Source organism: Caloenas nicobarica, chromosome 1 (genome assembly GCF_036013445.1).
Source record: "Caloenas nicobarica isolate bCalNic1 chromosome 1, bCalNic1.hap1, whole genome shotgun sequence".
Taxonomy (NCBI): domain Eukaryota; kingdom Metazoa; phylum Chordata; class Aves; order Columbiformes; family Columbidae; genus Caloenas; species Caloenas nicobarica.
The window spans coordinates 137,816,610-137,960,788 of record NC_088245.1 but is presented as its reverse complement, the minus strand read 5'-3'; the positions used below and the strand labels follow the sequence as shown (position 1 = coordinate 137,960,788).

At 38.3% G+C, this 144,179-nt stretch overlaps 1 long non-coding RNA gene across 1 annotated transcript; it reads right to left on the bottom strand.

Moving 5' to 3' along the window:
• Window positions 1–32,862: 32,862 nt before the first annotated feature.
• LOC135998471 (uncharacterized) lies at window positions 32,863–133,516 on the bottom strand. Its single transcript, XR_010607536.1, has 3 exons — window positions 133,399–133,516; window positions 81,384–81,505; window positions 32,863–32,893 (listed from the first exon to the last, which is right to left on the bottom strand). It is a non-coding gene; the product is annotated as an uncharacterized LOC135998471 (long non-coding RNA).
• Between the last annotated feature and the right edge of the window lie 10,663 nt (window positions 133,517–144,179).

Sequence of the window (144,179 nt, the reverse complement as noted above, 5' to 3'; positions counted from 1 at the left end):
GTTTAGTTGGGGAGCTGGTAGAAAGCATATTGCACATATTGTCCAAAGGCTTTTGTTTGTTTATTTTGCTTTTTAGTTTCAACTATTCAATTAGAGTGACTTCTTTTTACCCTCATTCCTTCTATGTTTAGTACCGTAATTTTGGCCCACTACTTCAGGATCAAATGATTCCTCACTTCAAGCCAGTTGTAAAGCTCTAATTGATTTCAAAGGAATCAGGATTTTATCCTTTTCATCCCCAAGCCACAAGCATATTGCTAGAGGGTCCCAGAAAGCTATGCATGTAAAGGACTGTGCAGTTAGTGCTGTGAGGTGATTAATAACTTTCAGCTTCCACTTGTACATCAGCCACTTGTGGAAGAGACAATGGCCAAAATTATGACATAGCCTTGCAAGTCTATATGCCACTCTGGCATTAGAGATGCTGAGCTACTACAATGCTGTGCATTTGTTCACCTACTGAGCCTTCTACTATCTGAACTTTCAGTAACTATCACTGCTAGGCTGGAAGCTTCTCATCAGTAAGAATCACTGGGGGAAAGAAGGAAAAAAGAAATAAAATACAGAACAAAACTTGCATTTCAGTATTTCAGATACTTCAAGTGAGCAAGTTAGATTTCCAAAACCAAAACTGAGTTCAAACAATTATTTCTCTACCTACTCCATTAGTACATCACACATGACTAATTTTATTAATATGTTTAATTTATAATATGCTTATTTTAAGCTGGAAGATAATGGTGAAATACGAGGGAGAAATAAAATTAAATTTAAAAAAACTAACCAAACTCTCCCCACCCCCAACCAGGAATACATGTTATACTTTCTATTAAAAAGTGAGAAATATAAATAAATTCAAGAGACAGTCACCTATTCATGGTAAAATGGAACCCAGATGCTAACAGCTGAGAAGAAACTTGCCTCAGAAACTTGATTGCATAAATACCTTTCATGAAGGATTTTCATAATCCTCTGAGTAAGCCAGTGCCCACCACACCACTACCAACAGTAGTGCATTAGACTTTTCTGTTCTGTTTGGTTGGGAAAATCTGATATTCCCATAGTCCATATACATCTTTTAAACAAGAGCATAGAACATGGCAGTGACTTCTGTAGCTAAGGAATTACTTTAATTCAGACTCTAAAATTAGTCTTACACAATCTCATCTCCAGATGCTCCTTTATAGTCATAAATCCAGTAAAATGTCTATATCATCCCATGCAAAGGGGTGAATGCCTGCTGTGGATTGTTGCTCCAAGGCAGCAATAACTTCCTATGTCTTTTCTGTAGCAAGTTGCAGTGGTTTTTTGAAGTACAATCTATAGACATTTGCTCTTTCCATGACACCTCCCGCATTCCCACAAGCCACAACATATTTATGCTTCAATACGTCTTCTGGAACAAATCAGTTTTAGTTTTGAATTAGAATACGGCATTACATGAGACAGATATAGTTGGGGTTTCTTCTAAGAGTATATTTGTGTGCTTTTAGAACAGAGACCAAGCAAACATCAAACTTGCATGTACGCCTTACTTCCAAGCCAAGGAAATAGCTACCATATGTATTAAAAAGTCACTATCAAACATAATTAGATTAGATATAACACACCTGGGCCCCCAAAGACCACCATCCAATCTTACTCATTCAATTTTTGGGACCAGTTATCATGTTATTATACTGAGATTCCATCATGTTATTATACTGAGATTCCATCAAGGAAGAGAATCCTATTGTGTTGCCAAACAAAAAGGCAGTTCTTGCCTCAAACATCATCCTATTTTGTCAGTCGAATTCAGCCTTGGTACATAAGATCCCTTCCCTGAGCTCACAGACAAGGTTAGCTCTCTCCTCTCACCACCATAATCTCTTTTGTAGTTCTGACTACTGAAGTAGGGAGATACACTCCGGTTTTTCCTCTGTGGGTAAATATCTTCTATGGATTTACTTTCTATTACTTTCTTTAACAAGAGGTTAAAGAAGATAAGGAAGGAAAAGAAAAAAAAAAAAAAGAAAAAAGAAAAAGAAAATAAAGAAGATTGCTAGTAATGTACCCCTCCAAACATTAGGCAAGCATTAACAACTGCTTCATACTTAGCATTAAATGTAAAAATGAGTTGGACAGTAAATAAATTCCATTTACAGTATCACATACTACTGAGATGCTAGCATGTCTAGGAAGGAATGTGATACAACAGTTCAAGCTGACTAGAAATCAGGATTCTTGGTGTTTATTTCTGACCCTGCTCCTAGCTCAACAGGTAACCTTGGGCATATAACTTAACCTCCTCTGTCCTAGATTTCAGCTGATATAAATTCACAAGGCTCAAAAGCCATGTGAAAGGACCTGGACAGTCAAGCCTTCGGTCCTCTATATCTTAGTTTCCTTGAAAGTGCAGCAGATATTCACATTAGTTTTAACTGATTAATAATATACTAATATAAACACTATTAATTCTTCCTAAACGGTTTGAGACTCACCTTTGCAGCAATGACGGAAGAATCAAAGAAAGCATTTCATCATAAATTAAGGTAAACTGAGCTACAATTTCTGATTGCCTGTAATGTTAATCTATAGTAGAAATAAATGTTAAACAAGCCTCTATTGAATACCAGAATAAATTTGTGGTTGGTTTAAGTGCTGTTTTTATGTAAAATGGAAGACAGGGCATCAGATTCTGTTTTTCACTGCATGCTTCACAAAGACAGTCCTAAGCACTAATGTCTAGAGTTTTAAACTACCTGCTTCACTGCAAAGCTTAAATAACCAATCTCCCTGCTAGTGCATATATCTTTAAGTCAGTGCTGTGTTGACTCTTTAAATATTTTCACTTTTTAATATAAACTTTTGAGACAAAAATTTCTCTTAGAGAACAAGGATCCTACACAACCAAAATGGAGAGAAGTTACCGCTTTCTGTTTTTTCAGTCTCCCGGGTTTAAGTACAGCTGACAGAGCACAGATGCGTGCATTACTCTCGTCTGGGGGACAGTCTGTTTACCAACCTTTTAACGACTTACAGTTGAAATCACCTCATATAGGAATCATGATGGTATTGACTATGAATGTCAAGCGGAAGAGCCTACCAGCTACACCAGGAGGCTAAAAATCTGCACCTTGTGTTCTATTCACAGCTCTGGAGAGGAAAAAACAGGCAGATGGGATTTGCATATGTTGATGGTTTCAAAATCCTGCCCAGCAGCCATTTCCATTGCTACGCACTTAGACACAAGCAAAACCAAACCTGGCAATATGGGAGAAATTCTTCAGACCTCTGTGCATCCTACACCAAAATATCTGGGTTTCCAAGCTATTATACCAGTAGGTTTGGAAATGAAAGCCTTTATTTGCTTATTATCAATTCACCTATAAGTTGCCTGTAGACAAAACGTAACATGCAACTAAAATAACATATACGATGCTATTATTCTTCATGCAGAACCAGCTGTCTAGAGTTTTCTCCTTTCAAACCCAATACAAGACACGAAAGGAACATCTCTGAGATCCTTTATTCTTTGCCAGTCAAACAACTATCTAAACAAAGAGGCAATAGGTAATGAAGCTCAGTTATTATCTGCTATTATTGCACATCTGTGGAGGCCCAAAAGAAAAGATCGTCAGCTGCAGCCTCCTGACTATGTTGGGTAAAAAATCATCACTGTTACATGGTTTTGGTTAGGTGTGGTACACCAGAGTAGATTTTACAAGAACACAAAGTAGAGGAAATCAACATATTTGATCATTTTTTTCATTAAAACAACAAGAACAAAATACTATGCTAGAAAATGTACTTAAGTTTTGTCATACTATTTCAATGTTATAAATTTTCCTGATTGCCACTGTCAAGTGAAAGTTCCATGAAATAGGTAGATTAAATTAGGTAGGTCCTATTCTGTATCTTTCAGTTACTCATACAAATGTTAATCGCTGAACAGAGACTACCTTTTTGATAAAAAGCCTCCTTATATCTAAAACCAGCTTTTATTCCACTCCCAGCTGCATTTCATTAGTTATTTTGCACAGCACTTTACTGTCACTAGAGAAGTTTCAAGTTTAATCCAAGGCAACTTCTGCATCCCAGCTGAAAAAGTAGGAGCTATGGAAAGTAATTTTCAGTTAGTCACATCATCACAAGTTGGTTTACATTTACACTATATGAAGTTAAATTGCCATTCCAACATGAAACCCAGAAAACTGGAATTCACTTCTGGAGAAGGCCTTGCAAAGCAGAAGCCTTTTCCAAGTTGTGAGTATGGCCTGTCACATCTGCTTGATACAAACAGTTTCCTTTATCATTAGAGAGCTGTATGCAAGTACTGATGGGGAACACATGCTTATTACCTTAGTCTCAGGAGTAATCAAGTATCATGAACAATCAACCATATAGTTTTTGTTTATTACTCTGTGTTCATTTGTAGCATAGAATCTTGGCATGTAGTGATCCCTATAACATCACAATAGTTAAGAAGCAAACATTTGAGGACTGGGTTGAGCAAACTTCAGTACATGTCAAAACTTTCTCAGCCATGGTGTTGTCTAAAAATAAGAGTAAGAAGAGAAGATAGACAGCAGACTATGATCACTTCGAATTCATCTTCACTCAACTTGGTGCTGAAAATGATGGTACCTCCAGGTGCATGTGGTTTCTACATACACTTAGCATATTTAACAAATACTACTTCAAAACTGTGACAAATCTGTGCAAAGAGCTGGATAGCAAGCTGACTCATTTTCTTCAGTGAAATAGTGTTTTAAAAGCTCAACTAACTGAGCAGTGGGAAGAGTCAGGAGACAGGACAAGAAACCAGAAGGAAACAAAGCTGTTTTCTGGGCTTTGAACAGAATATTAATGTTTTCTTTTTTTTTTTTTTTTTTTGGGGGGGGGGCGGGGGCGGGGAGGGGGGTACTATTTGAGTCCCCATAGTTTGGACATGAAGAAGCTGAAATGAATACAAGCAACACTTGATGTTTCCTCATTCAGTGTGAAAGACTAGCAAGCTGCTATCGAACATCAATGCAGTGCTCTTGGGGAAAAGGATCTAATTTGGGGTGGTGGAGTGGAATGAAAATGATGAGCAAGAATCGTGAATACACTAATAATAATAATACTGAGAAAGTATAAAAGGAAAAACAGAAGATGCTGGGTTAGAAGGAATAAAAAGAGGAAGAAAAAAATTAAAGGGACTTTTTTTTTCCTCACTCATCAAGCCTGTAACCATGGGGCAGGACAAACAGAAACTTCAGTTCTTAGTTACTTGAGGTTCCATCGTTAAACAGAATCAATGATGGACATCTCACAGGTTATTCTGACCTAGAAAGAAAGCAATTTGGAAAATCACAGAAAAACATCTCTAGTAAAAGGCACCTGCCAACTAATAGCAGCAGTTTTGTCACTGGAGATTCACAGATTTTAAATTTTGGAATTTCTTTCAGCAATAATACCTAGAGGGTGTGCCAGCACACAAATACTTTTAGTATCCTATAAGCAAGGCGACTTGAAATACATCAGAAAAATGTCTTTCAGTGCAAATTCTGTTCCTCCACAGTTACGCTGCACTAGCACTAATGCTATTTGAAACTTTACGTGTAAAAAATTATCTGCTGTGCCTTATATATATTTTTTTAATCTATTGAATGTAGAAAACTATAATAAATTACTCATCATAAGCTTAATGATAAGTCAAATATTAGCAAAAATTGACAAAATTACAAATCGTCTATTTTTATTTCAAATGCGTTAAGGTGAAATATGTTCCTTTAAATCAATCAGGTTTACCTCAGAGATGCAGATGTAACGTGGAATTGTGGGATATAAGAGAAACTAGCATTTTGTAGACATCACTCTACCTTTTAGTGAAATGCATTTGATACTCTGCTAGAGTGGATTCCCATGACAATGAGGCCATGAAATTTTATACCAGCTGCAGGTCTGCTTCCATACATCTTTCTTCATGACAAGTGTCATGCACCAGGTCTGGATTCAGAGTTATGCAGACACAGTAAAAATCAAACAAATAGTGAAAAAAAAATGCATGGTGTGTTTTTTTGTTTGTTTGTTGGAGGTTTTTTTTGCTTCTTTTTTTCATTTTCACTAAATGTGTTCTTCTAATTAAGCTGTACTTTTGGAAGAAAACATCGTGGGTGTATATATTTAAAAACTCATTATCTCACTACTGAAAACAACTAGCACATGCTAAATCTTGTACTGTAATTTGAGGCATGAGAGAAAAGTGTCCAAAATATTTGCGTAGCATAAAAGGCTGAGAGTCTATGATTCTAAATATTATATAAAAGGGAAGGAACCAAAAATAGTAACATATTATTTAATGTTCACATACAGAAAACAAAACACAGAAAAAAAAAGGAAGATGTTGCTCAGCCATGCCTTAATTAGTAAGCCATGCTTTTAAAAAATATAATAAGAAAGCTATTTTTTCAAAAGAAAGAGTTAAGCAACAAGGCTATTTATGCAGTTTTCTCAGCTCTCAATATAGGACTAAAAAGCCTGCAATTTTCAAGGTGATTTGCAATTTCCATTAATTTGTTGAAGGTTTTGTAGCTCAATAATGAGACACTTTCATCAGTTATTAGTGAATCAGAGCTGTTTGCAGCTTTAATTCAAACACAGTAAATACAAATGCAAATGTGCACATGATTTCTATTATCATTTCTAGAGGGTGAAAGAAGGCAAATGATCTTCAGGAGAATGGGGATGTTTATCATTATTTGCCTAAAATTGGTTAACAGCCCCATACTGCTGGAAGTGAACTGCGAGTCGTTGATGAATGCCAATATTTGGGTTCTGACAAAATGCAAGCGGTCATTTGGCACTGGGGTGTTGGCTTTATCTCCCCAAAACCTGAAAATCTTAAGGTTTTCTCTACTTTAAAAGACACAACTATTGTGCTGTCATAAAAATATGATTTTATTTATTCATCAGCTTCTTGATTTGAGGGAAAATTTCCTGAAGTTTAGGATCTGTGTTAATTCCGGCCTCTTAGATTCAGTGTCTTAAAATCCTTGCCCAAGACTTTAGACTACATCTATATTGTGGAATTCTGATAGAATGGATTAAATGAGACATTAAAAGGAAAGATTTACCTGCAAATTAAGGTGCCTAAAAATGCAAGTGGACACAGCAGAGTTCACAAGGTGACCAGAGAGGTTCCTAACGCCTGTTGAAGCTGATGTAAAAATCAATGCCAACAAAATTTGATGTCACTGAAATCCCATTCCTTTAAAGCATCTTTCAAAGCATCTTTGAGCATCAACCTCTACAAACCTGGTCCAGAGAACAATAAACTGGATTTGTTTCTGTCAGTTAGCAAGTGTAGAATATTTCCTCCTTCCAAACCAAACTGGTAATGAAAAACAAGACTAAAATTTCGATTAAATATGGATAACACAGAGGTTTTACTCAATAGCCACTTGATGGCAGCGTCATGTATAAAAAGATTAGACAGTGAAGTTAAAACTTTTAAAAAAACCTTCAATGACAGCAAAAAGCCAACCCAAATGACACCTTGATTATTGCAGAATATTACCCTTCTAATAGAACTCTTTTTAATGGTATTTTGAAGGTCAGCAACCAAATCAATAGGTAAACCCATAACAATAATGAATTTTAAACTTCAAAAATGTTGCTATAAAGGTTATTCCTTTAAAATCAATATATGAAACATTTTTAATATCTGTTATGAATTTGATATTCATTCTAGCATGCAACCCTCCAGTGATAACTCCTGGTTAATTTCTCTGACAAGAAACAAACTAAAATAATTCCATGAGGATTTACTGAAAAATACTTCATGAGCACTGATTTAATAAAAACATATGACACTAGTGTTACCAACACAACATCATTTCTGTAGCACATAACTATGACAGTGGTTTATATTTCCTGCCAGCAGGATGATCCACATTCTTTGGTCATCAAACACAGCCAAATAAAGTTAAAAGAAGGAAAGGAGTCCATGGAAGGATACAGGTCAAGTTAAAAAGCTGCTTTTCTCTTCCTCTCCTGACTTACTCATATGTTTGCATTTCAGACTGGAGAGTAAATCCAGAGTAACTGTTTCAGCTGAACAACGAAAAGGCCCCGATTTCTGTGTCGTAGGTGAACAACCAGTTAGGATTTGCCTTTGCCTCCCAAGATGTCCAAATATGATTTACCCAACTTTGGACATTTTTACACTGGTTTGAAAAACAGATCCTCCCCAACATGAAATGACTGCTCAGAATATTAATAGCATTGTTCAATAACATATTGCAATAATGCAATGGCAAGACAGCTCTGTGAGGATCATATTCTACCCTTGATGCTCTAGGAAAAAATTGTTTGCAGTACTAAACATCTATCTAGTGAAGAAAAGACAACTCCAGTACTTCAGTCTTTTAATAGCTAGGTAACTCCTTAAGACTAAAATCTGTCATCCTCTTGATTTATTACTGGAACTTTCGTTGCCACTGATGATTATTCAACATATTCAACATGAAGAAATCCTTCAAGCAGTAAAATAAATTAAAAAATCTATGTTCCTAAGTATCTTTTTGAGTTATAGAAACACTAAATAAAATCCTGAGCTAATACAGAATTAAGGCTCACAAAGTTTTCTTTCTCAAAATTTGGGGGGCAAAGGCAACTTCATTCCAAGCACTAGAGCTTTAATGTTAGTTTTTCACTCAAAGCAAATTTTTTCAGACAAGTTCTTAAACCTCTACAAATATGGTTTATAATGGAAGCTGAAACAGAAAGTCCACTGAATGCAGAATCACAAACAGAAGCAATGTTTTAGTTATAAAACTAATGTTACATTTCTCATTACTTTTGTGAGTCACAAACTTCTGCAGAGGCTATGCAGCAGTCTCTATGGTTCAATTGTACCAGGGTTTTAAAATCAGATAAATGTCAGAAATTTACACAAAACTTAAAAAGAAAAAAAATATTTCCTGCTCTTCCTCCACCAAACACACTCTGCATGAAAAGAATCAACATTTAAAACAAAAACAAAAACAAAACCGAGCCAAGACCAAAACAAACAAACCAAAACAAAACAGTAGTTCTTTGATTATTTTATCAAACAGGATTCAACAATGCAGAGATAACAATGCCAAATAATTCTGGGACTATTTGTCCAACAATATCTTGAAAATATATTTTTCAGGTTTTTGTAAACTCTCATGTATTTAAGTGTGAATTTCTAAACTTTTATTCCTGTAGCTCACTCAAATTTATATTTAAGCCATAAACACTCTTTTATGTTATACCTAACAATAAACTGTTTACTAAATCTGGCACTGGGAATGGGGTGAATAGAGAGGAAGGAAGGGAACTGGACAAAAAGAAACGAATGTAAATTCGATTTCCAATTGTAGCATCTGTCTTCTTTCCTATACTGAGTGCTGCATTATATTAGTCTTCATTTTGATATTTAACGGCCAGAAGATTACGGTAGCCTGAAAAAAAGTTATTACAAGTAAACTTAAACTGAAATACTAGCATTATAACAAAATTACTTCTATTTGCACCAAAAAAAATGCTCGAGGCTGCAACCTTAGTGATTTAGTCAACTCTGTGATTTATGTACTACTTATTTCTGCTAGAGTCCATGAACCAGCTCCTTCTCAAACTACTTCTCAAACCAGAAAGCAGCTGGCAGAGGAGAGGTTTGCTTATTTATTAAGGAGCATCTACCTTGGTATTAATTTTTATAGAACTCCTTCTTCCATGCTATAGCAGCATTACCAGTACTGATGGATTTGTGACTAAGTCTTATAAACAGGGGTTGAGAGTTTATTATTCATCAGAAGATGCACTCTGTCAGCATGGTGGCAGAGACATAGAAGTTGTCCTAGAAAGGTTAGGAACCTGTAGACCACAGTTAAAGTAGGCTTGATAGCCGATTGTAATCACTGGGTCACCGAACAGAATCAAGACCGATAAACGCAAGTAATTTCAAATTTTAGGGGCGTAACTGACAATTTTGTTTGTTTGGCTCTTCAGTTTCCTTATGCAATTCGATTTTATTCCCAGTGAATCACAAAGGCATAAAACTGGCCATTTTAGAACTAATAGCTCAAAGAATTGTCAACCATTGCAGTAAATGGCTGTTCCAAGTTTGCAATGAGATTATGCATTTTGGTGGGGGCTGGGCAATAGGTGAGTTTAAAAGTATTTCAAAGAAGAGATTGCAGGTTCTTGCTGCACAGGAGTAGCATTATCGTCGATGTCAGGGAGTTACGCAGAGAGTAGAATGCACTGGCAGAGCAAAAAAGGTGCCATGATACATTCAGCAACATGGTGGGAAATGTAAGCAAGGTACAATGACTCAAGGTGAAGATGTGCTGGAGCAGAGAAGAAGCTTATGAATGAGAAGCCTGAGAGTTAAAGTGTCAATTTTTCCAAAAATGTATTTCCTATAAATGATGAAATTTCATGTTAAAGGTCCCAGAAAATCTTATTTTAATCTAAGCAGTCACTGTTCAACAGAGTTTTTTGCATTTGGAGCTTTTGTGATGTTTATGTTTGTTTGTTTGCAGGTTTTTGTTTGGTTTGTTTTCGGGTTTTTTGGTTGGTTGGTTTGGTCTTTTTTGTTTGGGTCTTTTTTGGTTTGTTTTGGGGGTTTTTTGGAGGGGGAGGTGTTTTGGTTTTGGTTTGGTTTTGTTTAGTTCTTGTTTACATTGACATTAAAATGACCTTAAAATATTTGTTGGTGCAATAAGGATAAAATGTTTGCAAATGTTATTTCAGCTTTGAAGCTTTATATTGCCCTTCTCTTATCCTGCTAAGCAGTTAATATTTCCCACTTAACCAAATTGTTTAGATTTCCACGTGAAATAAGTTTCTATCTTCAGACAGAATTGATGAGCAATAATTACAAATGTTAGATGTCCTTTAGATGTTTCTTCTTGATGCTGTTTCTATTTACTTGTTTCTTTCTTTATCTGTTCTTTGAAGACTCTTCTCACTTTGATCAGTGTGAATCCCTTAATAATTAGGGGGGAGACTTTTTACACGAAAATATATGAAAGAGAACTACACAAGCAATTTCACGAGAGTGTATAAAAAACTTCCCCTATTTTGCTATTATCTACTTATCAACACCGCCATAAAATGCCGGGAATATATTCTATCTTTACTGGAACAGAATGAGCAAAACCAGAACATATGACAGAGCAAAATTAATTATTTTGTAAATTTCAGATCAACTGTATCTTTAACTGATACATGGAAGACTATTTAAGATTAGCCAGACTGCTTGATCCAACTTTTTTTTTCTTTTAAAAATTGATGTAATTCCCAGATTTCCCTTCTTTCTAACTTGAGTGTAAGAAACATAAGTATCAAATTGCATCAAATAAATCATAATATATGCTTAATAGACAAATAGGCTTGTTGTTTTTCTTCTACTTGTTAATGACCTCCCCAGACTTAGCTTTTCTCTTAAAAGCTACTGCTCTTTTTCCAGACTCTCCTTTTGCAGTGTATTTCACCATTTCTATCTTCATAGCACTGGGAAGAAAATCTTGTAGTATGGTTCCTATCAGTGATGCTTGGTTTCAAATTTGATAACATTCTCGTAGTTTCTTTGTGCTATCTGATAAAATGTGCATGGAGAGTGAATTTGCTACTCAGGAACAACAAAATATTTTACAGAATAATGATCTTTTAATATAAATGTGAAACTTGTCCCATGTGTCTCACAAGAAATTGTAAATGAAGTGGTCATCTTTAAGGAAAAAAAAAAAGAAAAAGTACTTCCCAGGGAACAAAAATGATAACAGATTCATTTTCTTTTTTTTTGTTTTTCTTTTTTTTTTTTCCCACCTCTTATGAGTATACATAAACCTTCAGGAATAATATTATAGTATGCTGAGGATATTGGCTGATATCATTGCTCAAGTTATTTGGAAGCAAACAGTGGAGACCCTCTACTTCTTCAATGGGAACAACGTGCAGCAGCTTTGGCCCTACAGTAACACAACCTAAAGGGAGTGTTTTCTAGAATACAGGATGGCTTTTGTTGTTGATTTGAAATACTGACAGGCTACCCAATGCTTTTAATGTAAACCCTGGTTTACTAAGATCCTTTAGTACATACTTTATAGTATTAAGAATCAACAGGAAGCTATCTGAAAATACCTGAACAATATATTAAAACTTCCCACTGAACCTGGAAGTTAATGCTGTTACTGTATCTACTTCAGTCCATTCTTTTTAGGTTGCTACAATTGCTATTTTTTTTTACTCTGCATAAGCAACATCAGAACAAGCATTCATAGAATGCCAGATATTTTTACAGAGGAATAGAAAAATAGAACTTTTGCATCAGTTTTAAGCATAAAAACACAAATGGAAACAAAAGAGTTAAATTTAAACCAGTCTACAATAAGCAGGAGCCAAAATGTGCTTTTTGGTGCCTATTCCATTCGTCAGGCTAACTTCTTTTATTTCTAAGTCATGCACCAATGTTCTGTGATGTTCAAACTACTCTCTAAGTTAAAAAGAAATACACATCAAACTACTTTTCAATATATTAAATTGGTTTAAAAAAGAAATTATCTTGGAAAAAATTCCTTCCATGACAAGACTAATTATCATAATGACTTAATGTTGGTTTCTTAAAGTGTGGGAAGAGTTTGAGGGTTTTTTTCAGTTACTGTTAGATGCTGTCTAGTATATACATGATCCCATGTTACACAACAGCCCTGTGTATCCTAAATTATAATGCTTTTGCTATTATATATTTAATAACTAAATGCAATTTTTAGCACACCTTTTTCATATTAATTTATAAAGTTGATAGCAGTCAAAGAAATATTGGACCACTCAAATGTTAGGTGGCAGGCTAATGGTTATCACAACTAAGACGACGTTAACTTGAGAATGACATGAACATTTCTGCTTCCAAGACTAATGATGCTAATCGAAAAGTAGAAATTACACAGCCACCTAGGATGGATGGGAAAGTTTAGGCATGACATCCACAAAGTATGTGTTTCAGCAGTGACAAATTAAAGTTTTCAAGCAGCTGAAATGTTTTCAAGTGGAAGAAGCTGATAAAAATCACATGGGGTGAAACAGTGATCTCTTTCAGAACATCCAGTTGGGCTAAGGATAGAGACAGAAACAAGATTTTCCTCTGCAAGCGGGAGGAAACTACCAGATAAAAAATAATGTTGTCCACCAGAAGGAAAAAAAAAAAAAAGCAAAAAAAAAGCAAGAAAAAATACACCCTGTCGATAAAGGGCTGAGTAGCATGAAATTACCTTCTATCTAGAATGGTAACATGTGAGGTCTGACAGGGCCTCAATAATTTTCCTTTTGTAAACAAACAAACAAGCAAAAATACCTAAATACCTTGTTTTGGAAGAACCATCAGCCAAGAAGAATACGTAGTTCAGCAGTCATTTAACCCCCAAGAGCACTTTTTGCAGGTCCATCTCAGAAAATGGTTGAGATTTGCTTCTGGGACAGCCACTGGTGGCCACTGGGTTCTGATGTATAAGTAGAACTACACATTTAGTGATAAAACTATTGCGGGAAGTTTCAAAAGTAGAGCAAAAGCAGAATACTAAATTTAGACCTGATATACAGAATTCATACCTATGGAGACCTCCAGGACTAAAATCGGAACCACATCAAGTTCTGTTTTGTCATATCATTTTCCATGTTGGAGAAATCAAAGGTATGCTTTGCAATGGAAAGTACGTCCATAAAAGGAAAGAATTTAAGACATGTAATTTTCCAACAGTATTTTTACAAGAGACAGACTCCTCAACTAAGGGCCATTCCAAATATATGCACATGCAAAAAAATAAATTAATACAAACATTACTATATGATGCTGTACTGTACCTCCATGCTGCAGCACAGTACAGTGAAAGACAATTAATTACTTTGATGACTACTCAGGAAGCATGCAAGGAAGGATTCACTTGGTTTGTTCAGCCTGGAGAAGAGAAGACTGAGGGGAGACCTCATGGCGGCTACAGCTTCCTCACAAGGGGAGGAGGAGGGGCAGACACCAACCTTTTCTCTTTAGCGACTGATGACAGAACCCGAGGGAATGTCAAGGAGGTGTGCCAGGGGAGGTTTAGGTTGGACATTAGGGAAAGGTTCTTCCCCCAGAGGGTGGTGGACACTGGAACAGGCTCCCCGGGGAGGTGTCACAGGCCCAACCCTGACAGTGTTCAAGAAGAGACGGGACAAGGCCCTCAGACACACGGTGTGAACTGTGGGGCTGTCCTGTGCAGGGACAGGAGTTGAACTCAGTCACTTCAGGGCATTCAGTCAGTTTGACCAGAACAGAGCCAGCCTGAAGCGACCTTCTTGCTCCCTCAGGTCCCTTTGGTGGGTAAGTGAGATCCTCAGCACCAACTGTTTCACTCTGCAGATCAGGTCCCACTGCTCCACACTACTTGCTAATGTAGACATAGCCAAACTATATTTATTTGGAGACTGAAGCAGGGCTACATATGGAGAATTTCACCTTTGACAAGTACTAACTTCATTTACATTAACACCTGTCTAGACTGTTTTCCTAAGTATAAACATAAAAATCTCCTTAGTGTATTTGGGCCCTTCTTTCTTAATTAACCATATGTGACGTAAAGTGATACAACCCAGTTAAAGGTATGTCATTGTTGATAGGATCAATTACAGTCAGACATAAGTATTCATTGCTTATACCATCTGTGCTGTACTCTTAAATGCAGAACCTTGTCAATGAAAGTATACACAGATTAACTGTATTCACTTTCATTACAAAATACCAATCTGTTTTGTCAGCTCTAGGCAGTTTCTGTTAAAAAGTTGCAATAATATAATGCACATTCACCTTCTCCTCTCAGCATACTGTGGCTAGTGCTATACCATTTGAAGGGTTTAGAATAATATTTGAGACTGTTGTGTATCTTGAGTGATTTTATTTCTAACCAGTGGCAACTGTACAACAGTCTTCCAAAACTCCACTTATTTACCAGCCTGGGAAGTGATTGTGGTCATGGGACAGATGCAAATCTTGCCCATTCTGTTACATGCTCATCAACATTTTCTAAGGCTTCCTTTTCTCAGTGCTGTTCTTCAATATTACTGCATCTGATCATATTACATTTGAGGAGGAAAAAAAACAAACAACAGTAATTCAAACCTTGGAAATCTTTGGTTGCCATATAGGTATGCCTACAGACAAATACACACGCGCGCGTGTGTATATATATATGTAGATATATATAGGAAATACTGCAACCAATTTCATACCTTTGATGTTAGCTGCAATGAGAAATGACAGATTAAACTAATACTCCTAAAGTTAATTAACAATTTCATGGACCAGTTTTATACATAAGAAGCTATAACATGTGCTCAGACCTGTATGGCTTGGAATGGGTCCTATTTTCATTCCTGTCATTATTATGAGATATTTATTTTTATTTAAAAATGCAATTATAAGATAGGCGACATAGTCACTGAATAGGTGACGAACAGGTTTTAAAGGACCAGTTTGGAGCATGGGAAAAAAGCTATACAGCTACATGTGTTTATAGATCAAAACTTCTAAAAGCAACTTGAATTACAATTTACAGGTTTTTTTCTCAGAACTGAGGGAGTAAACTGGTGGGATAAAATATGCTTCCAATCAGGCTCCCTCTAAAGATGACATCTTCGAGGAAGATTAGGAAGCAGTGTTCTATTGTTAAATGATTACAGTTAAATCTGTAATCAGTCCAGGCCACTTGAGAAAGCAGGCTGTGCATCTAAGCACATTTCTTTCTCACAGAATATTTGAAGGCTGCGTTTAAGGATTCTCATGAGTAAAAAGCAAGAAGGGATAAATACGATGCACTTATACTGCCATTGTTTGCTTTGTTTAATTTGGAAGAGATTTGGAAGCACACCCATGTGGGAAGCGTCTGGTCAGTTTAAAACTGAAAAAAATCTCCAACCAAAACCATTTTTTGGCTGATGAGGATCTTTCCCTGTGTTTATTGTAAAGTAAGACTAAGGGCATGGTCTCAAATTGTTTTACATATCAGAGATGCTAAGGAATGCTGATGAGGATACTGACCAAGAATTTCATAAAGTGATATAGAAGTACTCCCCCTGTACTCGGCACTGGTGAGGCCCCACCTCAAATCCTGTGTTCAGTTTTGGGGCCCTCACTACAAGAAAGACATTGAGATACTAGAGAGAGTTCAGAGGAGGGCAACGAAGCTGGTAAGGGGTCTGGAGCACAAGTCTGATGGGGAGCAGCTGAGGGAGCTGGGGCTGTTTAGCCTGGAGAAAAGGAGGCTGAGGGGAGACCTGATCGCTGTCTGCAACTACCTGAAAGGAAGTTGTAGCGTGGAGGGGGTTGGTCTCTTCTCCCAAGTAACAAGTTGCACCAGGGAAGGTTCAGCTTGAATATTAGGAAGAATTTCTTCATGGAAAGGGTTGTGAAGCCCTGGAACAGGCTGCCCAGGGAAGTGGTGGAGTCACCATCCCTGGAGGGGTTTAAAAAACGTGTAGACGTTGTGTTTAGGGACATGGTTTAGAGGGATTTAGCAGTGTTAGTTTAATGGTTGGACTTGATGATCTTAAATGTCTTTTAAAACCAAAATTATTATATGATTCTAAGCAAAATTACGGAGAAGAGCTTAAATATGTTAATTACAAAATGGGAAAAGTTAAAACAATGACATTGAGATTTATGATTAACATGCTTATTTCCTTAGTGTTCAAAAGAGCTGAAAGTAAATCACCCTTCAGGGTGTTGTAAAATATATATAAATAAGGAAACATTTATTTGAAATCTGTAGCAGGCTGTCTAGAATATTTTTATGATTGTCTATAACACAACTGCAAATAAAATCCTGTTTACAGCACCTTTTAAATATAAAAGTAAAAAAAAAATACAACAAAAGGAAATTCTGCTACAACATAAAAAGTCCCTCCTTTATGCACCCAATGGCACACATAAGAAGTATTTTAATGAAGCTCTGATTATGAAAGTATGGTACCTGCATTTTTTAGAATACAGAAAATAAAAAAAACTTTTACAGTAACCAGCAGAAAAATATCTGAATTCACTTATACATAATTATAAAATGTTAATGTAGTTTTCAGTAATGTTTTTTTGTTATACTGACAACACGAAAGCTCAAAAATCTCTGCACACAATAGCCTGAAATCCTCTTTTCCTTTTGGTCTCTTTATTCGTAATCTCAAAATCTTACCTACTTCTCACTTGTAATAAAAAATATATTTAACTAGTTCTATTGAAGCATAGACAATCTGACTTTCACATTAATTTCTGACAGACACACCTTTGAAGAGGAAGCATTGTTTGAATCTTACCTAGAGGAAAAGGTTCAAGGAAACTAAAGAGATTTGCTGTAATACAACTGAACAATAGTTAAATGATTATGTGAAGCTGTCAGAGTTGGCAGGTTCAAAATCCCAGTATAGAACTCAACAGCTTGCTTGATTTTTGAAGCCAAAGAAGTTATGTAATGAGAAATTTGTTTGTGCTGGGAAAACATTCTCTGTGCCCTTTCATGCCTTCAGTGAGTATTTTTCAAAAGGCAAGCAGTGGTATATTTGTCTTGAGAAGACGTTTTCTTACATTAGATAAGCCAAATGCACACATGTGAAAGGAAAAGACTATCTATCTTCTGCACAGTGCAGACATTATACAATACATTATTTTATTACAGATGCTTCACGGTAAAGTATGCACAGCTACCACAGTCTGTGCTGTACAGTTTCAGAAATGTACATTTTAATTAAAAGTATGCATTTGATCCACTTGCACCTGGTTTTGGCTCTGCACTAAAATGTTTGAATGAAGGCTTGCAGTTCAGATATCAGGTTGAAACACTGCATACCAGAGATGGGTCTGAAGGCTTTGGGCTGGAGAATGAAGACAAGTATTAGATAAAGGCCTCAGATGTTAATAGTGTCTGCTGCACAGTAAGTCTCATCACACGACCTCAATCCTTCGCTCTCTCCTTATTAAAGACAGACTAGCTGAAATGCAGTACAGCATCAACACAACTGTAGTAATTCTGCTGTGTTGCTCTAGGAAACAAACTTTATGAACAAAGAAAACTAGAATCCTGCAATTCCTCTTCAGATGGTTACAACTCTTGTTAGGAAATGCAACTAAATGCCTATTAGGTATGTTATGTCACTCATCCTTACAATTCGTATATGCTACAGAAGATATTTTAATAGCCATTATGTACAAGCAGTTAGTGTTTCAAATGTAACAAATTTCATAATTATCACTGTTACCCATAAGATCACACTTCAGGAGAAATTGCCCTAGGAAACTTAAAATATTAAGACGACATTACTGTAAAAGGGCCCATGCTGAATTTAAAATGAATTCAGGTGTTCACCTAACAGTTTAATAATGTGTTTTGCACAGACAATAGAGGTGTGGCAAAGTTGCTCTTTATTCCTCAAACCAAGAAAAAAGCTTTCTACATTATACAACTTTTTTGTTGAGAGGTTAGGTAGTTCCACCTGTTCCGTCATGAATAACATCACACTGTCTTGTGAAAAAAAAAAAATAATAATTTGAGGTAGACAGTGTTAGGAACATAAAAAGATCAGATTCTGCTTTTGGAAAAATGACTCTCTCAATTTGGAATTTTTTCTGTATTCATGTCTGGACATATTCTAGAATTAATTCTTTAGGCAAAAATTTCTACTATATGTTAGTGAAATCTATCTAGAAAACAATTGCCAAATCAAATGTCTACAATTATGGCACACCAATTACAAAATTGAAACGATTTTTATAGGAAGATTATGTGATCAATAAAGACCCAAAAAGAGGCCTTAGTGTTTAGGGTACCAGCCTTGAAATGACAGATGTAGACCAAATCCCTCATTCCAGCCCAGATCACTTTACCAACTATAATCTGACCCCTGGGCCACAGATTCACAAAATAGCAAGGTACCAAAAACTTTTCACATGGAATTTGGATACTTTTGAAGATCTTGGCCTTGGTCTCTCTCTTTCTTTGACTTCTCTGTATGTCAATAAAATTGGACTAGTAATTCTGTCCTATAGATTAGTGTAAATGGGGGGGGCGGGGAGGGGGTGGAATTCACAAATAGCTTAAAAAATGCAAAATAGGCAACTCCCAGACTGCTCTGAAAGTCTGGAAGATGGAGCACACAGCAAACTGCCAGAGTGCTCTAAGAAGCCTTTAAAAACGTTTGTATCAAGAGGTGACAGTCTGTCTCTTTTCTTTTCCATCACTACAATGAATTTCTGCCTCAAGTCTACCTTTTTCCACAGTGCTCTCTGTGACCTCTAGCTGTATCCCGTCAATAATATAGCAAGGACTTGAAAAAAGAAAGAGAAAGAGAAAGAGAAAGAGAAAGAGAAAGAGAAAGAGAAAGAGAAAGAGAAAGAGAGGAAGAGGAAGAGAAAAAGGAAAAGGAAAAGAAAAATGAAAAGAAAAAGGAAAAGGAAAAGAAAAAGAAAAAGAAAAGGAAAAAGGAAAGGAAAAAGGAAAAGGAAAAAGGAAAAAGGAAAAGGAAAAAGAAAAAGAAAAAGAGAAAAAAGAAAAAGAAAAATAAAAAAGAAAAAAGCAAAAGAAAAAGAAAAAGAAAAAAGAAAAAACTCACTGTTTGTCCCTACTCTCATGTAGTGTCTACATTTCAATTTCTACTCCTGGTTATTCAGGCTTATGTTCATTTCTAAACAGCAGTTTTCCCAGGATTGTCATTATTGCTAAGTTTTCACTATGTTTGACTTGAGTGGAGTATCCTACTTTCTATTTTAGTTCTGCCTCTTCAGCACTCTTCCTATCTACACTTTTAAAATACTGTATCATTAAAGCTTTAATACACTCAGCTTCAGATGACCATCTTGCACTCAACAAAGAGTTCAAAGATGAGATGTTTCCAAAGCTCCTCTAGACAACGTTTGTCATCTACATATATGAAAAAAGTTGAGGAGACAAAGGATGGGGAACAGACGAAAACTAAAACTGGAATGACACGATATTCATAAAACGCTGTGATCCAGAATACATCCGCCACTCAGTCAGTCAGTCTCTGTAATTATGTCCTTAATGCCCACATGCAGAACAGCCAAGAGTCTTTTCCTCTTCCTTACTGTATGTGGTGGTCGCTGGCTGACTCCTGCAATAACCAATGGCAAGACCAGTCTCTAGGATACAAGTGACCTCACCAAATCGTAGATCATAACACAGCACAGTGACACAGCAAATTAAAATGTTTTATGTACAATTGACATCTGATGTTGACTCTTCACAGTTTGTAATGTCTCTTCAATGCGGTCTTTACACTACAGAGACCCAAGCTCCCCGTAAGTACTGGGTTAAGAGAGCAGCCTGGCTGGCACTGCCCACTGCTTTAAACAGATCTCCATAAACTGAACAGAGGCTATAAAAGCAGTTCACAGCCTTAGCTACCTCAGCTACTTTCCAAATAGTCACCTGAGAACACATGCATAAATTAACTCCAGTGATTTCTAAGGTACTATGCCGAAAACCTGTTTAAGTGCAAGGAACTCAAAAACATCAATGAAGCAGCTGAGACTGTTATCTGCTTTGCTACAGTGGAATATCATACTTGGTTAGATGCTGAGAATGCATTGGATAGCCAAGCAAAAACAAGGAACAAAACAAAAAAAAAGTGAGACAAATTGCTTATATATAGTTTATATATGTTTAATACAAATGAACAAGACTCAAAGTTTGGTACTGGTCTATCAGCCTCAGCTTCAAAATTTTTAAATATAGTTAAATGAAACCAAGTGCAGCTCATCGAATGCTAACTGATTTCTTACAAAACGCTGAATTCTTGTGCTTTTTGTGGTTATCTGGTATGCATTTCCAATAACTGAAGCCAAAAGAGCTCAGATCTGGAAAATTAGTTTTGCTGAAAATAAACAAGCAACTCTTCTCTAACATTTACAGTAACATCATCTGCAAAAAAACCCAGCAATCTTTGTACTTCATTGAAAAGGGTTGAACAAATGTCAGTACGAGGCAATTTTCCTATTCTGACCAGGACTGGCTATCTACATGAAAAAAAAATGACTTGTAAATCAGATTGCTACTCACCTGCTCTGTTCTTCCTGCAAACTGCCACCAAGTACTGACTCACATCTCACTGTCTGTACCATTCCCCAGCAGCTCTGAAGGAAAATGATTGCAAAGCGAAATGGAAACATACCATAATATTTAAAAACAAACTATCTCATGGCTTTTCTCATTAGCACTTCTTCAGAATTTCTTTTGTAATAGCATCTACTCCTCAAGGAGTCAGTTTTACCCTAATGGTCTTGTCTAGTCTTCCTAACATTAGGGAGGGGATTATTTTTAGTTAGTGTAAATGCTTCTTAGCTTATACAGCAAGTATTGATGAATCCATTTTTATTAGATGTCTCTCAAACTCCACCTGGCTTCCAAGCAGATCAGTCAAAAATGAACTAGATGTCACTCACATCAGTGAAAAAGCAAACATACACAACACTTCATCTCGGTAGAGTATACACGGAGACAGTCATCTTACAATTCACATACTCATGCCATCCCCCATTCTGTTTCATCTTTCAGAAGTAGCATTCCTTTTATCCAGATTAAGCTCATACTACCTTTCTGTTATCTCCCTGTGAACATCTGGCCATCAACTCAAGCTGGGTATGGCTAAAACAAAATTTTGAGACTTTGTCTCACAAAAGTCCCTTCTGCAAAATGCTTTTTGGTCTTTCTAAAACCTTTAACATCTGGCCATCACTGACATAACCCATGAATTTCCTTCTATGTCTTCATAGGTAGAATACTCTTTCTTTATGTCACCAGACATATGTATGGCCTTTCCTTTCCTACTTACATCCTCAATCAAATGCCTCTCCCATGTGCCCCAAATATCACTTCTCCATCATTTCAAGGCATTCTTCTGGGGCCTTGACAAACCTATATGCTCAAATACATGCAAGTTTTTTGCTGAAAAGATGATACTGCTAGCCCAAAAATTAATGCTGCCCTCCTTTTTAGGTCCCTGGTCACCCCCTGGGGCAAGGTCTCATTGATATGGACCTCAAGAGTGGTCTGTGCTGACAGTCTGCGTTAGTCCACTCTGGAACAAGCATTTCTGTGTTACTTCCCATGCTTCCCACCACGCTAGGGAGTAGCGAGTGTAAAAGCACATTTAACTATGTGATGTTTTGGTCTGCTATCACTTTCTTAGTCTCCCACCACAGCCTCTCTCAGGAAAATGGCTGTTTTTTCTTCAAAATTTTTATTTACAATAGCTACTAAAAATGTGAGAACAGCTGTGCCAACTTGATGCTCCAACTGCTTATAACGCTAACCCATGGTCAGCTATATGTCCTCTTCCATCTACATTTGATTCTTATCTAGATTACATTTAAGCCTGTATGCCTTCAGGTTTGTAATTTCTGTTGTCTTCCATGGAAACAGCTCTTCAGCAAAATCAGACAAATAATCCAAACGTCTGTTCTTTCTGCACTATGACCTTTTTATGAACGAAGAAAAGGTGGTAAAGATCAATAATTCACACACTTTGGCACATCAGTTACACAGCCAGTTAGCAATTTTCACCTTGCTTTGGTTATAAAATTTTACAATTTTTCACCTAATGTCCAACTCTGTTAATGATTCCTAATTTTTCTTCATGACCTACTTTGTGCGTCAGTCTTTGTTTTGGTTTTGCAAAGTTAGAATGCCATGTCAATAATATTACATAGATCGCTCTCAAATAAGACAAGTATATCTCTGGTATATTCCAGTGGATGAGGCATTACACAAAATAAAAGGCGATGATGCATTTATTTGTAAAGGTTTAACAGTGTGCTGATGTTACAGCATATATATGTATAGTCATGTTGACTTTGAAAACACCACTTTAAAATTACATTTTCACTATGCACTAGAACTACACTGATCTGTATTAAGTCACAAAATTTTAAAGATGATTCAGAAATCAAAATACTAAACCTTTCAGTAAGGAACATAAACTTCCTGGAAGACTTGAAATCTCTAAAACCAAACCAAACCAAAATATTTTCTCCCAAATTTTCCTTTGACATTATATTCAACCATCATTTCTCTATGAAGAGTTTCAAAATGAAGTCTGCTGTGTGAAGCTGATCAAAACCACTGGCTCCAAAGGATCTTGGAACAATATATATGTAGCTTCCAAATATGAGGTTTTGTTGTTTGGTATGTACACATGTTAATATATGCAATTATGCACATGTTAATATATGCAATTTATAATCTGAACAAACATCGCTCAATGCTCAGAAAGGACCATTGTCATTGTCCAAGTAGCCTTTCAGCACATCTTTTTGGTCTCATTATTCAATGTTTTATCTCTGTTAATGAAGGATACTTTTCAGACTATCTAAAACTTAACATGACATTATTAATTTCTGAAAGGTTGTTTCTTTGGCAAATACTATAGTATCCAGGCAGTCCATAAACCTTCATCACTTTAGCTAAAAGAAGACAACACATAGATACAGGAGACCATTGTGTGGAAAGGTGCCATTAGCGTTGATCCAGTTTAATGGGCAGAAAATGATCAAGGTCAGTTTATTTTGAGTATCCAAAATAAATGTATTCTGGATTTATGTTTTTCAGAGTACCTGTTTCTGTACATTCAAAACACACCTCGCCTGTTGTCTTTTTCTGGACTCATGAGAGTTCCCAGGGGCTGCACTGGAAGCCACAAGTACCTTCCTTAAGTAGTCTGGAAATAAGAACGAATGATAGTGGTCCATCTGAGCAGAAGTACATATATACAGTATATATGTGACCTGAGTGGTGTGGCAAGCACAGGAGAAGGACCCGGCTCTCTAGAGCAACAGTCACCTATTCTAAAAACAGATTAATTTCTTCCTGAGGGACAGGTACAGGGCTGATCCATACAAGAGAGATGTACTACCATTCCGTGGGGACCTCAGATGTCAAGTGGTAGCTGGTGCTGAGCGATCCAGACTCTCTTCCAGGGCTCAGCCCCCTCCTGGGCAATTGCACATGCAGTTGTGAATCCAACACATCAGACACACTCCAAACAAGGTGTCTAACTCCCTTTGATCTTTTTTTAAACTCCATTCCAGGGTACTACGATATTTGCTCCAACATGGGGGCAGAAGATTTATAAACTCCTTAACAAAACAATACAAAACATAAAGGAAAGTAAAGCCTGGGTATTTTAAATGTTCAGCAAGACATTTCTCATTCTAAACACCACTAAGCAGTTAAATAAATGAAGGGAAGTAGGAGCTCAGATAAATGAGACAATAGGCCCTGCCATAATATAACTTGCATACAAAATGTTACAAGCAATCCTAAATCTTCTGTTCAGCAATTTTAAAGCAGTAAATAAATTAAATACTGATACGAAGCATAAAGACCATTCTAGATTAAGATATATAATTAGAAATTGGGCAAAATTAAAGCAAATCCTTTAACAATAATAGATATTAAAAACATAGGCATTTAATTATTATGCTGCCTTACTATAGCTGCTCAGTTACCTCCTCACTGCAGCAACACCAGTTCTCTGTTGTCCAAGGTAACAGGAGCCTGGATTCCCCAGAAACTGGGGGGATTGGGAGGCTGGAGAGGGAGAGGAGGGAAGGGAAATAGTGGAGAGATAATACAGACAGTTTTAAGCGAGAATGCCAAGACCGAGATGTAGCTCCACACAGCTGGCTGTGACGCAGCAAAGCTCTGCATCCATCACAGCACAGCGCTGCTCTGAGCCTTTGCTTCCAGGAGGGCCGGGCACCACACAGTTCAAACAGGCTCTGGCAGCGTGGGTTCAGTGCTCTGCTCAAGCCATCAAGTGCTCTTGTGCTGTTTGGGGAGCGCACAGAAAAGGCATTGCAGCAAAGTCTGATCTCTTGGAGTTTACCAGCTCCAGCCCAGCGCTGCCTCTCAGTGCTTGTGTGTTCGCTACACCTGACCTAAGAAGACCTTTGGGAAATGGAGCAGGAGGAAGTGATAGCGACTGTAAATAGATGCACTGTGGGCTTGGGACAGCTGACATTGAGTCCAAACTGATAATACCTGTTGGACTTGCCTCTGCAGGCTTTTTCATGTTCCTCATCCAGAAAAAGTGATGTAGGGACATTCAAGTTAGGTCTGCATGGAGTCTGTTTGGGTTCATACAGGGTTTACTAGTTAGAGCTCTATGTAGCATGAAAGTAGCTAGTATGTTTCTGAACTTAAGGTGGTTTTATAATGGCTACAACCACATTAATACAGCACTGAGATCTGAAATATAAAGAATGGACCCAAACTGACTCTGCATTTGTGGCATGATTAATCCAAACACTGACTGACAACAAAATACTGAATGATACTCACTGCAAGACATTCATATTGTGGCTGATCAAACAATGTTATACATAAATTAAGCACTACAAAGTTAATTGGTGTTTCTTTGCTTGTTATCACTCGAGACTAAATTGAAAGCTGATGGGTCAGCTTCCTTGTGGATCAGTTGCGCATCCCTCTCCAAATGGAAGGACAACACACCAAGAAATAGAATATCAACACGACAGCAAGTTATTGAAACTGTTTTTTCCTGAAATGTAATCTAACCACATCTGTAGCAAACATGATGTCAACTTATGAAGTGCTCCTCAAATTCAATTAACCATCATTTCTGAATAACTGGAGTTTTGTAGTTCCCCCACTACATAGGAATAACAATGGCATGAAGTTCATAAAAGTTTGTTTTACTGGAGAAATTTGTTCAAGATCAGCCAAAACTGCTTAGTGCTCTAAATTACTTTTCTACCCCAGAGAGAGGGTGTTCCCTCCAATCCAGAGATGATGGCACAAGAATTTCAGAAAGTATTGTTTGCATTTTACTTATCTTCATATTGCTAACATACAAGATCTTAGGATACAGTATTGGCATTTTGAAAGTTATAAAATATTTAAATTATTTTGCTTTAAAAAGCAAATAAACCACCATTAAAATACTTAGTATTCTATTAGAGCTATAGTCTTTTAACTGCCTTTATCATCAAGTTACCAAAGAACCCTCAATAGTCCATTAAGAGCTAGAAGCAGTGTCTGTCATAGTTCATTTCCTCTCTCCCTAAGGGGGAAATTAAGTGTAAAATATAATGTTTTGATAATATTTCTTTCATTTTATCATTTTAATAAGTGCATACACATTCTTCTATGTTTGTGTCAGAAAAAGCCACATAAAATAATTGTGCCTCGCACTTGAATTTCCATAGGAAGCAGCTCCCACCACCCCGAACAGTCCTTAGAAAGGCTGAGGAGGCAAGCTTTATAAAGGGGATGAAAAGTTTCGGTGTGCATAAACTGAGTTCATTATGGTGATTTTCTACCTCAAAATTAAGGCAATTTTTTTTAAGTAACTTCAGCCACTCATCACTTTCAAGATAGGATCTTGTAGGATCTTGTACTGAAATATCTATTCTTTGAGAACATGTTGTCTTTAGAAGCCTAGATTTCATATAATAGAATCCCAGAATAAAATGAGCTTGGGAGGGAGGTCTAGAAGCCCTCTAATCCGATCCCCTGCTCAAAGCACATCTAAGAGCCAGTTCATCAGCAACTTGTCTAGTCAAGTCCTGAACGCTTCCAAGGATGGAGATTCAAATATCAGGTACAAATATCACATCTAGCAGATCGTTCCTGGAGAGGCACATCCACATTCTCATAGGTTTTCAAAGATAGCTGGGATCACTGTGATGCTCTGTGTGATTTCCTGCATAATGGAGTCAAAGAGCTGGACTCAGTCATTTCTGTATCAACTTCTCATTGATTAAGGATGTTTCTATAATCAATTTTGATTTAGAGTTGAAATTTGAGAGGCTTCAATGCAGTCCACACTCTGATGTATAATTCATAGAATATTAAACTCTATCCCATCTTAACAAACTCTCTAGAAGATGATCATTTTTGGCTCAGAAGGGACATCCTTCTAACTTTGCCTTGCATTATGTCATCTTTCACTACAAAAGCTTCTCTTATAGTTCAGTTACCCTAAGCACAGAGATCACTTACCTTCTAGATATCAAACTACTTATTTTTCCTAGAGGATTATAAATAAAATTGTGAAGCTATATGCATGGCAAGAGGAAGAGGGAGAGAAGGGGAAAAAAAATAAAGAGACACAGACAGTCAAAAAGAAAAAGATATTCCAGAAAACTCACATCTCAGTGGCATGAGGGTTTCAAAGAACAGTTAACTGCTGGTCCTTTTATCAGCAGTAGTGGAAAGAAAAAGCAGCCAGTTTTGTAATCAAAATCTAAGCAACTTAGGTACTTCTCTCATGCAGCACAAAGTAAACTTTATGATGTGAACTGAAGGCTGGGAGAGGGAACCAGAGGTTATTTTGCTTCTGAAAGCTGTTACACTTTTCCGTCTTGGGCCAACTAGAGTGACTCAGAGAGAGCTCTTTGCACTGTGCGGTTCAAGCTGTGGGCTTGAGTTTGAGGCACTTCCGTAATATGTGATCATGTACCACCCCTCACTGTAATTTTTACTGTTGAGCCTTTCCAGTGAGAGTCTTACTGTGAGAAAAGTGTCTGTCTCCTTGAGAAACAATTAGGTAATCACATTGCAAAGTCATGAAAAAGTACTTCCTCTAAAACCTGTGAAGAAATCAGACACCTGCATGTGCAATGTAGTCTTGAAAGCAGAATGACAGGATTACAAGGTCAGTGCTTTTCCTTTTGAAAGGCATTATCTGGGCAGGATTCCGACTCCTAGAGAGTTCAGAAAAAGGAAGAAGACAAAATACAAACAAAAAACTAAAACAGGCAGCAAAAACCAACCAAGTGAAAAAGAATTTTAAACAAAATAAACAAGAATGATGAGAGATGAGAAATATGTTTTTCTGCAACCACACTTAACCCATTCAGTAATGTTGAAGACATGTACAGAAAGTCAGTATCATTAGCTTTTTTGCTTATTTAGATTCAAGGATCAAGGAATTCAAAAAATTGTAGGGCCCCTTCACCTGTGTTTTTGAAAACAGAGTTTTCATGGCTATGAGAGCAAGAATATGGCTTCCACACAAACCAGACCTGACCAAGCACTTCGCAAATGTATAAACCAAGAATGTGATAAGCTGTTCTGCATAGGACAGGAATGGAAATCCATCTACATAGGAATTAGAACTCCAAACCTTATCAACCAAGTGAGCTCTTGCAATTCAAACTAGCTGGTCTACAGGAAAGTAACTTGGAATCAGACGAGAACTCAGCAGGCCTCTTTGGGACGTCACAACTGAGACCAGCTTGCAGCCAAAGAAACAAAATGTTGCTGTAGACTACAGCAGTAGAAGGCCCACAAAAGCAAGATTTCTACAGACGAAAAACGTTCCACAAAAGAGACAGAGGAGAGAATGTCATCAGAATAATACATCTCCTGTACTTCTTGTACCTCTTATATCTCTTGTGAGAAAGTACAGGATGACAGCTATGACACGATGTGCCACCGAGGGCCTGGAGACAGTCAGGCCTGACCTACACTGGAGGTCTGCGTGCCTTCTCAGCCAACCTCAGCACCTGCACACTGACAGCACTGGAGAAGAAGCTGGAGAGCTTTGGATAACACAGCAGTGCTGGGAATTTGACCACACACGTTATGCACCCTGAGAGACTCTTGGATCCCCCTAACTTTCTTTTGACTCTCAACATGAGAAGATGCCAGTTGAAGATACACTTTTGATACAAACCTGACAGAACATGCCTTCTTAGCAGAGAAAATGGCAATTTATTCTGCAGATTAAGAGCAAAGGACCACTTCTACTGTTTTCTACCAGAAAAAAACATAGCATACAACACAGACAAAGCCTATTTAAGATTTGTACATAAAGCAGACCTAATCTTGTTTGGAGCCTTTGGACACTATAACAATGAAATAAGCACAAGTTCTGGATACTAGTTATTATTCTTATATGGTTACCAAGCAATTTTTTAGTAAAGATAGGTATCTGACACTGCCTCCTCCAACTGAATCGCTCCTCTTCTATTACCACTTTGCCTATCATTGACTGCACTGTTACACCTAACATGAAAGTGTTAGCTCCTTCAGAAGACAACCTAATTATTTTGTATGTGTAAGATGCCCTGCAGACTCCCCTGATGCACTACTCATACCAACCCATTACGATTGGGCTGATCTTTCAAGAGTCAGGTAATAAACACAAGTATGTCAAGACCCAAGGAGAAGCAAACTTCCTGCACCAGAGAGAATGTAAAGTACAGAATGGAGCACTAAGGCAGAGCTAGCCCAGATGTTTTTGCAGCAGAATTAGTGGTCATCTCTAACACAGGAAGTGCTACACGGAACACTGCACAAAATGTAAAATCTCCAGCTGTGCAAAGTAGGAAGGAATCTTTTCAGGACAAGTTTTGTACGTGATTATCTATGTTAATCTAGGCCAGAACTGCAGGTGCGCTGGCAGTACCACCACATACATTTTGCGTGTCTATCTGCTCTACCTCTTACATTTTCCTTATTTTCTTTCACAAATTTTCATACCCTTGACCAATCTCTGATGCAGCGGGCCATTCTGTATCATTGAATATTTTCAAATTCTTTTAATATCAACCCCAAATGCTAATATTATATAAAGATATATCTGTATGTACCTCTATATAGGTGTGTATCATACACACACACAATTCTCACATGCATGCATTCAAAGTAACCCCAACAGAACTGCTGCCAACTGCAGTGATATAATACAGTTTTCCCCACCAGATGGCAGTAACTTCAACTTAATATAAACCAGAGTGGTCGCCACATGTGCAGCAAACAATGGCATTCTTTATATTTGGGTTTTTCCGTAAGAGGGAAATGCCATTTTTTTTTAACAGGTAGAATTATTCCAGTTTCCTTCGATTTAATGACAAATCAAAGGACAAAGTTTGCTACTAACAGCTAAGCTCAACATTGATCTGTATATCCCCCGAGTATTTTTTTAAACACATCATCCCATATTGTTTCTTTTTTCAGTATACTGTAATTTTGTCAAATTTGAGAAATATGGGTGTTATTTCCAGTGATTGTCTTTTTCTAAGAATAATTCCCAAACAGAAATTACTGGGTAACTTTCAATTGCATAATAAACTTAAACTTTTACAATATATGCTAATAATTAAAATTATTAAAGGACTACAAAGAAAGGAAAAAGTGGAAAACATCTTGTGCATAATTGTTTGACAAAAAGTATAGTGTGCAGACTTCTTTACTTATGAAAAATTCAGGGTATCATCTACAGCAAAAATATTGCAGGCAGTACATACTATATTATATATAGAATAAATTGCCTTTAATGTGGGATCTAACAATTGCTTCTGTTGGTAAGAGTAGGAAAGTTTTTGTCAGCAAAGTCCAGGCAATATAAAAATAATGTAATCTGGTGAATGGGGACTGCTTTGCAGGATATCTAGCTTTAGAAGCAACTCGTCCATAGATTCCGGGCAAAAGATCGTTCACCTTTTATTTCTTTAACTTCTTATTTTTGAAATAAATTTTCCAGAAGAAAATGTCATATATTATAAAAAGAAGACTTCACTCCTATTCTGCTAATATTAGTATTCAGAGTGATTAAGTGTCTATATTCAGCTCCATGCTGACTGCAAAGAAAATATAAAAAAATGCACATTCTTATTAATAAAACACACACATATTTCGATAAATTTATGACCAAATACATGGTCTGTTTGGACAGCTGGCTTCCATTATCTTAAGTACAGATTCAAATCCTTTTTTGTTTCATGATTTTTAGTTTTTAGGTAGAAAGACAAAGTAGAGCAACATTTTCTCCAGATATACAAAACAGATAAGTGCAGTGATGGAAAAAAAAAAAGAAAAAAAAAGATCATGAAAATAAAACAAAACAAAAAAAATTACCTGGATTTTTATCGACACACAAAAGTTTGAGAGAAAACAAGAACAGTGAAAAAGAAACTAATCTTAGGCACATAGAAAATGAAAGAAAGGAACCAAGACCTAACAAAGGATTCCTAGTAAAAGGAGGAAAGCAGGATGGAAAGAAATTATCATTCTGAAGCCTTTAGAAAGAGAGAAGGGGAAAGCCAAAGAGTGTTGCCATCAAGTTTGGCTTCAGGAATGCCATTACAATGAAGCTTAAATTATTTCATAGAAAATCTAGGCCTCTATTACCTGTTCCAGTTGAAATACGCTGGTGAATTACTGCTTTTCAAGAATACAGTGATATTACTACTTTCTATTAATTCAAAATCAAGCAGCCAACCATACTTGTCCTTCACACTTACGGCTAATATTCCTGAATATTTCACTTTTCATAACCAGCTCCTCTATATAAACCAATAATCTAAGTCCAGTTTACATGGATGTGTACTAGATGCCTGGCATCCCAAATCAATGCCATTTGCACTGAAGACAATCTCTGGATATAGTATAATTCAAAAGACCTTTTCATAAACTTTTCATTGTGGCTTGATATTCTTCTGAGATCGTACATTCACATCAACTGGAAATACAAGCAGAATGCACCACTAAAGTAAATTACACCTAATATCTGAAGGAACGAGAAAAGTAAAGGTAACAAGGAATTTTTAGTATGAATCAGGTCAAAATGGTTTTAAGTGAAAAATAAAGGTCCCAGCATAAAGAGTTTAGCACAATCCTGCAATGTTTAAAGGGCCAGTAAAGCAGTAGTTACAGACAACTGCTTTTTCCTCCAGCTGCAGTATCTGTAGCAATCCTACAGTAATGTTTCAAAATTCCCGTATATCTTGAAAAGGTTGTGAAAAAAATAGACAGAGGTGAAATAAGAGCAACAAAAAATGAATACTGGAGAACAGTTGTTACAGTGAAAGTCTTAAGAGATATCAAATCTATTTTAGCTGACTTGAACAAATATGTAGCAGTGATTATAGAAAACTACCATCTCTAAGTGCCAGCAGAAAACAACGGCTCAAAGCTGAAGCAAGTCAAATTTACACCAGGTAAAAGGCACAATTTTTGACAGTTTGTTTCAGGGATTAATCACTCTTGTTATGAAGATAAATAGTAGATTAAATAAAAAATAAATCCTTTCCTGCTTCAAGGAAAAAATACAACTGATTAATGGCGCAAAATATAAAAACTTTAAAAGAGTTTAAACTACATGGTTCAATGGCACAGTCTGATTTGAAACACTATCACTCTCCACGAAAGGCGTGAAGTAATTAGTCATATCTGTAAGGAAAAATATTTTGAATAACATCAAGGCGATCCCTGCCTTCCCACAAAGCGAGCGGGTTGCCATTTAACCTTCCTTAGAAACTCATGGGGAAATTTTCATCCAAGTGAAGACGACGATGACAAAACTCCCATCAAATTTAACGGCACTGAGATTTTTAGACCCAGTTCCGATGGTGCTAGAGCTGAGCAAACATCCCCACCAGAGCAAGTCTTGGGGCCCTGCTGCACCATGCTGGCCGGGCTGGGGCTGAGAGCGATGGCCACTGCGGCCAGCCTGACCCTGCCTCCCTCACAGCACTGGACTGGTGGCAGGGCTTCAGCCTGAGGGACAGCCACCCAGGCTGAGGGACAGCCACCCAGCCTGGGCCAGTGCTGCTGGGGACACAGCCCCAGCTGCTGCCCAGGGCTGTCCTCACACCCTGGCAGCCCTGTGCTGTGAGGAGACGTGCCATGACTGTGCTCCCTGGGAGCTGTTTCAAAGGCAGGGGGAGCATCTCCTAACTCTGTCCCGGGACAGCTGCCTGGTACCATCAGCCAGAGGTTGGTGAGGGTGACTTGGTGACCGAAACTTTGGGGAACAGTCTCAGGGCTTACCTGTGGCTTGTGAAGCGGCAAACACGGTCCTGCTGTGAAATGGAAAGGCAGCTGTACACCTGGAAGAGACACAGCACGTCAGAACAAGGACACAGGACTCACACGAAAAGAAAAGAGAAGAGAAGAGGAGAGGAGAGGAGAGGAGAGGAGAGGAGAGGAGAGGAGAGGAGAGGAGAGGAGAGGAGAGGAGAGGAGAGGAGAGAGAATAGAGAAGAGAGAAGAGAGAAGAGAGAAGAGAGAAGAGAGAAGAGAGAAGAGAGGAGAAGACAATCATTTTGGTTGGAAGAGACCTTCAGGATCATTGAATCCAACCATAACCTAACTCTGGCACTAAACCATGTCACAGAATCACAGAATCACAGAATGTTAGGGATTGGAAGGGACCTCGAAAGATCATCTAGTCCAATCCCCCTGCCAGAGCAGGAACACCTAGGTGAGGTTACACAGGAAGGTGTCCAGGCGGGTTTTGAATGTCTCCAGAGAAGGAGAATCCACAACCCCCCTGGGCAGCCTGTTCCAGTGTTCCGTCACCCTCACTGAGAAGAAGTTTCTTCTCACATTTAAGTGGAACCTCTTGTGTTCCAGCTTGAACCCATTACCCCTTGTCTTACTGTTGGTTGTCACCGAGAAGAGCCTGGCTCCATCCTCGTGACACCCACCCTTTATATATTTATAAACATTGATGAGGTCACCCCTCAGTCTCCTCTTCTCCAAGCTAAAGAGACCCAGCTCCCTCAGCCTTTCCTCATAAGGGAGATGCTCCACTCCCTTAATCATCTTTGTGGCAAAGATGTCCCTAAGAACCTCGTCTATGCGTCTTTTAAATAGGGATCCTATATCCGTCTCTAGGGATGGTGACTCCACCGCTTCCCTGGGCAGCCTGTTCCAATGCCCAACAACCCTTTCTGTGAAGAATTTTTTCCTAATATCCAAACTGAACCTCCCCTAGCACAACTTGAGGCCCTTTCCTCTTGTCCTATCACTTGCAACTCAGGAGAAGAGACCAACACCCTCCTTGCTACAACCTCTTTTCAGGTAGTTGTAGACAGCAATAAACTAGCTGACTCTTGGACTTTCACTTGGTTATTTTAAAATTGACCACGTTTCAAAGAAAGATGTAATGTTATATCCCATCATTACAAAATATACAGACAAAAAAGAGAAGCCTTTTTTTTCCCCAAGGCTTGATGATCTTCAACGGGTTATCAAATTTATGGGGATTGTCATATACCAGCAGCCTAAGACAAAGTAAGTACCAGAAGGCAGAGTGCCTGACCCCTGGCTGGAGCCCGTCCAAAGAGTGGACCAGCACAGGGTTGGCCCTCAGACCCTGTTTTTGCAAGGGCTGCAGTGGACACAGGAAAGGATCAGGCCATAAAGAAAGCAAATTGTTTTAGTCTCCCGCCACCTTTTCTCTTGCAGGCCCCACAGCCTTTCGTCACGTTACAAACTGAGGGCACTCTCTTGCTGGTTGCACATTCAATTGTGTGCTGAGCTACGTATGCAAATAAAGTAATGGTTTTATTACTTTTATCACTTTCAAAAATGGGCAACAAACTCCATTTTTTAGACTAAACTTCAGCACCTAAAATTTCTTTTTTCTCTTTGTGCCTTGTGAGTAGATGTCTAGCTTGAATTTGTGCACAAAACCTATAATGTTTCTCACTTGTACTAACATCTTCACACCAAACACGAAGTTGCGCTTAGTATAATTTGTTAGGAAATGTATTAATCTATAATCACATTTCTAGTACAATAAATGTAATACCGAGGGGAAATATATGTAGCAGAAGCACTATTCTAGCAAAAGATGTTTAATTTGTGCAGTAAGAAATCCTCTGAACTGTTTTTTATCAACAAATCACATACAGTTCCTTCCTTGCATTAGCACGGAGTTTTTCAACAAGTGGGCTAAGTTAGTAAACTGTTGTTACATTCAACAGATGCACAGGAGTTTTAAACGAGGACCTCTTTAGATTCTGAGAGCTCAATTAGTATTAATTACAAGTTTAAAGAAGCACCGCAACATATTCACATTGATAGTATAGGCATATCTGCGGCATAATTACTACCACTTCAATAAGTGCAGTCATGCGTACACATCCCCTTCTAGGATCAAAGTGGTGACATACCAAGTCCAGGTTCCTGCCATCAGAGACAACCGTGTTTCACATTCCCTTTCATAAATGTATCATTTTCCACCTTGCAAACAGTTAGGCATGTGTGTAAAAACAAAACCTGACCACCTTATTGGGAGGCTTCTCCAGAACACTGCTGCTTTGATGGCTAGAAGTCTGCTAACTTTCAGTCTGATTTTCTGCCAGTTATTTCTGTCCCAGCTCTCTTCTTCAGATTAAATGACTGCTCTCCTTCACTTGCAATTCTCCTTTCCCTGCAGCTATCTTTTCTCTTGATCTTTATTTTATTGAAGAGAAATAAAGCTTTCAGTATCCTGACAATAATGTCTCCTTTCCCACTATTAGTTTTACTAGCCTTTCTCCGTTTCTTGAAACTGAGTTCATGCTTCCCATACCTGGGTGCTCTGAATGCTTGGCAGTATTCCTGGGGAGGTTGTTGCAGTGCCTCACATGGAAGCATTAATAATTTTATGTCACTAACTGAAAAGTCTAACTCGGTACATTTTGAAATGGCATAAACTTGGTATATGGACATATCACATTGGTGTCTCAGTCATTTTGGGTGAAACTCTTGTTACCTAGTTTTAAGCAGCACCTCTCAGCTAGTCACCACATGCCCCTTTTATAATTAGATACTGTACAGCATGATTCAACTGATCTATTTTTAGAGATTGAGTGGATGAAATCTGTTGTGCCCTAGAAATACTCTTCACTGACCATGTCTAAACAAATATCTCAGTTTGAGAGATCTATACTGGAGCAACTGAACAGCTTATTTTGTCATTTATTAAAACAATCAGCTCCTTCTTTTTTAAAAATCGCAAGATATCAATAACTAAAAGCAGCAGAATTTCTCCTCAAAAATCATGTGCTTGTGTAATGATTTGACAGGACTGCAGTTTGACAATTGATATTCTAGACTAGAATATGAGAAAGAGCAACAGGTATTTTAGGAAATCAGATTCTCATAACATTCAGAAGTGAAAACAAGATGCTGAATTTTGTTCAATCATAAATAAAAGGATGTAGACTTGAGGAAGCGGTCAGGATGCTTTTTGGCAAACCACATCTATCAAAGCTCAACGGTATCGTCCAAGAAAGAAGCTTGAAAGATTCAAATTGTAAAAGATAAACATTAAAATCAAACAAACAAGCACAAATATTTTCTTCTCCAATGGAATAACAACAGAATTTTGCTTCAGAAAGAACAAATTAAAATCAGAAGGAAGATGACACACTCCCTCACCTCCGTAGACAAATCAATGTAGTTACCATACTCGCTGGTCTCACAGCGGGTTAACATTTAAAAAATTACAGCTGCTGAATCTTAAGAATTTACCTTACATCCTCCAAATATGAGCTATACAATGGAAAAAGTGTCATCACTATACCAGTGGGTTTTTTTGCTTTGTGAGGGTAGTGCTAGTACAAATAAATAGGTTTATCCCAGAGGTTTTGCAGAGAGTAATGGGCTGGACTGAATATCTTGGGAGTTTTGGTTTTGACCAATACATACCTATGAAGGTTTTCTTCACATCTCACCAATGCTGTTTACACACAAGCATTTGAACAATTTTTCATGTGACACAAATGTTTGGACAAAATTCCTTATGACAGGGGATAATGTGGGAAAGTTTTCATCGAAACCACTGTCAATCCCAAGTTAAATGCAAATTACATAATATTTGGAAGATTACTTAACACACAAACATGAGCAATTAAAAACTGAGTTATTTACCATAGCAGAAGGCATGATGAATACTTTTCTTCCTACATAGTACTCAGAAACCAAAACTCAGGACACCTCTCAGAAATGCAAACACCTAACAACTTCATTCCCTGAATCACAATACCAAAAGGATTAACTTCCAGATATTTCAGGCTCAAGGACAAATTCATGGACAGGAGATCCATAAACAGATATTGAAGGGTACAGGTAGGGATGTCGCCTCTAACATCACAGCTCCAAGAACTATGGATGCCAAGGGAGTACAAGGGAAACGGACCACAAAAAGCAGAGAGGCCCACGTGCTCTCCCTAAATCCCATGCCCTGTTGCCACTGTCATAGAATAAACACCAGGACAGATGGACCGTTAGTCTGGCCCAGAAGAACATTTCTTGAATTATCTTGTGCCATGAGTAAAAACCAGATAGATCACTTTGAGGAAACTCAAATAAAAGTGGGAAAAAGATATTTGTTTAAAATTGTTGAACACTGCAGCCTAAAAGTGAGATCACCTACTCAGAACTAAAGAGTGAAGAAATACCATTAGGGTTCTCACACAACACACATTCAGACCCAAAATCCCAGTCACAGCAGGACCAAAGGTATGTCATTTCACAGAAATATGAAAGATTTTTCCAGGATGTAATTTCAGATATTTTTTTAATGTCAAGCTATCAGCCATCATGCTCCTCAAAAACCAAAAATCATCCGATTTTCCATTCTCTACAAATATTCTATTTTCTTGGGCCAGAGCTCTCACAAATATGTCCTTGGCAGTGGCTTTTGTAAAGCATATATGCTGACCTTTTCAAAGTTTCTCTTTTTTGAAAAGACTCTTCTCGTTTTGCATTCTGCTACGTTTTTTTTTTGCATACTGTTAAGTGCAAGCTTTGCACGCTTGCTCTGGTTTGCAAGGTTTTTTACTTAAGAGCATATATGTATTAGAAGATTTCTTTAGAATTCTTTCTTGTCAGTAATGTAAAACTTCCAGAGCTCTTTAACAGATACAAACACAGGGGAAATTTCCATCCCTGTTTCTGAAACAGGATGTAATAATTCTACCAAAGGCATATCTGTATATAAAATAGCCAATATTTATCCTCCCTCTTCCATGACTATTTCTTTAGAAGAAATCAAATAAGAAAATAAATGTAGTCACTCCCTAGAAAGCACAAAATCTTAAAATCAAGACCAACCATAGCTTAGACACACTCTGGTTCCTCATAAGTCCTGTTTAATTTTCCATAAAGTCACAAGAAAGTGACAATATACAATAATGACAATACAAAATACAGTATACAAGAGGAGGCAAATGGTGAGAAGGCATGTTTTGCATAAGAAGGATCTCTGTGATGCTGTTCTGAAAATATTAGAAAGGCAAAAGCAACATTTTTTTAGAAAAACTTGTTTTCTACATTAGGATGATGCATCTTCTTGCATCCCAGAAAGTCAACCATATCCTGGGCTGCATGAAAAGGAGCATGGCCAGCAGGTCGAGGGAGGTGATTCTGCCCCTCTGCTCTGCTCTGGTGAGACCCACCTGGAGATTTGCATCCAGCTCTGGAGCCCTCAGTACAGGAAAGACATGGACCTGTTGGAGAGGGGCCAGAGGAGGCCACAAAAATGATCAGAGGGCTGGAACCCTTCCTCTTTGAGGATAGGCTGAGAGAGTTGGGGTTGTTCAGCCTCGAGAAGAGAAGGCTCCAGGAAGGCCTTATTGTGGCCTTCCAGTACTTGAAGAGGTTTGTAAGAAAGATGGAGAGAGACTTCTTACCAGGGCCTCTAGTGAGAGGACAAGGGGTAACGTTTTTAAACTGAAAGTGGGGAGATTTAGATTAGTTATAAGGAAGAATTTTTTTAACCATGAGAGTGGTGAGGCACAGGAACAGGTTACCTAGACAAACCGTGGATGCCCCATCCCTGGGAGTGTTCAAGGCCAGGTTGGACAGGGCTTTGAGCAACCTGGTCTGGTGAAAGATGTCCCTGCCCATGGCAGAGGAGTCAAACTAGAAGAACTTTAAAGGTCCCTTCCAATATTCTATGATTCTACAGTTCTATGACTGTTTGGCATGACTGGGTATTTGCAGGAAATACTTTTGCCATGGAATCATATCACAAAGATTGTGATCTTAAATTAGTCAGGGTCTACACAAGAACGAAGCTGTTCTTGCTGTTGTTCTGTATGTCTCTTTTTAAAAGCTACAAGAAATACCAGGTTATTTCAGATTAACACTACTTCAGTAATGCTAAAGCTTCCTTTTCTATAAACAGAATGTAAGCATTCAATGGACTTCTGCTTGTCAATATCAGAGACTCAGAAAATTAAAGTACTGAAATGAACTTCGTATACTTCAGATGCTCCTGGAATCAGACTAACTTCCATTTCAAGGGCAAAAACATCACCAAATTATTCCACTGAGTGAGAAAATACATGTCTGGTCATACGACTCAGAGTTCATCCTGCATCTGTTATTCATACTCAAAGCATTTGGAAGGAGACTAGAATAAGGAGCAACAACTTAAGTAGACTTTCCAAGGCTTTTTGTGAGCCAGAGAGACTTAATTTGTTTTATATCTTAAATTGAAGCTGATGTAGTTAGTCAATCCCAAGTTTATAACAAAGCAAATCCACATACAGTACCTAAAGCAAATAACTGTAACTGTTAATGGCTTAACTCATCTACCAGGTACCTTGATTTTGATGGGAAAAGCCTAGAGACTTTTATTTACTACAAAATTCAAATGACACAGTTTTAAGCTTTGATGATTCTTTGCTAAATGAGCTTCCTCAAGTCCTTGCTCTTAGCAAGCTTGCAGTCAAGCTTGAATATTCTCTGTCACTAGGGAAACATAGAAAAGGATGATCCTGGAGAAGCAGGTGGACATCAAAGCTGACAGCACATTTAGAAACCTGGAATTAAAAAGGTATCTTTGCACTGAAATTTCAGGTAAGTAGAATTCCTCTTATATCACCAGACTAAGACCTGGGATCTCTTCTGATTTTGCTGCCTTTACTTTATCCAGGAGATTATTAGGATGTGTAACACGATAAACTCCTGCCCTTGAAATTATGACTTACAACATTGTTGCATGTCATAATAAAGTGCCAGTGTACAAATTGCTTAAGGATAGTACCAAACTGCAGAACCCTTATCTTCACTGAGCAGGAGGATCACGGTCTGTTCGGGGTATTTGCTTTGTTTTGGTTCAGTATATTATGATAGAGCTGACACTTTTTTTCAAAGAGGCTTACCTGGGTGACTCAAATTACAAGACTTTTGGTGAAATAACTAACTCTGTTATAAAATGTTTTTCACAAATGTTGAAGTTTTCATAGGCTAGATATTCCACAATGGCCAAGCTATCCTAACAGATTTCTCTAATTCTTTGTATTTCTTCAGGGAAGAAAAAAACTGAGGGAAGAAAAGGTAGATAAACCATGCTGGTAGGATTGGTACCTTCCAATTCAGTCTCAAATTCCTCTAAAATGAACTGATGATACAGTGAATCTTGTCTACAGCATGCTGTGTTAAATCTTTGTCCACTTCTTTTGTGAAAACAAAGGAATTAGTTCTGAAGACAAGAGGGGCAAGAATTGCATTGATTATGAAGGAAATTGCACCTGACCATCCTTGCTATGCAAACCACAATGCTTTGCAACATCCAGGAGGCATCTCCAGTATTAAAAAAAAATCCTTCCTCCTCCCTGTTCTCAGAACCAGTGATGCTCTCCCTTTGTTCAGAGAGGCTGAATTGGCTTCTATATCGCAACATAGGTTAGAAGATACTGTTGCTTCTCGAGGCCCTTAGAGTCCTGGTATTCAAGAAGGGGAATAATATATTTAGATGATTTGTTCCTTAATCTAAATGAATGGATTAAAGGGGAAAAATAAAGAGAAGTATCAACCTAAGAGTCATCACTGGCTTTAACAGAGTAAAACACCTCCAACTGGCAGCCTGAACTTTAGCTTGAACTAACTGGGTACAAAGCTGGCACGTCCCTCAAGCAACAGTCCAGTATAGCCCAATTTTTTTTTTTTTCAGAACTTCAGTGTCAACAACTGAAGAGGGCCAGGAGTGTATGTACTTTGGGGCAACACATCAACACATTGTCAAATCCACACTACAACACCAGAAATACAACTTAATGGTTTTACAATCATATTTTCATTGCTAATAGAGATGCACTTTTTCCCTTCAGCACCAAGTCTTATACATCTCTCATTGCAATGTTCTTTCCTCAGCTCCTTACAGGAGAAGACTAATTATTTCAAGAAATGATCATGAATATAATTAAGACCAGATCCTCCCCTTGGTACACTGTGCCAACTGCTGTGAATCCAGAGATTACTTTCTTATCAATTACCTTAAAATGAACAAGAGGGAGGCCTTTTATTTTTTTTTTTAATTTATTTTATTTTTATTTTCTAGGAGCAAATCTCTCTCTCTCCTTCTCATTTTTTATTTTTTATTAAAACTTAATGTGTTATTAGCATAAGTGCTGCCATTACATTGCTGAATTTCAAGCAGTATTTGGATACCAAATACAACAGCACTGTCTTTTGCACTGTTTATGCCATTCATGCAAGATTGAGTACATAACCTTTTAATTTATTGTTGAGGGTAACAAAAAAAACTGAGAGAACCTCACATAGTCTAAATAAAGCTTAAGGCACAACACTTCCACACAGTGCATGAATTTTTGAACTGCAGTCAGTATATGAACAGGTTTGTCATCATTAACATGCAACTATAGTTCAGCAGGAATATCAGAATGTCATATTACGTGTAACTGCCTACACAAAGGACCAGCAAACAGATTTTTCTCTTAAGCTAATGGGACTAGTTAATGGACCTTCTGAAGAAGAGGTACAATTTGCAATCATGTCGAAGACTGTCTGAAAACTGAATTAATATGCAGGATATAAATTATCCAGAATGAATGCAATGAATCCAGATCATGACCATTTTAAGATAATGGGCTTCCTACTTTTGCTATTAATATTTAATTGCTTCCATTGTATTTTTATATCGTTCTACACAATTTTTGTTGTTTTCTTAGATAATTTTGGCCCATAAACATGCAGGCAGGGTAGGCCAGAGACTTTTTTCAAAAAAGCCTATCACTATTTAGAGACAACCTCCAGCTGGTTCACACACATACTTTCATTTTGAATATGCAGTCTCCAGTCTAAAGTTAAATCAAACTGTCCTATAGATCAACGGAACTTCAGAATACACTGTGAGAAACTACTACTCTGGATACACTCATAAATATTAATTACACTTATAGGATAGCAATACAAATTCTACCAAGTACCACAGGACCCTGCGGTTATTAAAGAGCATCAAAAAATACTGATGGAAAAGAACAGAGTAATTATTAGTTTCCTGAAACTTCACACTGTTCAACAGTTCTCCAGATATTCCCATACGCACCAATTTTAACAAGAATGGTTGTAGTAAAATTAATCTCATATTCATAAGAAGAACAAAAATGCTGTAGCTTGTAATAAAACAGAACACATAGTAAGTACATAACAGCAGCTACTGATCCTAAAGCAAATATTTTAATAGTAAAATGGTAATAAAAATGGAAAGCCACCAAAATCTACAAAATACCACAAACAGTTAAAATTTCACAGAAAATATTTAATAAATACTATTAATAAAACAGGCACACTTATGCTGGAGCACATTTTAATTGTTCAAGAGGAAATGTAATACGCTGCAGCTAAGGGAATAACAAAGCATAAAGACACAACGTATAAACATAACGATTCTCAAAGGTTAATGGTTAAACCACTGGCTTATATTCACTGATCACGATTTTACTACCTATAGCCTGCAGACATTTTTTTTTTTCCCGAAGAAGGTAAGATTATATATGTGCTCACTTTTGTGTGCATTTTTAATTGTTTGTTTAGGAGTGCAAATCTCGATAACTAGCACTGTAGAGCCAAAAAGGAAGAAAAATAGCTGATGTGATATTAGAACAAAAAAGTTATTGCAGAGAGGTAGAAATTCATTACTTTCATGCTCTGTCAGACTTATAATAATATGCACTTAGAAAGAAAAGCAAAATTTTATTTTAAATGGCATTTGCTAAAGCTACGCTAACAAAAGGATTTGTGGCCCTGTCACCAAAAAACATTGACCCTTGACCTTTTTTCAGTTTAGAGAAGGAGAACAGCCAGAATCTTGTGTATCAAACAAATGTTTGTTTTGTACAAACATTCTCCCAATTTTCTTAGTTTGCTGCAAAAGCAGAGAAAAAAGAAAAGCAGAGGAAGAAAATGCCCCGAACGAAAGGCTCGATTCGGAAACAGTGCAAGGCTGCTTCAAAACAGTCATGTGACTCTTTTTTTGCTAACAGCCATGTGCTCGCGTATCATTTTACTCTGAAATAACTCTGCGGATTTCAGCTCAACCTGCCTTTGCTTATAATGCATGACATAGCCTGTGAGGGAGCCTGAGAACCGTCCCTCTTCAAAAGCAAGGTTCCCATGCTTGGCCTGTCACCATGGAAGCAGATGCCTTTTTTGCTTACCCCTGCTTACCTCTTTGCAGCCACGAGCTGCTCCCTATTGTTAAAAGGGGTACGCCTTGATTTTTCTTCGTCGTGACCGAACTTGCCTCTTCTTCAAAGGGCACGATGCTGCAGGTCATTGGTCTAGACTGTTTGCACGGTCCAGAGAACAGCCTTGATGTAACCCTTGCTCCGTCTGTGCCACACCACCAGCCGCGCGACTGCAGACTGTAGGGGGACATCGGAGATCTGTATTTGAAAAGAAGTCCGTCCGATTTTGCCATTGTGCCTTTTCAGTCATCGATCGAATGAATATCGAACCTTCTGTCGTTGCATGTGTGAAATAGATAGCTTAGCAAGCACTTTTGTGCCCAAACCTGTGCAGTGGGCCAAACTCTCTTCCTTTATTCACAAGTATTTTTGGTTTTTGTAGGATAAGTAATTTCTGAGGTACTATAATAATGGTGTCCTAATGTTAGCCCAGCCTCACAACAGAATCTCTTTGTTGCAATCTGCTTGATTTAGCACTTAATTTTTTTTTTTTTTTTAAAGGTGCTTTTTCTTTTAGTCATTCCCAGTTGAACATCAGCCCTCTTAAAGTGCAAGGGAGGCTGATTTGGAATCGGTATGAATAGCCCAGAATCATGAGGGATTTCAAAACAATTTACCGACTGGAGGTTTGCTTTAAAAATAACACGAATGGAAAATGTGAACTTGGAAAGCTTCCAAAGTAAAATCGAAAAGTACAAAAATCCAGCAAATATGGCACTTTTTTTGTTGTTACATACAAATAAAGAGATAGTGGTAAGGAAAGTCGGATATTGTATTAAATAAAATAACCTGACAGTGGTGGCTAAAAACCTAAAAGAATCTCATCTCCTTTTTTTCCCTCAATATACAAGGACAAATAATTTAGAAACTAAACATGTTATAACTTGGGAGCTCTAAAATACTTTTTACTCTTCTGTAACATTGCACTAACATTTTTGATAATCACCAGCCAGCTTATTTTGCAAGAGGTATTTCATTTAAAAAAAAATATAGATAAATGTCCAAAAAGCAAGAAATTATGAAAATTATGCTAAGCCAGTGAGAAAATGTAGCTGAAGTGTTCAGTCGAAGAGTTTAACAGAACTCCAGGAATTTAAGGAGGGAGTGAGAAAAAAGATGCTCTAACACATTTGAACAGAAAAGACAGAATTGTAGCTAACGTGGAAAAATGATACATTCTTGAAATGAGTCGGTAAGCAAGTTTTCACTCTTTTAACAGAATGGCAAACTCTCTGACCACTGCCTGTCAAAAAAACAATAACCTAGTGACAGCCATCAGCACCTACTCATTGTAAAATATGCCTGCTTCTACTCTGCTCTAATAAAGCTCGGATCGCATCAAAAAGGGCTTATATATTCTTCAGGGTGTTGCTTACCCAGCGTTGTCTGTATATGACATCAGTATATATATTTTTGAGATAACCACTATCTCATACTTCAAGGCATACCTATTTTCTCTAATTGCCGCAGGCAAAGGGGAGGTGCACTAAAGAATAAAGAAGGTTATTGTGACAGATGAAACATAATTCACAATGAGTACTCTTTTCATCCAGCCTTAAGTAGCAGAGGATTACTCCAAGCTGAATTTTAGGGGAGTATGTATGATGTGATTTAATAATATGAGAACAGGCCACAAGCTGAAAGGCAATGTAAACCAATTGTGTTTTTGCTGATTGTTTGGGGGGTTTTGTTGTTGGGGTTTCCCCCCCCACACCTCTTTTCTGGAAGTAGAAGAAATGTTAACGTGAAGAGGGTCTGAAGAAACATGGGGAAAAGTAAGAAATGCCGAGAAATAAAAGTTGGGATTTTCTGGAATGGATATTGATAAATGATTATTCTATATTTCTGCTTCGTGACACTTAAATGAAATAAGATCATGCCATTTCTTCAGTAAATATGCATTGTGAAAGTAGGTAAACTAATTTTGATACACTTACTGATCTTGTATTGCTTCAGAGAAATTCATACTTGAGTCTTCTAAAAATGCTGTATGATATCAAGTTAAGATGTAGATAACAGTGACAGTAAAATAACTTTCTGCTAAATGTGTACATTGCTTTTCTGAGTCACTGCTTTAATATTTATACAGTAAATAGGTAAGCTTGCATGTGTATTTTCTATGTTTGTTTCCTTGTAGTGTGCTTTGGAAAAGACTTGCTTAGCATAAATTGCTGTATTACATTCTGAAAGGGTTTATCTTTTTACTGTTTCAGTTTTCATATAACAATTATTTTTTTATGATCTAAAATTGCATTCAGAATGTCTGGAAATGTGTAGCTAGTTAAACTGCAGAAACTGCTAAGGTACTTGGCAAAACGAGGAAAGAGTATTTCGTCTATAGAAATGTTAATTTAGATTATTTTCTTTTTAAAGAAATAGGTAACTTTCAAAAAATCCATTTTAATGCAAGTCTTAATAAAGTAATTATTGATCTTCTCAAAGAACATTTCTGTAGATTTTGTATAATTTAGTATGCAAAATAAAACCATTTTAAATACAGATCCTAAATGTGTTTTTCAAGTGTTCATCCTGTTTGAAAATCACAGGCACAAAAAATACCAACCGACCGTGAGTTAAATGTTTGCTTTTATATATTTTGTACTTTTTAATTACACAAAAACTGCTCAGCACTCAGAGCTAATAAAACTGTGCTGCTAATTGAAAATAAATTATTACTAGGGGTTAGTTCATACCTTTCAGACTTCAGACTGAAATATAAAATAAAGATTAATTGGAACAGACTTTCTGTTATTCAAGTGTTGCCATATATCAGACCAGCTAAGATGATTCAACAACGTAACACCAAATCTTGCTTAAATAAAAGGCAAAGAAATGGTATAAAAAAATGCATGTGAAATTATTAATAATTATATTTTCTAAACCAAAAAAGAAGACTGAAATTTTGTCTTTCTATAGGCTGTGTTGCTGAGCTGTTCTTTTATATAACATGATTTAATGCCATTCTTAAAAACAAGCATAAAACCAATATAAGTATTTCATAAATATCACAAGCAATCAGTTATATTTTGATGCATAAGCAGTATGCATTAAGAACACCTCAGTACTATACTCTTAAAGAAAGAATGAACAGTCAGAAAAACTTATCAAATACAATAAGAAAACTGCTAGATTGAAAGCATACATTTTAATATTTTAGTTCACAAAGGGAGCAGCAGCCAAGAGCCCTTTCTAACCACCTGACAAATAGCAACAAACAACAGCTCTCGAGTCAAAATATTTATTAGGGTGTCATGTCAATGTACAGGCTAGCATATGTGCAAAGGAGAAATTATTCTATTATCTTCAGCTGAGTGAAGTAGTAACAATGAACATACAGATTTATAAATACATATAAAACAGAGAATGTTTCTTTCAAATCCTACAACCATTTAATTTTCATTGATCATTTAAAAATATATCAAAAAGTGTAAAATACAAGTTATTTTAACTCCTGCGACAATTTTTATCCAAATGTTATTGTTGCCATGTCACACTGCACTTGGCATCCATCCTGAAGTTTCTTAGTAAGAAATACATACTTAGGCATTTGTTTAAGGAGTCAAGTGGCATTTTGGCTACACTGAATGACATTAATTTAAGTAATATATCTTCTACTAATAAACTTTCAAACAATGTATATTTTAGAGGTATTCATACTGGTAGACTGTTTTTGTTCTCTTTAAAATTAACTTGAAGTAGAATTTATTATTGATGTTATGGCACATAAAACTTTCAGCAAAACTGCAGATGAAGGTTGGTTTTGGACAAGCAGGAAAAAGAGAGCACCTCAGATCCTGCCTGTGTGCAACAACAAAAGTACACATCTCTTAAGATGAAAAAACAAGGTTTTAATGCTAATCAAACTACGAGCACTCATATCTTTTACAAGCCTAAAAATATTAGTGTTACGCATTATTTTAATTATTTTCTTAAGGCATACATCAGGCTGAGTGAATATATATCAAGTTCACTATATCATTTTTAATAACCAGTGTTGGGGATTTTTCTAAAGAGAGGGAGGAAAAAGAGCTCTTTCCCCTCCCCTGCAAACAGCTTTCATTTTAAGCAAATCCGAATGTGCAGGTATAGTTGTCTCATCCCATACCTCATAAAGCTTTAAAAAACTGAGAATGAAATTAAGATTTGTAATATTTTGGGAGCTACAAAGAATACAGTGGCTCAGGAGACAACACTGGGAATGTAAGAAACCGCAGACTTTGATTCTATACGACAAGCTGGATAGGAGTCAAAGCTGCCACATGTGGTGTGAAAAAATGCCACCCTGGTGTGAACAAAGGGTTTAAAATGGAGTCAAGAAGCGTGCAAGCTCAATGTCTAAGCTTTTCCTGTGAATTGTACGGCCACAACCTGCAGGATATCAAGTGGGCTGGGAAGAATAGAGCGCCTTTGGAAGCTACAATGGGGGAGCAGTGGCCGTCGCTGCATTCGGGTTTCTATTGTTTTGGGCTTCTTGTTTGTGCATCGTTACAATGCGCTGCTTTACTCCAGCGAGTAATTAAACTCTAAGCACCAAAAATAAAGTCACAAAATTCACCGGGAAACTGAGGAATGCAGTAACTCCGATCTTTCTTATTGTAGTCCCAGTTTACAGCTCGATGAGGGAATGTACCAGCCAGATTGCTCGTTTTACCCGAGCCTGAACCACAATCTCACACGTATGAAAAACAGAGCAATAGATGTTGCCCATAAATATCTCTGGCCTTTTACTGACATAATAGTTGCAATAATAGAAACATTTGTTGAGGTTTATTCAAATAGAAAGAATGTTGCACCTCATTTCCATCAACAGCCTTCCTCCTTTTATTAGAAGATAAAGCTATTAATCTGCATATTCAGTTCAGAAAACACTGTCTTATAGAAATAATCTTTGAAAGCATGCAGCAGCAACCCCAAAAAGTGTGGGTCATACACTTGTGAAGATGCTACGCTAACAATATTTAACAGCAAAAGTACTGAAAATCATAAATATTCTACTTAGATAAAGGAAAATGCTATGTAGTCAAGGCACAAGGGGTAATAAGAAAGAAAACAGTTAAATATATTTTCCCGAAAGAGGCAAATAGCAAAAAGTACAAGTTCCTCAAAGAGAAAATGCAATACAGTTACTAGAATTCCCAAACAAAATCAATTAAAATCCGAGGAAGCAAGCCCACAAAACCCAATAAATAGTAAATTTTCTAAAATTAAAGAAACTTTCTGATTTCCTATATTACATTTACATTGTTTGTTAAGGATTAGGTCAAAAGCCGCTGATTTTTAGTTTATGAATGCAGGTCAAGACAAGAACATTTTTCTATTTACTCTGTGTAACTCTGTATAGAAATCAATCTGTTACTTTCATTACAACCACACAATCAATTCCATTTAAAGTACAATGCAACAGCCAAGTCCAAGGACAATATGGATCGCTGAAAATCCTTCATACTCTCTACAGAATTTATTCAGTATGACTGGGATGATTTTTCTTCTCATTAGTATGCAACAAGCTTTCACAATCAAACTTAGACCAGCTTTGCTTGGTTTTAGTTCAAAGCATTAAAAAAATATATATATCTATATATATATACTCATTTCCTGATGCTAGCACCGATTCATGAGTATTGCTCTTCAGCAAATAACACAAACCATATATTAAAAAACTATATTATGGAGGAAAGTATCTAAGTCACACAATCATGATTATTTCTACAACTGTAGTAAGACAGGACTACATGATAGATAAACCATATGACATACATGCAGACATACACGCTGAATATAGGTAATGTATTTAAGCAGTTTGTCTTAAAAGGCTATATTTTATCAACATACAAAAATTTGTAAATATGCCGTTCTCATTTTTCTGTTCCTCATGATACTATTCTGAGGCTCCTAAAGGACACAAAGCCAAGGTATTTAAAACAGCAAAATATTGTCAATGTCTCACCCTGCACACTCAAAGACTTTGGTATGAACATTTGGAATGATGTAATTTAGCCATTTTTATAAATGTGTTAAATGTTCATAATTACTTTTACAGTCCTAGTTCAACATATTAAAATCAAGACATAATATCAGATTTTAAAACTGTAAAACTCTAACCTGTACTTTTATTTACAGCATGCTTATACGGGTTTATTTTGCCGGTTTGGTTTTGTTCCCAAGCTAATTTCTTGACTTATTTTCTCCTGCATCTTAGTATTTGTAGGGTTTTTAAAAATATAATATTTCTTTCTGCCTGCCTGAAATATAAGTCTGTCAAATGAATATTGCTGTAAATGAACAGAGTAGACTGAAAAATGTTCTGTTCAGAGATTTCTGCAGAATAAAGCTGCCTGTGATTTTCAAGTAAAAATCTTATCTTGAATATTCTTAGCATTTGTTCCTTATTTGTTCCTTTATTGATCACTTTGTTCAACTACATGTCTCTCTCTACAATTACATATCAGAGAAGATGAAAAATGAATCTTGGAATAGTGCTCCAGAACGTGCAGTCAGATGTCTGCTAATGGCGCTGAGGCTGTGTTTCGATGGCCCTGCTTTCCCCAGCTTTGATAATTTGAGATGGCACTGATACGAAATCTCTGGGTGTTTCTTAGGGTGCCATCTCATTTTGAATCGGGGGTATGTTTTTAACTCACCCTTACACTGTTGGTTCTTGGCAAGCAATCAAGCAATTAGCAGCATCCTCTCTTGGGTAACAAGACGGCATACACACATCTACTTGCATATGTGTACACGTACATATGTGAATGCATGTATTCTGGCTTTTTATTTCAGCCGAGTCTCAAAGTGGGATTTAAATTTACCGCTGCCAAACCTCAAGGTATGCATTCCGGTCACAAAGAAAATTGCATAAAGCCGAATTTCTAACTCACATATAACAACACGCAAATTGACAAAGGGTTCATAGGACTATGAGGAGAGAAACTGTCCTGACAGGCTTGCATTTATTCCCCCTGCAAACGTTAAATAAGCATACATAAACATCTTTTTCCTCTTGTTCAGCTGTGTCTACTTGCCACTGCTTCCCTCCCCTGGCTTCCACCAGCTCATTTTTCCCCTCCTTCTCAACCTGTTTATTTTCTCTCTCCTGCCTGTCTGCCAGCAGTGGCGCTGAACAATCCCCCAAAAGCTGCAGCCCCACGCGTCCTCGTCTCGGGGCACCCTGAGCATGTCAAGGGGGTGCAGGAATGAACAGGTTAATTCCATAAAGGCAGGAGCAGGCATGACTCAGGCCTTGAGAACATGAAACTGGACTATCGGGAAGCACTGCGTTAAATGTGAGACGTAATATCTGCAAGTGCAATAGCAGGAATACTGTTCGAGAGCGAAAAAAATCACTTCCCCAGAATACTCGCTGCCTATTCAGACATGAAACAGCCAAAACGTGGGCACCAAGGAGGTTAAGCTTGCCAGCTGAGAGCAGGACACCCAGCTACTCCGCAGCCCTCACCTCTCCCTCCCGCATCAGCCTGGGGAGCCACGACACTGATTTTACCAGCAATCTGCCCCCAGGGGCTATTTTAAGGCTGTACCAGACCCATCTGCAAAGCTGGTCCCCGAGAGTCAGCTCAGATCTGTTTGAAGCGCTACAGACCGGCTACGTAATCCAGTTCAGAGCCCACAAATAAGCAATGCAAGGGATCTACGCTGGCTCCTTACCCCTGCATGAATTTTGGTGGCAGCAAGGAAGCCAAAAATGTGGGATGCTAGTCTAGTGAAATGATTTATCAGGAAAAATAAATCCACTTTTTAGAGAAGAGTTAACTTTCCCTGCAGCACGAAAACAGAATATCTTTATCATTAGCAGCAAACAATTCCCAATTTTCCTGACTCAACTGCGTAAATTAACAAACCGAGTTTTCCCTTGGCTAAAATGTGCACTGGGCATGGGCAGTTAGTCACCTCCAAAATTAGCTCCTCCCTCACACCAAAGGACATTTCTTACGACAGCCCCTCCTGCCACCTCCCAGAGCCTGCTGGATCTGCAGGAGCCTCGCAGGCCAGTCAAGGTGACAGAAAGCAAACAGACAACAGGCAGAATGACATGCAGAGGAAACACAGGTCAACAGACCGTCATCAGTGTAGAAACGTGGCATCAAACACCTGCTTTAGAGCAGCTGCCCATGGGTGAAGCTCTGCCAGTGTGATACTGACAAACACCAGGGCCCTTGATGCCTCCAAGAGCTTGGGTGCTGCTTCCTTACCCTTTGCATGTCCCCTGAAGAAGATGGGAGCCCTCTTTTCTGCTAGAGTCCCTGTTGAGCTACTACCACATGGGGTAGTAAAGGCAATTCATTTTTCCCTATGTGCAAGTGCTGGAGGTCATCACCAGTACAGGGGCCAAAATGATTCTGATTTCTTGCCACAAAATGTTCGATTCACACTTCTCGACAGTTCAATGGAAACAGCATTGGTGCAAGCACACACTCCACCCTTTAACCATTCTGTGTTGCTCAGGAATGAGAGATCAAGTGAGATCTCTGCTTGGAGAGAACTTTTCACTGTCTTCCTTAATTTGTAAATCTCCTTCTGTGGGTTTATTTTAGTACTTTGATTCTATTTGAACATAGCTTATTATGATTTAATTTCCTCCTTTCTTATTTTTTTAAACAGAGGATGGAAAAGAAAAATAAATCTCTCATGCTCTCAGCATATAACAGTTGATATAATAGACTGAAATGGCTCCTTCTAATCACTTGGGGGTTTTTAAGTGCATTTTATTGACATGATAAGCCATTATGAGTCCTTCAGACTTGTTATGGTTTATCATATCAAGGTTTATGGTTTTAAGTAATATTCCTAATATGCATTCACAGCATCTACTCCAACAGCTTCTTTAATCTCAATTAAATACCATTAAAGATATGTATTGTACCTATGTATAAGTGGCACTAGAACAGTATTTATATGCACTAGTAACCAAATAATGTCAGACTGGCTCAATTGCCTTCTGTCTCATCCCATACCCAGGAGTCTTATTACTCAGTACAAGTTCATATGCAAAGGTAACATTATTCAGTGGAATTACGGGGGACGAAAGTTTCTGGTGCTGGATTTTTTGCTAGTGTTTCTTTCTTTCCTTCTTTACTTCAAAGTTAGTCGTTAACATGCAATCCCTTCTGCCGATCCTCAGCAGCTGTCTGAGCAGACCTTAAACTCTCTTGATACATCCCAAGAAAATGGAGGTTAAGCCCAGTGTCTAGGACAACGTTTGTTCTCAAAAAGAAATAAAACTTAATGTCAAAGGTCACCAAGGAGAGCAAAAATCTGACTGCACAGAGTACAGCTGTGCAGCCATCCTGAATGGCCATGTAACACACCTGTGTCTTCCCCACTCTATGCCACAATTTACAGTCTGCCCCTTTGTGCTTTTTGTACTTCATACTACTCTGTTTCCTCATTTAATCTTCCTTTTATCTTTACATTCTGGCTTCTCCATAGACACGCGTCTCCTGCCCTTAGAAGAAGAAAGTGGGAAGCAGCAAAAAGACATCGTGTCCAAAGCAGAAGAGAGGCAGTCAAAACGAGTATGGCTGCCAAACTGCCTGGACCTTCCCGTAACAAAAGGCAGAGTCCTGCACTAAGAGCAGTAACAGAGAAAGCTGTTAGAAGGTTACAAACTGCTCAGAACCTACCTAAGTGTTATGAATTGATGGCAATTGCTCTAACTCAAAAATGACAAAGGTGCACCTAGGTTAGGAGGCTGAACTGGGAAGAAGACTAAGCGAGACTCACCAAAACACAGCACCAAAAATGAGTGGTTAGCCTGGTGGGGCAGGCACCCATTTTGGTGTAAATACAGATTTTAAAACAACTAAAGGTACAGTGGGTTGCCAGTGGCACATCTTGCCATCTGGTGCTCTCCCACAGAGACCAGGAGCAAATACTTTGGGAAGGGTATAAAAACAGACCAAAACTACAGTGTTTTCCAAATTTAGAAGAAACCTGGAGCTGTCACCTTGCACAGATGATGGACAGTATTAATCAGCTAACACTGTAGCATCTTGCCTTTTCAAGTAGAAGCACTTGGCACACTTGCCTCTAATTTAAGGAAGAAAAACATATACGCATAAAAAATTAAGAGCACATTTGTCATTTAAGTAGTTATACCACCAGCTGAAACAAAGATACTCATGTTGCAAAACTAAAGGATGTAGGTCTGAATTGTACTCATAGTCATGGTCAGAAAGATGCACAATCCATTAATTACTTTATGCAAAATAGCTACAAAAACTGAACACATTTTTTCACTGTTGTCAAAGGCTGGCCCACTGACTGAGGTTACCTTCAGTACAGAACGACATGCTTCTCTTATAATGGATTTTAAGTTCATGATGCACTCTCAGAATCATTTCAATGAAACCAAAGGCTATCAAATGATTTCATAATCAATTAACACTACAGCTTAATTCCCAGTCTGCTACATCCTTCACCACTGCTTTGCCACATAATTGACGTCTAATTTACCATACCATACAAATGGGCCTTGTTTATTCTCATTCCATTATCAGTAACTAGCTCATTATTCTAATGCACTCTGAAGTATTTTAAAAATAAATGTGAAAGCAAGCTCCATTCTATTCTACATGCATTAGTTATCCTTCCAGGTTAGAAACCATGGTCAAATCATTACAGCCCTTTCTCTTTATACAAACCAAGTAACTTATTTGTAGCAGAATACAGTCCATATTTTAGGAAGGCTTGTTGAGGTAAGACAACAAAGCACCTATCAACAGGCAGAAAGACTGATATATATTAATCCCAAAACAAAGTAGATAATTATAATTTTAAAACTTTTGACTTTATTTTGATGGTTCAACATTATAGAAACAGTCCAAAAGTCCCTTCTAAGAAATCATATCTTTTTTTTTTTTTTTGCTGTTATACCTTTGATGTCAATAAGTTTGTTAAAATACTCCAGAACTAAAATAGTAGTATAAGCATGCATGTGTAACTGGAAGCTTGCAAAAGGAAAGAGCTTGTAGCAGCCATAAAACTACCACAGTAGAAGAAATTCCCTTCTTTGACCTCTACCACATCCAAAAATTGAACAGTGTGCCTCTTCAGTACAGACACATTTCTGCTTAGCTGTGAATTCAGAGATGTCTAAACACCACCACCACCAAGATGGTAAAGTCAGCTTACTTTTGTATTTGATGAAAAGTCATGTGATCCACGGCTTATATAAGAAGGTAATAATTGATCAAACAACTACAAAATTTTCCTCTGCTACCAACGGAAACAACTGGAGCCAGAACTATTGAAAATAATTTACTTCACACTTAAAGTCAGGAAAGATGTGCTCTTGAATCCTCTGAACAGCGCAGCTGTAGAGCAGTATCTGATTGCATGTTTCTACATTCATTCAGCCAACTCTGAATACAGACAGAAATCCACAAAGATAAAGTCCCTTGGTAGAACTCTGGGCCTTTAAACTACTGTCCTGACCTCACCTGTTCATATGCTATTTTCTCAGGCTGGTAAAGACAGTATTTTATAGTTATGCATGTAATACTCTGTCATTTAGTACCTACTCTCCAGGATTATCTGGTTTCTTAAGCATACATTAATGCTCTTTAATTGTATACAGCCATTTCAAAATTCCATGCAAGGGTGGGAAGTTTTTTTGAGGAAATGAATTACTGGAATCATCGAATGTCCTGAGTTGGAAGGGATCCGCAAGGATCAGCGAGTCCAGCTCCTGTCCCTGCACAGGACAACCCCACAGGTCACACCATGTGTCTGAGGCCTTGTCCAGTCTCTTCTTGAACACTGTCAGGCTTGGGGCCGTGACACCTCCCTGGGGAGCCTGTTCCAGTGTCCACCACCCTCTGGGGGAAGAACCTTTTCCTAATGTCCAACCTAAACCTCCCCTGGCACATCTTCCTGCCATTCCCTCAGGTTCTGTCATTGGTCACTAAAGAGAAGAGATCAGCGCCTGCCCCTCCTCCTCCCCTTGTGAGGAAGCTGGAGCCGCTATGAGGTCTCCCCTCAGTCTCCTCCACACTGAACAAATCCAGTGACTTTAGCTGCTCCTCATATACATGTGATTAAGCTCAGTGGTAAGGTATTGCTTTCCTGGACCAGAAATATTAAGTTATATTAGATCATCATAATCTAATCTAGAAAACTCCTACCCACATCTTTTTTTTTTTTTTTTGGCCTTCTACTGGGAGTCAAGATCTGTTTCATACATAAAATTCATCAAGAAAACAGAAGGAATCAACAAAAGAAACAACATAGATCAACACTTAAGGATCTCAGATTTAAAGCTGACTTCTCTGGTCCAGGGGGCCAGAGGTCCGATATCCATGTCATTTGGAGCACCCGAAGATCTCAGCATTTGCATTCTTATGCCACTTTCAACCTTTTGGGAACAGCCAGGAATTTTATTTCATCATTACATAGAACTCCAAACTTCACTTTTCCCAACGACTAGAATAAACAGTTTGTGAATGAGCTTGCTACAAATCAACCATTCTGCAAGATATTTTTCATCCCATCATTTTACATCTAAATATAACTAGTTCAGGATTTTCCAGTTTGACAATAAAGGTCAACCATCAGTTAGGTAAGACCATCTAAACTATATAAAGAAAATAAAGCAAAGAGAAGGAAAGGCCTAAGGAGACTGAATCTCGGTACCTGTAATAATGGAAATTAATTCATCATGCTGGAGATTTGGAGATGCTCCACAGAACCTTTGTCATCTCTGTAGCTTTACCAATATGAATTTTACTGCCAAACAGACTCGAAGTATTTAATTAATTTGAGGGAATTAATATATTCTCACACACACAGACAAACTTATGACTGCTTTTCTAATATTGAGTTTTGCACATTGGTTTTTTTGCCTCTGTATAAAATAGAAATAGACATAGGTAACATACAAATGTGAAATAGTATTATGATCATGACCACAAATATTGACTATTAGCCTATAAAGACACTTTTGTATCCACAGGTACACCCATCTACCCACCCATCCATCCATCTATCCATCTATCTACCCATCCAAGATATTGGCAAGAAACCTAATGTACACAATTAGAGCAATGTGTAAGTTAAGAGAGCGCAAAGAACAAATATTTTCATTTCAGGCTTTCATTTATTTGAAAAGGCACAGGGCCTCATATCTTGGTATGTTGCTCACTTTTCCTTAGAAGTACTTAGAACACATAGTCTGACACAGAAAAAGTTCATCCAATCCAGGACCAAAATGGGAGGTTTTCAGTAATATATTTGGCTGCCTAACTTAGCAGTTTGACAGAATCATATTTTTTAAATCAACTTAAAACTCTACTTTCAGCAATTTCAAGGAAAATGTTCCAAATATTAGATGAATATTTTTTTAAAAAGTTATTTTCTTTTTAATTCTCAGAAAATGATCTTGGATTCCTTGGATGTTGCTTGTAGCACAGACAAACAGGAAAACGGGATAAGTAAAAGGCCATTGATTCTTTTTTTTTTCCTATCGCTATGAAACTAGCAAGAGTAATGTATTTCATTGTGGGAAGCTGACGCAATTCGTAGTGACAAAATCTGCAAAATCTAGCCTGAATTTTGGGAAAGCAAACCAATTAAGAAGAGCATGGCAAAACACATTACAAATGACAGAAGCATCATGCCAGTTTATGGACAGGCCACCTAGCAGGCAGTGACAGAACCCAGGTCAGAGTAGCAGAAAATTAAATTAAACAGAAAAAAAAAATCCTCTCTCATCTTCTTCTCAGAGAAGCCTCTGACTAAACTTCTCGTTCTTGACAACAGCTAGGAAACAGCTGCGGTTTCCTTCCAGGACTTATCCCCAACTCCTGCCCACAGACAATACTCTTTCAGCAGGACTTGGTGAGGTTCCAGTTGCCCTTCTGTTAGCTTTATATTCTCTATAGTCTGAAATGCTAAATATACAGGAGAATGCAGTCTGTCTGCACAGTTGCAGCTCTTGTGTGTCTTATGGTGGGAAGTCATGAAGTTATTTAGGATACAGCAGTGCTATTGGGAAAATAAAATGCAATCCTCTTGAGCAACCACCATTAAGGTTGCCCGTATTTTTATTCTAAAACATTTTCATTTCTGTGAATTGGGCAACCACAAAAGGCATGGACAAAACTTCCTGATAGTTTTGGACACCTCCCCAGATCTATGTGATACTATTTCTTCTACTCAAAAAGTTAACCTGTGCTCCTGAGAGACTGATTTTACACAATGTTAGAGAATGTAGCATCACAAGGAAGATTAAATTCACCAAGCAGGGTTCATGCAAGAACATAATGTAACATTCTGTAAAGACTGCTATGATTTCAGAAAAAGTCAATTAAAAGTTCTCTTCTCTGGAAGAAAATCAAAGGAATATTTGGCCTTCCTCCAACAGGACAAATAAGCCCTAATCTCCATCTCCTCCAAGAACAAACAAGATTTGCTGGCCAGGGAAAGGTTTTAATTTTTACTGTGCCTTTTTTTTAAATTTTATTTTTTATTTGTGGTCACTCTACAGGTGATTTCAATATATACAATTACCAGTCAGCTGCCCACTAACCCCATGTAAAAATAATGCTTAAAGGACTGCCTTACAAAACTGAAATTGAGAAGATCTTTCTTTCTGGGAAGCATACAGGGAACTGCTCACTAGAAGCCATCCGAAGCTGCACGAACGGCAAAGAGGTTCAAGAGCTTCCATACTACATAAGAAGATGCTTCCACGTTACATCAGAAGAAATATAGGTAGTGAGGCATATTCTGGGCAAGTAGCCTTCAAAGTTTTTTCTTTCCATCAAGAAAATGGACCTTGACAGGAAAATTCTTAGCCATTTTAGTAGAAACTAGACTTTATTTATCTATAAAGATGAATGCCTTTATTTATCTTATTTTCAAATTCACTCGCTGCATCTGACATTTACTGGGAAGATGCAATTCAGCTTTTTGGAAACCCTAATGCTAGAAGAGAGCTGTTAACAAAAGGGAGAACCTAAAAAAGTCTATCCTGCTTTTTTAAAAGAAAGAGATCTTTACTGTAGTTTTCAAAGTGGACACCACCTTTAATCCGAATAGGGCCACGCTGCCACATTTGTGGACAAATGTTACATTCTGCACACCACGCACAAGAAGGAGCCTTGCACAGAGACAAAATGCTGCTATTTTCCACGTTAGATGCGCCAGCTGCAGTGCTCCTTGTTCAGGGAGCTCCAGCAAGTGGGGTAGGGCATGTGGCAATGGGAGCTGCTGTGCAGAACTGGGATTTACCTGCCCTGGTGCCAGCCTGGTTGCTGGTCATGGCAGCAGATGCTGGAGCTCTCCAGGAGCGGGGAAATACCATTTTGCAGGACAAAGGCTCCACCACGTAGACTCCCACCTCCCCTTTTTACCAACACTGGGAGCACAGTGTAGAAACACATTGATCACTGAGATTTAGAGATGCTATATTGAAATACAAAATGCAAAGGCAATTTTCCTTTGAAAATATAAAGAAACAGAACTGGTAAACTGATCAGCCAAAATTACTCTCAATGGTCATGTTGCTAATGTGACTTGCCCAACTACTCCTGTTTCCTAATACCTACCCTTACGTGAACCAATTTTTAAAATTGCACTTACAAAACCAGGTGTGAAGAGTTTCGTTCCACTGTTCCAACCCAGAAATAGACATGCAATGAAAATGAGGTCTGTATTTATCTTGATAAATTAACATGACTGTATTCCTGACTTTACTTCAAAAATCTTGGTAATTGCCATTACCACATCTAACCATTAAATTCATAATGTGTTCCACTTTTATTTATTAATGCTTTCCTAGATGAAACTCAGTTAAGTCTTCTCCAGCATATTCTTCTTTTTATATCTACTGTCTGATGTTTGCTGACAACCAGAATCAGTACATGAGTTAAATACCAAACTTCAGGTGGAATGAAAGTATAAACACCATTGATTCCTCTTCAGTTGGAACATTGTCTGTGAAAAACTGCCCAGTTTCTAATTAATGGGGAAGAACATTTAATACTAAAAAATGGAAAGGCCAAACCAGGGCTATGTTACTATCTTCAGTTTATTGGATTTAGTGCAATAAAGAAAAGTATTATTTATCCTTTCACCTTCACACAGAGATTGAATGAATGTTCACCATGCTCTGGAGCAAATAGTCTCTAAACTTCAAGCAGATCCTGACCACTTCTATCTTTTTCTCACTAGAAGAGCTCTAATTACCAAATAATCTGAAAATACCCCAGACATTCTTTGCACACTGAAGTAATAAAGCTGAATTCCACATGGGAAAAATGTAACTGTCTATGAATCCACCTACAGTTAAATATCAAGAAGGAAAACACAGGAATGTGAGAAGCCCAAAAATAATGCCAAAAGAAAAAGTAATTTTTCTTCAGCAACACTATTATTTTCTACCCTAATTTTCCTAGACAATTCCTGGATAACTGGTAAATTCTTGCAACAGCTGCTAATAGCCAAAACCATAACTAACTCAGATATTGAGAGACTTATTTTTTTCTGTTCTAAGACAAGCTGTTTAAAGCTCTGCCTTGTTGTTTGCTTTACATATTTAATCCTAATTCTCCATAAGCACTTGAAAGAGAAAAAAAAGTGTTGCTCATAAATTAAACACTGAACCCTACGTCTTCAGAACACAACAGAATATGACAAGATTTTGTATACTTTAGGGTTCCTTTCTCCTAGATTTGTATACTTAATGTTGGCTATAATTTTTCAGGTCCCTTTTAACTCTGTTGCACTGCTAACAGAACTGCAGCTGCTCTTTATTTATTTTTATCTCCTTTTTTTTTTCCCCCTCGGTTCATAATACACAAACTGTCTGGCTCATTTTCAAGCTATTGAAATATTTCAATTCTAAAAAAAGTACAATAGGCCATAACCACTTATATGCTCATGCTTAGGAAACCCTCCCTCCCTCCTCTCTCCAGCCTTCTATGAATTTCTAAAATCTATAAACAAAACTGGAAATTCAAGGGGACATCTTAAGACAGCAAGTTTGTATTGTGCTGTTATAGCTGTTCTCTTCTGAGATTAAAATACTGTATAAACCAACTTGTTCTTGTGGTACTACTTCTGGCACTATGAAATGCAGACATCTACAAAAAGTGTGAAAATTAACACAAAACCATCTAACTAAACTCTTACAAACTTAATATCTGTTCAGTTTCAGCTCAAGTTGTTGTAGGTTGTAGGTGAGCTGGATTTATCCTAAAGTACAACTCAATGAGCTTTCATCGGGTCAGGGAAAACAGAAGTTTGTGGTGGAGAATGATATTAAAAGCTGCCTTGCAGACCTTATAAAGTAGTGCTGAATCTGGAGACTGGTTGGCTTTCTTCTTCCTAACATTAGTTTATGTATAGCTATTGGAACCTGCTTTACTTAAATGTACTTTTGAAAAAAAATCCAGAACATGGTCAACTTTTACATCAGTTATAAATATTTCACATGGCCACAGGAAGGCCCCTTAATGTCCTCCCCGAAAGTCACATTATTTTTAAAAATATTCTCTTCTTTTTCACACCACAGGTGTTTTCCGTCCTCCACTGAAATACGCCTTATTCAAAAATGCAGAGTGATTCTGTATGTTAAACAATGGCAATTATTTCCTATAGGCACAGGTTTCTGATTTTTTCTGCACTCCAAATGGAAAGCTTGCATTTCTTCCTCCTGGCTTTGCAGGCTCATGTAATGTAACATTCATAGAGTCATAGAATACCAGGTTGGAAGGGACCTGAAGGATCATCTGGTCCAACCTTCCTGTTTGCCTTGTAAACATACTAACACTTTTAATTTCATACCTGAGTGGCAAATGCAGAAGGGATGATTTATCAAATGGCCCAGTACTGAAAGTCTCTTCAACAAAGAGGAGACGTTGCACAAACAATGCTGTCTTTGCTACAACAGGTTATGCCATGATGTAACGTTAACAGTAAAAACAATGTCACTTTTAGGGGATAGGAATATAAGAAGAGTCCACCCCCCTGTATTTTATCGAAAATTATTTCCAAAGATACTGGCAATGGAGGAAGTATTTAAGCTATATATACCCAGTACCTCTGAGACTCCAAGAACTGCATAAAAAGGAGTGGGAATTTAATATGAATAGCTATGACTTATCTAAGCAGCCTCCCCATTCTAGACCAGCCCACAAAGAGCAGCTCCAGCAATAGTTCAGGGTCCTGGATGACCCTAGCTTGGCAACTAGGTAAAGAAATAGAAACGACTGGAACTGCCCAAGGCCTTCCTTGCATGCTCATGCCAGGGAGGCCACAACTTGCTCATAGGACTCCTTTCCTAGCGTCCTCAGAAAACAAGTTACAGATCTCTTCTAGAACTGCTGCACAAAGGGAACATAATTTTACTTATGGCAATATAAACACTGGTGATGACTTAGCAGGAAAATCTAATTAATAGCAGAAGTAAGATCAAACTATTCTAAGAAACGTCACTTCGTCTCAGTCCCAATCTCTCACCTGAAATTCTGTAATTCTGAAAACTCAAATCCCAGTTGACATTTGATTTTCACGCTCATGACTCCAGTACTCAGGCCCATAACTCTGTTGTAGGCTCTACACAGCACAAAGTAACTACTGCTAACCTGAGACACAGAGCAATCACATACGAGCACTCAGAATACTTGTCTGAAGGAGTAAAAGGACTAGAAATGTGCTCTTTAGTCTCTAAAATTTTAGCCCCGTCACATTTAAAACGTGGCTTAAAGCTTAATTACCTTAAAGCTTAAAAAATCTTAAAACTTAATTAGCTCTCAAAGTAATTAATGCCTCCCAGAGCTGTCACTGTGGATTCAGTAATGACAGTTGCAGGGAAAATACAGTTCTAAACATCGAAGCCCCAAGGATCTTAGTTAAAATGTGTCTCCTAGGGCTCCTGTGCCCCCAGTGCAGGAAAAGGGACTTCGGGAGCCACAGCCAAGCCACAAGGGGTGGAACATCATCACCAGACATGAAGGCAAGAGCCTAGAAAACCAGAAGTACCAACCCTATATATGGCATGTGGCACAGCTGCAGACCTTGGAAATCCAGGTTTCCCAGAAGCCAGCCGGTAGGAATCTATTTTGCTTTTTTAATTTGTTTGGTTAGTTTCTTGTTTATGATAGTTGTAATAGTCAATATACGTCTGTGAAGTACTTTGTTTCTGGCGAATTGCCTTTTTCCCAGGTAACTTCATTTCAGCAGAGAATCCCACACCTGCCCTGGACATCGCCCTTTGAGTTGCAAACCCTTTGCCTGTACGTTCCCTGGGAACAGAGGAGAACTGGACATACTGCTGCCCTGCTGTCTCTTAGTCCAGAAGCTGGGAAGGAAAACCAAGAGATGAGAGCTACCAAGATTTTTCTTGGGGACTTCTGGCTGACTAAGAAGCCTGCCCCAGGTCCGATGACAAAAAAAACCTGATCTGATGACAAAAAATGTTTCTGGACATCACAAATGCATTCTAGGACTGTCTTGTTCAGCTTTTAGAGAGAAAACTGTGAATTAGACTGAAAGAAATTTATTAGCTCTGAAATTACCACAGTCTTAAGACTGGGTGAGAACCTTGCTTTTTGGGAATTGATGTAGGTCTGCTTAAGCCCATGGAGCTAACCTCTGCATTTTTGTATTACATTGACAGAACTGCTCAATGATTTTTTTTTTTTTTTCCCCCCAATTTAAAGTAAACAATGAACTCAAATGAACAACTCTTCAGATGTTTATCTGGAATTACTGCCCTACAGTATGCAGGCAAGTCTCTTAGGCAAGTAAATCCTTTCACATCTTGGGCCCTTTCTATCTGCGTACTAAATTCATAAGAATCAAGTGTTTTTTCATAAATCACAGACAAGATCTGGACCAAAAAAAACATTACTACAAAGAACAACGGGCTAGACATTTACAGATACTTATTAGCAAGACAACACAGAATGCTAGCTCTGCTAATATTGCTTTTCAACAAAGCTTTAGAATAACGATTTTTTTAAAAAGATAAGTTTAATCTGTAATTCAAATCACACTGTATCTTTGATTTGCTACCCCCTCCTCTTCTCACCCTCCCATCCCTCTTCCCTCCCCCAAAAAGCTTTATTTAGAGTGGCTGGAAAGCAAAGTAGGAATCTATGCAGACACTATCCATCACATTTCTGTCTTAATTGAATGACACCAGAATGAGATCGATAAAATGTAACAAGAGACAGCTTTGCATTTCCACACTCACTTATTCTCCCTCTCTATTACTGCCAGCCATCACCGTGACCAGAAAGCCTAAGTATTGAGTTTGAACGTTGCTGCCAAGCAAGCTGTTAGTATATGAATAAACTTGTCAGGAAAACAATAAAACTTACAATACTGGGAAAGGCCAAAATGTCAAAAGGCCGCTGCAAGCAGCATTAAATATGCTGCTTTTAAAGCTGTACTATAGAAACATATGAAGAGTTTCTAAATAACACGGGCAGTGACAATTCTTCAGATATTATTCCCGTCATTCCCCCAAGACACGTCTGTGTGCGTATGTGTGTGACCGTCTGACATGCAGTTGTCCTGACCTCTTGGTGCAAATCTGCAATTTCAACAATAAACCCAGACCAGCTGTGGTTTCCCTATGTTCAAGGATTCTGAGATCTCCAATGCATTATTGATAACCTCATTGCTGTGCTAAAAGCAGAGACTGACACACTCATAATCCCAGACTTTTCCTGAAAAGCGCCAGCTTCACATACTAATCAATCACAACAAATAAAGTGCAAAAAAGCCCATTTCAAAACAAGGCTAAGTTTTGTGTACTGCATCTATTTCAGTGTGCATGCTAACTAAAAATGCAGGCTTTTTTCAACCTCTTTTTTTTTTTTTTTCTCTTACTTCCAATTACAATGATCTTGTACTCCTGGCTAGTACAAGGGCACATTCAATGAGGTATTCTGTTAACCACAAAGCAAATGAAAGTGCCCAATGCACAGAGCTAACGGTATTGGAAAAAACAAACAAACAAACAAAACAACAAAAAAACCCCAACAAAAAACCAACAAGCTGCCTCAAGTGAATATGTTAAACAAAATAAATTATATCTAAAGACAGGAAAAGGAAAGAGTTAACAATAGTAAAACTGTACTGCACAGGATACAGCTTTAGTTATGCATAATTAGAAGCCTCCTGGAATCTGAAAACACAGGTATTACCAATTTTCTAGTCTCAGTTTAGTATGTAAAGAAATGCTTAGATATTGCATCACAGGAAATGTTCTCTTCATGTTTCAAGGCAGACTGTCATATTTCAGCTTGAAACTCAATTAGATATTAAAACAATCACTGTACAAGTACAAGCACTTCTGCCAGGCATTATTAAAATCCAAACGATGAGGCACTTGGCCTCTTAGCTTCAGTAGATAATTCTTCATGCCTGGTTGACTACGTTGCATTGTTTCTTCATTACTATGTTCACGCTTAGCCTTAGAGCAGCTTTTTTTTCTTATCTTTTTTACCTGCACTGACAATCAAACATAACTTGGCTGAAAGTACGAGGCTGAGACACTCATGACTTCTCAAATTGGTGAGCTTCATCACTATTTAGCAAACTTAAGTATGTAACAACTTTAGTTTCTGTTGAAATCGCCTTTTTTTTAGAAGGTGTAATTACACAGCAGACCCAAAGGAACTAGTTTTCAATATTATACCAAAGTTACAGCAAGTGCACAAAATTACATTACTCTAATGATCACCAAATAGGCAGTATTATTAAAAGAATACTGTTTTGGGTTTTTTTTCTATAGAATCATAGAATGGTTTGGGTTGGAAGGGATCTTAAAGATCATCTAGTTCCAACACCCTTGCCGTGAGCAGGGGCACCTGTCATTAGACCAGGTTGCTCAAAGCCCCGTCCAACTGTTCTCCTCACCTTTCAAAACAGTATCTAATCCTGAGTTATCAGTAGAAAAAATTAAAATAAAAGGGGTTTTCTGGTCTGGTGACCATCTCCTCATGTAAGACTCACCCAGACCAATCATAACTTTTTAAGATAAATACGTTTTTCTTATATAATTATTGCTGAAAAGCATAAAATAACTAGGATATCATTAAAACCTTCCAACCACAGAAATCAGAGATTAAATATCTTACATGTACAGCAGATAATGCCTTACAAGAATACGGCCAATATTAAATAGTAGACATCACCACCATATAATTTGGCAGAAAAGCTGGCAAGATTCATTGGAGGGAGGTAAGCTGGTAAAGTCTTAATGCCACAGTTTCAGGCAAGTTATAATACCACAGCTTCAGGGTGCCTACACAGTCAATGAGAAAAACAGACTACTCTAGAAGGGAGAGTCAAAACAAGGATGCTTGGTCTGTCTTTGGGAAAAGCTTCTCCATTGGCCATAGAGGAAGCATACAGACACTCACTGTTCAGTTTAGGTACCCAGTTTGGGTAAGTGAAGTGGGATGGTGTGAATGCCCCTCTGGAAATGCCTGCATTGCTACAAAGGGTAAGCAGAGCTGGCAGCACAGATTTTATTCTGGTGCCCACTCTGCAGAGCTAGGGAACACATAATATTTTCCACATAAGAAAGAGACAGTGCAAGCTGGGGGCAGAGTCCAATAGGCTTCTTTCCCTCCTCTCCCCTTGCTCACACTAGTGGATGAGAACTATGGACAAAAGCCGAAGAAGCACACCAAGTAGACACTACATGTCATTTATGACAAGTGCAACCTGTATCACTTGAAGATAGCTCCTCAGGATGCTAAAAGAAATAAAAGGCAATTCTAAGTGCAAGTATTTATTTCAATTTTACTTTAGATTACATTTAGAACATTTGAGATTTCCAACACATTTGCAAGTTTAATCAGGTTTCCTCATGAAGACAGAGCCTTCTCCTCAACCAACTCCATCCACATGGTAAGTCTCTCAGTACTTTACAAAAAATCTTTTATCAATCGAATCTGTATTTCACCACAACACATAAACAAACATAAGACTTTTACTTTAATTCCTCATCAACATCAACTTACAGAGATCTAGTTTTTGCTTCCTAATAATCTACACAAATGGGTTCCCAACTCTGTCATTCCAAGGTCAGCTTTGTCAGGGAAAGCTGATCTTACAGACTATCCCCATCTTTAAACAGCTATCCCTTCCTCTTGGTTGGTTTTTATTGTGTTTAATTCTGGAAAGCATCATAAGTAACGGCAGCCTGAGAAAGGCTACATTACTTCAGACCCTGAGAAGTGAGTGCTGTGGACTCAGATTCTCTGGAGATTAAAATCACATTTTTACAACACAGGCTGCCACTTGTTTGCCTTATTCTAGTGATTCAAATTATTCTCCTTTCATTTACTTGCAAGGGGAGGTTATACTGTTTACCTGAGGTTAACTTATGTATCTATGATGAAATTAAAACCAGCAGAGTCAAGGACCTAAATTCTCTGTGTAGGCACTGCAAGGAAGTATGTACCTCCCTTCAGAGGTCAAATCCAGAGCATGTAAACCAGGTAGATGTTTGAAGTCCAGCAATACCAACATCCTCACATTCAATCACAATTAAAGACATTCACATGCAGGTGAGAAAACCTGACAGAGGTAGGCACCAAGTTCTTCCTCAGATGTATTTAAACACCAAAGGATATTACGAGTAGTGAAAGCAGGGCTGCCTGGACAGCAGATGTCCTTTGATGTCCAGATAAGAGGAATCTCCTCAGGTCCACCAACTCCCTCACAGGGGAAACCTTCCACATTTAAAGTGGCAGCAACTCTCAGCCCTACTGGTAATTTATTTATCTCTAGTCTCTTTGCAAATACAGAAATCAAGGTAAGTGATCTGTGCTACTGTGTGAAAAAGACTTCAGACTTTCCCCCCTCACCCACACTGGTGCACTGAATTTCAAGTGTATATGGCATGAAGCTACAAGCTACCATCTTTCAGTTACATCACTGCAGGTGAGAGCCACGAAATTCACTTCAACAGGCATCCTGGAGACAACGATTTGGCAGAAGGCCACTGCTCCAGCCCCTTCCCCTGGGAAGCCACCACAGGACTGGGGCAGGGATACTGGGTTGCTGGGAGCTCCCACCGAGCCCACATTGAACCATGTGAATATGAGTCACGGTAGTGGTTTAATGCTCCTCTACCACAGCCACCTTGCCCTGCCTGTGATGGCCCAGAGCTTTGCCATGCCCGAAACCAGGCAGGGCTCACTGGCCGTAAGCCAAGAGCCTTTGTGCTGTGCCACCCAAGAGGCTGTGGCTGTCCCATGACAGGTTAAGAGGAGCATGTGATGGAGCCTGCAGCAACACGTGAGCAAGTGTAGTGTCTCATTGAAGCCTGAACACCTCAGGTACGCCCAGTTATAGTGACAGTCAGAGCAAAGATCTCAGAAGTACATTAAGGTGCAAGAGGGACAAAGAAATGTGATATGCCCAACCACACCAGCGAAGGGCTGCAGGTGGAAACACAGGCAAGCACTAACCTTCTGCCTTCTGCTGGGGCAGTTTTCACCTACAAACACTTCACTAAAACCAGCTCAAGCTGTTCTGCACTATATCATTCTTTGTGGGCACACTAAAGAGCTACAACTTAGCTGCCTTCGAAATACAGACATTTACACGTATTTCATTCCAAACACAGGGCCCTCAGTGGACACCAGGGTTGAGACAGTTTAGAACTACTGGTGCATTGTGACTCTGCTACAAGTTAAAGTTTCCATGACTGAAGCATGCTTTAGAAAAAAAAAATTCCTTCAACAAATCTAAAATAATTCAACTTGCCAAGAATCTTACTTCACTATTTTTCTTTAATCCAAGAAACAATACTTACATAACACTAAAAATTCCTAACTCCAAATATCAATTTTTTCTCTCTTTTTTCTCAAAAACTGCTTTTAGGGGGGAACAAATTAAAAAAAACCCAAACAAACAAACAAAAAATGTCAAAAAGAGGCATGGGTTTGCTTATAAAATGTAGTAATTCTAAAGATTTATTTAAATAACATACTACCTCATAATGATTGAAATATTTATAAATTTATACGCCTTATTTTAAAATTAATTTTTACACCCAAGTCATGATAATAGACGAAAACAAGCCCTTCAAGGAAAAAGCAATCATAATTTTGAAAACTTTCTGACTATAACTAAGATTAAAGACAAACAGGACTTGAGCAACAATCACAGAGATAGTGTTTCATCATTGGTGGAATCCTCTACCAGTGAAACAAAAGATACAGTTCTCTGAGTTTTGTACTACAGGATTAGACAACAGAGAAATAAGCTAAATTTGTGAAACTATAAAAGCTTATAAAATATTTCCTCCTATATTTTGAAGTCTTTTTGGCTTTCAATTATTTATTTTTACTAATTTTTACCTACAAGGCCATCAAAACTCCCTTAATCTTTTTAATATTTAGCTCCTTCCTTCTCTATCCTACTTTGGTATATCATGTTCAATATATTAATTTTTGTGAAATATATTCATTACTCCTATTTAAATTCTTAGGAAACAAGAAAGTAACACATGCACACGCACACAAACTGTTTTTTCCATAGCGTTTGTATGAAAAACTAGAAGTGGCTTTTACTTACTGCATTTATTCTAGACTTTAAAATAGCTATATAACATTAAGATAATATCATTTGGAAAACACAGATAAACATTGCTCTGCACCAAATACCAGTTTCATTAACAGGTAGGAAATACCATGACAGATTCTGTGGTGTTATTCTAGTCCACTGAAATAGAACCGTTTCATTGAACACACTGTAAAATAGGAGGAGAGAAGGTAGAGGGGGTTTAATAGCAAAACAAAACAAAGCAAAGGCTAGATTTTGTAAAGTAACTGCTGGGTAAGTTGCTGAGGAGCACTTTGATATGAAAAACTAATGTTTTACCACTTGAATCAATTAACACATTATGATACTAATGTATTTCTTCATATCGAAATGACTTCAAGCTCATGAACAAATAACATTTACATTATTTCGGGAAAAATTATGCCAGAAGTCTGTTTGTTATCACATTTCTATAAGTTATGCCAGAAACCTGTTTGTTATCACATTTCTATAAAGCAATTATTGCATACACTGAAGAAAAAAGTTTACTCTGACACATTACCACGAGAGTATTTATGGAGAAGAAGAAATGCAGAAGAGGCTTGAACTTAATAATGTAGGGCCATTAATTAGCATCAAATGAAAGAAAAGCAATAAAGCAATTTTGTCACCAATTACTGACAATTTGCCTAAGTACAGTCATTAATTTTGGATAATATAACTTCCATAAAATTAAGGGCACAAAACTATTTGAATCAATATCCTTCCCTAGTCTCTTTCCACTAATTTAACTGGTTTAAGGAGTATCAAAAGTTTTGAAACCTTTAAATGCCTTAACAAAAATGGAAAAACATATGGTTATAATTTCCTAGTTAAAAGTTGCTGGCTTTTGGTTTGGGGCTTTTTGTCTTTTTTTTTTTTTTTTGGCTGAAAAAATAAAAAGGAAAACTAGGGCGATTAAAATTGTGAGTCTTTGGAATGACCACAGTCAAAATATTTGTTTACTTACATTTTTCCTACTGTTTTAGAGAGCTTTCACAAAAGAAAGCCGGATCAGCAGAGCCAGGAATATCAACATTTAATAGTTTGATTAAGGAATCTCCAGCGTTCACCAACGCTGCCAACATTAACATCAGGCAGTGACAGGCAATATGAATTACATTTTTGCAGTGGGATATGTTCCTAGCCTTTCCCACCTCTAGTCTCAGGGAAATGACAAAAAGCACCCGCAAACCCCTGTCATTCACACCCCCAGCTCTAACCCCAGTCAGAATTTCCCTGACAGGCAGCATCGCCCACCGCCTGCCATTGGCGGGAGGCAGTGGCCGTGCAGATGTGGCCGTGCAGATGTGGCAGCAGCAGCAGCCTTGCCCCACACACCCTCCCTCTGCCCCAGCGCCGCGCACCCCCGGCTTCCCAGCGCAAGGTCACCCAAGTGTACACAACATTTAATCAGTACAGCTACTCAGGGGCAGCCTTCCCCAGTGCTGGGGGACAAGCGTCCGGCATCGGTAGCGATCTGCACCGATGTTTTAATTTTAAAACCGGGTGATGTGTCCCAAAACCGAAGTTTTGCAAAACTCTCTTAAGGCTGGTGATGACTTTTATTAACGAATGTACTTTCCGGACTGCCTTGTCCCTCGGCGCTCATCTGTGTTTGCTCACCAGGAAACCGTAGCAGCCTTGTGATAAATATCGATACGTATTTGGGAAAGAAGACACATGCAGAACACCTCTATGCCCCCCCAAAAGACTCGCTGAGGAAAATTACAGCCTTTAATCGGCATCCATATCAATTCATAAACATCGGGTGCTAGAGTACAAATAAACACTCTAAAGGGTTTTAGCCACAAGGAGATAAGATCTCTCCCTGGGGAGACGGCTAGAAACTGCTCCATTGCCTTTGTGCAGACTACTGGAATGTGCTTGCTTTTCATTTCGGTCTTTGTGTCTGGCACTCAGGCCTCACAGGCAGTGTCTTAAGCCATGCGGGGTCAGGGCAAACAGAGAACTGCATTCATGGACAGATCAAGTTTATGTGAGAATCTGCTCCTCCTGTGCCCTCAATTTCCATTTGAATTGTTAATAAAATCTCAGCCTGAAAGCACATGATCCCATCAGTGGGGAAGTCATGCAGAGAATCCTCTAGCTCAGAAAAACAAAATTTCTTTATCTTTTTCATCCTCCTCCTACATTCGTGGGAATTATGCCATGTAACCCCCCTCCTAAAGTAACCCCCTGCCCCAGTGCAACACCTGATTGCCAGCCCACAGCTTGCACTAAAAAGCAGGGGGGGAAAGAAGGGGAGAGAAAGAAAGAGAAAAGATGCACAAGCGACGCTTAACTACAGCAAAATCACAACCACAATAACTGCACCTTCGTAACTGTTTACAGACTCCCAGACACCTTCAGGCAAAAGGAAACACAGAGATTTCATTTTTTAAGTTAATTTCCAACAGCTGATAACACGAGCTGCAAGACTTTCCCACAGCTTTATGACACTGCATGAACTACAGGGCCACAAAGATAATAAAAGGTCACACATAAATGAAAGAACAGAGCCATACCCCAATTAACTTGGTCTCCCCATGCAAAAATTGTACAGGAACAAGAGCCGATATTTGCTGCAGGCATCAGGCATGCATCTCCTAACCTTGCCACGGTCTAACTGGGCCTCTTGTTTCTTCTGCCTTTGCTCCTCGCAAACTGTTTTAATATTGAACGCTTTTCAGAGGGATGGGCTGATGAACGAAAACATGAATTTCCTGCTTGCCCTTTAAGGTGGGTTAAAAGGGGGTGCTAGTAATCAATTACAGAACAAAAAGCAAAAGAGAGACTAAATATTTTACAAACTAGATGTCTTAGATTTACACCCTGTTTTCTAACCAGCATACTCTCCTTTACTCCTTCCACAAAAACATTTTTTTTGTTTGTGTGTAGGGACAAGAATAACACAGTATTCAAGTGAAACCTGTGCGAAATGCAAGGACTCAGAGAGGTTGCTGCAGTTTTCACTTGTTATTTAGAGTAGCACATCGGCCCCAGACGAACAATAGCAGCACTAAATATACAACAGAATTTGAAATCTTGTGGTTCTGAGTTTTGCATGGTCCTAGCCCTGCTCCCTCTTCTTCCTCCTCTTCCTCCTCCTCAACTGGGAAGATGTTTCTGTTTGCAGTAGTCACTGGAATGAGAAAAGTTTTACAGAAGCTGTGTCTCTGGGATCAGTCCTGCCCAGCACTTCACTCTACCCAGCACTTCACTCACCAAGGCCTCCTCTTCTGCCTAGTGACCTCAACGGACTTACTCCTTGGAGTAAATATGAACTCCTGGAAAAGCAGTTTAGACCTCTTCCTAGCCTATTCAGGGCTTGGCTGAATCATTACCGCATATCATTAGAAGAAGAATGTAATTATTGTGACAGTATCTCATACTCAAAAGCTAATTGAAAAATAACACAGGTCTTTGAATATCGTGGAGGCCTGGGGGTCTGCTGATTTGGACCTAGGGGGATCATACAACCAGTACAGAATCCATTATATGTTATATTCATATTAATAAAGGATATATCACAGCAGGCGTTGAGGATGGACATTGCTAGTACATAACGAAACTTTCTGTTCTGTGCTTGATTTTACGTATTTTTAGCTAGACCTGGTGGAATTTCTCCTTGAGAAACAAAACCAATGGCTTGAGCCTTTAAATCTGTTTACCAGGTGTCTGCAAATAGGTCATGGGTGTTATTAATTACTTCATTAGTCACAAGTCCTTGAGCAGTGTATGCAAACATATTTGACCCTATGACACAATTTTTAACTGGCCGATACGAACAATCACTATCCGTTATTCGTGATGCGTGACTGGTCACTTAATTCACAAAATTGTGCTCTTTTCCTGATTGAGTAGCCCAAGCCATGTAGACGAGGCCTTTTCTGTTTGCTAATTCTCCACAAATGCTTGCAAATGCCTAAGGAATCCACTTTCATACCAGTTAAAATTATTTGTTTAAATGGGACTTGCAGTGCAGATGCTCTTGCAAATACATTTTGTGGTTGTTCTTTCCTCCACAGAATCTGCCACCGGTGAACGTGGCCTTGACTTCACACTACGAATACTTGGGGAGCCGCAGAGGGAGCAGAGGATGGGTGGATAGCTTCATTAAACCAATCTGTGCACACTCACGGAACACACCGATTGCCACGTGGAATTTATAATTTCAAGATTATCATCTAACCCTGTCACAGGATGTTCACAGGCTTTCTTGCCTGAATGACCTTCTCCTTTTCTCCCCAGTGCCTGAGTATAAACTCAGAGAACTCTCCTTCCTTTTTTGTACAGGCATCCTCTCCTCATACAAATACCTCCTTAAAACTCCTTTCTCTTGGATAGCTTATTGATGCTCACTCATATTTTATGGATACAGTGAAAGCTGCCACATCAGAGCACTAAATACAAAAACTGAGAGCAACTGTAGAGCAGAAGAATGTCCTTTCATTAAATCCAGAACAGAACTGCAATTCGGTGTGCATGTGGATACAGGGGGGAGCAAAACATCATAGCAGGAAGATGCATAAAAATGACATATCGTACATATATATACATGTCAGTACAATGTAGAGTACATGTCTTGCTATTTTTCTTTTTCCGTATTCATTTAAAACACCTGCCAACTATAACCTCAACTTAACCTTTTGTACTCTGTGGGAACCTCTATCAAAACCAATGGAAATAGTGTAGTGAAAGTAGTAAAGATTCCTCTCAATTTGTTGTTTTGAGGGTTTTTTTGTCAAAATACCTGTATTTTTTGACATTTCTTTCTACATATAATACATATCCTTGGAACTAGGTAAGAATGCAAAGTCCCATCAGTAAATATAAATATTTTACTCTTTTTTGAAATACTCTCATTGTTGTTCCCCTCAAAAACTAGCAGGACTAAAATCCGTTATCTTTATCCAATTTGAAATAAAAAATCTTAGCAGTTCTAATAGGTTCTTGCTATAAAATAAAGAGGAAAGGAGAAGAAAAAATGGTAGAAAAGTAACCTCTTCCAATAAAAAAAGGAACCTGGACTAAAACGCAGACTCCTTCAAATGATCTGGTAAAATTCTCATTTTCTGCTAGATTAAAGCATCTACCTGGTGTGGCAGATGAAGAAAAAGCATGGTAAAATTCAGCAACTAAACTGGCATCTTCCAAATTCTAGCTAAAAGCCTTAACTAAACAACCAACTTTTCTCAATACCTACCTGTTTCCTACTTTACCTTATATATACACATTCTAAATACAGTATGTATGGCAGTCTGGGAACTTAAAAAGGTCCAAATACTGAGGTGGTTTTGTTACTTTTTAGAAAATTTACTAGAACACTCTAAATGTCCATATTAATGTAATAGAATTAAATTATTAGAGTTAATAGATTTTTTTTTTACTTTATAAGAGTTTGATATCAGTACGTTAACAATGGGTATACCACAATAAAACATGAACAAGATAAGGCTTATTCCCTCATTTAAGTAATGCACTTATAGTATTCCAATAGTAGTCTCTAAATTTAACATTAACCGCTATTTTGCCAGGTAATAAGCTGATAAACAAAACACATCCATTCTTAAGGAACTGAATGTAACCAAAGCACATAATCAACAGACTTCCCTTTCAAAAAAAATCTAAAGCATTAAACAAATATACACAAAAACAACAATGCTACGTTATTCCTCTCTTCTTAAAGCACACTTTTTTCCTGTCTCAAGTGTATACAGAAGCAAATTAGACTTTACATGAAGTGGCTGTGAATTTTCATCAGTTTTAGAAAGCTGATAATTCAGCATGCACCAAAGCCAGAACTACCTACCTCGGTCGTCCTGACCCTAACTGTTGTGGCCCCTTGCTGACTTGTACTTACATCGGCTCCCTAACCGTGCCAGATTCTATGCTGTACGTATAATGCAAACAATGCAATCGAGGAAGTGGATTTAAAATACTAATTTACGTAAATTTGAACACAGATCTCTTGAAATGAGATTACAGACTTAGTTTGAAACCACACTGTCACCTTCCCTCTGGCAAGGGTGTATCTTTGAATATCAAAACCAGAGCTATACAAGCTTTTATTTTGTTTTATTAACCATTATAAAATATTTCTCATTGAACAAATAATATCTGCGTTTCTTTGAGTTTCGTCAGTAAAAACACCATCTAACTTTTGCTTTTAATGATTTTTTTTGAAATACATTTTAAGTATGTTTAAAACCCAGGATCTTATTTTATTAAATCAAGAAGCCCTTTAAAATACCTAGAGGGCAGCTTGTGGTGAAAAGATGGAGGAAAACCAATACCAATGCATTGGTGAAGATGCCAGACACCATCCCAGCTTGCACAGCCTCTTCAGCTAGCTCAAGCATTGCGAGTCAGCCCAAAGTTGCAGAGGTATAAACCAAGAAACCAAAAAAAAAAAACCAAAGGAAGCAAGCAAAATGCCCATGTTATCCCTTCTATTTTTCGTGTCAGCTGTAGGACTTCCCAGGGTGGGAGGAGCAAGGGAGACCAAACAAGCCTGTTTATGAGCACTCTCATCACTCCCTCTGAAGAGCAGGGTCCTCCTACGCATAAATTGAGTCTCTCTGCTCCAACAGCCTGAATAAATTTGGTATCTTTATTTCAACGGCGATGTCCAGTATCTCTAATGTGATGGGCAGCTTCATATGATATGAGTTAGGTCTGGTTTAACAAGTGACCTTTCAGGCCTGGATATGACTCACAATTTTATCAGCTTTTTCTTTTTCTCAGGTGTCTTTCCTCCTGCTCTGTTGGGGATGGTGAGGTCCTGCACCTTTCATGGATCAATCACATGCTTGCACAGCAAACAACAGCATAAACTTATGCTGGCATTTCCCTAATTTAGCCTAATCTAGCAAGCATGGATAGCAGTGGCAGAAAAGACAGAGGGCCATGGCTTTTGGCACCTGTGCCGACAACTTCCCACACCCCTCAAGTAAACCTTGATTGTGTTTCCTTCCATACTGTTCTCCAACTTGGTGAGGTGTAGCTAGCCATGAATCTGCTACATATGCTGTTAGATTTACTCATTTTTCCTAACCAATTACCTTCTAGAACAATTAACACAATGCACTGTTTCTTTCAAGTCACACACTTTCTTCCTTTCCAGGCTCTCCAATACTGCTGTGTCCCAACAGCTAAAGGATCTGAAGTTGAACGTCTGTTTCCAATAACACAGCAGTATATTTTCCTGGAGGTTTTGGGGGAAGAACATCCCAAAGGAAAAAAAATCAGAACAAAATCAGCAATCTATGTTTACTTCAAGCATACTTATTTATCCTTGAGGATCTGGACCTTGTTGATGACAAAAAAACTTGAAAGGTTTAATTTTAAAAGATACACATCTGGCACATGGTAACTTCCTACTCTGAGAGGCTCTATGTGATTTTTAACTTCTGCAATGCCAACAAAGTAAGATTGGGTATCTGTGAGGGTGTAAAGAATACGCCTCAACAGTCAAGCTTAGTGTTCCCCAGTTTCTTCAACTCTTTCCAAAGTGCAAGGCAGTTCTGAATTTTCTATGATATATTATGTACAGTATTTTCAAATCAGTTCATTAAATTATCAGTTGAAATCAATATACATTTACAGGGACCAGTGAGAGATCTACAAGGATAAGGACAAACAGAAAATGCCCAGAGCTGGTTTTCCAAAGTATGAAAGGGCAGGGCAGTTGAGTGGTTATCATCTGAGGCAGCTGATATAGCAAGAGGTTAGCAGGTTACTGAGAAAGTGCAACACCTGATGGTCAACAAGTAGGCAGATGTCATATATCTTCTACATATAACTCCTGTTTAGGGGAGTATAGTGGGTACTCAACTCATAAGTGGTGACTTGCTGCAGCAAAATCACAGACTCACAGAATGGTTGGGGTTGGAAGGGACCTCTGGAGATCATCTAGTTCAACCCACTGGCTAAAGCAGGTTCACCCAGAGCAGATCAGGAGACTCCACAACCTCTCTAGGCAGCCTGTTCCAGTGCTCTGGCACCCTCAAAGTGAAGGAGTCTTTCCTCATATTCAGATGGAACCTCCCATGCTTCAGTCCATGCCTATTGCCCCTCATCCTAGAATGTTGGAGAACGCAGGTTTTCACATGTAGTGGAATACTGCAGTTTCTGCCGTCATAAACCTAACGTAGGTGACAGCAGACCCTTGAACTGAGACTTAGGCTTATCCTCTCCAGATGCTGCTCTACGGCGAACTCTTGGTTTGTCTCCAGCTGTCCCCTGGGTCAGCAGGCACCACAGCAGCTACCACTGATAGAAGGGACCGATTCCCGCTCCCTTGCTGCAGCTCCCTGGAGGTGAGACAATCCTGCCAGGCTACTGGGATGCTTATCAGTGCGGCTAAACCCATGATCCTGGGAAGCTTTATGTCACATGGCTCTTTAAGGTTACTGACAGGAATCAACTTTGCAATTCATCTTTGGGGACATCTTCAGGAATCTCTTCTCATCAAGTACCTGAAGGAATTTCTGTGATAGCAGAAACTCTATAAACTTACAATTAAGCAGCAGTGAGCAGGAGCAACTAATCAAAATTGGACTCAAAAGGTACAGTAGGAAACAAGATTAGGTGATAAATCACTTTTTATTGCAAATTTTAAAAAGGAAAAGAAAGGGGAAAAATTCAATAAAATGGTCCAGCTAGCTAAAAGCTCGAGCAAATGGGAGTAATAGTCCAAGAAATGGTTGCATCCAAATTGCATAGGTCAAACAAGGGCATTAATCTGAGAAGTAAATAAACGTGAATAAAAGTACATAAGATTTTTAAATTAAATCAGAAAATCGTGTGCTTAATTCTGGAGGGAACAGCGCGTGCCAGAATATTGAGTTATATATTGCTTTATTGAAGAGTAGGTCAAGATCTTATCAGCTCTATTATGAGGAATGTCAATAAAAGGCTGTGTGATGATAAAATGTTTAATTAAAAATGAACATTGTGCAACATATGAACTCTTTGTATTATACAGAAAAAGGAGTCAAATGTATTATGTTCTCCAAGTTACAAATTGCACTGAATCATTTTCCCTCCATCAAACATTCTTATCACTATGAAATCTTGTATAAAAACAGAGTTATTTATATTGGCTCCTTTACAAATTAGTTTAAGATTATCTACCTCCAGGGTACTTCAAATACTTTGAAAATCTGGGACAACTTTGATGAGAAGAACACTAGGGTCTTGTTTTCTTGGTACTCTTCCAGTTGAATAAGTGGTATGCTTCGGCAAGTTAACTAACAAAGAAAAGGCTTACTACTGATTCACGGTGTTGATCAAAAAGTAACAGGAACCAGTACGATTAAATATTTTAGTTTATTACTTCTGTAATATACATGCATACATCACCATCCTAAAGAAATGAAGTAAAATGCAGGGAGCATAAAATGGTAAATTAGCAACATAGGACTAGGCAATAAATGGATTAATACCTTCACGGCCTTCCCTTCTGGCATAACTTCGTATAACAAAGCATTCCTATGGACACTTTGGCCTGAACACATAGAAGATTTTTTAAGTACCTCTACCAATCAACTTCAAACCCCCAACATAAGCAGATACTCATGCATACATATGCTGTGCACACATATACTGCACAAACTTTTTACAGCTGTAATTCTAAAGACTCAGCCCAAACGGGGAGGAATTTCTAATGAAAAACATAGTAAGTTTCCTAAACAAGGTCCACCACTAGAACGGAAGTTCCAGTAGGAGCTGATGAAAGAGTTTAATGCACCTGAGATACTGAAACAAAGAAATCAAATAAGATATCATATGAGAGCACACTCAGCATTTTACATCTGTCCCTTTTTCCAAAGCAATTAATACTTGTATTAAGAAAATATCCTAAAGTCAGAAAAAGCTTTTATGTAGCATTCATGTTTTGACAATCAAAATTTAGCTCCATATGTCACACACTGGTTTTAATATACTGGAATACAGTAGAGTAAAGAGCAGTTAAACAGCACATCAGCCGATAGGAAAGAAAAATCATGTATAAAATGACAATTCTGATGCCCTTTAGTAGAAGGTTTTGTAAGGTATGAATGACCTGTGGGAGATACATGCTCCAACTGAAGGACTGTGAGTCTATTACCAAAGCAAGAATAATACTTACCTTGTTTTCCTGAAAATAAGACAGGGTCTTATATTAATTTTTGCTCCAAAACTTATTACTTTTTTGCATGTATAGCTGCCTGGACACTATTTATATTGACTTTTATATGAACTGTAACTAGGGCTTATTTTTGGAGTAGGGCTTATATTTTGAGCATCCTCAAAAATCCTGAAAAATCATGCTAGGCCTTATTTTTGGGGTAGGTCTTATTTGCGGGGAAAGAGGGTAAGAACAACTTATCACCCATGAACAAAAATAAGCTCATCGAAATAAAAACGATGGTAAAGGAAAATCCACAATATGCTCAAGGAAAGTTTGTGACTGTAGAAACTCACCATATTAAAGAGCTATTAAGTGATCTAGTGTTTCTTCTCAGAGTCAAGCCTTGTGTCTTGCAGTCCATTTTATAGCTTTCAACAAGCAGAATCATTCTATATTGTATATTACCTGTAGGATTGCCACCGCATCCTCCGGGAAATTATTCTGAAGTCCTTTCTCCCTTTTTATCAGATAGTATTTCCTGTCTATAATTGCTGCTAACAATACTGTCATATTTAAGCACAGAAAAATATAGGTATAGAAATGTGTTTTTCTTTGAGCATAGGAACCCCCAAATCAAGTACGAATAAACTTCAATAACAGAGAATTATTACCTAAGAAGCAGATTTGGTAGTAATATTAAAAACTAAGTCCTCAGAGGAGGTCTAGTTAGAGGCATGAATAGAACAAATCCTTCACCAAGAGCCAGCAGAGATTCCCAGGGTCATGGCCTAGCTGAAGTTTAGAGAAAAACTCTTCCTGATTTCAGTGGGGCCAGGATATTATCCCCATATTTTATTCATAGTATATCATCACAAATGGAAACAACAAATGACAAATCATGAAGTGAGGTGCCTATAATTTGTAATGCTTTCTTCCACTGTAATAACCAAGACCTCTCCCTGAACTCCAATGGAGGAAAATCAGTTCCACATGTCAGATACCAACCGTAATATTTTGTCTTACACTTGGTACACAATGAGGGATGCAATACAGCATAGAGCAATTAATACATTTCTTTTTGTGAAATAGTGCATGACAGAACAACTCAGAAAGGATGTCACTCACTTTTAAGTGGTGAGTTGCTAGCCCATGAAGAGTAGAAGTAGAAAAAGCAATCAATGGAAAATAAGATAAATTAAGCCCCCCCTACTGTTTTACATTTTCCTAGTGGTTGCCTTACTTGCTCCATTTCAACCCTTCTTTCCTTTCTATCTAATATATAGGATAGGACTGCTAAGCATAGGCAACTGGTGCATTTTGCATACCCTATGGTGTCCTGCCAAGGGCTCAGCTGCCGCTACAGATGGTTCTGGGTCTATTGCAGGCTTTGTGTCATATTTACCCGTCCCGTGTTTAAGTAACTCTCACCTCAATATGTCTCTTAGCAGTGGGAAAATAGTAAACTGGAACCAATGCCTTCAGGCAGTATCTATTCATTGCACTGCACTTTGATCAGAGAAGACATGTATAAATAATAAGCAAACATTTCTCAAAATCATTCTCATTAAACCATTCGATTAAGAAATAACCATGGCTATGGTATGCTATTTCTGACAACACATACACAGGGACTACAGAGTATACTTGTGGTTACAGGTAACAGTCGCACTATCCCAGGAATGCTTTGGAACAAATCTGTGAGACTAACTAGAACATTGCAGCCCAGTATAATACCTGGATGCATTAGTAGCCCTGCTTAGTAGATACCAACACAGAGGAAGCCACCAAAAACAATGACAAGTCAAGGTGAAGTGAAACATGGATCCAGCACAATACTCTATTTTCACAACTGTCCCCCTCCACTGTCATACTTCTACAATCACCCTATAGCACTTCTTCAGGGTTTGCTAATCAAAGGGTCATCTCCAAGAAAAAGTCCCCGAGTTTCCTTAGTTCTAAGATTTTCATCTATATTCTTTTTTGCTTTCCTAGCTCTAAGTCATTTTTTGCAGCACCGTGTTGAAGAAAGACCATATGCACTTGATTCTTTGGCTGTCTTTAAAACTACAAGCAACTAGTTTTGTCCATTACAGAAATCATCGATACTACAGATATGATTTTTTCTCACAACCAATGATAGGAATTAAAATAGATTCTTTTATTTAATCATTTCTGTGGCTGAGCATGAGTGATGGTTTTTGCTGCAGTGCAATGGTGACACCTTACAAATACCTTCTGCTGATAATTTTAGAGGCACAACCAAGTAATAGTATAAACAGCTGTGAGATTGGTAACATTTTTCCAAAATTTAGAAGACTTAAAATACCTGCTTGACTTCATTTACATTTCATAGAAAAGTAATTATGAACTTCATCAAACCATGTCCTTGTGAAAAAGAAAGAAACCTACCTTATTGCAAGATACCTCTTCCATTTGCCAGTACTTCTCAGTGCTGCATGTGGCATCACCAGAAGAATGGGGCGTCACACCAGACAGAAGCCACCATCTACAGAAAATGGTACTTTCCAAGCCTGTAACATAAAGACAATGCACAGTACATTCAGAAACAATGACTCTAAAAACATTCCACTGTGTAATTCCAAGATTATCGTTGTTCAGTTCATCCCTATCAAGTCCGAGGTTTCACAAGGGGGGAAAAAAACCCTCCACTCCTCAACCTAGCAAACTCAGCTTGACATATACCTTTTTGTGGGTTATGCATCATCATCTGTAAACTTGATCCAGTTTATAAATATAAGAAGATGCCTTTCTTTGAAAAATTGACTTCTGCCATTTAGAACTAAAGACACTGTTATTCAGTTTATGAGCTCTCTTTTATTTGCCAAGTGTCCAGTATACAATAGAAAGTTGAATACCATGGTAACAGTTTCAAAATATGCAGTAATTGTAGAAATGTGAAGATAAGCATTATAGAAATAGACATAAGTAAAATAAAGATGTCTATCTATGTCAAGTAGAAGCTTTAGCAGGTGGGTTGGACCAGATGATCTCCAGAGGTCCCTTCCAAACCCAACTATTCTGTGATTCTGTGATATTATTGGAATTTCATTAATTTTTCTGATAATGCATTAACCAAAGTGGAAAATGATTTCTGCTCCTAAAACCACATGGACTTGTATACAACCAATATAAACACACACAGAAAGTACAGGTGGAAAAAGAGGGGTTGACTATTAAACAACAAGCTGAGACCACAAGGAGTACAAACTTAATTTAAAAATATATATAAAATTTATAGACATTATTTTCAGGCATTCACTTTCCACAGTCATCAGCAGATTTTGAGCCAAATTCAACATAGTTTGTAAACATACATAACTTCAATATAGTGGCAATCAAGTTTACAAGAGACTAGTTTAATCCTTTACTGTACAAAGTACCAATGACTTAATATATCCATTACCCTCTTTGTCTGGAGTAGCAGAACCTCACTAGCACTCTGTTTTAACTGGTATGCAGGCCACAGTTAAAAGTATATCATTTTAAGACAAGACAGAAATGTCTTGTAACAAAGTATCTTTCTGAGTTTGAATTTCTTTTAGTGACTGAAGACAGAAAATAAATATTTTGTTCTAAGAAGCCTGTAAATCCAAGTGCCCACCTGCAAAATGCAAATACAATATTTTCCTAACAATTGATGTATCCAATAATAAAATAATTATTTATCCAAGGAACATTTCAGTTTTGATTGAAAGTAATACATATTTTAGGTAAAGAAAAATACAAAGCAGTTGATCCCAATTTAGTATACACCCCCTTCATTAACCTCAACTGTTGAATTGTCTATGTGTTTATCATGACTGGGTATCTGCTTATATGGATACATATATATTTACAAGACTAAGCCCCACGAGACCCATAGTTCAAAATGTCAGCCATATATATACTGTAGATGAGTAGGTCCAAAGAAGGAAATAAGCCTGGTATGCCTCTAATTGGCTTTCTGTTAGCATACACAGAAATCCCCCCAGGCAAAGCCATGCATAGGTAAAATTACTGGGTTTCAACTAGTTTTTGCATAACATTGTTGACTCTTGAAATACAGATTTTAATGTAATGAGACACTGGCATTGTTGTTTTGTTATGCAGCTTACAGAATAAATTGAAATTTCAGTCCCTTGACTGGTAGCCATTCAACATAAAACTCAATAGTTGTACCACAGAATGACATTCTCCTTCAATTCACATAGTTTCAACCTGGTGAGAAAAGGATATATAACGACGTATCATAAAGAAAAAAGAAAAGAAAAAAAACCAAAAAAATACTACATACTGAGTATCTCTACAACTACTTTGCATAACTCAGTGTCCCTATTCACTTTCACAGTGATAGTCAATCTTAGTAATAGGCAGAGGAGAATAACCTGAAACATGCACTACTGCCCTAAAAGAAATCAGAGATTTCAGGGAATAAATACTTAAGCAGAATGCTTGATACAAATTCAACTGTATCAAGGAACTCTAATTAGATCCACTTTGAATATACTGAAATGGGTTCCACCAGCACTCTTTACTTCATAGTTTAGCAAACTTGGCATTTAATATATAAGTGATGAAGACACAATATCGAAGTCCATAGAATAAGAAACTACAAAGTATGTTCAAAATTATAAAGTGTAAGTCTTTAATAAGGGACTATAGCACACTTACCTCAAAGCAACATCTCGTGGAGGGTCAGAAGAAGAGCTACAATGGAAATCAAAATTTTTGTCCCTAAGGCAAAACAGAACCAAACTCTGTGAGAGACAACAGAGCTTACCGGAAGGAAAAAATACCAAAACAAAATCTTATGATACTGAGACATTATTCACCAAATGCTATCACAGTTCTTCTCCTGGATAGGGGATGAGAACAACCTCTTATTTAAAGTGTAGTACAAACAAATTACCATGAAATATCAATGTCCTGCTGCCTTCTCCATTAAGGTAAAAGATTAAAACATAAACATTTAAATAAAATCTTCAAGCCCTCCCTAAGAATGCAATTAATTGAACAATTTTCTAAAGGAAAGATGCAATAAGTTCCTGCTCACAGCCAAGCCCTTAATTGAATCAAGCTAGTGACCCAGTCCTGTATTATTTCTTCTCTTTCAAAAATGAAACCTTAACACCATGCTCACAGCACTGGATCTTCTCAGCCACTCACCAGAGCAGCACCTGAGGCACTAGAGGCTGGTCTTCTTTTTCCGAAGTGTGCAGAAAAAGGAAGAATGTAGGTCTACCCAAAAAATTTGTTCCAAACAGGAAAAATGGCTATTCTGAAAAATACAGTGTGTACAGTGCTGAATAGTCATAATTGGCTGAATAGACATCATAGTGCTCTTCGTCTTTTCCAAGAATTGATGTGAAAGACCCAAAAAATGACTATGAAGAATAACATACAAAACTACCTGAGCAAAGGTGACTGATTTTATGATGTTTACAACTAAGAACATTGTCACTTTGAATATTATCTCAAAATACAAAAAATGAGAGTACAAACTGCAGTCTTTCGTGACTATTAATTATGAATGTTTTGGCACTAAAAAATTCAACAGAAGAGAGTCTACTCAGAAAAGAAAAAAAAAAAAAAAGTTGAAAGTAGAAATGAGCTGCTCCTTCATGCACAATCTGGAAGCTTTACGTACTATTAATGCGTCTTGGACTTTCAACACTCCATCACATTGCAATGTGTTCCCATTCCAGTCTCAGAATGAGTTGACAGAAAATGACAACATTCATTCAGTCTGTTTGATCCCTGATATTTGTCCACTTGGGCTGACACTTCTGAATATCAATTTTTTTATGGAAAACACTATCCTTCCTTTCTTCTTTGGGCCTCATTTTTTTTATTTATCTATTGGTGTTTCCTACGAACATTGAAAACATATTGCCTACAAGCAAATATATCATCTCCATCTTGCATCATTTTTCATGACCAGCAGCTGAATTTGTCTGTTCCAGTTAGCAAATAACTTCCATAGAGATGGAATAGGCAGAAATGAGATATTGTGCCACTAATCAGAAATAACTTGTATTTATACACTACCATAAACAGCTGATTTTAATTTGCATTAGTGCTATCTCGACTTATTCTAAGAGACTTGTATAGGTAAGTTGAACTCAACCTCGATGAATCTGTGGCCTAATAAAAGCACTGGAAGCAAAAAATTTCCTACTGCACTAGTCTGAATGTGGTTTTATCCTGACTTTGTCCATATGCTAAAATAAACACAGAAAATCTGAGTTTACTACTGACAAACTAAGAAAATATATTATGAGCCATCTTTGGTTTTTTCCAAAAGTGGCAATGCTAACAGTTTAAACACCTTAAACCAGCATATCTTCATTGGATAAGAGGCTCTGTAGTGGGAACCTAGATAGGCTGGGTCAATGGGCTGAGGCCAACTGTATAAGGTTCAAGAAGAGGTGGACTTGGCAGTGTCAGGTTAAAGGTTGGACTCGATCTTAAAGGTCTTTTCCTACCAAATGATTCTGTGAAATGTTCCTGTCATTGCTTTTGTGCCACTGTTAACAGCCTCCTTGATGTATACTTTTGCTAAAATACTCCTTCAGAATTCAATGCTTTGACAGCAGATAATTTACAGCCTGGAGACGAAAGTAAAGGAACAAACAAGAGCTGAGATCTTATGACATACAGAAAGTGAAGCAAGGTGTTGTCTTCTCCCTTCGCCATTCAAATGGCAATAGGCTAAGTCCTAACTTCTCTTTTTCATGTGTTATTTTCCCATTATCTTGTTTGGATTTGCCAACAGTAAGAAACACTAGAAAGCAGAACCCAAAACACTTCCTACTAAAAATTATTACAATGCTCCTGTACAATCTCCAGAATTACTAGGGTAGTGTCATTTTGGTATTTCTGAATACAACTCGGACAAAAAGACTACTGGCTAACTCAAGAAGCAAATCACTAAGCTTATCAAGATGACTTCTTTACTTCCCTATTTCACAAGTATTATTGCCTGAAATCCATTTTGGTTTCATCCAGAATGTTACATTGCTGAATTTGGTTAAGGATAGCTGTACTTATTAAAACTGGCCACCTAAACTTTTGACCTGACTTCCATTAGACACCAAGAAGCCTGTAGACAAAGGCTTAATGAAATTATAACTATTATGTTCACTGAAATATCACTAATTGGAGCAGAAAGGGTGCAATACTAAGTGTTCACAGTTAAAGATGACATTTAAAGTAGGACTGAATTCTCTTCTTCAGAGATGCATCTCGGAAGTGGCATTCATCAAGACCAGACATCATTGACTTGAATTTATAACAGTGCAACAAGCCCTTTGAGCTGACATCAGCAGAACCTGTTTTTCGGAGGAACAAGACTTCACTGACTGGGGGCAGGGTGTGTTTGGATTCCATCAACTACTTTGCTTTCAATGTAATTTTTTCTTTATCTAGATTCATTAAAGGCAGATACTATGATGGTATGGCAATATGAAAAAAAGAGAACAACGAGTATTCTGTTTGATTTTTTATGGCATGGTCAGATATTTGCGCAGTAAAAATTTATGAACGTGAAAAAAATTGCAATCTACAAAGTTTTTAAACAGTCTGTAATCCAAATGCTGCAATTTAGCAGACTCAGACTACGAAAATAGTTAATGAAAACAGCAAGTAGAATTAATAGTTGCTCTGCTGTTATTTTTGTAAATTGAAACTTTAACTCCACCTTTCTGATCTTTCTTTTCAAATAAATACCTATTTCTTTCGCTGACCAATGTCTAGATGGCTAAACCACTATTCTTGATCTTCAAAGCCCCTGGAGCTGATTTGAAAAGATGCAGCTAGTGCCCAGATCTTTGGACATTTTTAGAATGGAGCTCACAAATAGAATTCTGAGGATTTCAAACATTCAAAAATATTTCCTAGATGTGTCAATTTGCCCCAAGAAAGGTCACAACTCTCCTGTCATTCAGTCAGAGGCAGAAGTGCTAGGATTCTTTCCTAAAGGTGTTTGAGCTGGTGTGACAACTGGAAAAATAATAAACAAACTATATGTGGTATCATTTCTAGATTATATACTTGATTCTATACCTTCCACAATCTAATGAAAAAAAAAAAATTATTGACTCCCAGGACTGTGCCTGAATAGTGGGGGTTTTTTTCCCTTCTCATAAAGGACTCATAACTAATATTCCTAATCTTCTAAGGAAATTAACTATCTAAATACATTTATTATGCCTTCAGCCTTTGTATTTACTGTATCATACTGAAAGAATGGTTTATTTTCGTAATTACTATGGTTTAAATATTAGAACAATATCAAAGACAGAGATGTTTCTTTTGCTGAACGGAAATTAAGTGGAAGATTCACAAAAGCAAAAAAAGGCTGGAAAGCTCCTTCTGTAAACTTTGGGTCTATTTCCCTTTTGAAAACATCCTCAGCAATTGCCATTTGTTGACATTCAGTTTCATGACAGTGGATGATTGCAGAAAATAAAATTTGAAAATGAATTTGAAATGAATTTTGATCAGCCGCAGTTCTGGTGCAGAGCATTTGTCACCCTAACAAATGTGTAATAGAATTAATCTTCATATTGTACAAGCCTGTCCCAGTAGCTTCACACCAGAGCAGATCACAGAGAATTATCGGATTTATTATCCTTCCATTGATCTTCCTGAGGCATTTGGATGGATTGATTCTGATATGCTACTCCTTAGACATATTAGATAGATTACTTAACAAATTTCAGAGCAGCTGACTATGACCAGGTCAATATCTCACAGGAAGTTCTTGCTCACATATACCCATCACTTGCAAGGAGCATGTCTTTCTTCTGATCTACAGCTATCTTCTTGTGATGTACAAAACAGACTACAAACAGAGGAAGTTAAAGCACCCTAATTTTGTCTTTTGAATGTAGACTATATTTGTGGCTTAATAATATGCTGGTTTGCATAAATACTTTGAAAGTGTTCCATTATTCTATGGTTATCTAACTATCAAAAGGAAATGTGTTTTCAGAGATGAATCACACTTGTATCACCACTTCTTGCTTTTAAAAATACCAACTTCTGACAAAATGAACGGCCTTCTGCAGCATGTTTTATTTTGAACTATGGAGCAGAACAAAAGGAAGAAAGGACATTTAGCAACTTTTTAAGAGGCTACATGATAGAATCTGCTGAGGGAATGTGTAGCTCACCACAGCAGATTCAAAGCCTAACACAATTGTTCCCTAATCATACTAAATACATCCCAGGCTTCTGACGTGCAGAAAACTGCCCTCCTTGCAGATCTCATCCTATTACCTGGCAATAAGGGGCTGCTCCTATTTTACGATGAGTCAGGAGTCTTTATACCCTACAGAGACCAAGGCTATGTCCAGCCTAGGACTATGCATTTCTAAACCTGGAGTTTGACCCTCAGTTTGCCTCCAACTCAATCTGTAGGAGACACCCAGCACAAACATCTTGAAATCTCCGGTCTCCTCCTGGCACAGCAGGCTGGGCTAACACACGCCTGCCACTCAGACTCACGGGAGTCCAAGCAAACCAGAGCTGGGACACTACTGTGCAGCAAGTGGTGGCCACTCACTCAAACCCTCTCAAGTCTGGGGATGGAAAAGATTGTATCAGCCCAGGGAAAAAGTTGAGGACTCCTCCTTCTCCTTTCTGTCCTTCAGCTCTGCCCTAAACTGAACTAAAGGGAGGGAGGAAGGGAGGGAGGGAGGAAGGAAACAAGGGAGGGAAGGAGGGAGGGAGGGAAAGAAGACAATAGAAAAGTCCTTAGCGTCCTTAACAGACCACTGTCTCAAGTTAGGCAACAGGGAATACTGAGGACAGGACTTAATCCCACTTCTCATATGTTTTATTCAGAAGTGCAGGAGGGCATCTTTATCGATAAGATGATGTCTGTAGGGAGAGACCTCTCCTGAGGCTAGATTTCAGCAGTTTCCTTCCAACTTATCTTTTTTTCTTTAAAAGTCATGCCAGCCACGCAAGAGGAAAAGCAATGCTGTTGGCTAGTTCCTCCAAGTCTTTTTTTCTTATTTTAAATACAGAAATATTAGACCAGTTTCTTATTTTAAATACAGAAATAATTAGACCAGTTGCTCAGACAGTATGAAAATTGAGCTATTTCTTTTCTGTGCATGAAACGGTCAATACACACAACCCCCTTTTCAAGACAATGCCCTAGCTGCCAGGCTGCAGGTGATTCTGGCTGCATCTTGGTACTGAGGACCTGATGACCACGCTATGACCTTTTCAACTCTAATTTGCTTCTTTGGTTTGAATGCCCGACTGGGGAGCATCTCCCACATTAGCTTCATCTGAAATGAAACTGGTTCTCGTGCTCCAAGACCCGATGCACAATAAATAGAAATTATTTATTTTCTGTAAACCCGTTTCACATGCATCCATGTGAACTGCTTCTGAAGTTAATGGAGACTGTACATAACCTGGAAGCATTATGAGCCAAGGAGTTGAGATGGGTGGCTGAATTATTGATCAGATGATACTAAAAGAGAAGGCAACTGGTATACTCAGAAAAGCTTATCCACTGAAAACATTTCCCCCAGAAAATTTAGACTGATTAACTTAAAATTATAAAAGTAAACTAAAGAGTAACCAGCTAATAAGTAGTCTGAATATTTTCCAGAGCAATTCAAGATAACTGCCCAAAGATAAATTTAGATATCTAGAGAAAGAAAGAGAGATGGCAAGTACTTTTTGTTCTTGTCGTTGGGACTACGAATAGAAAAAATAAAAGTGATTTTAAGTACAGAAAACAGTCTTCACACCACAAATCTTTCCCAGTACAAAGGAGTTCTCTCATTTAAATTATGCAGCTAACAGAAAGGAAATGGTTATGAAGTCTTTGGGAACACATGGTCTTTTTCACAGAATTTGATGGTCTCTAAAGGTGAAGAAGAAAAATGAAACTGAATTTACTCATTATGAAGTATTTAAAAGTCTCTGCCTCTACGAAGTCTTCTAAAAATTCAAAGTTTAACTGAGATTGTTTCATTTCTCCTTGTCCAGATCCATACATTTTTGAAGGACTAAAAATTTAGAATCCACGATTCAGTGCTTTCAGTAGTAAAGGAACAATTGATCTGACCCATGTATGCTGAGATTTTCAAGAAGTCTGAGGTAATAAAATGTTCAAATTACTTTTAAATTCAATGGGAGTTAGAATTCTACCTCCTCATGCCTGCTGAAAATTATATCTGTAACTTCCAATCTCCTGCAACCAAAGAAATTAAAATTTTGAAAAACCTTCTGTGAACTACTAAGTATTGATTACTTAATGGCTGATTAAACTTTCTTACTAACTGCCTCCAGAATTCACAGTAGGAACATTAGCACTCACATTTCTGTTTTTCATAAATGTCAATTCCATCTGACATTGTGTGTTATTCAACATGAAAAATATCTGGAAAATAAACCTGCATAGCAGTAGGCTATGGCATAAAAGCTATCCACTGAATGCTACTAACAATGAAGCAGCAAAAAAGTTAGATAAACAAATAAAACTATGAGCCTTTCATAAGAACGTATTTTATAAAGTAGAACTTTTCCATTTTCAGAACAGATAACAAATTTGGAGATTCAGATCTGCATCCCTGTTCTGTTCAAGCACAATAAGAGGCATTCAGGATTCAAGTCCACCAGCTATTCCAGGATGGGTTGTCCTATTCACATATGCTATACCCTTTGTACATGTGCTACACCAAAAGGCATGAAAAGCCATGTTTCTGCTGCAATGAAATCCAAAAGCAAAATTAAACAACGCAAAACTATTTTATGAAACTAAATTCTTGGCTTTCAGCCAGCTCTAGGAGTTAGAATGTGCCCTGCCATCACGTGAGTAGCTAAAAGTCTAATACTTGAGAAATGAGGCCTTGCACTGTCCCACAGAACAAATCCAATACCAGCTTCTCTCCTGCCCAAGGCAGAAGTAACCATCCTTGACTTTTTATTGAAGGGACAGCAAAACGCAATTTTATCAACACTTCTGAGAAGCTTTTAGTCAGCTGTAATCCTTTTCTACAATTCACAAAATCTGAAGAATGCACTTTCTCTTTGGAAAGTTTTTGTGATCATTTGGGATTATACAGCAAGAGATTTGGGGTCCACAGAACTCACTGGGAACTTGCATGTGGTTCTTCAGTTGATACTTTTGAGAGTTGGGGGCATCTATGATGTATGAGGCTTGGGGATTTCTCCGTATAAGCATTAGAACTGGAGAAAGAGAAAATTGTGTTTACTCTAATAATCAACAAATATCTAATAGCAAAGAAACTCTAGTATTTCATGGCAGAAATAAAGAACAGCGTTACTCATTTGCATGCCAGCTCAATTTTATTCCTGTTTTAAATAAGGGGAAATGAAGGCACTGGGAAAGTTTGCAACTTTCCATCGGTAAAAGAGTAGGCGTTAGCTAAATCCAGTATTCCTAACTAATGTGTGTCCTGCCTACAACTGCCTTCATCGCCTTTGCTTTCTCTGCAGGACACGTTGGTTTTGTCCTTCAAAAATCTCTCTTGCACGTGAGAACCGAAACCCTGGTCAAACCAGATACCAGCAGAAAAATGGAAAAGGTCTTAACAGGCCAATTATAATATATCCAAGCATGAAATGCCCCGAGTTTATAAAGCAAAGTAAACATTTTACAATATTTGTAATCAACATCGGGAGTCTTTTATCGCTTTGCAGAAATCTATGCCAAGAAAAAATTGCAGCTCTTTTATTTTTCAATGACGCAGCATGCTGTTAATTTGGGTATCATGCCAAAAAGCTACATAGTGATGTTCGGGAAAGAGTTGTCTGGAAACCCCTCAATGTCTTAGATAAAATTAAATCTGAATGGCTAAACCAATTTGAAAACAAATCAATTTAAAACTAATTTTATCCACAACATGCAGCTTTTTAATAAACATCTTTCACTACAACAGAGATACTAATGACATCCTTAAACTCAACACATTTATTCTCTTCCTGATGTAGCATACAAACCATGAACATGCTTCTGGTACTACTCAGACTACAGAGAAAATGAATACCTGAATCCTTCCTCTTTTGTTGTCTCATTCCCACCATTAAAAAAAAAGTCCATCTCACAGCTGGGCAAACACCTTGGAATTTCTCCTGCCCTGATTTCTTGCCTATTCATCAAAACCATCCTCTCTGTCACCTGCAGTTTTAAGGTCACATACACTCAGGCTCCACACACAAAGTCTCTTCCCTTCCTACCTAAATAGGTCAAGACTGGCTTGAAATCTCACCAAAAAGACATATATTCTCTTGTATTTTGTATCCAGATGCTGCAGATACAGGATGGGAAGGAAGGGGGAGGGAGACAGTGTTGATGGAAGTAGCCAAGAGTAGCTGAGAGGCAGCCCCCACGGCTGGGGCACAGGGCAGCCCAGGAAGGAATCACAGAATCATAGAATAATTTCAGTTGGAAGAGACCCTCAAGATCAAGTCCAATCATAACCTAACCTAACTCTAGCACTAAACCATGTCCCTAAGAACCTTGTCTAAACGCCTTTTAAACACCTCCAGGAATGGTGACTCCACCTCTTCCCTGGGCAGCCTGTTCCAATGCCTGACAACCCTCTCCATGAAGAATTTTTTCTTAATATCCAATCTATACTTCCCCTGGTGCAACTTGAGGCCATTTCCTCTTGTCTTATCATTTGCTACTTGGGAGAAGAGACCAGCACCCCCCATGCTACAACCTCCTTTCAGGTAGTTGTAGACAGTGATCAGGTCTCCCCTCAGCCTCCTTTTCTCCAGGCTAAACAGCCCCAGTTCCCTCAGCCGCTCCTCATCAGACTTGTGCTCCAGGCCCCTCACCAGCCTCATCACCCTCCTCTGAATTCTCTCTGGTACCTCAATGTCCTTCTTATGATGAGGGCCCCAAAACTGAACACAGTATTCAAGCTGCAGCCTTCAAGGAGACGCAGAACAGGTCTCACTCATCTTCTCCTTTCATGTAAAATATGTTTTTCACTCTGTGTCCCAGAAGACCTGCTTTCTAGACAGTTTTACACACCTTTGCTCCTAGTACCCCAACAAATGACTGACCTCACCCTAGTATGGCCCACACTATAATATTATGTTATAAGGAAATACTATTCTTCTGCTGGAAGGTTGCATAGCTCAAAATTTGAGCTTTCCCATTATAAAGGCAGCTACGCTGCCCATCACTAAGCAAAATTGCTCAACACCACCTGGTTCCTTAGGCATTAAATGTCATGAAAAACAGAATTATTGTCTGACTTTTAACAGCTTTTTAAGCTAGTAATTGGTACATTTATACATACATGTGTGTATATATATATACATACATATATGCTTTATTAATGTCTCACTTATTATTTTTAAATGGCATCACACTCCATCATATACATGCAGCGTACACATAGCTATTAATATTATTCTTGTTTGATTCTGTTAAGTTAATGATAAGCCTGACACAAAACTCACTCTTTTCCAGCAAGCCCCCAGACGTGGGCCCAGCACCCTCAGTGCAGGTATCGCATTAACCACTTTGTGCATCGCAAAGGGGTGGGCACAGTCCTTCTTCTCAAGGAATGAGTGACAGGTCAAAACCTCTCAGAGCCCATCATACACCAACTTGATTAAACTGCTGCCACCTTCCACTCGCATCAAGAAAACAAACATGACTGTATAAAGTAAAGCACAGTATGTTTGTGGCAAGATGGAGACCTATCATATATTGGTATGGCTCTAATAACTGAGCATCAAAATAAGAACATGCAATAGTAAGAGATGTAAAGGACAAAAGTAGTTTTTTTTCTATTTTCCAAAAAACTGTGTGAATAATTAGTCACCTCCGTTCCAGGCTCCATCTCTGAATTTGCACTGGAAAAAACCTTGAAAAATGCTTCAAAAAATAAAGCAAATAAATTGTATTAGTTGACAAAGAAAGGACCCTATTTTTTTTTTAATCAATCCCTATTAACTCCTAAAAAATCATATGTTGTTCCTTCCATGGTACTTTCAAAAAAACTCACCAGACACCTATCAATTAAGACAGCAATACTATAGAGCACTCATTCTGTGTTTTACAGATTTACTGAACATATGGCATGCTCCTTGCTGTATATAGTTAAATTTAACCAAATCATATATTCTTGATTTTGCTAATTCATGATCTTGCTTGATCTTGCGGATTCTTGGAGAGAGTCCTACAAGAATTGACTTATACCTGCAAATATCTACCTAACTGTTTCCCAGCAGAAAGCAAACTCTATATAGTATCCAGTACATTTTCGCTGTGTAGCTCTAACCAATAAGGTGAATAATGTTGTTGTGGTTTGGTTTTGTGGTTTGGTTTTGGATTTTTTTTGTTGCGTTTTTATTTGTTTGGGGTGTGCGTGTGTGTTTTGTTTAGTTTTGTTTTCTTTTCTTTTTTTAATGTGTAAGCTGTTGGAATGTGTGCAGCATTGATTCCTTCCCTGTGGATGTCATTTTAGGCAAGTTCACGTAAACTCAGACAGCAAATGACTTCTCACTCTCTTATCCTTCCAGTAGTTCTGATCTGGCCCTGAACGTTAACATGAAGCAACATGAAGTTTCCTGTTACACTTTTTATGGCCTTTGAATCCAGACCGAAACTTCACCTTAACCTTCTAAGTACTGCATTAATCACATCATCGTTTTTTGCATTGACATAAGGATAGCATAAAGGTAAAGAAAACAATGATTCAGTATTTTAGAAAATCTGAAACAATACAATCTTTTGTCCTCTCTACTTACCCTTTTATAATTATACTTACATTAGTTCTTATCAAAACAAATCACTACTCAATTACAGTGCTTTCAAATTGAGGAGGAAAAAAGAAGAAATGCAAAAAATATTTGTATCTAAGTTTAAGTTTCAAAAGGAAGCATAGAATCAGGCTGTTCTTTCATTTATTCTGAAGCATTCACAAGTTTCTTCAAAATGTGCTTTCTATTTTCTCATTAACTTTTAAAACATCTTAAAATCACTTGAGGGAAAAATATAATTATCGTTTATATAATTGTATAATTATAATATAAAACATTCATAATATATAATAATAATAGTTTAAAAAGAAACAAACATACAAAAGGTAATAAGCTTAGTTTCCTTTTCAGGTATTGAGGAAAATTTGTTCTATGATGTAGTTCATTCCTTCATGCCTTTATTTCCTTGTCCTGTAAGGACTTTCTGTCCTGTCAAGGGGTGGGCAGGGGGAAATATCCTGTCCTAGAATTTCTAAAGCTAAACCAAAATCATATCTCTGTTACGAAATCTTATAGAATTGTTCCACAGCCATAAAGTGCTACAAAAGGAACGTACTTCCTGTTACACAAGAATTTGATGTGATTTCCATTAATATTATAAAGAACATTTCTGGATCCGTTCCTACTACATCCTTGTAGAAAAGTCCTATGAGACTGAAGAGGTCATTCAGGATATTAATAATATTTAATTTTTCAGTTACAAAGACAGTTCATTTTATCTGAAAGTTCAACATTTACTTTCCAAATTGGACTGAAAAATATAGGGTTTCTCATGGAAGTGAAATGCAGTTTTTCCATTAAATAAAAAATTAATTATAAATTTAAATGTTCCTTAAAGAAAATAAACAAACAACAACTTTATTCTATGTATTTAGTTGATTCTATATTTTAACAATAAATAAAGATAAGCTAAAACAAATTGTCTCTGATTTTTTTTATCATTTTCACAGAAGGAAGATACTGTTGGAAGCCTTTAGTTATTAGTTCAGTTCATTCTGCCAATTGAACCCTTGCTTGTATAGAACTTATTTTAAACTGATGTTTTAAAAATTTCAAAAAACAGATTTGAGGAATTTTAGAGACATTATTACTGTTATTAGGATACTTTTATGTACATAATACATCCCGTTGAAAAATAATATAAAACTAATCAAAATAGTTTCATAAACCGTTTCACATACATCTCTCAAATTTCACAAAAGCTCTATGGAGCTAGAAAAGATTTCAGATTCAACCCCTCTCTCAAAACATAATGAAATTTCAGGGACTGTAAGCAGTGGTAAATTTAAATCTGAAGGCTTCCATTAGTCTTGGTAAAGAAAATTAGTGAATAACCTAGCTTACATATTACAAAATATATTCAAAATGCAAATGGTTTTCAACCTAGGTACCAAAAAGTCAGTAATAGGAGCATCCAGCAAATTCCTAGAACTGTACCTACACCAAAACCTAAGTACCTGAGCCTTAACTTTACTTCCATGTCTCAGTGGGATTACTCCAGGACTGAAGTTCCTCCCTGTGTTAGCATCTGTTAAATGAGATCCATAATTACAGCTGGCAGTCGAAAAACTGAAGCAAAACTGAATTAGCATTTCAAATATTTCAGTATACATACTATTCCCATGTCACCAATTACAGTCCCATCTGTACAAAATTGTACCAAAAATACTCATATTTTGATTTTTTTTCCCTTTCATGTCAAAATACTTTGCTTGCATTAAAAAAGAAATTTAAAAAGCTGGTTCTTCACCACCAAGCACCCTATCGAGTGGTCAGTGTTGCTACCACAAACAACACATTAACATAATACAAACTACTTTCTGATGTCAGAGTGAATTCATTTCAACAGCAGTACAATTTTCATTATTTTTGAGTTGTTGACCACGTTAACCATCATGATTTTTTTTAATATATAAAGAAATATTATGAATATGCTGTCAGATAGACGTAAACAGGAAGGTAAGTTATCTTAAAAGATGAGCTCTTTCCATGAACTTGGGCATATTTTCAGAGCTTTTTCCTCTTGCTTTTTCCCTCCTTTTTCACTCTCCTGCTTCTGTGGTAATACTGATTAACTACAGTATTTATAAAACTCAAAATAATAAAATCCTCAAATAATGCATAGGATGCCAGAAAGCTGGAGCAGCCCCAGTTTATTTTTAAAGAAGAAAACTAATCTTGAGAGCAAAAGCAGTCCAAAAGCATATGACATTTTATATTTTATAGAGTATCATTCCACAGAATAAATCTCTAGCAGAGTACTTGTGCCTTGTCAGAGAACCTGAGAAATAGTTCAAGCCAAGGTAGCCGAGATAATCAGTTTATTCAATTAAATTGAAAAATCATAACACTAGATACTTCGTTATATTCATATGTTAGTTTCCAGCACACACTCTAATTAATTATCAGAAATCCAAAAAGCTTTAGCATAACATAGAAATTATCATAGAACAAGTTTTACCTATGGGAAAGTAAAGAAAAAGTTCTGAATTGAGAAAGCCAAGCAACAATAAAAATCATAATTTTATCTGCTTTAAGAACACCCCAAGACCATCTAATTTACTGATTCTCTATAAAACGTTAAGGAAAAATAAACTGTGTCAAACTATCTGGTCTCAGTAATTCAAGAAAAATAGAATGGAAATTCTATAACCAGAATAAAAATAGATACATAAAAACAAAGAATCATACAGCAACTTTATCTTAGAAATATCTTGTTAAAGTTGAAGTAAAATAATTTTATTTCATTAAAACTGATACCTTTAAGTTTTGTACAAAGGTGAATATTTTACAAACACACCCAGGATATGTTCTTCAAAAGCAGGCAGCTCAGTGAAGTTTCAGAGATGAAGAGGTTTGAGAAAAATATTACTGTCATGAATGAAGCAACAACAAACAATACTTTAATCTGTGTCACATTACAAAGCTTTATTTTACCTTACTGATTTAAAATTTAATGATGTATATGAAACAGGTAGGTGCTGATTCTGCAAGTGCTTGTTCTAAGGAGTCCCACCAGTTTGAATATATTTTCTCAGATAAACAGGACTGTCTACAAGTATAGTCATTTGAAAAAACAGACACACACACACCCCTCCAAATATTTATGAAATATATTACAGCAGAGGAGCCGTGACTGGGTATAACACTTCTGCTATGACGCAGTATGTTTACTCGACTGCACTGTACTTAAAAGCCTATGTCATTGTAAAGTTCTATTGTAACTTTCCCTGGAGAAGTATTTTAAAGTATTCCTCAAATCTGGTAAAATATAACAAAAGCCCAAATAGTGGAGCACAGACACTGCTATGAATGATGTTGTTCAGTGCCAGAAATCTGTGGAATAGCATCAGCTTATAATACTTCTTATGAGGCTGAACATTTGTTATGAGAATAAATTTAATCACAACTACTGTCTTCTCAACTTGGAGTAACTGGTTTTCTGTATTATAAAATCTCAAGATTTAATCTAAGATTTCGTAAGTAACTGATGACATAGCCTTTTGGGATGAAGACTCATAAGAGTAAGCACTTGAACATTTCAAATGCCAATTAAATTCATTTTGCATTAAGGACACATGTATGTGAAATCACTGACTAATCAGCGTTCAAGCACATCTGAAATCCTGTGTTTTGATTTATGAAACAGTTCAGTGGAACAGGCAAAAACACTGTAGAGTTATACAGGTTCTGATGTTTCCTCTGTCTTGTTCATAGCTTAAAACGTAAAGTTGTCAGACACGTAGCTTATCAACCAGGGCATTTAAAAAAATAAGCATTCAAAAATAAGCAGCAGCCAGACACGCAAAGCGGTAAAATCTAATAGCTTATTCACTTGATGACACATACCATTCTGTGGGAGAAGGAATAATTTTATTTAACAACCCGGTATTCCTTTAAAGGAGAAAAACGCTGCATCAGAAGTGACATAAAGGGATGACAGAGAAGACGACCATTTCTCTCTTTACAGGGGAGAAAAAAAATATCAAACACCAAACCAAACCAAAAAAAAAGACACCCCCAAAACCATTATCATGTGAAACAGAAAAGATCTTCATGAAATGCAAAGTCAACAGAGGGACAGCAGGTGTTTGCATTCTCTGCAGTTTAACTCACGGATTTCATTGTGTGCTTCCCAGACACAAAAAGAGTTTCATTTGTAGATCTTACAGGGAAACAAAGAATGTCAACAAGGAGTCCCGATAAACATCTTACACTGTTAAACATCTTCACCACGAGAGAGAGAGAAAAATCTCCCCCCGTTGCAAGCAACCGTGGACATCTTTTGTTCCCTGATAAATATTTGCCTTTGTCTTTTGTGATAAGGTCTGCTGCCTTCGCTTCACACAAAAAGGGCCCGGTTGTTTCTGCATAGAAAACATTTAATTAAGATCATTTCCGATTGTTCCAGCCCCCCCGTGCGCTGAGGAGAAAAAGGCGAGAGAAAGGGGGAAAAACCCGGCGCCCGCTGGCTGCGGCTGCCGGGCCGGCAAGCGCGCCCTAGCCGGCGGACGGGCCCGGGGAACGGACCGAGCCCGGCCGGGACCCGCCGGCGGCTGCGGGGACTGACGGCGGGGCGGTGCGGGACGGGGCAGCGCGTCGAGGGGCGCTGGAGGGCAGAGCAAAGCAGGGCAGGGCAGGGCAAGGCAGGGCAGCCAGCCGGCCCCGCACCGTCCTGCGGCGCCGGGGAGGCCGAGACGGCGGCGGCGGCTCCTACGGCCCCCGGCGCTGCAAAACGGGGCTTGGGGAAATCGTGGGAGGGAATGCTTCGGTGTCCTCTAGCTGGCCAGGGAGGAGGAGGAAAAACTTTTTATTTCGGTTGTTGGTTGTGGTGGGGTTTTTTTTGCTGGGGTGGTTTTCTTTTTTTCTTTTTCCCCATAGGATTACACCAAGTTACTCTTCACACTACACTTTATTACTAGTAGTAGTATTAGTATCAATACTACTACTACTACTACTAATAATAATACTTTAAAAAGTAATGTCTAATTTGGGGTTGGCCTCTTTGTGAAAATTCAAGCTTTGCAAAAACATCAAAACCTTCTTACCGAAATGAAGAAAAAAGAGCAGCTTGAATTATTTTTTAAAATCGGTTTTTAAAATAGCCTGTCTACAAAAAAGCTGTGCCAGATTCTACCGGGCTCTGCAATATTAGTTGTCTGAGCTCTTCACCCGTTTTATATAGGGGAGTTAGAATTCACAAAATAGTTCCCACTGCTGTAGTACTTTGAAATACTGAAAAGAAAATCTAGGAAATAAAATCATTATACTGTGTTTATACACACACACAGAGTACACAACTTCCAAAGCTTTAGTCCTCATGTGTACGTTCATTAACTGGAATTAATGCTCTTTATCATGTTGATCGCCTGCAGGACCCAATACTGAAATATTACTGTGTGCCAGGCACTTATAACAATTTTATTAAATGTGTATCCACTGCAAGGCTAAGCTACTCAATAGAGTGACCTCCCTGTATACCTAAGGACAACACACCCACTCACGACAGACTTATTACTTTGCTCTGTATGAAATTTTGCTGCTAAGAAATATCAACAAAAATACTAGCCCGGAATAGTAAGGATTAGAACATAAAATTTAAAACCACATGATATGAGTAAGAAGAAATACAGAAAAGATATTCCACTAGGAAATATGCACAAAGTTGGGAGAGAGAATCATTCCCGCAATCCAAGTACAAAACACATACTGTGGACACGACACAGTCCTGAGAGATTCTCGTTTGGTTAAATATTCAGAAAGCACAAAGTTGCAGGTTTTTCCTTCGAACCTTAGCGCAATAAACTACATTCCTTTAACATTTGTACCATGTTTCATGGAGAACAACTTTTTTTTTTTTTTTTCCCCCAGGAATATGAACGTTTTTATCTAATGAATGAATTTTAAAACTTATTCATTGTGTGACACTAAAGATAACACCATAAACAGAAAAAAATGGTTAATGTAAATAAATCAGTCACTCTATCTTTCGCCAGCCATCTGTCTCCCCAGACGTACACACGCAAAAAATAGAATTTACTAAAAGCAGCTATTTCAAACGTCTATCACATTATTGTTCCAAGTAAAAAACCAAGAGTAGAAAGTGCTAACAGTATCATCTTACCTGCCTTTTAAACAAAAGTATAAAAAACACAACACACAAGAAAGCCTGCAAGCTGACAAAAACGCTGGATTAGCGACAGCAATTGACCCAGTGAAAATGAATCAGACTCACTTTTTCTTTAAATGAAACAGATTACTCCCCTACATATTGACACATCAAAAATACGATTACAGTTCAACTCGAAATTACAGTGTGTACCATACGCCTCTGTGCTCTTAGCAGGTTTGCTCATCAGAGCACTCTTTCAACAAGAAGTAGTTTTTATGATCCCATAAATGTTGTGCTAATACTTTTGAACTGAGAAAGGTAAAGGCACCTTACGTTAGATTCATTTCATAAGCTCTCCAGTAGTTGATGAGTAAGAGCCCTGGTTTTTTAACCTCCATTAGTAGTGAAAAGTTTTAAAATAAATGCCCTGCTAAAGGTCTTGAACTCCCTAAAACTTCAGTGTGAAACTAAAGTTAGTTTTGTTAGCAGCACCACAAATTTCACAGGAGCGTATCAAAGTGACCCTATACATATTAATACGTGTAGTATCTACAGGGCAGTATTTTTAAAGTAACACAATGCAAAATCTTTGATATATCTCTGGTTTGTGTATCTGCAAGCAGTAGAGATTCAGTGAAAGGTACATTTACATTTTTATAGTGGGGCGAAATTCTGTAATTAATGGTAATGACAGTACCACAAATAGAATAGTCTTTTCACAGTTTGTGTGAATTCGATGACAAAGAAAGCCATAAACAAGACCAAAGAGTGTAATGGGATTAATCCAAGATTATCTTAATTGATCCTCTCCATAAGTACAGTGAAACCACATTCACTTAAGAGCATTCAAGAGGATAATGAGTAAACAGGAATTGCCCAACTCTAACGTCAGCATTGGGCTGACAATATCAAACAACCATGCAGAATACTGGACACAAATTAAACTAAGATAAAGATGAAAAGCTTCTGTTACTTACAGAAGGACCACCAAGAGACCTACCCATGTTTCAACTTTTGTTTATATAAGCAGGACAGACGAAGATAGCTGTAAACTTGAGACTACTTCAGTACGCCAGGATGCACTTCTTACCATATACTTATGCTCAAGAAAAGTGAGATAAAGCCATTTCCAAAGGTGATCTGGGTTATGTATTTGCTTACAAAGTCTGGGGCTAGAAGAGAGATGTTTTTATTTATCAAGCAAAATGTGGTAGGGTGGTTTGTAAGTGGTTCAAATATAGTTAAGAAATAAGGAAGTGCTCTTAGTACCTACTCCAATATCTGGCCATTTTTTAAATAAATCATGACTAAAAAATGTTAACTGTTAATAATCAAGGACAGCTAGGAACTTTACTTCAGGAGCTATGGATCATAAGTTAATCTTATCTTTAGCAACTCAGTAGGACTAAGAAGGAAACTAAGGCAAATACATAACAAAAAAACCATGCTGCCTATCACTGGCAGGCCAGGCATGTTCTATATAGAACAGAAAAAAATATTTACATAAAGTTTTTCCTAGGAAAAAAACCTTTTGTATCTATATAAAAGTCATTACTGTTATTTTTGTTGTGTTGCATATTTATGTTATTGAGGGGTTTGGGGTGCTTAGATTTAACATGTCACCTCTTCCCATCATATATTCCTGCATAGATGCTGTTCACATCATTTATTCCCAACAGTCTAAGTTTATATTTTCTGATGGAAGATATACATAGAAAAACTCTCTGAGTGTGCAGGGATAGGGCTGGGAAAGCAAAAAACCACCTGGAGTTCAATCTGGTGAGGAATGTGAAGGGCAACAAGAAGGGCTCCTACAGATATTTCAGCAGCAAAGACAAGGGAAAATGTGGGCCTGCTGTGGAAATAAAGTGGAGAACATGGTAGAAAGGGACATGGAAGACACCAAAGTGCTCAATGACTTATTCATCTCTGCCTTTATTGGTAAGACAGGAATTCCAGGCCCTTGAGAAATGAGCGGAAATCTGGAGCAAGGAAGTCTTAGGCTCGGTGGAGGAGGATCAGGTTAGGGAACACTTAAATAAACTGAAGTAGATGTGAACAAGTCCTTGGCACCTGAGGGGATCTACCCAGGAGTGCTGAGGGAGTGGGCTGATGTCCCTGCAAGGCCACTCTCAATAGTCTCTGAAATGCTGAACTGGAATAAAGCAAATGTCACCCCCATCTTGAAGAAGGGCTAGAAGGAGGATCCAGGGAACTACAGACCAGACAGCCACACCTTAGTCCCTGGGAAGGTGTTGGGACAAATCCTCCAGGAAAACATTCCAAACATTAAAGAAAAGGAAATGATAGAGGAAGTCAGCATAGGGACTGCAAAGGGAAAATCATGCTGGACCACCCTGAAAGCCTTCCACGATAAAATGAGCAGTGAACATTTACCTTGATTTTAGACATTTTGCATGGCTCCCATAACATCCTCATAGACAAAGTAATGAAATATCGACTAGATAAGTGGACAGCAAGGTGGATTGAAAACTGGCTGAACTGCCAAAATCAAAGGGTTGTGATCAGCACAAAGTACAGCTGGAGGCCAGTCCCTAGTGCTCTGACCGTGGGGTTGATACTGAGGACAATATTTTTTAATCGTCTTCCTCAATGACACAGGTGGTAGGACAGAATGCACACTCAGCAAGTTTGCTGATGATGCAAACTGTGAGGAGAGGCTGATATGTCAACGAGTTATGCCATTCAGAGGGACTTCCACAGGCCAAAGTAATGGGCCAATGGGAACCTCATGAAGTTCAACAATGGGACATGCAAAGTCCCAAACCCAGGAAGGAATAACCCCAGACAGCAATACACGCTGGGGGCTAACCAGCTTGAAAGCAGGTAAGCAAAGAAGGACCTTGGGTCCTGATGGACACTGAGCTGATCATGAGCCAGCTATGTGCCCTTGCAACACATTGATAACCTGGGTTCCATTAGGACAATCATTGCGAGCAAGCTGAGGGGTCAATATTTCCCCTCTGCAAAGCCCTGGTGAGACACATCTGGAGTGCTGGGTCCTGGGTTGGGGTCCCCCAGAAGAAGAGAGACAGGAACATACTGAAGTGAGTTCAGCAAAAGACCACAAAGAAGATTAAGAAATGGGGAGCAGGGAAGGCTCAGGGGCATCTTATCAACATGCATAAATACCTGATGGGGCAAGTAAAGAAGGCGGAGCCAGAATCTTCTTGACAAGAAAAGACACAATGGGCACAAGCTGAAATACAGGAAATTTCATTTAACTCATAAAGCACTTCTTATTGTGAGGGTGGTTGAACACTGGAACAGGCTCCCCGCAAAGGTTGTGGAGTCTCCATTCCTGGAAACATTCAAAACTCAACTGGACACAGACCTGAGAAACCTGCTCTGGCTGACCCTGCTCTGAGCAGAGGGTTGGACCAGGTGATCTCCAGAGACGCCTTCCTGCCTCAGCCAGTGTCTGGTTCTCTATGTTAGGCACTTTGATAAACTTCATGGGAAAACACAACACAGTTGCATGTTCACCTTTTTCAGCCACCAGAACTACTTCTATTGAATTATATTGAATTATCCAGGCTGGAGAAAGAAAAAAAAAAAAAAAAAGAAATCAAAACCTATTTGGAGTTAGACAAGTAGATACATAACTACAAGAGAAAGCTGTAAAGTGAAGACAGACTTGGCTCATGTATAAAACAAAAAAAATACAGAAATGAAAGTAGACTGAATCACATACTGGAACAAATCCAGCAGAGGCCACCAAACTGCTGAAGGGCTTGAGCCCAGGATGTAGGAGGGGAAGCTGAAGGAACTGGGCCTCTTCAGCCCACAGAAGAGAAGGCTCAGGGGAGACCTTGTTGATGTCCACAACTGCCTGACCAGAGGATAAAGAGAAGATGGAGCCAGTCTCCTCTTAGTGCTTCACAGTGGAACAACAAAATGCAATGAGCATAAGTTGGAGCATGGGAAATTCTAATTACATATAAAGACTTTTATGTATTTGTTTGCTTGTTTATTTGTTTTACCATGAGAGTAGTCAAACACTGGTACAGGGTGTCCAGACAGGCTGTAGCATCTCCTCATGAAGGATGTCAAGACACAACTCAGAGCAACCAGATCTATTTAGATCTGTTTTCAGGAGGGCATTGGCCTAGAGAACTCTAGATGTTCCTTCCAGCCTCATACTGTGATGCTATGATCACCATGATTACAGAAAGGCTAAGATGGAGGAAACTTTACAAGCATAAGTACATGGAGTACACACAGGAGCTTGTAACTGCTTTTTTTTTTTTTTTTCTTGATGAAACTTAAAAGAATAAAAAAAGCATGTCATAAAAGATATTGAACCTCTCCTCTTTCAAACTGGTTACTGAGAATCATCTCTGCAAAACTATCAGCAAGAACTTACCTTTGTCATCAAAGACTGGTTTGGAATATTTACATAACTGACACTACACATTTATTTTATTAAGTACATAACAAATCACACAAATACAATGGTCAGCTTTTAACTTCTGAAGTCACTTGTCATTTACACTTTAGATGGTTACTCTGTCAAGACAGTGGGTTACTTTCTTGCAGATATTTGTACAGAACCAAGTGTTATCTAGCTCCTGGTGAAGGTTTTGGATGTACTACAAGATACATCACTAATATTAGGAGAACCTACACTAATAAAGCAAACCAAAACAAAACAAAAAAGGTACTAATGCCAGAGAAGAATCCTGGAAATATTTAGTAGACATATGTGAGTGTGGTGGTGGTGGCATGGGGAGGGGCAGAAGATGAAGCCGGTCATTGCACTACAGTTTTGACATTTGTTCTGAGTAATCATACCAACGCCAGCAGTCAAAACCCTGTGCTGGCCACCATCACCAATGACAGAACCCAGAGGGCAAGAGGATGTGCTGGGCAGACATTTGAAATCAGCTCAGCTGTTGATGTGCTATGGCTCTGTTCATACATGTATGCCAATGCAAAAAATGCCTCCTCCCTTCAGCCTTGGCACTATATAAACAAAGCTTCCTGCCCTTGCAGCCAAGAGGGCCACCCGTGTCCTGGGTGCATCCAGCACAGCATGGCCAGCCGGGCAGGGAGGTGATTGTCCCGCTCTGCTCTGCACTGGTGCGGCCTCACCTGGAGCGCTGTGTGCAGCTCTGGGCGCCACAGGATAAAAAGGATGTAAAGCTACTGAAGAGTGTCCAGAAGAGGGCTACAAAGCCGGTGAAGGGTTTGGAGAGGAAGCCATATGAGGAACAGCTAAAGTCACTTGGTTTGTTCAGCCTGGAGGAGACTGAGGGAAGACCTCGCGGTGGCTCCAGCTTCCTCACAAGGAGAGGAGGAGGGGCAGGCGCTGATCTCTCTGATGACCGATGACAGAACCCAAGGGAATGGCAGGAAGATGTGCCAGGGCAGGTTTAGTTTGGACATTAGGAAAAGGTTCTTCATGCAGAGGGTGGTGGAGCACTGGAACGGGCTCCCAAGAGCCTGGAGGTGTCATGGCCCCAAGCCTGACAGTGTTCAAGAAGAGACTGGACAAGGCCCTCAGACACATGGTGTGACCTGTGGGGTTGTCCTGTGCAGGGACAGGAGTTGGACTCGATGATCCTTGTGGGTCCCTTCCAACTCAGGACATTCTGTGATTGTGTGATTCTTCCTTTCTCCCACAAGCACACTAGGGACCCTGCACGGCTCCTACCTGTGCTGAGGGATAACATACTGGCAGCACGCCTCCTTTGCCTCTTAACCGATTCCACAGTACAGACATACCCTGTAACCCCAGGATTCAGACCTCAAATTGACATCTACCTCTGGCTGGATATGCTTGTACCTCCTTTCCTCAGACCAGACCTGGGGTTACTGTCTCCATGATTACCTCAACTGGTTCCAGTTATGTTCAGGTTTGCTCCTGCTGGGATTGATGACAGAGCAGTCAATGACCAGAACCACCCCTTCAGTGTGCTCTGCTATTTGTTCACAGGGGAAAAATATTGGAACACACAGTTCTGAAAATAGATTCATATGCATCCCTATTTCTTCTTGAAGTTCACCATTCCTTGAATCCTCTTCTAGACCCTGTGTCTGTTCCAGGCCCTTTCCCTAGACAAATATTGGCAATGAACACTTCCCTCCACAAAAGGGATTTTTACTGTTTACTGACCCTTTGTGCTCTAGATGCCAGCTAGATAGAATGCTGTATCTCTTCACATTGGATTCTTGATGCTATATGAATTGTTACTTTGGTGCTACCATCATGCACTTCTCTGACATAGTCAAGGGCCAAAATCAGCATGAAAAATAAAAACCCAACCAATTATATAATAAAACATTTTTTGGGTAGAAGTGACCCTGAAATGAAGTTAAACTACAGACTTCCAAAGTAGTTTTCATATTACACTCTTACTGGCATAAATGGAACCAGCACTTCTTGGCACTGTGCTTGATGACATACAAATGTATTAGAAAATATTTTCGTGCCCTGAAGACTTCATATATTTTTTATCTACCCGAGAAACCTCTAAATCAGTGGTTTAATTCACTGGCTAGGGTTTCAGAGAGTTCCTATGAGCTATAGAAGTTCAGTTAATTTTCTTTAGGGCATGAGTTTTAGGTTACATTTTTTGTTTGAGAGAAATACATTCCAAATGTCATCCATGTGCTTTCCTCTGCCTAGCAATCCCTTGGAGGCATCATCCTGCACATCTACTAGGAAGTTAAGATGGGCATCTTCATTCTTTCCTACTGGGCTTTTCCTCCAAAAGATTAATTTCCAGCCTTCCTTGTTTGCTCTCTGCTGGGCTTGTATTCCCAGGCTACTTCTCTAGGAAATTGCATGTTTCAGGCTATCTTTAACATCTCAGAAGACTGCTTTGAAAGGGCCAGCTTGTCCTGAAACAGGATCCAAACATACATTGGGTAGCCAGAGGCTTCATATACAAGCACCCAAAGGAGAATTTTTATTCTTAAAAATCAACTGAAAGCATCTACTATCTATGGATGTTTAATAATATTTTTAGGATACTTTTGTGAAGTTTTCTCATTTGATTCATTTCACTCTAAACCTCTAATATGGTCCCTTACTCATACTGCTAATTTATACAGTAACAGATGTGAATAAATCAGCTATAATCACTTATGCAACCAATTTTGCCATTGCCTATCTCTGCTATTCTTTCTATTCTATCTTTTGCTCATTCTTTCACTTAGGCATAAGTTCAACAACTAGTTGAGCCTAAGCAAATCAGTTTGGAGGTTGAGGGATCTCTTTTCTGAACCTTGTTCCTTCAGTTTTCCCCTGACTGGTAAACTGGGTACACTGGAGAGATTGGAGAACCAGAGTTCACCATTAGCATGCTCAGGCTAAAAGGTGGGTATGAAACACACCAGTGTCTCTGAAGTCTTCAGAAACACACTGAAACCTAACAAAGACCAACTGAGCCCTTGTGAGACCTACTGAACTGTGAAATAAAAAAGCCTAGAGCGCTTTCATGAAACGCTGGAGAAGACCTCCTCAGAAATCCAAGGGCTGCTTTTCCTTCAGTGAATTCCAAACAGATCTGAAACACAGTGAGGAATGATCTGTACTCCTCATGGGTATTATTGGTTTTCAGTTGTTCAAACTTCAGTGTATTGAAGCTGTACTATTTTATTCCAAAGTTGTAACCAATTATCACTACCCCAAACCAAAAAAAAAAACCCACCAAAACCAACAAAACCCTCAGTGTGTGCTATGATTTTTACAATTGATTGTGTGCTATAAATATATACAATTGATTCTGTAGAAAACAATCTGATTTTTTATTCAGAGTAACTGTAATAAACATAATTTTCTCTTTCTAAGGGCAGCTTTAATTTGATGTGCTCTTGTACTTGTCAAGTTCTCAAACATACCTCCAGTTCTGGAGCTGCTTTTCATCTATAAATATCTCTCAAAGGATACCAACCTAATTAACATCCTCCTGTGTCCAGTTTGCACTTGAGTCAGACCCAGAAGCACAGTTACTGAGACCCCAGGAAAGGTACAGTCAGCCTGCTTTTGGTTTGGGGCTTCTATACCAAAATCTAAATTTGCCTGAAGCAGCTCCTGATCGAAGCAGCAAGAAATATTCTGCTCAGTCCTAAACTGGTGTTTATTCAATGTGGAAAGAATACAAACACTTCAGCTGTGAAGGTCTAGAGCTGTCCACTGAGCATGTAACAACTGAAGCATTCTGAAAGTGTGCAACCTGGCCAAATTTTTGTAGTACTACAAAAGGCACCTTCCCTTCTGCCCTGCTACACTAACTGAAGGGCAGAAGACACTTTCTGGAAGAGGTTGCCTGAATACTAGTGGAAGGAAGGTTTTCCTCTAAATTTCTGGATCCTTTTGGAAGAAAGAGAAAGGGAAGAGTGAAGAAGATTGGCAATTTTAACTTTAGAAATTACAGTTTTCCAGAAATTGATTGAAAGCTGTATCTTAGAGTGGAAAATACTAGGCACTATTCGTAGACAACACTTGCCATCCTGAAGGCAAAACCACTGTAAACCTGGACAATACAAAACAAGAGTTCTAAGCAACCATATACTGAATATTTTAAAACATTAAATATGTTTAGGAATATAAACCTATGCAACAGAAAGCCTATGTACAAAGTCCAAGGAATGGCAGTGAGGTTAATGGGAGCTGAAGAGCTTCTACAGCTTTTAGCAGTAAACATATCGTTATAAATGTGTGGAATTGTTTAAAAAACTGTGTGCTTTACTTTATGTGACTTTTAAAAAAAATAGTTCTTTCAGGTGTGTATTGACTTAAAGCATGAAAGATCCAAGCAAAGAAACTGGAATTGCACTTCCTTCATCCAAGCCACCAGCTCCACACTAATTAAGTAATAACAACACAGTAGGACAGCTACCCCTTACCATTCAAGCTGTAGACTTAGTGTTTAAATGGTGACTTTTTTTTCCAGATATGCAGTGTAAAATCCCTAAAGACCCAGAAAGGGAAGGCAATAAAAAGCTGTTAGAAAAACACGGGTTTTACTAAGTTTGAGTAGAGGTCTCTTAAGTCTATATGATTTCTGTTTTGAGATCTAGCTGAACACATCAGTGGGAGGCTAATTTAAATTTAAATTGAGGCCTTCTGAATTTTCAACACTATTGTACCCACAAAAGCTAACATGGCAACATTAAATCATTAAGTCACATGTCAAATGTTGTGTTCACAGCTGCCTTCCAATCCTTGGACTGAACTCATCTGACCATATTGTTTAGAAATGAGGCATTTCCACATTGCTTCAAACCCCCTCTTTCTGAGAAGACACTGATAATACTCCTTTGTATTTATTTACTTATTTTACTTCTTGTAGCACAGATAGTTACTAAAGGCTACTAAAGCACAATTAATTTGAATATTAAAATGTCTTATATCTACTTGGTCAACACACAAACTCCTCATGTTTCTTTTGGTAAACCTACATTTCGAAGTAGATGAGAAGTGCTACACCAAAATTAATAGCAGTTATGATAGGTTAGAAAAAAAGCAACATTCTCCCCGGGGTGGGGGGCAGGGGGAATCACCACAACCAACGAGCCAAACAAAACCACACAAACAAAAACCAAATTATTTTTAAAAGTCTATGCTGTTTAAGGTCTTGCCTAATCAAATATTGAAAAATTCCCTAACATTATTTTACACTAAGGAGAACAACACTTACATTATCACTTGAAATAATGATTAAGGTTGTCCCCATTACAGATTCTGATTATTAAATCTCTTTAGTTACAAGATAAATTTGCCTACAGTCTTTCTATAACATATCAGAGCATCTCTTTCAACCAATTCATAGACTAAGCTAATGAGTCTTGCAGAATGCAGAGAAAGCAGATGCCAAAATAAGAAGCTACAATGTAACCATTTTTCTTCAAGTACCTTCAAAACCTAAACTTTGTTTTGGGACACAGGTGGCAGGAAAGCTGGCACTAGGGGCATCCAAAGGGACAACGAGGAAGAAAAATCAAAAGTGAGAAAAATATTTATAATTCTGATTGAAACATTATATAAACCCAAGTGCTTCTGTTTGATTTTCTTTTCTTTTTCTTTTTTTTTTTAACTATGGGTATATTTCAAGTAATCTATAAGAGATTTTAAACAACAATCTGGACTTTCAACATGGCTAAAAACATAAAAGATTATTAAAGCAATAACTGCAAGTTCTAATATTTTAAAATATTCTATGGATTTCTTAAATCTGCATTTTACTTACGATATTCACCAGAAGTTATTCCCCCTAAATAAGAAGCTATGTATAACCAATCATTTAAGCCAAATAAATTGGAGGAGAATTAATCAGAAATAGCATCACTTCCAGTATAGCTATAGTACTTCTTATATAGCTGTAGTACTTATAGGTAGCATTTAGTTATAAGCAAAAGGAACACACACACCAGCACACATGCACACAAATGCCAGAGTCCTTAAGAAATCGCCACAGCATGATCTCCCCTTACGCATGTTCTCTTACAGAGTACTAACACCAGGTATCACCGAGACTGTGAAGTGGAGATATCAGCAAAGATCAACGACTGTAAATCTTTCTGCAAGTACTGGAACTGACACAGCTAATTAAACTGGTTCATATAAGAAAACAGGCAAGTCCATAAACAACAGCAGAAAGGCGAGTACTTCAAATAGTTAATTCGCATAACAAAAAGCAAGTCCATAAAGTTGTTGCCAATTCAAGGCTGCCCTTAAGCAGCCTGCTCTCCTTAAAAAGGAGCATGTGGAGGTAGCGAGGGTCATCAGCTCAGCGTTAGACAGAACATGACATGGGCATGAATCAACTATCTGCTCCCAAGGAGAAGCAGGCTAAAAGTTTGTGGAAGGGACAGGAGAGGTCCTCCTGTTTCTGCTCAGCTCTCTGTCTACCAGTTCCTGACTCCTACCACTCCTGAATATATCAAAAAGGAACCAAGATCCACTACAAGAAACCCACAGCAAAGCTCCCAAAGCAAGCTATTAATTTCTCACCTTTGTATTATTGCTTGTGAAAATTCAAAATATACCTGCTTAATAAGAGATACATGAATAAAACCCCACTGTCTTGAATTTCCTGTGTCAATTGTTGAAAGAGTTACTTGACAAGAAGGTGGAGCTTTTTAGTTTATTTGTGCAGTTTGTAAAATGGTACATATCCTGCACATTTGACTTAAGTATTCACACTGCAAAGATTTATTCTTCTATCCTATCCCAAAGTAAAGTGAAAAGCAATTTCATTTTCACATTGGTTTCAGTACTGGAACTAGCAAGACTCCTGGCATTGCTCCTTATTACAGGCTTTGCCTTTCTTCAAAGACAGCTCTGTTAATATTATTGAAATAAGAATGACTGGAGTGATTTTCTGAGCAAGCAAAAGTTTAAAATGGTTTCAAGAGAGTTTGAGAGTACTTTCTGGTAGAAGAGCAGGAAGGAATACAGATCAAGGAAACAAATGGCTCAGCTGGGTGACCTGCAGAGTATTCTACTGAAGCGACAAACATCAACGAGACTTAAACAGAATGCAAAAAGGTAAGGTTTGGGTAGAACTGGATTTTGTCAGAATGTTCTCATGTGGAGCTTGGAGAACAGGAACGGGAAGATGGGCAGAGATGTAGGCAGTTCTGCCATATACACAACTTTCAGCTTCATTCTGGTTTATATACCATACTCATTCAGCCCTATGTTCATGAGAAAAAGTGCCTTCCAAAAAGACCAGCTGCTTTAGTTTTCCACAGCTATTCCCTGTCAACAGCTAAGCCAGCTGTGAATGCTGTCCAGTACTTTCACAAGGCAAAGGAAGGAGGAGAAAGGCAAAATGACACCCCTGTAACTACTGTCTTGGGCATCGTGTGTTGTGAGCACCAATGTGGGTTGCACAAGCGACCCCTGCAGTTTAAGTTTTCTATTTAAGTACAAAAAGTCTCAGTATACTGTGAAATATCATATATAATTTTAAAAGATAGAAAAAAATCAACATTGCAATTGCTCACAAGCCCATCTCACTGGAGATATGGGGTTTTTTTCCCCACAAAGTATTTAAATATTATTTTCCAGTGCCCTAGCTGGAACTTTAGAAAGCGTAATACAAAGGATTCAAGATAGCTACTGATGCAGAAGAACTGCAAAAAGCTACAAAAATTCTAGTCAGGCATAGATTGCAAACTTTTACTAGTAGATAGCTACACATGAGAAACCATTTGGGGAGGGAAAGGGTGGTTACTGTGTTTCCATGGCTTGTTTGGGCCCAGTAGCTCAAATAACTTCCTGAGGGACATGTCTATTTGCAAAATGAAAAAAATATAGATGAATAGAAACTTGTTTCAGCATTAACAAAATACAAGTATTTTAATCAGACAAAGCAGTTTCCAAATTGATTCAACTGATCTACAGAAATTAGAAATCGATTTCAGTAAAATTATGACTTGTAGATCATCTCTGTAGAGCATGCTCTGAGCCATTTGAAGATATGGTGGTGAAGCTTTAGATTGTCTGTACCTGTACCTTGGACACAGAGAGGTCCTTTGTATTGCCAATGTCTTCATACCTATGAAGTAAACTGTATTTGTTTTCAAACTAAGATGTTTTCAAAATATTTTGCTTAAGGTAATATAACAAACAGAGAACATGATATGGACCTCAAATACATTTCCCTGAGGCTATTTTATTCCACAGCCATCTAATATAGGGACTCCTAAACTCCAAAGCACCTGGAACTGGCTGCCATCACAGAAAACACATTGAGCAGATGGCCTGCAACCTGTTTCAGCCTGCAATCTCCATGGCCCAGGAACATTAATTTCAGAAAAATATGTAGTGAAACCTCATCAAAATTTGTGGTATTTGCAAAGCAGGATCTCATTTTAAAGCCCTCTTGAATCAACATAAGTTTAATTTACATTTCATTGCGCTACTTGCTGTATGTCTAGCACATAACCCAAACCTATATCAGAACATCATATACATCTCCTGCCAGAGAAAGAAAAAAAAAAACAAACCACCACCCAAAAAACCAGCACCACCAAACCCCACATATTAAATAAAAATAAGTGCAAAAAAAGAGTGCGGCTGCTTGTTTATGAATGATATCCTCTCTGATCATAAATGAACACTCAGTCCACAGAATCAGACTGGACCTCATCTGAAGTGTCCCCAGGTGTGGATATCAGGTCCTCAGCACAAAATGATTTGCTTTTCAGTTTTGCTTCTATTGAACTCTAATATTTGCTAATGTAAACAAGAAAACTGCTGCATTAAATTCTAATTATGATTAACTCTGAAGAACTACATTTAGAGTTTTAAGATCTTGATAAGCTTTTAGCATAGTGCAGCTGTTCTCTTAAAGATATAATGAAACTGTAGTGCCCAATCTTTAGTTTGGTTTAGACATAGAAAGCAAACACAAGAGGTTCAAATAAATGGACCTTTACTGCTGTTTACTCAAAGGTTATTTGACCTGAACCACGAACAGGATCCAGTGGTACTTCTTGGTGTGGGTGGTCACCATGTTTCTGACATATTCCACTGCAACACCAGCCACATGAATATGAACAAAAAACCTGGGACTATCAGCTGTGTAAATGAAACTGTACAGATGTGAAATTTTTGAAACTAATATTCAATGGCCTCCTAGCTCTTTACAAACACGCTTTAAAAAGTGTTTCTTTTCTGCTAGCCAGCATTACAGCTTGAACTTTATATAAGTCATTTGTAAGGATAACTGTACACCAAACATCTGTAATAAACCTAGGATTTCAGCCAGACGGAGAACCACTAAACACATTGACAGGTACCCTGGACTCCCCACTGAGCATCCAACTGACCTGCAAACAGTTCTGGCTGCCAAACTGTGTCCATTAAACAAATTACACAGTAAAGTAGACTCATTCCACTCCTGCACTCCCCAAATATTTATTCATTCTCCTAAATCCTCATTCTGCATCCAATTGCTCTTTGGCAAGCTGCGGGGCCAAAGACGTCAGGCTTCAGCTGCCTCTGAGAGGCCCACACGAGCTGCAGCCGCTTTATTTTCCTTTTGTCCTGACAAACTCCCTTCTGAGTTTTGGGCTGAGTTGTCCCAGCCCATGCCCTTTGTAAATGCATCCACAGCACAGATTTAAGCTCTCCTCTGCAGTAACAAGTAAAGATGCAAGCTGTAGAAATTCCCTCTGTCATGATACCTCTTCTGGAAAGATACCGAGCAGCTCAGGGCTCAGCAGATGTTGCTCCAGAGAAGAAGCATCAATGACCAAAGAGACAGTTCTGAAGAAATGCCACTAGGCACCTGTGTTGCCCACAAAACAGGATGGACAGGGACAACAGACTTGATGAGAGACCGAGGAGCGAGTTGCACTAGGATTTATTTAGAAGAAATACATGGCAAAGGAAAAAGGTTTCTGATCCTACAGTGATGTTAAATAACTGTACTGATTTTTATCTCAGTCTCAGTGGCTTTAGCTCCCCTCCCATTTCAGATGATTGGCAGTACATGTTTATTTTCTATTATATTAGACTTGTCAGACAGTTCTCCAAAGATATCAAACTTTTATGGTACATCAGCAAAGTAAAATTTGCTTTCAAGTCTATGGGTGGGCCTAGCTCCTCCACTTTATTGGTGTTATGACAGAAGTCAAACACACACAGGCTCAGAAAACAGACCTCAGAACACTTATTCTGTAAAACACTTTTCCTTAGTTTTAAAACAGTAACTCTGTGCTAGCACAGATTACTACACAGATTACTTTAAGCGGTGTGAATTACATCATAGCAGCAAATCTGTTGCGAAATGGGAACAGTACATGGTCAAATGGTGACAAAGCTTTAGGTTGTATGAATAGACATATTAGACTCTTCTATTAAACGTTGGCTTCACAAATCAAGACACTACACAGGCTGTCCTGGACTTTGCTGGTAGGCAGTGTAATATGACCGCTTACTATGATATGATAAACTGTAGGGAGGAGACCAATGCTCAGTTTTGAAAAGCGAAACCCTTACCCAAGCCCTGGTATGCTTTACATTATCTCCTGATGCCTCCTTCCGGTTATCTTTCGAATTCCCAGTGATATGTTAAATTCTGACTTTCCAACGTGCAGCTAATTCAGTATCTGAGAACACTCAGCAGACTTTTTAGCTGAGCAGTTTGAATGCTTAGTATTAAACTGTACTATCCATGCTCAATTGTTTACAGTGCACTAAAATCAGACCCAGTCTCTTCATTACAGAATATCATGCCAAAATTCGTTCACGTCTCCCCAGCTGTTTTAGCTGCAGAAATTTTCAAAAAGTGGGTCAAAAAAAAAGCTGTTAAAGTATTGTATTTCTCTTCCTTATCTCAGAAATTGAGATGCTATCATCATTGTCTGCTTTCCTCCCTAAACCCAACCCAAACCAACCAAACAAAACCCAAAAATCTAAAGGAGAAAGTACTGCACCTTCTGAGCTCCACAGAGGTTACAACCACCACCACCCTCCTCTCCCAATGTATCTAAAAGGAAAACTGGAAAACTTGTTAAACTTCATCACGTGTATTGTCTCTACTCCATTCACAGTAACTGTGTATCATTTAGGAAGTGTGTTAGAGGTGCGTTATCTTGAGTTCCACAGCTAAGTGTATGCCAAAAATTTTAAAGCTACCCCTAACAAAGAGGGGAAAAGGAGTAGCTTTGCTTACTTTGTCGCTTACTTTGTCACTTACATTGACCTATTTAAAAGGAGCTTTCACAGTAATTTAAAAGTAATCAATCACTTAAGGACAAGCAAATCTTTCTATTTACCCAAGCCAGACAAAGATTGCTTTTCTAATTTCATAAGGACCCATTACCTGCCAGGTGAAAAACAAAACAAAAAGATAAAGTATAGAAATAATTGAGGTTGTCTTTTACTAAGCTTAACATATAAACTGGAGAGCAGATTTACAACTTTGAAAACTTGGCACTTTAAGTAATGTAAAATACATTTCTACATGCCTCCAAGAAGGCGATGACTTTGTATTGACTAAAGACATGGTTCATCTCCCTGCCCTGCTTTGCTCCAATGAGTCATCATTTTAATCATCCAAGTGCTTCTGATGCACTTCCACCATAGCACACAGGTACCACTTGCTTTTTAACTCAAGAACTGCCACAGGAAACCATTTCACATCAGCTAGCCCTGAAATGGACTGATTTTACAAGAGGAAGAGTCTGTCTGCTCGTCTTGCTCTTCCTAAAATATCTTGTGCTGATCACTGGGTTCCCCCTCTGAGAGGGGTCCAGGCCCGAGCAGGGAGAAGGACATGGGTGGCTTAGCCTCCTGCACTGCAGGAGGGAGAAGTGGAGCCTGTCCCGTTCCTGCTCCTTGTGCTGTGGCCAAGCAGAGCTGGCACTTGCCATGACCACCTACCTCTGGCCACCACTGAGGCTGATGAAGTCGCTTAAGGCCTGGCCCATATCACTGCAGGCCTGATGCTGATCACAAGGCTGAGGGGGACCTCGTCACCCTCCAAAGCCTGGCACCCTCAGAGGGGGTGTAGCACAGGGGTGCAGCAGCTCGCACTGGGCTTGGCCCCAGGGGTCTTCTCCTGACCCAGCATGACTTGTACCTTAGCCTCAAGAGAGCACTGTCACCACCCTACCAGCCCTGTCAGTCACCACCTGAAGGACACAGAGGGAATGATTTGAACTCTGGATGATGGACATCCATGTCAGACTGCTCCAGGGCACTGCAGGATGGCCCAGGAGCCTCACATCTGCACTGTCTGCTTCCCCTCAACATGGCAGCTCTCCCTGTCCAGGCCGATATTCTCCTTCATGCTGGGAGCCCAAGTGATGTCTCAACCCTCCTGCTGCCAGACAGCATATAACCACCTGCAACAACATGTCCCCTCCAGTAGTGGGGGACCCTAAACTTCATCCCGGATGCTGGGTGACCAGAAACAGGGAGCCATTGCCATCTCCTCCCCATGACATCAACCACACAACTCCCTGCCATGGAGGAGACAGATCTCTCTGCCACTACTGGCAGCTCGCTGCGTGGCCTGGGCCTTTGGTAGGACCCAGCACAGCTGCACTTGACTGCAGACTGACAATCCTTGTAACTTACACCAGACAACCGCTTTAGCAAAACATTTCCAGAGAAAATGATAACTAAAAATAAAAGAAGAGGCCTCCTTCATTGCAAGGAAGACGAACAACTGTTCGAGAAATTTTTAAGAATACCTACTAACTTCGAGTTGGTTCAGCTTTTCACAGGATTAATTTTTATCTTCACATACAGTTTGATATTTGATATCCTAAGGAATCAAGTTTGGGTTGTTGTTTTGTTTGGTTTGGTTGGCTAGTTTTTTGTTTTGGTTTGGTTTGGGGTTTTTTTTCTTGTTTTGTTTGGTTGGTTTGATTTTTTGTATAAAGCTCTTGCTCCAGTTAAATAGAAGAATTTAAAGACAGAGTATTCCTAAAAAAATAGTCTTACTCATTTACTTCGTACCAGGGAACAGTCATCTACCATCTGAGAAGGGAAACCAGCTTCTGGACCTGGTGCAAGGTTGTCATGCTGGTAATATTAATCCATTTTAAGATTTCCTCCTCTGTATTCAGGCCATGAAGTAGATTACAGGTTCAAGATCCTTTTTCATGAAATAATTCATTTCTTGATGTACTTTTAAAAAGCAGAAGCATTTGATATGGGCATAACCAGAGGTTATCCCTGGAAAAAGGGTTGGGCTGCTAATAAATATTACAAACCAGCATGATATCAGCTCTCCAGAGGAAGCAGGGGAAGAGTACCACCCTGAACTGGGCCCAGCAGCAATGAAATAAATTTAATCCCAAGTTAAATGAGATGGGAGGCATTTCATAACATACTTGACATGAATATTTTATTCACTACACAACTGTGGGAAATAATTAACCCTATAGATAAGATTTGGTAGTAATAATAATAATAATAAACATGATTAGAAACAGCATTATCACCTTGTAATCCCTAAAGTATACTATGTTAATCAGATGAAACGAGTCTAAATCTAAAAGAAAGAACATGTACAGCCTCAGCCCATGCAGGGGAAAAGAAGGAAAATATTCAAGCAGACAGAACATAAAGTACAGGGGAAGAAACAAGTAAATTAATAGTCCATTGGCAAGGACATAGTACGATATTTAGGAGTTTGATTTTTCCTCCCAGGCCCTGCCACTGTGAGCCTGTGGGCAAGTCACTTCACTCTGAGAATGAATTTATGTATCTATAAATTAAACAAGAGAGTAGGGTCCTCTTGGCAGAGCAAGAGAATTTATGCTGGGAGCAACAGTTCTTAAAAAGACTTGGCACTTGGAGTGGACCTGACTCCACTGAACACGAGCTGCGGATGTGCTGTGGGGCCGAAGGGAAAAATGCATCCCTGGAGGCTTGCATGGACGAAGCCTGAACAGGACTAGAGAGCTCGGATTAACTGTGTACTTGGCACTCAAGTTGGAAGGCTTTATCGATGTCTGGTGTGTACAATTTGAGAAACTCACAAAAGAGCCTCATAAATAAAAGACTGGAAGAGACTCTTTAATGCAGGTCCATTTATGTTATGAAAATTATGTCTGCCTTGATCACTGTCTAAAAGAGTTTTGACAGAAGACTCTTACAGGTAATAGGCAACACTACAAACAAGCTCCAGCAGATAAGTTCAGATCAGTTTTATGATGCATATACCCAAGGAACAGTACTTCACCACTGGAACACCTTCCCAATGGTGATAAAAGGTCCTCTGCCCTTGACCCTTTTAAATCAAGGTTGGATCTTCTTGTCTGAAAATCATACTTCAAATAGGAATTCATTCAGATTACACACAGAAGGTCAGCATGAATGATCACACTTTTTTTTTTGTTCTGCTTTTTCTTTTTAATCCACAAGCACCCACTACGCATAACAATAATTTAGGCTTAAGTAATTCAATAGACTTCATAAAACATTCTTAAAAGCCCTGATGAGAAGTCACAGTGGTAAAGTATTGTTCATGGAAATACTGGTTCCTTAATATGATGTGATTCCCACATTGGTGAGTCACTTATTAAAGATACCTTTTTTCTTCATAGATGTTAAATTAACAGAATAGCAAAGAGTAACATATATAGTGAAATTATGGCATACAAAACATGGCATACACTGCACAGTTCAGACTGAGAAGATTTAAAAGTGACAAAATAAAAGCTTTTGGGGAAAAGCCCTGTGTAGAAGCAGCTACCACGCAGGTCAATCTTCACAAACCCATTCCCAGCCGCACCATTTCTCCTCATTTAAATCTTCACTGTCAGGTCCCTGAAGCTCCTACCTTCCAGCTGCTGCCCCGTGTTCCTGCCAGCCCTCAGCCTGGGACCTTCCCCAGCGGGGCACCACTGATCATGGCTAGGACAGTGCTCTGCGTCTCCAGCACCTACACGGTCCAGCTGCTGGATGATTCTAATGAACCTTATGGGCCAAACTGCTTATAAGCAATTAGTTCATTCAAATAATTTATTTTGTGGTTGATTTACTGAGAGGGAGAGGACCATCCAGCAAGTGGGATGTGTTGCTTTTAGACACAAGGTTTGTTTTTTAAAAAAAGGCAAAACAATAGGTTAGTTTTGTTGATACATGTTGATCTGTTGGATCACTTCAGTAACACAAAGCAGTCATAAAACCCGTTTAATTGGCATTTTAAGGCAGGTTTATGACTAGAAGCATTGCCAAAGCATTACAAAGCAGAACTACTGAACCCTTTCTCCATTATCGCAGACACTACAAACATAAACAGATATTTACACTGTGATCTGTTTATTGATTAAATTGCCAGTTACCGTTTTCTGCTCTCTGATTTCTACTCCTTTTCTCATGTGTTCAGCTACCTTCAGCTAGCAAGGACCAAAGAAAACAGGTGACATTTTGAGGTAATCTCTTGCTTTTCCATATATAAATACACATCCATATTGTATGCCTCTACAGAAGCTAAAACTCTGAAATGTACAAACTCAAAGTAAGACTTAAAAGGATTATGATACTAAAAAATTAAATTAAATTAAAATGCATGGTGGATTTTTAAACTTTACCTTCAACTGGTGACTTGAATTCATGTTAAAGTCACATTTTATAGATCTTTCGATAACAATTTGGACTATGTACTTTTTTAAAATGAAAATTAACATTTTTACCTAATCTCATAACTTCAGGACTTCAGAATCTGAATGCACCCTCCAGGTTGCCAGTGCTGCCCTTATAAATTCCTTGTATTAGAGAGAGCTGTGTTAAAGGCTCCAGTGATTCCTAGTGCTGGTCTTTTAGGATGTTTTTCCCACATGCTGTACACCTGCAGTAGCGTTGATGCAGCAGAACATTTAGCCATTTGCTGCAATAAGTAAATCACTTGCAAAAAATTACATTGCTTAATAACTGAAGTATTTAAGATTTAGAAATTTATTACTTTTTGCATTAAAAGGTAAAGAAATCAGAAGGTAAGCAAAACTTATTTGTCCCAAGTTATATTTTTTCTTCCAAGTTCAGAAGCATAGAAAATATTAACATGCTTAAAAATATATGAGATGAGCAATAGTATAAATACTTGCTCTCTCAGTATAAATATAGTCCCTTTATAGAATAGTAGATGCTCTATGGATTCTGTCAGAGACATCATACTCTGGACTAAAATTCATACTCCTTATGAATACACAATAAGATATGTTCATAAGTACAAGATAGCGAAAGTAGAATCCTGGAAAAAAAATCTGAAAATACAGCCTCTAATGGATCTTGCCATCAACTACAACTACTGAAAGCACTGAAAGAGGGACCTTACAGGTTTCTCTACATACATACTAAAGAAGTAAGCCTCATCAGTGACAGATTCAGACTTGCAGTTTATGTTTGTCTTTGTTATTTTACCACAATTCGCCTTGAAAAAAAGATGAATTTTCATACAGCAATGGTTCCTTCCTTTTTACAAGTATTTTGGTGGAAGATTCTCTCAGCATTCATTTTAAATGCACACATAAGCAAATCAAATTTACTTCCTCACTGTAGAATTTGAAAAACAAACAAACAAACAAACAACAGATACAGCAGGAATTATTCAATGGATCAAACCCATCCTAATCTTAGTTATATGAATAATTATGTAACAAAGAGTAGTGAATAAATATATAATAAAAAGTAGCAGTAGTTTTGCTTTTTTGAAGTCAGGTATTGTGAAACAATGACTCCAAGACATTCTTCTTACAAGAAACAACCAAAAAAGGTTTAAAAGGTTAAAAAATAACCTCTTCTTGTGAAACTTTTAGATTTCTACCCCATGGTTTCCAGTCCATGTTAGCACAACTTATCGTCCAAGATGGCTATTCTCAGAAATTGTGTGTAGGTCGTCATACAAGCATGTGGACTGTGGCAGGGTTGCATTTACAACCTGATTCTAATGGGTATGGTACAGCAGGCACCACTTGTTTTCTACACTGTCAAGGAAGTGTAAGTATATATATTTGACCAGATTTGGGGGAAATGGATCAGAAGATCACGTCTGCATTTGAATTAGATAAGCCAAGTTTCCCAATTAGTTCTGATTTTCAATTACATATATAAATCTACATATGGATGCACACATTTGAAGATATGTCTCTGCACATATATTTAGTTTTATTGTCATCAACAGTACCAGCAGGATACTGATCAAAGGAGTTGCTTTATAGATGCAATCAGAGATTTCAAATGGGGGCTGTTTTCATAAAAAATTCTCCCTTCATCTAAACCAACTTTTCTATTTATGGAAATGTACTGGTTTTAATTTAAATGCCACTGGTGCACAAAGGCTAGTGTGAGGCTCTAACTGAAAAGATTTTAAGTGTTTCAATCTTATTGCAATAAATATTTTGCCTCCAAAGTTTTTTAATTCAGCATGTTTAATTACCAGGCTTCTGTTATTTCTCCTCTTCACAGAGCAATTCTAGCGACACACTTCTAAGAGGGCTAAAATTACTCTCTATATAGTCTACTCACAGGGCTGTGATCTGAATAGAAACTGTGTTGCTTGATTCATTGCACAGTACACTTCTGTTGTACATGTTTTTCTCTGTCACCATATGACAGAGGCATTGGCACAGTCCTTTCCAGTTCATCAACATTTGGGATGTCCCAAGTGAACCAAATAAAATCTGCTTTTTGTAAAACTCCAGCAGCACACAGCCTCTAAGCCAAGACTGAGTCACGTTACCATATATGAAGTAATTCAGATAAATGATTAACATTTCTGTGCCTCTCTCAAACAATCTTTTTTCTTTAAGATTTTCCTCAAGCTACTGACAAATGCCCCTACATGGCATGACCTGAACAGACTTCAGCATCAATCTCTTCCTGATTCTGACAATTTATGGTTGGCTATGAATAAATATAACAAGTAAAGTTTCTTTTTCTCAGCTTTCACACACTGAGTCTTTACAAAATACCCTGATTTTACCTCTGTGGCAAGCTTCCAAGTTCTTGATTTTTCTACCTGTGAGCTGAGAACTTCTATCTGTCCCAAAGCCTCCAGTTCTTCCATGGCACCTTAGGTACCTATCGCATGGCTTTCGTCTTGTTTAGGACACTAGATTCTCAAGAGACTCCCTCATCCCAAACCAGGAGACTTTTAAGAGGGGTTCTGTGCAATGAAATAAGCAGCTTCATCTACCTCCCACCACCCACACTTAAGGGGTGCTACATGTTGCTGCTCTACATTTTTCGGTTTTCCATACAGGTCTGCATGAGCTCCTGTGGAACCCAATTTAGGAACAGTGGACCTGCTGGTGTTTGATTTTGCTAATGAATCCTGCTCAGAAAGGAAAAATGGGTGAAGCACAAGTAGGACTAAGCCTTCTACAAAGCCAACATGTGCTTCACTTACCTCTCATGCACTTCCAGTCACTTACTGCATTGTGTAGGAAATTTAGCCCATCATCTTCCTGTGGCCTGCTTCCCTTGGGGGCATTCCCTGTGCCCAGGACTGCCTGGTGGGAAGGCAGCAAGGGGCTCTGGTGAAGGGATGCCATGAACAGACATGCATTTCCCAATCAGAGAAGGGGAAAAAAGGAACATCAATAAAGTAATTTTGCCTCCCATATTAGCATGTACAGTGCATTTGCATGAGTATCTCCTAAGTCCAGAACTCATTAGTCTTGCTGTGCATGCATTACTGTTTCCTGCACAGATATAACATATGGGAATCCTAAGCACATACCAGCCTCTCTGTTTGACTGGGTGCTCCACCTACGTTTGGCAAGAGCCACCTGAAGCATGAGCAGATGTCTGACGCATGGAGGAGGAAGGAAAAGGAGAAGCATTTCCCCTTGCAATAGTATTCACATTACTAAGCTACTGTCACTATTGCACTAACTGTTACTGAACACCTCTCAGAAAATTGCTGACCTGAATCCACTGACTACACCAACAAGAGTCCAACAGCCCAAGCCAGAACTTTTGGAAGTCAAGAGAAAGCCACATATTGATTGAAAGGCTGCTGGATGCAGGCCTTACCAGTTTATCAGTGCGTAAGCATGTGCAGTAAACTGTAACCAAATATATACCTACATCTGGAAGCACTTTAAAAATGTGATTAAAATATAAAAACCATCTGAAACATATGATTTTGCAGGAAGTTCTAACATCACAACATGCTGCTCAAAGGAAAAGCACACTACTGGTCTGGTCCCTGCTTACTGAACAGACATGACACAGGAAAGCCCCGAAGGGGAAAAAAACCCCTTGCTTGGAAGCAATAATTTGCTATTCCATGTACAGAAGAATCTTCTCCTTCAAAGAATCTCCACAGTTCACCCATGGAAAAGGGTGTTCAGAAATACACAAAAAGGAGTGACAAAAAGACTTTCATATGCCACTTTCACAGTAGCCTTTATGCTCTGCTTTACCGGCTGTTAAGAATAGAATATTGTTCTAAGAAAGTCCCTCAAACTCTAAATGCCCTGAAGAGGGGAAAAGCCTGGCACCCTGAGCACAGAACCTGTACGCACAGCAGGTATCGCAGAGCGGCCACTGTGTCTAAACTCCAGTGAAGTCTCTTGCTGGCAGCTGGGTTGAGATGCACAAGAGTTTGCAGAGGTATTGCCAAATGGCAATCTCAGACACCTATGCAAGAGCCATTTTTCGAAGCACTGTGCCCTCAACACTTCCCATGAAGACATGTAAGAGCTATTTTAAAACATACTTTTTATATTATTTGTCTGTATTTCAAAGAGGACCAAGTGTTTTTTTCTAAATCTGACTGCTTGCCTTAATGTCTAGCATCACACTGAGCTGTTAGGAAAATCTATCCTCATTTGCACATGCTTCCATCTTGTGAAATCTAACTAAACACATAGTTGAATCTTACTTCAAAAGAATTACATTGAATTTTCCATCTTCTAAACCAAATTTTGTATTTTGGTTCTCACATTGCTGTTCTGTCAGTTTATCATTAATTTAAAATATCTTTAGCACTATCAGCTGGAGTGGTTTTGTTTTAATTTCTGTTAGGTTTTGTTTGTTTGTTTGTCTTTTCTTCATGCTGGTACCTATAGCATGTTCTGTGATGGACAATGAGGCTTCTGCAAAACTTGCTCCTAGACAGAACCAAAATATCACACAGAACCATAAATTTCACATCTCTGACCCCCACCACAAAGAACTCACACCAAATTACAAGTACAGTTACTTAAAAACAAAGTCCAAAGACAACCAATCCTAATTGCTATAACTTTTAAAATTCAACTACAAATTGCGTCCAAACTTCTTGCTGAATGGACTTCTGTCTGCAGTGACCGGAATTGTTAAGATTTCCTGTTGCTCCTGGTAACTTTCCTGTCTTGAAAAACACCCAGGAGAATATTTGGAAGTAGTACCTTTCTGAAACAATCCATAAGACAGCTGATACTCCAATGTCACATGTTTCTATTTTCCTCTAATAAACAGCCTAGTGATGGCTGATTATCATCTTCTGGCACTCATTCAACTTATAAACGAAAAGAATACTAATGAAAATCAGTTGGTATTTTCCCTTATCTTGAATGACTTTAGGAGAAGGAAAATTGTCTTAGACACTAGCTCCAATGTTTCAGAAAACCATTTCTACATAATCAATGGAATCACAAAAGGCAATGGTGATTCGTTTCCATTGATCTAGCTTGTTTGGCTGAGAATTAAAATGTTCTTTATAAATAGTATTTAAACAAAACAAAGGCAAGTACTAATATTTTCAGTATTATCATTCTCATCTTTAGAAAGGTAATCCCAAGTCTATGAAAGCAGGTAATTTGTCCACGGTAAGATGGGATACAAAGGTATTTTAAACATAAACAAACAGAAAATACTGACCTGCTTTAAAATCAAGGTTTTGTCCTCGTCTAAACATGTCTATGCTGACTTCAACAAAGCCAAGAAAAGAACCAGGTTCTGGCTAAATTCCCAGTTGGAAAAAGTAGGTTTCCTCTAACTTAACTTTTATTATCATATTTAGATTCTGAGCATCCCTATCTTATTATTTATACAGAACTTAACTGCAGTTCAGCATCTCATATGAAAGATCAGTACAAATCTCATGTGTTCAGTGTATCTTATGATGACTTAAATAGTATGTGATTTTTTCCATACAGGATAAAATGCTCAGTAAATAGAAAAAAACTGCAAACAAGACGTTCTTGTTTGCCTATAGGAAGCAATTTACACCCTTTAAGATCTTCTGGCACTTGGGCCTTTATTCTTTTGCAACAGCAAAGCCAAGGTGTCCTGTAAGCACCAGATTGAGTGAAACCTGCTTTCCTACAGATTTATGCTCTTTGATCTGTAGCTCCACATTCTTTCTTACTGCAAATGGCCAGATCTCTCCACATTGCCTGTTACACTATCACCTGGCAGGAGAAACTGTGCTGTGACTAGTCTGGGACTGCACACATTTTGTTTGGCCACTGAGCCACTGCCAAACAGAATGTATAACAGCTATGTTCTGTCTGCCTTTTCCTCAAAATTGGCACCGAGCTGAGTTTCCTTCCTCCTTACAGTCATAGATTTTCAGAAAACATGATATTCCTTGTGGATTTCACCTTTCAAATTTAACTGAGAGACAAAAGGGTTCAAAAACCATAGAAGAGGGAAAGGAAAAAGAAGAACAGACAAACCTTAGTGGAAGTCTCACTTTCTAAGAAAGTGGGAGTAATAACAAATATTTAGGAATAATACTGCTGATAATGTGACAGTTCACATTAGGCCAGGCCATGGTTTGGGTTGTTTGGGATGTTTTTTAATAGATTCTAAGATTAAGCTCTTAAATCCATGTTTAGGCACAGGACTCTCACTTCTGGACTTAAAAAAAATATCTGTGTGTACCCTAACACTTACTGCCAAAATACATGTACTAAACAGCTATAACTTAACATCTCCAGTATATAAGAATTTAGATTTTTTTTTTGCCTCAAACCCTCTAAAAATGGTCTACAAAACAAGTCTTGATCAAATTGTTTCAAAAATTGTTGTCCAAAGACTTCTGTTGAGTTTGCTTTGTTTACTTCGCTTTTAACAGGAAAAGTAAAATTTATTCCCATTGCTGCTGCTTAAAATAATTTTAATGTATTTCCTTTAACAAAAACAAACAAACAAACAAATCACCTGTGGTTTGGGACTACACAATGGAAAATTTCAGGCCAAACAATACAGTTAAAAAACTGGCAAAGTGAAAGAAAGCAAATGATTTAACATGACGAAACATAATTAAATTACCAGATCCTGCCAAATTCCTTGGGTTTTTTTCTTTCAGAGGCTGGCAGTGTATTGTAAATGAAGAGGTAAAAAATACAAAGGAAAGAATTTGAAGAGTCCTTTTCCTTTAGCACAAACTATCAATTTGTACACTTTCTGCTTTATACTGATGTAACTCCCATTGGTTTCAGTGGAAGGATAGCTGGACCTACACTGGGTACTTCTGGAAAAACTTTCCTGTGGATTTCCAGCCAGAGCTTGAAGGAAGTTTTATGGGAGAAATACAGAGTGCAGTCTGTTTTTCACATGACAAACACAAAGGTATTTTCATCACAAAAACTGATTCTGTCACTCTGCTGTGTCACATTTTATGTTTCATGAATGAAGTACCTCGCTGATCACTTTCTCCTGCATTTTCCTCCATCACTCTTCAGAACTTACTCTCTCCTACTAGAGGCACAAATTTTCTTATTTCAGGAATGTATTATACACAGGCTGAAATAACAGATGTTCAGTGACAATCAGGTCATAGTCATGAGTAACTTATAAATATACACCAAAACCCGAGTTGATATTTTCAGAGGACACTGATCCTCACTCTGTAGGCACAGCAAAGTCAAGTTGCCTTAGGAAACATAGCTATTTGAAGGCACTTCCACTAGCCTTCCCATGATAACCTAGACTTTTTTGGTTAGTGGTGAAGGAAATTAATGTGTCTCCCTCCCTGCAGCTTTACTCTTTTGCTCACACAGTCCTGGATCTAGTAAAAATGCCAGTGGGGTATATGGTGAACCAGATGAATCTGGGTTAAAAACAATCTTCTTTTTCAGCATCATTTTTATCCAGGGTCAATTCTGATCTGTTTCTCTGAGTGTCCGTCCAAGGATGAATACCATTACATGGGCAACAGAGAAGTGGGAGAAGGGGTAATGAAAGAGCAATATGGTACCTTCAACCAGCAGCTTTTTGGAAATAGTGAAAATTACCAACAGTGATGGGACATGTGCTTCAGGGTAAGATCTTCTCCTTAATTTATATCTTCCTTTATCATTTAACACCATTAAGCATGCACTGTTCAAAACAGGACCGATTAAAGGGCCCGAACATCTTCCACGGGATATTTGTGGTCCATAGGACATTTTTTGGGCTGAGGCGATGTGGAGAGTTGGTGACGTAAATGGAATACTTTCACACAAACGGGAGGGAGAAGAAGGTGCTTTTTGCACTACATGGAGCTATATTTCTTACCTACTTCTGTCATATTGCTAAATAAACTGGGATTAAATAATCAACACTAAAATATCATCTTTGGGCTTTAAAGGTAACATTGGACTTGGAAAACTCATCTAGTTATTGTTTGAATCACTGGACATTTCTCCAAAGGAGAGGCAGGCATTTCAGTAACTACCATAGTCATGTAGTATGGGTGTCATTTCCAGCAGAATATCAAGAAATCTTAAACTCTTATGTTACTTGCCACATACATACATTGCAAATCATTGTGAATACTGTTTTGAAGGGATGGATGAGTGATCTGAATATAAGGCCTCACCCAGTCCCTACTGAAGTCAGCAGGATCTTTGGCAGTGTTCTGGATAAAGCCCTGGGTGATGAAAAGAATACAAAAGTGGATGGTCTGATCAGAGGAGAGGTAGAGGAAAATTCATTGCCATTTCTCTTCTCCTTCACTCCCCTGATTTCCTATTTTCTATTGTCTCATTTTTCATGCTGTAAATGGCTTGTATATTTTTCCAGACCCAAGCATCAGAATTGCCAAAAGACCTTCCAAAGGGTTTCACAAGAATTTTTTAAAAGTTACTGGAATCCTGTTGGACCTAAAAAAAAAAAAAAAGAAACTTAACCTGTGGTCAAAAAACAACCTGTCACAACAGATGTAACCATCTGTTCTCATTTCTACCTTTGCTGCTAGACAGGGCAAAGTAAATATAAGAGGGTGTTTGCTGGAAAAGAAAGGTTCCCTCCCTCCTACATCCCCCTATCTGAAATGCTGTGATCATACATTTTGGAAGGAACAGCCTTTTTTCTTGGGGGAATTTATTACTTCAGGTATGAAACTGAATGCCAGCAGTAGAAATTATTCTGAACAAACCAGGAGACAGACAGCACTTTTTTTTCTTCTACTTTTTTCCTCAGTATTTTGCCTCTTGCTTTACTGAAGCCAGATGACTGCATGACAGTTGACAAGGCACAGGCTCATAAGAGTGACTGACAGACCTTTTTAGATAGGGTGGGTTTCCTCTCTCATGCCATGATTCTTCTACTTTAAGATCTCTTCTGTTTTGCTCCTTAGGTTCCTGCCTCTCTTACCATTGCCCCTATTCTCATATCTGATTACTTCTGCTTGTTCTCCATGTCCATTTGTTTTTACCCACATATTATAATCACTTAAATCAGTTAACAAGGCAAACGTTTCTCCTTTTATTTCTTCTTCTTTCACCTTCACCATCACCTTTTGGGACAGTCTTCTGCTGAGGGTTTGAAGATGGTGCAGGAGAGTAAAAATGAACTCAAAGTCATGTTCGGTATTCCAAAGATCGGATCCCTTCTCTCTTTTTGTGTTTCAAGGACAAGCATGTGTACATCTTCTGTTTCTTGCTCCCTCAACTATTTAATGAATTGCAAAACTCTAATGCTGGCAATTCTCACTGGGGTTTTTTTGGTGTTCATTTGGCCTTATTTTGGTCTTTTTTTTTTTTTTTTTAACAGATCTATGGTTCCTGGATCCATAAAGCTTGGAGATCAAAGAAGTTTAAGGCCCAAGTAGTTATAGTCACAAAACAACTTTCAAATGGGATCGAAAGTTGTAGCTAAGAAGATGAAATAAAGTTTTCTTAATCTTCCTTTTTAAAAATTCTTTTAAAAATAAACTCTTTCAAAACTGCTAGGATATAACATAGGTGTTTGTCGTTGTTTTTTTTTCTTTTTGTTTTTAATTTGTCTTACCAATACTGTGATTCACTGACACTAGAAGTGCTGCAATGCTCCTGTCCCTGTCAATTTTCCTTCATCTCTTGGTATAGACATCACCTCGTCATGACAGCACAAACTAGTTCCTCTGACAGAGGAATAAACTGTTAGTCTTGAATTTCCATCTTTTCTCATGTGACAATAAAGATGTCCATAGGTACCATGGAGACCTGCTTCTGTAATGTACAGATGTCAATAAAATGAACATGTCCAGTAAATAAAGTTTTTCCCTCTTCCACACAGAACACAACAAACCTAAAAGTGAACCTCCAAAATCACTTGTCTCTGTGATTCACAAAACAAATCCAATTCCTCCTTGCCTAAACATTAAAGATGTTAAATACAAACCTTTCAAAGAAATGAAAGATATAAAGCAATTGTTTTAACCTTTTCAAAACTACTTTTTTCTCTAACTGGTGTCAGAGAGAACATAAAAAGACAGTATAATTATTTTAGTTGGAGCTCATGATTCTTTGACTTTTTCTAACAGAAAAAAGTAGTATTTGGAGATATGCTATTGATGTTTAAGCTTCCTGCCAGTAACATTATGTTGTGTCAGTCCTCAGTAAGACTCCCACATTTAATCATCATTCGCATCATTATTGTAGGGGTTTCCATGAATCACAGAATACAGCTACTGAGAGCAGATATTCTCCTTTTAATGACAGATACAGGCATAAAATCTTCAGTAAATTCCTCTCCTACTCATTAAGGCCTTTCCCCTTCATCAGGCTGGTCATCAGAGCATGAAGAAATGTTTCATAATCCTCTAATCTGGTGTCAAAACACCACTGGTGCCTTATTTTGCCAATGGAAAACCCACGACACAGAAAAGGCTGGTCCTCTGCTTGCATGCCCATGGCGGAGGTAGCCACATGTGAGCACCCACCATCCCTTGCTCCCCGCATGGCTTGTGAGCATCAGGAGGTGGCCGGCTCCCTAGCGGTCCAGGCTGCCACACCTGGAAGGAGACCACCTCCTCAAAGTTTCTTTCAGTTTTTAAGGGTGTAAAGAGCACTTGAGCAGGTATTCCTCCATCTCAGCATAGCCAATAAGATAATCATACATTTGTGTCACATAAGAGGACATGTTTCTTTCCCTCAAAGTGAACCCTGAAACTCTTAAAACAAAAGCACGCCCGATGGCACTGAGGATACAACCAAGAATTTTCTTGCAGAAATTCTAAGGTTTAGCCCCAGTAAAAATAGATAGGAATCCAAGTCACAATAAGAAAACAAGTAGTATGAAGTTCATTTAGATCATCTTACATCACAGCATCACCTTCAACTCTGCATTTGTTGGCATTTCTTTGAAACAATCTTCCCCCCAATCCTTCCCTTTAAAAAAAAACCCAAGCATTCTGCTAATTATTAGTAAGTTACAGAAGAGCATACAAACTTGGAAAGACAGGTCAAGAAACAAGTAGTAACACACCCTCTGTGTAGAGTTCATCTAACGAAATTCTTCCATTGCGTAGTAGAATGATTTTATCCAATGAGCATTTTCCCTTTAGCTCCAAATAGCTGCTAAGTAATTTTCAGACTTTTCTTGCACCTTCTGACTTTGGTTAGTTCTTTTTTGAAAAGAAAACTATTTATTTAAAGAATGATACAACAAAGATGATTTTGTACAGAATCACGCTTCTGCTGGAGGAAAAACAGACTCATTTCTCCTCTAAATCACAGACATCTTAAAACGTCGCATACAGAGTAACTTTGACACGCCTTGATGATTTATTGCTCTAAATTTCATCCACTTAGAAGTTTTTGCAAACACATTTCTAATGTTACTGTCAACACGAAATGTTCAAGTCTCTTGCTGTGCTAATAAAGTAGCTTTTTCAAACCAAGTCAGTAATTGAAATAACATTATAGCTCAGATCATATTTATTGCCATTACACTAAATGACTTGTGTATCTAACACATTCTGCTCAAGAACTTATCCTGAAGTACTGAGTTTCCCTCCTTAAATGAGAAAAAAGTTACAGAAGCCTTATCTTTCATGAAATTTTGCGACTTACCTAAAATTTAGATAGTCTCCTGGTATTTTTGGAAATATGTATCCGAGTATAAACCCTTTTTCTTTTAGCAGAGATCAGAATCACTGAATGTTGTTTTAAGAAAAAAATTATGAGCATCACAACAAAGGAATGCAAAAAAGCTGCAGGAAAGCTTGAGTAAATAAAATAAATATGGATAGAATAGAACTGGCTTCCCCCCAAAACCCGAGTTTGTCAAAAGAACAAAGCACACACACAAACAGCACGTAAAACCTAAATTCAAAATACGTTTATAAAAAAGGGATGAGGACACATGTTTTTTCTGTTTCAGCTTGAAAAATAAAGGGACACAGCAATGAGTCTTGCTGGCAAGCAGATAACTCATAGGCCCTGACCCTTCGACTCACCAGGAATTCAAACACAAAGCTCTTTTCATAGTGACGGTGCCATACATTCTCAAGATAAGGCAGCGAAATAAGGAGCAACGGAGAGGTGCCACAGAGCTCAAACTGCAGAAAACTGTGCATAGAAATTACGTTCACTAATTCACCTCTATGCAGCTGCACGCCAAGTGCTGGCTGCAAAACTATTTCTTTCCAAATCAGAAGCCATGCAGCGTGCTTTCAGAAATGGGACCTGTCTCCCGAAGCAAGCAAAGGCAAAAGAGAGAGAAAGCAGCAAGGAAAGGACTATCCCTGCACATTTCTGTCTCGTTCAGAACTGAAGTGCACATCCGGACAAATAATCTGTAACACAATGAGATCCGCAGAAGGATTGCTGTGGTAAACGGAAGGGTTTTTAGAAACAACAAAAACAGCTACATTTCAAACAACATTTCAAATCTGGACTCACCATGAAAAAGCAACAGTTGCCTGAAGTTAGTGTGTTATTTTCTGCCCTGTTCCATTGCACTTTTGCCTAGTTGTCCAACACTTGGTAGCTCAGAGCTGCCACACAGAGGCCCCTTCCGTGATCTGGCTTATTTGCCTGTCAGTTTGAGTCTCAGCCTCTGTATGATGCAGCTGTGCACTTTGCTGAAGGTCTAATATCATTTCCATAAGCTTTCGCCCTGCCTGGAGCAAGCAGTTTGTTCTCCCTGCTCAATAAATACTCAAATCGCTTTTCTGGTACTCACAGGGATAAAGCTTTAAGTTGTTAAGGACTTCTTACTAAGTAGTGGGTGGAGAACATAAGCTCAGAACAAGGAAACTCTGCGCATAATCAGAAACTGAGAAACTTCCTCCCTTTCCCCCAACCCCTCCTCTCGCCAGGCGAAGCTGCCAGTGCCTCCTTTACAGAAATTTAGGAATGTAAAGGGAGGACTCAAAGGGGCCCAGTCAGACAAGCCTTTCTCAATCAATTAGCTTGCAGCCATTACTTGTGACCCTGGGTCACACAACTTAAGTGTGTGGGGTGTGCCTTTAGGGGCACACCAAAGCTACTTATTAAAACTTACATAACCAAAAGTGTTCAAAATCAAATAAACTCTGAGAGCTGGAAAATATTTTCCATGTACCACAGTTTTGCAGGAAGAAGAATTTTAGGTAAAGAAACGTTACTTTGCTTTTCAAATAACTAGTCATTTGATGCAGGAAACTAACTTTTTTGTACTTAAAGAAATAGAAATTGAAATGTGAGATACACAAGCAGACTTTAAAGAGATATTTGCTTTAGAATTGTGCAAAAACTAAATAATACCAGAATAAGCAATAATTGACAAAGCACATGCTCATGTTTTGTAAAATTAGACTATTGTTTGTAGCTGCAAAGGAATTGATGTTTATAGGACTGTTTCATTAACTCATGAAGTTCAGCCCACATATTTTAGTCCTCTGCAAGAAACGAGTTATGAGCATTCGGATTCCATTCTTCATTTTAATACTCCAGCGTAACAAATCTAATAATTTTCTTCTAAAAAAGGTCTGACGTAATTAAATACTGCAGTAAGTCATCCGACATTGAACACAGAGGGAGAAGAGGGTGTAACTTACCACGATTCCCACACGACAAGTATACACCCCTTGGTGTGAAGGAAAACTTCAAAAAGACCCTCGGCTTCATATCCTGCCAACCCAATGACATGGAGATGATGCCATGGAAAAACCCATGCGGGCGTCCTGATTTCAAAAGCAGATCTATGACAACCCCTTTCTGGGCCAGACAAGATCAATGCACTGCAGGGGCGATGCACTTTAATCTCAAGGTGCATCGCAAAGCATCTTTAAGCAGGCTTATACATAGTTGAAAAAAAGACGGTTCAGCCCAAACTTCACTTTCTACTTAAGGTAACTGAGCCACAGCTACACAAAACTTCCTAGAGGACTCAAAGAAACACATAATAATATAGGAGAGTAGCAATAACGTATTGAAATTCATTGAAGATGTTGCAGACAACCTGCAATCTACATGTCTCTTCTCCGTTAAAATCCTGGTCAGACTCTTTGAACAGGCAGCGTGTCTTGTGTTAGTTCAGACCTTCATTCCAGAGATCAGATTGCAGGATCAGGGCCACTGACTAAGTGCCCTGGGGTAAGGATTTTGCTCCTGTCTTGCACATAAAACGGCATTTAATAAATTAGGTCACATTTAAATCCTTGGAAAGCCCTGGCAGTAGAAATAACAATCATGGAAACTTTAATTTTCAGTGAAAAAAATGGGCTCAGGATTAAGACACAGGACTGGGATTTGGGATATTTGGGTTCTGTTCCCATTCGTGTCTCGGACTGCCCAAATGATCCAGGAGGCATTTTTTCATCTTTTGCATTTATGCCAAATATCACTTGCCTTACAGATGTAAGGCCTTTACGTTCCCAAAGTCTATAAATAAAAAAGTGAAAATAATATTCAATATATGGATCCCTTCAATACCGGTTCACGACACATGCTCTATGTAGTGGGATTAAAGCAATATTGAATATAAAATATTTACTGTCACAGGACTTGTGAGTAACTGAAAACAAGGAAACTATCTATACAAAATCTCTCGAAACATCACACAAATCCATTATGGGCTTCAACATACACACAATCTCCAGGAGATAAATGCAAATCCATACACATGAATAATGATATACACTCCATTCTCTCTCCTTTAGCCATCTAAATGTAAGGTTCCTGAAAAGCTGACAGGTTGGGCCCTTAAATCATAAGAGGCTGGAGTCCCTAATAGTAGAAACAAATTGAAAGACAGTGCCTGTCTGTAGACAGGCTTTGTAGAGCATTGCTCCCAGCAAGCATTAAGAAATGGAGAACTCCATGTTTGGCCAATGTCAGGGAATCCACGGACCCACCGTAGTCCCCCACAATTCATGAACTTCCAAGCTAAATCAGAGGAATTACCATTAATTTCGGGTTTCCATTTAACCCACACTGTCTAAAGCAAGATGCACCCCAAGCACTCTCCACGGATATACATTGTAGATTCACACACCTTTCTTTTGGAAAGGTTGATATGGAAAATTTATGACACAAATAACAAAGAAATTTAAAGGATGTTTTTAACGTAGCTTAAAACAATGCTTCCACACTGGAAATAATAATAGAATAATGGCTCCTCTTGGCACTGTTGAGTCCTCTGGCTAAGGGCTCTTCCTTTTCCTGATTGCTTGCTGTAAAATTACCCCTCCATTGGCTCCGTTCCATTGCTGCCACATTTCAGCCAAGTAAAGTCAATGTGAGCCATTTGAAAATAACCTCTAATGAAGAAAGATGCAAATCTAGGAGAAGAACATGGTCCTCAAACCTAAGATGATAGCCAGAAATACATAACATTTCTTTAGCATTCTCAGGGTGTTCTCCTATGAGCAGGACTATTTTTAATTAATGAAAGTAAACACCACCTTAGCACTTTCATTTTTACATTCTAATAAGGATCAGGCCAGAACACTATAGGTTCAAGGAAGGATAATGTCAGTTTTCACGTTTTTCCACATTCTGCTCTTTCTTCTCAAAAGTCACAAGTTTTGGAGAGATCTACTTTAATTCTTTCATACCAACATGAAAAAGCTCACCTGGGGTGCATGCATCTTACTCCTTGCACTGAGATATTTTCACACTTACTAACTCAGAGAAAGGAGATGAAATATGCAAGTATTATGCAAACATTGTCTTTGCATATGCTGGTCTTCAGGCCTGGAATACACTTAATTCAATGGGATCAATATATGATTCATGCTACATTAAGGAATCTTTTGAGAATAAAAGGGATTTTTTGTTATTTGGGGGGTTGTTTTTCCACATAACACAGGTTATAAAAAGCAAAATGTGTAACATTAATTCACAGAATTAGCCCTCCTCCGCTGTTACATTCTTAAATGAAAATATATTCATTTTAGTTAGAAAGATAAAAAAGCTATGTGCAAAACACTTGCGGTAGAATGTGTAAAGTTTACAGTGCTAATAGTGGTACTCAGTAAGATATTCATAGCTTAAGTTGTGCTCTAAACAATATACATAAAGAACTAAATCTTCTTTAAGAAATCAAAACAAAATTAATTCCAGAAAAAAAAAAAAAAAAAAAAAAAGGAAAAGCTTGCAAATACACTACAGTACTTTGAAACAGATCTTCCACTCTTTAAGCCTCCTTCCCCTGCCTCCTCCCACCCCCTTTTCCTTTCAGGAAACAAAACTCAAGAAGAGAAAGAGAGAGAGAGTCAAAAGGTTACAGCCGGCTTGTAAGTGCAAAGAACGTGAGAGGCCCATTCTTCCCCTTAACACCTGACATCCCAGGGTACATTTTCTTCAGCACCCACTCTGGCAGATTAGGCATGCAGCTCCTATTGATAATGGAAGCTGTGCAGCTCATTCTCCATGCACGGCTACTTCAAATTCTCCTCCTGCCCCTGCCTCTATAAATTGTTCTCCCTCCTGCTCCACGATTACAAACTTAATTAATAGAAATTTGCGTTCTGTCACTATTAGACCCAGGTAAATACCTTGTCTGAGTCCTGGATAATATATAACAATCAATTCCTGGAACTCTAAAGTTTGAAAAAGTTGCAGCAAAATCAGTAAAATTAGGCATTTACTCTTAATTACAAACAAAACCCAAGCGAGAATCCTATCCAAAGCTAAAAATTCTTTAAGTCTTGCTATAAAAAAAAAAAATTCCTGATTGAAAACCTTTGTGACAGTGTTACAACATTCATGCTACCATTCCTCAGCCACTCAGAATACACAGGTTTCCATGATTTTCCACAGCTTAGTGAAGTAGGTGAAACACATCTCAGGCACATTTGTTACAGCTACAGAACAACGAAAGTGAAAGAGATAGAGAGAAATACTAAATTACCAAAGTCTTTCCTACACTTTTGCTACGATGAAGCCCCCCCCATATAGTCAGAGGTGGCTGAGATCTACTCGCTTGGCTGATGCTGTAGGAACAAGGAAACAATTACCTCTAATTAGGTGCACAAAATGGAAAAGGACTGAGAACAAAGCTAATTCTAAACACCAGAAGTCTTCAGGCTAAAGGACAAAACATAAACAAACTTGATTATGGTAGAAAAGGTAGAGTTCACAAAAATCAACATCTAACTAGCCTAGCTGCAACAAAAAGTAGGAGAAAGTGAGACAATTTGATTGCTTGGACTTTGATACTACTAATAAATGCTATGATCTAATTTAAAGGTAACTTCCTTTCAAGAAGAGATCCAAGCTTCAAGGTGAAGTTGTGTAAAAACTTCAACAATTAACAAAACTGCAGAATTGAGAACATGGCAGAAAATGTGAAGTCTTTGCTGTTTGGGCTACCCCTGGTAGTGTGGTAGCTCTGGGATGTTGTTCAATAGTTGTCACCAAGAAACATCAGTCCTTGCTTCCTCTCATCCCTCACCTACCCCATCCTAAACACCAGTCAAGTGTTTTCTTTTGCATATACAAAACACTTGAACAAATTTGGGGTTTTTTGGTTGTGGTTTGTTGTTTCGGTTTTTTTAGTACAATGAATACTGTAAGGTTTGTTTCTTGAATTTTGCACATGCCTTAGGCCAGTAGCTACTAAGAGAGAACTGTCACAAATATTACAGGAGGAATCTGAGAAGAGAAAACAAACATCAAATAGGCAAATGAAAATTCTGGCAATTGGTAGCCAGGTCTCCAGAAACATACTGAGATAACTCAAATTTTTAGGACTCAATTGTGTGAAAAATCTAATGACAAGATCTCAAAGAAGGTTTAAACGAGGATTGCAGAGACCTGCACCTCCTTTGAATAAGATTTTATAATCAGCAGGATAAGACTTTCCTGAAGAAATTGGTTCTTACAACTTGTATAGGTGCACTGTTGTGAAAAACTTGCTTCAGCTGGTGTGATTTCCAGGAAATGAAAACAAGTGGGTTTTCAGTTTGTCATCTGGTGCCTCACTGAAGTACTAAGGTTGTTATTTTTTACCTTTTTTTAAAGTCACCTGGGTCTTAGAAGTACAAGCAAATAGAAAGACAGATTAAAGAGAATGCAGTCATTCCAGAAACAAGCATTAAACAAGAGTTTAATGAGGTCTGTCCATCACCTCACCAGTAACCATCCAGGTACCACCCCAAAAAACTTGCTAGACTTGCCTGTTGGCCAGGGCAGTTGGATTCATCGTTGTTGTTCAGGTGTGAGGCAACCTAATTTTGACGACATAAACCAGACCAGATATATACATAAACATGATTTTATTTTAGCAGTATTTCTATTTGTAAAACATATTCCTATAAAACAAATCTAGTGCCAAAAAGACCTTGACAGGAAAGATACAAAAATTAATCCCAGTATCCCTGTCAATGTAACAACAATATCATGTTTGTATCCAAACACTGTGACAGGCTGACTAGGGGGAAAGGAAAGAGGATTAGGTGGATATAGGTTGGAGAAGTTTAGAAAGTAACTCTAGCCTTGTGGGTCCAGTCATAGAGCCTGCCATAAAAAATGAGTATGTATCTCTACTTGACGTGAATGAAGACTTCCTAAAGCACCTACCTGTTTGGTGGAGATCTGGAGATCCTGCGTCCTCACACACAGCTCACTGCATTAATCTGTTCATGCCTGCAAACCCTACCCCATGTTGCCAACACAAACAAGCAGTAAATCTGTTCTTGAAATAATCTGAATGTCCTAAAAATTGTTACAGAAGTTTTAAAATTTAAACTCATGATATATATGAAAAAACATGAACAGGTAAAATATTTTTCTGCCATTTCCCACATCAGCATTTCACATGTGCTTTCAGAATGAAAGTCTGGAAAATTGTTACCTACAGCACACCTAGGCACATTCCCCTAACAGAAAGCTACAGGGGAAAAAAGGCTTGGTAACACTTGCTTCTATTTATTTTCTCTAAAGTTAATGCTACTTCTTTATCTGTGAAGTTATGGGTTTTGGTTGTGATTTTTTTTTTTTTTTTTGGTGTCATGAAAAACACGACCTTGCTGAAGCTTCTCAGTTAAAAATGAGTTCTCAGTAGAAAAATATCCCTAAAGTAGATTCTCTCTCTTACTAGGGAATGCTCCAGCAGTCAACTTCAATTTGCCTTAAAGACAAAAAGGCATCTCTCTAGAGATAAAAATCAATCCCCAAACTGTCAGCAGCAACATACAAAGTTTAGAAATGTGCTTAATTCAGCACAAACAAATGCTTGTAAATTGTCAATCCAATATGTGAGAAGTCACTCTTCCATTAAATAAAATCATGAGCTAAACAAAAAAACTAGAAAGGGGACAAAGACACCACAAGCAGATATATTTTATCCACGTGATATCTATCAAGCACACTAGTACAGAAGAAATTCTAACCCATTCTTTACTAACAGATTACTGATTTTGCTTAATATTGTTTTAATTGCTATTAATTGTTGTTAAAGATTTTCATTACTGTTGTGTTCAAGTGCATGCAAAAGCACACCTTCTCCATGCAGCTTGGCAACAAGCAGCAGTTTGGGGCTCCATCTACTCAGATTTGCAATTTTAAGGTGATCCACACTCCGTGGCAAGGAAATCAGTTTTCCAGCTTGGAGACATCATCACAAACCTCAACAACAGCACAAACAACTCAGGTCATTGCTGGCTACAGATGCGCAGCAGGCATGCCCTTTTCTCCTTCTCCTCTCAAGGCCTGTGCAAGGTTAGAAAACCACGGCTGGAAGTTCTTGCCTTTTCTTCTGCACCTTGTGGTACCCGTGGAAACTGCTAACATCCTTGTGCCTTCCCAAGGCACCCCCGCCTCCACCCAGCAGCAGCCTGATGTGCTGGAAGCTGCCTCCGCACCCATTGCAGCGCAAAGACAAGGTGCAGGGTCCGGCTGGACGGCGTGTGGGCAGGCGAGGTGACCTTCCCCGTCTGGCCATTCCGTCTGCAGTCACCCCTCCGCCTCTGGCGAAAGGGATGGGAATTTTGGTGGGTTTAGTGAAGGCTTATACCACACTCTGGGATCCCATCGCTCAAAATGGACAGGACAGAGACAGAATGTACCAACAAAAGGAATAATATGGCAGTGACAACTGTTACGGGGACTTTTCCCCACCCCCCAAAGATAATGACAACTTGGACTTTTCTATAATGTGTTTCCTACCCTAGTAGATAAGGCCACAATGACTTACACTTGTAAGAAAGAAGTCTTGAAACATGCTCAACATTTGAACAGAGCTCCACCTCAGATCTCCTTAATCTTCTACGAGACAACTTAATCTTTCTGTACCCCAGTTTCTGATCTGTAAAATCTCTGTTTAGAGTATAAGTTGTTCCAAGCATGGACTTCATTATCATATAGGTTTTATGCAGTAACTAGTAAAAGCCTTTAAGTTTTGTTCTCAGATGTGGCTGTAAACATCAGAGAGTCCCGAAACAAAAAAGTGCTATTCAGTGGAAAGTAGTAGGTATTTTGCAAAAAGTAGGGCTTATTTTACCTAAAAAAACCCAACCCTGCAATAACCAAAAAATAAAAAACTGCCTCCTCAGAAAGGATCTAAACCAGACTCAAAGATCAAGTTTCAGTGATTTCTGCAGTGCTACAACAAAATATCCCTATGTGTTAAAAATGGAAGGACATGTTCTACGGTATTGAAAAATCCATGATAAATCAATTAAAATATGAAACCATAAAAAAATTTGAAAAGATGAAGTGAATGGACCATGCAAAATAAAAAAAAAAAAAAGGAAGGTTCTATACAACAAAAAGGCAAGTGAGGGAACCATCAGAGCAAGATCAGTAATAACCAGAGAACAAAACAGTACTATTTGAGGGTTCTTTTGTGAAAATGTAGAAAAAAATAGATATCCACTGCAAGAAAGACATGACTGTATGTCATTATTATGCTTTTATGTTATTTTCTGTGAGCACAGAAACACCCTGAATTGTGAACTTTTACGTAGATAAGGAAAGAAGGAAAAAAACATAGCTAACAAGAAAGACAAAAGTTGCCATGTTTCTGCCATTACTTTCAGAGGTAACGATACAGTCAGATTTCCACACAGACACAACATGTCATGCAATTTCACATACAAGGTTATAAGTGCCAGAAAAAGAATGCATATTGCTGCTCTCTGAATTGCTTTATTATAAAGCTTTCTATGGAGATTACCAAGGACTGGAAGGGGAGGGGAAAAAAAAATCCTGATTTATCTTGAAAATCAAAAAAGTCCAGGCTATTTGCAGCTGATACTTCAAAATGGTCAGAAATCTTTTCATCACTACTTTACTAAATAAATTTTCTGATACACAAGATCAAAGGCAAAGATTAGCTCAGGAATCCAGCCATCATTTATTTTGGCAGTGTGCATATGTTAGTAGATTCTTTTGGTCCTCCGTAGGATTAACATGAGTTTCCAGAGATTGCATGGGGTTCATACAAAAATCTGAAAGTGCAAAGCTATATTGCTTAGTTTACTCACCCAGTAAAGTGAACTAGAACAGCTGAACTATCTTACATTCAAAATTAAGACTGTAGAAGGGTACAGGCAAGAGTAACAATTCACAATCACAGGTATTAGAGATCTCTCTCATTAGCAGGTTCCCTCTTCCAGATAGTACACCATCACCAGAGTTCTCACTGTAACAGTTCTTAATATCAAAAATCTTTCTCCAAAATGAACATATAATTTATTTTCTTAATTGATTTAGTAGTTATAACTGTAACTATTTTTCATTGAACATAAAAACATCATTGTTCATTGGTTTTCATAATACTGAACCATTTATTTATTGTTTAAAGAACAGTTACTTTTCTGCCCCTTTCACAGAAGACACTGGTTGTTGCTCAGGTCCGCGATATATATGTCACTATTTTCACTGGTCCAAAGCTGATAACCGTGCAAGTTCAGGCTAAAAGGCCAAATAAATGGGGGTCTTGGGCATAAACCACATACCACATCCTGCCCTTGGAAGGCAGTGATGCATTTTGGTTGAGTCAAGCAGGGCAGTCCATACTGCCTAGAGTGCTTGTTGCTGCCTGCATACACGTTCAAGCCTTATGTCATATTTTCAGTGTTTATATCCAAGCTAGAACCTCTCTGATTTTATAGGCATGGAGGCTGTCACCTCTTGCAGTATCAGGAGCTGCAGTCCTAGGCACAGGGCTACCAGATTTGAGTGAGTAGTTGGCAAGGAATTATCAGTGTTCAATGGTTTTGTTTTAATGCCTTTGGAGGATAATTCCTCATTCTGCAAGCCAGGCTGTGTCCATGCCCCATGTGTTGAGGAACTGACAGATGGGGCGCTCCGGGGGCAGCTTGTGAGCAGGGTACGATGACAACTTGCAGCAATGCTGCTGCAGAGTGATCTGAGGGGAATGTACAGCTGGGACCTGCAGCCATTCTGCTGGCAGCCTCCGAGGAACCTGCTGGGCTTTCCTTTTGGCAGCCAGGGACCCGAGTTACCCTGAAAAACTGAATCCTGCCAGTGGTCTTAAGCGCAGGATTAGCAACCATATCTCAGTTGCTGGCAAACCATTTACAGCTCCAGAGTTGTAGTCTGGCCACTCCTAGGTTAAGTTACATCACCAAGGTATTGCTAGTAAAAGAAAGAAAGCAAGCCTGTGCTTGTCCTCTTTCTAGTACCACTCTTACATCACACCCTTTCATAGTGTGTAGTCTGCTCATCAAGTGTGCTGGACCCTACAGCAAGAGAGAGGGCAGTGGGGACTGCGACCCTGAAACCTTACCCTAAAGGCTTATGAGGAAAACAGGCTGAAGAGCTCCTGAGGGAGCCTGGGCTTACTCAGAGGTAACTAGGAGGCTGCTGTGCTTTTCCCTGTCCACTCCATGAGAACCAGACAGCGTCTGAACTATTACTGTTTGATTTGGGTTAAGAGTCAGACACCACCTGGGGCAATGGCCAGACTGCAGCCAGGGATACTATTTCCAGAAACACAAATGACAGGTGGGAATTTGCAAATGGTAACATTTAGGGCACCACTGTGTTGCAGTGCAAACCATTAAAACACAAGCATACAGCATTATTCAGGGTGATTTTTTGTATTGGAGTACAGCAATGTTAAGAGCAGAGTTTACCTCCGAATTCCCTGATTTTTCACAGTAGCTTATGGTCCCATGCTCAAGGATGTAAATATTGTGTTACTTTCTGTGCTGTTCCAATTTTAGTCTGTCAGATAAATGTGCGCCACATAATTGGGCGAGAGAGCATGAAGGCAGTGAAAGGGG